This window comes from Marmota monax, unplaced genomic scaffold, assembly GCF_021218885.2.
Source record: "Marmota monax isolate L192 unplaced genomic scaffold, Marmota_monax_Labrador192_F-V1.1 WCK01_AAM20220418_F8-fsc00003, whole genome shotgun sequence".
Lineage (NCBI taxonomy): Eukaryota > Metazoa > Chordata > Mammalia > Rodentia > Sciuridae > Marmota > Marmota monax.
The window spans coordinates 31,113,861-31,258,039 of record NW_026694084.1 but is presented as its reverse complement, the minus strand read 5'-3'; the positions used below and the strand labels follow the sequence as shown (position 1 = coordinate 31,258,039).

The following is a 144,179-nucleotide window of genomic DNA, read 5'->3' as shown; positions in this document are numbered from 1 at the left end:
TCTCACTAAGTTGTCCAGGCTGTTCCCAAACTCACTACCCTCCTGCTTCAGTCTCTCCATAGTTGGGATCACAAACATGCCACCATACCTGGTGCAATCTGTTCTTTCTCTCCACTGTTTGACCTGGAGGGATAAGGTCTGATATTTGGAAGGGGTCTTCAGGGTCATCTGGTGCAACCTTATACCTGACACAGAAATTATTGAGGTTACACACTCGGCCTGAGCATCTCCCCTTATGGGAGGATCATGGGTGCACAAAATGGTCCAAAGTGAGGAAGCAGCTCAGCTCCACAGATGCAGAAGGAGAGAGGCCCAGGAAACAGGTCACAAACTCTGTCTGCTAAGACGAGAGCTCCAATACAGGTTTGCCTCGATGAGCAGGGCAACCTTAGCAGGTTATTCTCCAAACCTTTCCTTTTCTATAAGTGAATGAAAACCTTTCACATACAGAGATGGGTTGATGTGTAATGAGATATCTTACCTACCAAGCCTCAGCACAGTAGATGCATACCCTTCCCTGTGGTCTGAGCTAAATTATCCTCCTCATTTCACCTAATCATAGGATCTAACTTCACCCTCTCAAAACAACAGTTTGTTCCCGATTTCACAAGAGAATATTAGAAGACAGCAACTCCATCCCTACAGGCCTTCTCTCTCTTAAGTAAAATATCACCCTTCTCAAGTAACATATTTTGCAAAGTACTCATCCTTGCAATCCTAATATATGCACTGTGATGATGTCTAAATTCTTGGTCTTTTATGTAAAACTACATAGGATAAGGGGTACAAACAGATTTTCTCAAAAGCAATCCAGATTAGCTCACTTCTTCTAAGGAGTGAGTTTGCTTAGCTAAAGGGCAGAGGGGGGACCATGTTGATGATCTTTGCAGACTTCTGACCCTGTTTTTAATCCCTCCAGGCCCTAGTCTGACAACTTTGCAAATGTAGTGTAGGACAAAGCACTGGGGGGAAAATTGAGAATCACTGGTGTAAGACACATGGATCAGCGTTCATCTGACTACCCAAAATAAACCAAGACTAACAAGACTAAAATAACTCCAGCACTTCATGCTAAAGAGGCACAGACAGGCTCCTGTTAAGACCGTGCAGAAAAGTGCTATAGTTTTAGTACAGCTAGACTGGCCTTGAGATCCCAGTACAGCTAAATATGAGAGAAGAAATAACACTGGTGGGAGAGGCTCAGTGTCCCTCCTGCTAGTGCAAAGAACCAGCTGCTTCTGTCTTTTAGAAAACGAAGCTTCTTCTCCAACTGACCTGTGGCCCAGAGCAAACACTTAGTAATGTGCGTTGATTGCTTTCTGTGAACCGGGCTCTGCATAGTGTCTTGAGGATGGCAAGACAATTATCAGAGCATTGCTGAAGGTCGGCCTGAGGAGGCCGACAGCACAGCCTGCCTGCTGTGTCTGCGGGTTCTGCCTCCACAGATCCAACCAACCGCAGATTGAAAGTATTCAATAAATTACATCTCTACTGAACATATCAAGACTTTTTATTGCCATTATCCCCTAAACAATACAGCCAAACAACAATTTATGTAGAATTTGGATTATATTTATACATTATTTAGCAATACAGAGAGATTTAATGTACCCAGGAGGATGTTCAAAATTTAGGGACTTCAGCAACCAAGAATTTTGGTGTCTCCGGAGTTCCGGAATCAGTCCTACATGGTTACCTAGGGACAATGGTATACTGTGCCAGATGAACAAAGATAATTGAAATGTAGATTTTGCACTTCAAATCCAAGTTTGGGGAAGGGGGGCTACAAAGAAAAATGCAAATAAAGCTAAGTGTAATGTGGTGGCATAAGAGCTGTGGTGGTTTGTTCAAAGTGTCACCAGCAGGTATGAAGCAGTCAGGGAGGTCCTCTCAGGGTAGCTTTAGGTAGGAACGCTCAAATTTCTCAGAGATTTCACCAAGCTAAAAAGATAGGAGTGAGTTTTCTAGGGCAATGGAGTACCAGCCCAGCACCCAAGGAGTATCCAAGCCAGTGCAGGGCAAATGAGAGGTTGTAAAACAATGTAGATTTGAAAAGGGGAAAAAGAGTTTGTTGAAATGGAAATGACACAGAGGATTCTGGCAACCATGTAGAGAATAAGTTGAAAGACAAAGAGCAGAGACAGGAATATTAGCGAGGAGCCTATGCCCCAAGCCCAGATCAAAGATGAGACAATGCTTCAGGGGGGTGCTTTAGGTTATGGAGAGGAAACAGTGGATATGATAGGCATTCTTGTCAATGGGATAAGTCAAGATTCTGAAATGGTGGTGTGTCTCACACCGGGACATGAGGATTAAGGTTGGACCTGGATAACTCCAGGCACCAATGCAGGAGAGCCACCAGGAAGAAAAAGGACAATTTTCCTTTCAGTATTTATGCAAAGATGCCAGGAGAAAATAAAACCTTTATCTCACTAAATAAATGTTGAGCGTTTAACACATCCCCCACTCTTACTGCCAGGCATTGGCCTATGCTCATTTGGTCTGTAATCTCATATATTATTTAAAATCATTTTTCAAGTAATTATTTTACATCCATAAGCTTCACTGAATGTACATACCTTGTCCAAGGTCACAATAAACCATTAGCTTATATATAAAGAGTAACGAAGCAGTAAAACATTTCAACAGCTATTAAATTGAAGAAAAAAAATGTCTATATCTCAGCAGCCCATGTGGCCCAGTCCCTTCACATTAAATAAACTTCCAAAGAAAACAGTTTTCCTCACATATTGCTGGTGGAAATGCAAATTGATGTCGTTCTTCTAGAAGGGAATTTGGCAGGTCTTAACAAAATGTCACATGCACTTATCTTCTGACACAGCAACCTCACTTCTAAGAATCTATCCATAAGCTATACCTTCAACAATATGAAAACACATGCACAGGTTATTTATTGCAACACTGTTTGCATATGCAAAATATCAGACACAGCTCAAATGCCCCTCCCTGGGAGAGTGATTGGAGAAAGCTAAGTATACCCACACTTTAGATTACTGTGCACCCATAAAGCAAATGAGGAAGATCTCTATGTACTAATATGAAATGGCCTTAAGGATTTATTTTTTTCAGTGAAGAAAGAAAAGTACAAAATATGATATATCTCTGGAGTATGCTACCCTTTATGCAAGGAAAAAGGAACTATAAGAAATAAAGCATGTATCTTTTCATACACAGAGAAGGAATACAGGACAGAGAAGCCAGGCACAGGAGAGATGGGTTACTTTAAAGAGGGAGGTTGAGAACCTGATGGGAAGAAAGTGAGCCGGGTCAGGGAGCAGTCTTTCTCTGAGCATACCTCCAATTTAGCTCTGACTCTCCAAACCTGGCAAGATATCTTGCATTCACAAAGTAATTAAATAATTAAAGACAACCAAGATATAGGGGACAGGTGACCTACTGGGAATGCAAATAGTAGTGAATAATCTGAACACCCATCCTGCAGGAAGGCGTGGGGAAGAAATGACCCAAGTAACTTGGAAATCAGTAATGTGGCTGCAGCTGAGGGCTGGAGACACGTGGAACTCTGTATAGACATACTCTAGTAGCAGGCTTTTTTTTTTCAAATCGAGTTATAAATTAGAAGTGCTACAATCAGTGAGTAAATACAGTGACTGTACCATGGATAACGCAATGCCAATTTTCTCACTTTTCTAGAAAGGAGTTGCAAACCAGAGGGAGAAACAGCCTCAGGATGTGGGACTGGAGCTGGAAGTATTGGTATGACGTCATGATTTTCTCTATACCTGCATGTGTGAGTCCACATGCATATACACATATCTACAGATGGAAATAAATTTATGTGTGTTGTATGCATAAATAAATATACACATATTCAGACATATTCTGTCTGATAAGAAGCCTTAGAAACAATAGTACCTGAGTAGCAACAAACATATCTAGTGCCCATACCTTGGTTTCCAAATGTCATCTCTTTGATAAAAGGAACGAGAGAGTCTTAAAAAGTGGTTGATTCCAGTGCAGGATAAAATAAAATTGGCAGGTTTAGTATAGTTTGTAGCTCTGCAGTTCTGCCCAGGAGTGCTCTACCACTGAGTCATATATCAGCGCCTTCTTTATTATTATGTTAAGACGGGGTCTTGCTAAATTGTCATAGCTGGCCTCAAATTTACAATCCTCCTGCCTCAGCCTCCCAAGTAGTTGGGATTACATGTGTGCATCACATATTGTTTTTCTCTATGAAGAGTGAAGAATTCATTGAAAATGTAAGAAGAGCCTCAGATATTTTATGACGTCAGAAAATACAGAAATGCTCTAAAAGTTATGAGGACATGTCAAAAAAGCACAGCAGCTATCTTGAATGAACTCCCACTGAATAAATCTGGGACAATTTGAGTAACAAAATAAATACCAGTAGTGATGGATTATAACCCTCAGACTAACATAAATATTCATGAGCTCATACTGATATCAATAAATAACTGAATATTAAATGAGGAGGAAGGGACAGCTCTTCCTTACAGAATTCAATTAATAATTGTATGAGAAATGATGGAAAGAAAAAAATGACCATTAGTACACACTTAGGTATCACTGCAGGGGAATCATTGATGGATGCTGCAATTAGAGGGACAGAATGGTGAGATGCAGGAAGCTTGCACAGCTGTGTGTCTCCCCACAAGAGGCTTAGGAGCCATAAGAGTCTGGTTACAATGGAGAACCCTGGTAGACAGCAACCTAACCACATGATCAGAATCAGTATCATCAATAATAGGATAAATTGACTTCATTTTCTTTCCAATTGATTGCAAAGGAAAGGACAAGGGTAATAGCCTAATTTCTGTAGTAATATTGCCAAAAGTATATTGGTTTAATCAAACAGACCCAGATGGAGGGGCCATCTACAAAATTACTAGGGTAGTATTCTTCAAAAGCATCCAGATCATGGAAAAAAGGAAGGATGGAGGTATGGTGGCTGGCACTTGTAATCTCAGGTATTATGGAGGCTGAGGCAGGAGGATCACAAGTACAAGGCCAGCCTCAGCAACTTAGTGATGTCCTGTCTCAAAAAAAAAAAAAGTTTATATGTATATGGGGGGGTGGGTCAGGCTTGGGGGATATAGCTCAGTGGTAGAGCACTGGAGTGCATACCTAGTCTGTGCAAGGCCCTGGGTTCAATCCAAGTACCATACATCTCTTCTCCAGAAAAGGAGGCAGAGAAAAGGAGAAAGAGGAGGAGGGACCAGGGGAACTGTCCCAGATTGGAAAGATGAAGGAGATATGACAACTGAATCCATGTGGGATTCTGGGTTGATTGTTGGACCGGATAAAGGACAATAATGAGACAACTGCTCAATCCAAATAGAATACGTAGATTGATTAATATTGTATCAGTTTCAATTTCCTGACTTCAATAGTTGTAATATGCAAGATGTCAACCTGAGGGGATGCAGGATGAAGCATATAATGGAATTTTGTATGAGTTTTCAAATTTCCTATAAGTCTTCATTATTTTAAAATAAAAAGTCAAATACATTCATATACAATTTCCCCAAATGGTCTACGACCCACTAAGTACATCAAGCCTTTTTTGCTTGCTACTCAAATCTTAGCTCTTTTTTATGCACATCAAGAGCATTCCTGACGTTTGTTTTTTTCTTTACTTCTCTCTCCCTGGATTCTGTACCAGAGAGGAGCCCAGGAATTGACCCCGTCCTTCCCGTTTGTGCCCATTTTCTCATTCCCATTTCTCAATTTATTCTTACATTTCTGTGTCCCAGGTGGGAGGAGGGGAAATCCATGAACCAAGAAAGTGAAAACAGAACTCTTAATACAGAACGGTAGAAAAAGAAACCCTAACTGGCCAAAGAAAATTACTTTCATGAACGGAAGAAGGGAAAGACAGGGACAAATTATGCCTATAGACTATCATTAAACACAACCGATGGGTAGATGATGAATTAAGGGTGGTGGGGAAGGTGTGAAGCAATATGAGAGAGGAAATGAGCTGGACTGGAGGTTATTCACATTGCGAGACTAAATTCTAGGTTGGACTTGTTAAAAGATAAACTTAGCACTTTTTTTTTTTTATGAGTTCATTTCAACACACAGGGATTCATGAATTGGCACTACCAAGCCACAGGATCCTGCAGAAGCACGAGAGAACATTTGATTGGTTCAAGTGGAAAGTCCCTACTTGAGCTTGCTTGACTGACTTGGCTTAAGGTTCCTTTTGCTGGGGTAGGAATTTCTATTTGCTTCATACCAAGGTTGAGCGCTCTGGGGCCATCTCAGCCTCATGCTAAGGGCCTTTAGGAGAGCCACTTCCTCTGTCTGAATGAGGGAGGATTGGATTAATTAAAGGTAAAGTCACATTCACCATCAATTTCTTTGAGATACACCATTTGTATGCGAACAGTTAGATGTGGGACTGCCAGGAATCCAAATCCAGTTCCTGCTGCACGGATTCGAAGGATGAACATCCCCAATGCTAAGGGAAGCAAGTGATTGGGAATTTTATTGAAAAAAAGAAAGTGAAAGAGAAATCCCAGGGCACCCAGCGCAGCACCTGAGAGGGCCAAGGGTGCTGTCTGCTGGGGCCCACTGTCTTGTTTTTATGGGCAGAAATGGGGAGCTGGTTGATTCTTAAAAGTATTGGTTTGTGCTTGAGTCTACAGTCTCCGCGTTTCGTGATTGACGTCTGCGCTGGGGTTTGCTGGTTGATCTGTGCCTTGGAACCGGGGGATGCTTAGGCAACTTGAACTTCCTGGCGTTGTTTTCTCCTGTGGTCCTCAGGGCCATCGGAAATAGTGAAGAGGAAGAGGAGGAGGGGAGCCTGCCTGGGCACTTGCCCCTGCCTTTCTACCTATCAATTCCTTATCTCAAATGTGTCCATTGCCAATAACATTTCCTCAAAACCAATCATGGCATTGAAAACATTACTATTTATCACATATATAACATTGCTCATATACATTTAGTACATAGATATATATGAATATATCTATATCTATATTTATTTCTGGTCCTTGGTAATTTCCTGAGTGATAATGGTGATAGGAAACTCTTTTATTGTTTCATATCGACATCCTCAGTTTTTCCTAATAATGTGACCCTTTGTGAGCCCCTAGATAGCTTCAGGATGGGGTCTGGTTGCCAGAAGGACCAGTCCATGATTAGAGGTTTGGAGCTTTGGGCTCTACCCCTGACCTCCAGAGAGAGGAAAGGGTCTGAGGGTTGAGTTAATCACCAAGAGTCAATGATTCAATCAGTCGTGCCCATGGAATTCAATCTCCATAAAACCCCAAAACCACAGAGTTCTGAGAGCATCCTAGTTGGAGAACACACTGAGATGAGGAGAAGGCGCTTCCCAGAGGCCGCGGAGGTCTGGGCACCTCCTCCATCCTTTGCCTTATCCAGTTCTTCCACTCGGCTATGCCGGAGTAACACTCTTTATAACCAGTAATACTAAGATTTTTCCCCCTGAGTTTCATAAGCCATTCTAGCAATTAATGGGCTCTGAAAAGGGGGACCTCTAACTTTGTAGGTAAGACAGACAGACAGACGTGTGGGTAGCATGAGCACACAATACTTGTTACTAGCATCAGAAGGGAGGACAGTCTTATGGGACTGAACCATTAAACCCAGAGGTCTAACTTTAACTCCAAGTTCTTACTGTGAGAATTCAATTAAACTTGAGAACCCCCAGCCGATATCCAGAGCATTGGAGAACTAGTTGTTGGGGCGAGAAACACCCTACACATTAGGTGTCAGAGGTGTTATAAGTAGAAACAATTCAGACAACTCAATAAGTTGCCTTGTCTCTCAACACCTACCATCAAGATGCTTATTAATTACAAAGGGAAATTTTAAATAATTTAGAAAGTTGGTACACACCACCGTTGCCAAATGTTGACTGTTCTTCTCATCAGTAGCGAGACACGTCAGCATCATGGACCTTCTCTGATAGGATGCACTGTGGAGGGTATAACATCAATTCCGTGGAGAGATGCTCCCACCTCTTTCACACCAATACAGTGAGTTTGGGACCATCTTTCTTTCTTCTTGCAAAAACTCATACTTAGTCTTTGTCCTATGCATGGTGCTGGGAAGCTGAAACATCTTTAATTTAGCTGACTTTATCAGCAATCATCACACAACAGAATCGTGTTGATGCAAAATAAGCCCTCATTCTATTTGGGGAAAAAATTCAATTAACAACAGAATCATGTAGAGCCACCCCATGGTTATGGAGATTTAGTGACTCATTGCAACCCAAAATTGCCTGTGGTGGTGGAAGTGCTATTTTCTTCTTATACTTACTTTACCAGCCCCCAGCAACCATGCTTGGTTTCCACTTATCACAAAGCAAAATGAAACAAAAATCACCAGGGGTTGAAAGACCCAAATTGGATTACAGCAGCACCATTTAGAAAACAAGATTTCACTGGTAGTCACTTTTAGCTGAATAAATATCTTGATATTAGCTTATGGTTCATTAGTATTCTAATGGTGATTATTTTTACTTAAATGTGTCTGCCCCTGAATAAATGGGGAGAGGGTGAAAAGATATGAGGTTCAAGATGAAATGGACACAGTGTTCAGGAAAACAGAATTCTCAGCACAGAACTGAAATTGTGGGTGACACTAAATCACACAGAGATTTGGTTAACATTCCTTCTATTCCTTCTTTGTTGAGTTGTCTACTGAGGCTGTACATTCAAGAGTTTTTAAACTTTGTTCTGCATGAGAGCTTAGGGCCAAAAATATAGCTGTTAGGGTTCTTCCACAGGCATTCTGAATCCAAACTTCTAAGGGTGAAATTCAGAAATACATGTTTTCCACCTAGTTCCCCAGTAATCCAGTGAATAATCAGTTTGGGGAACACTGTTCTAAATGTTCACCAGTCTTATTTCAAGCTATCCATGATGATTCAAGCATAGACTAATCCAAAAGAAAAGTGGTGGACTGAGGAAAGATTGAGGATCAGCAAACAATGGTCCACGGGCCAATCCTGGCTTACCATGAGCTTTTGCATGTAAAGTTTCATTGGAACACAGTCTTGTCTGCTAGTTTAGGACTTATCTATGGCTACTTTCCTCCAACGTCACAGGGTTGAGGAGTGTGACAGACATCAGATGGCCTGCTAAGCCTAAAATATTTACTATCTGGCCACTTACAGGAAAAGTTTGCCAACCACTGGTGTAAATAGATGCCGGTCCAGAGCGACCAGGAGAGTGGGAAGCTAACATAGGCTGGTAGAACCGTCTGGAGATAGCAAATAGCAAATAGTCATCTCCCTTCCCTGCCACATAGACAGAACACAATCTTCTTAACTCCTGTTTACTTCATCTGTAAAAACAAGGATTAGACTAAATACAATTAAACTCACAAGATGCTGTTTTTGGAAACTTTGTACTAAAAATAAGATAGGAAGACAAAGAAATCATTATTTCCTCTCTCTAGTGGCTCTAAGAGGATCTCTGTCATATGTCTCGCTAAGGAAGCTATGTTTTATAGCTGTTAGGATGGCGGCTTCTAAGATAGGACCGAGGTGTGCAGACTCATGAAATAGTACTGGGGAATCTGGAAACTCAGATTGCTAAGGTCCCCTGATAAAGAATTGGAAGCCATTTGGATAGAAGAAATGATTGAAGGAGTTATTGATTATTAAAAAAAAGCGGAAAAAGGTCATTTAAATACATTCATAAGAATAAAGATCAATATTTCACAAGAAATAGTTTTTAAAAAGGTTAAATTGGGACTTCAAAGAAAACTAAAAATCACAATTAAAGAATTGAATATTTTCTATTCAAAATAATCTACACTGTAATTTTAATAGTGCATATTAATGTGCACAAAGAATGAATTGATATTTTTTGTAGTTGCAATATACCCAACAAATTTTCACACTAATCTATTATAAAAAACATTTACCATGTTTCACTTAAAAAAAAAAAAACACATAGAAGTATATTTATTTTCTCTTTTTGTCTTCCCAAAGCCTTTTTAAAAAATAAATAACTGTCTGTTTTTTTGTGTGTAAAAATCACAAATAGTAAAGTAGCTAGTCTCAGCCTCTTGAAAGTAGACTAAAATTTAGATTCTTCACAAGCAATCCAAACATAGTATCCATTTATGTTTTTATGATCATCTCCCCTGAGCTTTTGTTAAACTACTATTTAAGAAATTGCAATAAAATGCACCTGATGTAAAATTCACCATCTTAACTATTTTTTTAAAAGTATACTTCTGTAGCATTAAGTAGATTCACATTGTCAGGCAATCAATTACGCCAGAACTTTTTTATCTTGTCAAACTGAAACATTATACTCACCCCAAACCAACTACTCTTTTCCCCTTTCCCTAATCACTGGAAGACATCATTAGACTTTCTGTTACCATGATTTGACGACTCTGGATTTTTCCTAAAAGTGGAATCAATTATGCAGTTTTTGTGTTCACGGGATGAGCTTACTTCCCTAGCACACTCCCCTCGGGGTCTACCCATTCCATACAGTGGAATCCCATTCCTCTCAGGGATGAATGGGATTCCACTGTATGGATCTCCCACCTTGGGCCAATCCATTAATCTGACCCTGGATTGCTTTCACCCTTTGGCTGCTGAGAAATAATGCTTCCGTGAACGGGTCTCTTACTTTGGACTCCATCCCTGAGCACTCTGAGTTTTCCAAATTCCCCAGGACATTTGACTTCATGTTTCTCTGTAATTGAAATTCAATGTCAAAGTCACAGCTCTCAGGGGCCCTCTAAAAATTACTTTTCTATTTCTCAGTGTCACAACATGTGCCAGGCCAACTGAGATAAAAATGCCCATGTGAGGTCCTTCTATCCACTTACTTCCATTTGTCTACCCTTTACTTCATCGGTTTCCAAACTCTGCCTTCTCAAGGATCTGTCGCTTCTCCCCTTCTTTCTGTTTCCTCATCAGAACTCTCAGCTGTGGACCTTACCACCCATGTCTGAGTGAACACAACTTTTCTCTTGTTGCCTCAACTTCTTGCACCCCCCACCAGTTCTAATTCTCCCTTAATAACTCCCCAGGCTGCTCTTTCTAAAATGTAGCTCTGGCCTTGCCTGATTCACGCCTATAATCCCAGTTGCTCAGGAGGCTGAGGCAAGAGGATCGCAAGTTCCAGGACAGCTTCAGCAACTTGGCTAGACCCTGTCTCAAAATAGAAAATGAAAAGGGCTGGGGATATGGCTCAGGGGTTAAGTGTCCCTGGGTTCAATTCCTGGTACTAATCAATAAATATATAAGTAAATAAAAATAAAAAATAAAATGTAGCTCTGCTCCAGTCTGAACATTTTCATCACTCTCTAGTATGCATTCCCTTTCCTGTCCCATGGACTTGGGTCCTGGCTTAATCCTGGAATTCCCTCCTCCAAGGCTTCCTGTCTCCATGTCCTGCTCACATCTCAGTGTTACTTCCTGAAGGTTACTGGATAAGTTCAAGCCTCTGCGCTGTCTCCCCAGGAACAGACTAGGCCTGCATTCCTCAGAAGAGAATATCCTCTCTGTGCATGTAAGTGCCAGGGCATAACAGCATGGAACCCAGGAATAGGGCACCTGGATGCTTCTCAATTGCATAATCATGAGCAAAACTCTCGGTGGTTATAATGATAGCAATGCTGTTGCTAACTAGTCATCGGTGCCTAGTCTGGGCTTAGCGTTTTATATTTGCTAATCATAGCCCTCATTTACTGAGAATTTTGTAGCTGATAGATCCTAAATACTTTACTTAAATGAAAGCACACAAAAGCCTTGTAAGGTAGGTGGTATTATTAGGTCCATTTTTAAGATGAGGAAACTAAGGCAGAGAGAATGGTTACAACGTAACAAAGGAAGTGGTAACTCATAAGTGGCAGAACTAGGATTCATACCCAGAGACTTCACCTCCTGAATCCACATTCTTGCTCCATGTTATATCATAGCACAACATGTAATATCACAATAACTCTCCAAAATCCATGCATTATTTTACCCACTTTGAAGATGAGAAAAAAAGAATTCACAGAGGTTTGAAAATACCCGAAGTCTTAGATGTGATAAGTGGTATGTTAAACTTTATACCCCAAATTCATTGGACAATATTTTTATTATGCTTGTGTTATTGAAATTAACATGACTACCTCAAAAGTTGCTGTAGGTTTTCAATAAGATATGCAGGTGCTTTATCAATGCTCATATACTCTACTATCTATTGGACTGAGTTTCCTATGAACATATTCACAAGTTGCCCTCATGTTATTGGCTTTAGACAAACGGTCTTCAAACTTTAAATCCACTCTTCCACTGGTCTTTTTATCGTTTTAAAGTGTAATAATTTACATATATGCTCTACTGTACTAGTAAGTCTTGGCTCTGTCACTTATTAGCTAATTGGTCTTATGCTTGTTTACCCATCTGTTAAATAGGGATACTAATGTGTACATCATTGGGTGTTGTGAGAGTTAAAATAATGGCTATATGTAAAACATTTTAAACAGTGGTTGCTACATAGTACCATGCATAAAGTGTCACATATGAATAAGATAATGTCTATTTTAAAGCATACTCAAAATAAAATTTATAGAAAGTAAATTAATTTTTTATATTAGTTTTATATTTATATTAAATTGTTGTTGTTGTTGTTTTTGATGCTGGGGATTGAACCCAGAGGTGCTGTACCACTGACCTACATCTCCAGTCCTTTTTATTTTTCATTTTGAGACAGGGTCTTGCTCAGTTGTTGAGGCTGGCCTTGAATTTATGATCCTCCTACCACAGCCTCCCAAGTGGCTGGAATTGCAGACATGTGCCAATGCACACCACTGCTTAATTGTTTTTGAAAGTCTATAAACAACATTTTGTGGTTCAGTGATTTGATGGCCTGTTTTTAAGTTTACTTTGAATTTTTAATTTTAGTGAGTTTCATATTTACTTATAGAGTTATATACATAATTATATTTCACAAGAAAAAAATCAGATCTATTTGGTCCATATAGAAAAACATATCCATAAACAAGTTATTGACTTTAATTATTAAATTATAGTCCCTACCTTTTAGACCCATCCACCATTAATTTTGGTTTTATGTTGATATGTGACCAATAAATTTCCATATTCCATATTGTCAAACTGTACAAATGAATACAAGATATTAATATTTATATTTCTTAATAAATTATCTCAAAACATACTTAAAGTCTTCATGTGGAACATACTTAAACATATTTTAAAAATTGAATTTCAAAGCCTTAGTATTAAAATATAAGAATTTATATGCAACATAAATTGGTTTCAGTTTCCAGAACAAATCCACATAATGATGAAAATATTTTTAAATCTGCATTCTCATAATTTTTTCTCCAAAGCATGAATTTCCTTCAAAAGATATATTTTTAAATTTATTATCAAAACATAACTTTTATCTCAACAAGATCAATTAAATGGGCATTTTTTTTAATTGAAAAAGGAAGTATCACTAAAAGTCATTGTTTTCCCCCCACAATATGACTGAAAAATAATCTAAACTAAAAGAAGTGGCATCTTATTTTTCTATTTTCTTATTCTTATCTTTGACTTGAATTATTAATATCAATTAGCCTGTAATCCTTTGCAGGAAATGTGTTAAGTCCCTTTTACATTCTAAGAGGGTTAGTTTAGCTAAACTCAGTAATATATGAATGAATTTTATCACATAGTATAAACCACCATTTAGTAGGCATTTTACCAATGATTTGAAAACTGCCATGTGTCGCAATACATTCAAATGAATGAATGCACAAGACAGACACTGCCAATCTCTGGGCTACAGGTTCCCACCCTTGCCAGTGTTTGCAAACCATATGTAATACCACAGGCTCCATCATCTAACTTACAGAATAAGTGATGGAGGCCCCCCCACCCCCCGAGTTTATGTAGTAAGTAGTAGCAAAGGGTAGGACTTTTTTATATTTAAAGATAAAATGTAAATAGAAGTTGGAATTTTGATATTTTCTTCAGGAATCTTAATGCTTTAGAATGTAAGTATTTTGGAGAGGACAGAACTAAGCTGTCTCATGTCAACAGTGCCACCATGTGGTCAGCAAAATAGCATGAATCCTGTTTTTCTTGTACTCTGTTGATCTTGTTGACTGGACCTCAGCTTTCCTCCTCTTTCCTTCTTGACTCTCTCTGTTCAGCTGACCCAGACTCCTCGACACTTGCCCACATCCATCCCTTTAAACCCTGTTTCTGTCATTTGACTTCTAAATTCCCTATGAATGATTCTTTTCCCTATTCTTTTTTTTCTACTTCATCAATTGAAAAATCACTCTAATTATGGCTTATAATCATAAATATGCTGCTGCTAGTCATTTGTCTGCATTCAAAAATATTCATTTTGATGTAAAATCAAGTACAATGAGCACCAATAGCCTCTGTAGCCTCTGCACATTTTTAGCTGTCTCCCTCAGAATTACTGTTTTCACTTCTACTTCGCCCAGAGCCTCCTCGTCCATTGCTTGTGGGCCTGAAGGGTCAGCACTGGGAAGGCATGTTTCAGACTATCTCTTGCCCAGTTTTCATGTGGAGGCTCCAGCTCCTGGTAGGATGGAGCAGGGGTCCCCACTCGGTCTGCAACTAGAGATCCCATCATGGCTATGAAACCAGGACAGGAGTGGAACAGCTACTGGGAACTCTGGAAAATAAACAATAGTAAAATGATTTGTTAAAAAAAAGAAAGAAACAGAATTTGAACTACTCCCTAAACAGGGTTGAATACTTAATTTCTCCTTCCATTTGTTTCCCTCCAACTGAAATCCAGCAATGAGCAGAGTTCCAGGAGAAGCCCTTCCTGCTTCCTCCAGCCCTGAAACGTGAAATGAGAACTCCTAGCGTTTAAAGAAATAAATCCCTTTCTTTTCTGCCTTCTCACATCCCAGCTCCCTGGGGCCACCACCTGGCGTAGGGACAAAGGCCTCAGCAGGGCCCATGGAAGGTGGGTGCTGGGCCCTTCCTTCCTGAGAAGTGGGGCTGTAATTTCCAAGAAGATGCGGGGCTCCCCCTCAGGCCCAGCAGTGGGCCCTGAACCTGGTGGCAGAGTCAGGTGACTCAAGCCCCAGTGTTACAGCTGAAGGAGCAAAAGGAAAACTACCAGACAAGTACCCCGGAGTTCAAGGAGGGAGCACATCCAGAACATAACCCCACAGAATTGATTATGAACTCCTGACTGACCCACAATCTGTGCATGCATAGCTATGACCCGCCTCAACATACCAAAGAATTTGAGACTGGACTTACTGAGGCCATTACACAGCCCACAGGTGACTCCACGGGAGGCACACGTGGGCTGGATCTGCTTGGAACTGCAAAGCCTTTGAAAGTTGAACTGACAACAGAACTGCAGCCCATATAAGGTACACTGGAACTTGCAGCCTGAACTGAACCAGGTCAATTGCTGGCTAACGCAAAGAATATTTATGTTTTCAATAGGATTTGAATGATGCCAAAAGTTTTAAAGCATTACATTCAAGTGTACAGGATACAATTCAAAATTACTCAGAAAAACCTCAATCTACATAGGATGATAAGTCAACAAATGACAACATCAAAATGACAAGGTGCTATGAGCTAAATTTTGCCCCCCCCACACCGAGAAAAATGCATACATTGAAGGACTAATCCCCAAGAGCACAGAATGCAACCATATTTGGAGATAGGAGACATATTGATAAACAGCCTTTTAAAAGGTAATTGACTTGCAATGAGTCCATTAGAGGGGATTAATCCAAAATGAACTGACATCCTTATAAAAAGAGGAGATTGGGATGTGCAAAATTGACACTGGGGAAGCATTCACAGAGAACGGACCATGAGAGAGGACACACCTGTCTGCCAGCAAAGAGAGGATGCTCAGCAGGAAAAACAGCCTGCCAACACCTTGATCTTGGACATCCAGTCCCCTGAAGGGTGAGGAAGGAATTTCTGTTTTTCAAGTCCCTCAGTTTGTAGTGTTTTGTTACAGCAAGTTTATCAAATTAATACACAGCTATTATAACTTTGTGACAACATGTTAAAGCAGTTATTACACCAGTGCCACAACAAGCAATTGAAAATATCCCTAGGACAACTGAGAAAATTACAAAATCTCAGCAAAGAAATAAAAGATAGAAAGAAGAATTAAGTGGAAACACTAATAATTTAGGAAAAAAAACAATACAATAACCAAAAAATAAACTCATGAATTAAGCTCAATAGCATATTGGGGGTGACAGAGAAAATAATCCATGAACCTAAAGATAGATTGGTATAAATTATTCAATCTTTTAAAAAAGAGAGGAAAAAAATCGAACAAAAGTTAGGGGTCTCAGAGATCAGTGGAACAATTCTTTAAATCTAAAATTCAGGTTGTTGGAGTTCCAGGAAGGAGGAAAAAATATTTGAAGAAATAATGGTGTAAACTTTCCAAGTTGGACAAAAGAATAAACCTACAGATTCAAGAAACCAAACAAAATCTAAACAGGATAACCCCCAAAGAATTCCATACCCAGGTACATTATAATCAAACTAATGAAAGCTAACAGCAGAGAAAAAATCTTGAAGCAGCCGGAGAAATGAAGCACTATATATAGGGAGCCAATTTGCAAGACAGATTTATCATCAGAAACCACAAAAGATAAAGTACTGTTCTTAGAAATTACACAAAAAGAAAAAAAATAAAAGTAAAACAAAAGATAGACTGGGCTTCATTAAAATGAAAAACTTTTGCTTTTTAAAAGACATTATTAGATGATTGAAAAGACAAGCTACAGACTAGGGGAAAATATTTTCTAATTATAGCAGACAAAAGATAGATGAAGAACTTTCTATCTCAATAGAAAGAAAACAAAAACCCAGTTTAAAAATGGGCAAAAGAACAGATGCTTTCTTAAAGAAGATATAAGGATAGCGAATACGCTTATGAAAAGATGTTCAACATAATTAGACATTGGAGAAATGCAAATTAGACCATAAGATGCTACTACATACGTATTAGAAAGGCTAAAATAGAAAACATGGGTAGCACTAAGTGCCGGTGAGGCTGTGGAGAAGCTGAAACTTGCACGTTGCTGGTGGGAATGGAAAATGACACAGTCTCTCCTGAAAACAGTGTGGTAGCTGCTTGTAAAACTACATATGCCTGCACCGTATCACTGGCCACTACCCCTGGAGAAACAAAAACTTGCATTCACCCAAAAATCTGTAGGTGACTATTTACAGCAGCTGTATTCCCTGTTGCCCCAAACAGGAAGTTCTTCACTGGACAAGTGAATAAACAAACTGGTATATCCACTCAGTGGAATACTGCACACCATTGAAGCAAACAAAGGGCACATGTATGCAAAACTTGAACAGATAGATCTCAAGGGAATAAGGCTTAGGGAAAAATTTAAAAGCCAATCTCATTTTGTTCTATTATTGTTTTGCTGTCATTATTTTTATTTGTTTACTTATTTACAATTTGGGGAGTTGAACCCAAGGCCTCACACGTGCTAGGCAGGTGCTCTACCACAAAGTGATATCCTTAAGCCCTTTTTAAAAGTTTTACTCTGAGACAGGGTCTTACTAAGTTGCTTAGGTCCTCACTAAGCTGCTAAGGGTGTTTTTGGACTTGTGGTCCTCTTGCCTCAACCTCCAGAGTAGCTTAGATTATAGACATGGGCCACTAGACATGGCTAGATTCCACTTCCTACACCTCTTGAAGTGATAAAATTACATATAGGAATGAAGAACACATCATGGTTGCCAGGCTTGGTTTGGGTGACTCTGGAGGGCTTTCACAAGGAGTGCTATAACTCTTCTGCATACTGATTGTGGAGGTATTTGCATAAATCACACCTGAGTTAAAATTCACAGAATTATGTTCCTAAAAGTCAATTTTGTAGTACAATACTGTAGGACAGAAAATTTGAAAAATGAATTGTGTTGTTTTAGATAGCTATTTCATTTGAAAAATTATTACTTTTCCAAAATTTTAATTGTTAGATTTTAGTTATGCTATTGGAAAAAATGAAACTTTGATGACTAGAAATAAAAATTTCAGGGGAAAGAAAACGTCCTTTGGGTCCCCTTCATGACTTGACTAGGAAGGATGACTTTGGTCAAGAAGTCAAAGAAACAAGATGGGGCTCAGACTGGCATGAGGTGGGTGGAGGGCCCTGGGTGCAGATAGTGTGAAAAAAGTCCAGCCAGGGCCAGGGGTCTGGTTCCTTCCAGGAGGAGCAGAAAGGAGAGACTTCAGGGTGCGGGGGATCAGGCCTAAAGGGAACCTGAGAGGCTTCTTTACCTCAAAAAGATTTAGAGCATTTCCAAACAAAGAGACTGGCCAGAGAGTGTATAGGTCTCCTGGGATTGCTGTGACAGAGCACCAGGCACAAGTGGCTTAAGGCAACTGCACTGTATTTTCTCATAGTTCTGGAGGCTGGAGTCCAGAATGAAGGCATTACTCATGTCGGAGTAACTCCTCCTACCTGCCAGACATCCGCTGGCATCCTCTGGACAGCCCTCTTCTCTGTGCACATCTGTGTGTCTTGTTGTAGACTCAAGCTATATTGCATGAGAGCCCACGTTAACAACCACACCTTAACCTGACTACATCTGCAGAGAGCCTCACATTTTGAGGTTCTGGGGGTTAGAATTTTAACATATGAATTTGGGAGCAGGTTGCAATTGTTATTTGTATGTGTCAAATTGATTAGTCTAAAGGATGCCCATGTAGCTGGCAAAACATTATTTCTGGATGTGTCTGTGGTGGTATTTCCAAAGAAGATTAGCATTTGAAACATGCTGCTTCATACTGCTCCCAGTGCCCACTAATTAGATCTGCCCTCACTAATGTGGCTGGCCATCATCTAGCCCTTGAGGTCTGAACAGAAAAGTCAGAGAGGGCAATTCTCTTCCTTTCTACTTCAGCTGGGACATGCAGCTTCCCCTGTTCCTGGATATGAGAGTTCCTGGTTCTTGGGCCTTCAGACCCAGATTGAATGACACCACTGGCTTTCCTGTTCTCCAGCTTATGAAAGGCAGGTGGAATTTCTTGGCTTCAGTAATCACATAGTTGTATAAGACAATTTATATATATATATATATACACACACACACATACATAAAATAGTTGTATAATTTACATACTATATGTATGTGTGTATATATATATATATATAGAAAGTATAATATATTCTGTTTTTCTGGAGAACTCTGATGAGTGGTGGGGGGTGAGGGCAGCAGAACCCAGTAAAAGGCAAAAGGAGAAATGACCACAAAACCATCAGTTCAAACTGATCTACACTTTATACATTTGTGTTCCTGTGAGTCCTTCTTTCTTTAGCTCTTCATACTGCTCCCGGTGCCCACCATGCCCTAGTTATCCTAAAAGGTCTGGTGCCAGGCTTAGAGTAAAGATGTGGCTTGCTGCAACTCTGCAGCTGCCCTCCTGAGTTCCTGGCGGTCACCTCAGATGAGTGTCCATCCTACCCTCAACAGCTCTTGGGCTCACTGGTCACTTGCACTTAGATGAGGCTTTCCCTCTGGGCAGAGGTTTCACCCACGTGTGAGACATAGCTCCCTTCATATGCCCTGGATCCGTGGTGTATCTTCAGGCACCCATCATCACAAATGCCACTCAATCTTCAGGAAAGGAAAGAGGCACAAGAAGCACGTGAACATCTCCAGAAATAAGTGGAGACACCGAGGAAGAGGCACACACCACTCCTGGCCTCATTGCTCAGTCCAGAGCTCAGTTACATGGTCACACCTCAGCATCCAGGCAGGCTGAGGAACGAGGTCTGGCTGGGTAACCATGTGTCCAGCTAAAAGTCAGGAGTTCTATCATTAAGGAAGAAAAAGGAGAATGGATATTAGTGGACAACCATCTGCTGTCTGCCCTGTACATATTTTGTTACATTGTGAACTTTTTTCTATGTCATAATATTTGAAGATATTATTTTAACTTTTGAATAGTTTTCAATCATGCAATAATTGACATCACCATTTTCCTACTTTGGGACATTTATAATGTTAAGCTTTTCACTTCTAAATTGTGCTATGAATAATGAACATGCCAATCCCTGTGCATTTCCCTGATGGTCTCTTTATGGTAGTCTCCTAAAAGACTTTCCTGAGGCCCCGTGACTCAGGTCTTTGATGCAGGAATCGAATCAGCCTGAAAAACTGCTGTTCTAGGTCATCTTTGAGAGAGGAGAATTTTCTATGGTCTTCGCACATTCTGACCCTCCTTCCATGCCACCCTGTTTTGGTCATCTTTTCTGCTAGTCCCAGGGCTGGATATCAGTACCAAGGTACTTGAGGGAGAATTTGTTGTAGCCAGAGGTACCATCACTGGATGTTTTCATGGGATTTGATTTGAAAGTTTGTTTTGAAATTATGTCCTAGTTATCTCCAGGACACAGGTTCTACTATTTTTATTCATCGACTTTATTTACACTTACAATTTTCAAGATACTTAAATATCCATGATCTCATTGGCTGGATCCAACACAATGCTTTTTCTAAAATACACATCTGATCCTGTCACTTCCATGGCCTAAACCCTTTGAAGCCCCTATGGTGTCGTCATACTGAAGTCCAGATTCCTTAATGTGAACTTGTAAACCTCTGACTGCCACATTAATTAAAGCACACACACACACACACACACTCACACTAAGAACATAGCAGATTAAAACAAGAAAATCAGAGCCAGCTACTTAGTTCCTGATTCCGTGGGTGGCCAATGTGGGCTGGGCTCAGCTGGGCAGTTCTTCTGATGAGCTCATCTGGGCTCACTCTTTCGTCCACGGTCTACTGCAGCCCATTCATGCCACTCTGTTTCTGGAAATAGCTGCTTGTGTGCTAAAGACAGGGTCTCTCATCACCAGGAGGATACTCTGGACTCATATGAACTTCAGTTTGAGGTTCCAAGTATAACAAAAAGCTCCCATGTGCAGACATCTCTCTTCTTGCATCGTATTTATTAAATTCCCACTGGCCAAAGCAAGTCCCACAGCCAATTCAGTTTAAAGTATGAGAAGGGGAGACAAACTTCCCCCGTTGATGAGATGGAAAAAAAAAAAGTGGCCATTTTCGCCATCTACAACTTCCTTCTCAGGGCTCAGATCTTTTCCTCCCTGCTCTCATCTCCATATACTCTGCTTCATTCAAACACAACTGCCAATTCTCCCAGCCCACCTCGTTCTCTCAAACTGCCAGGATTTTGTTCATGCCTACACCTTGCTGCTAGGCTCCTCTTCAGCTAGACAGCTCCAACCAAATCCCATCCCAGGTGGCCCTCCCTCTAGGAAGTCTTCTTTCTCCCACTCCAGACGTGGCTGGGTGTTCCTCCTCTGCACTCTCTGTGCTTCCCCCAGAGCCTTTATCATGTTCTGCTACAAATGTGTGCTTCTTGTCCATTTGCCCCATGGGACTACATGGTGCTTGAAAGCAAGGCTTGTTTCCTATTGCGTACTTGGTACCTGCTACCATATAGTGGGCCACAATAGCTATTTGTTGGTCAACTGGATCTGCATCTGAAGGAGTGGGAAAAAATAAAATAAGGAAAGCCTGTGCAAGCAGTTGAGCACTAGATATACCACATTAGAGTAGGAAAGGACCTTAGTTATATTCTTATCTACATTATCTACACATCCTTGGAACAACATCTTTAAAATTTGCTTCCACTTCATTGGGTACAGTTGTAATGGGGAACTTAATTCTTCCCCTCATCAGAGCTTATGATACTGCTGATCTGCTTTTAGACTTAAGCCCTCTCCTTCTCTCCCTCCCTTCCTCTCTCTCTCTCTCCATTAAACCCAAATCTTCCTCCCAGTATTTTACACATATTGCCCAAGACCTGTTGTCAGGAGCCTCAAAAGTCAAGTTCACTCTCCACACACATCAGGCAACTGTTCCTCTTAGCATATATCTCAGAGCCTTTACCACCCTGGTGGCTGTCTTCTGGCCATGCACACTGTGTCTTGGTGTCTCTTGGAAATGTCATCCAGAGCTGGGCAGGACATTCCCTTGGGCTCAAGTGATGAGTGTCTGGGCAAATCAGAGGACAAGATGGTGCTGGCAGCAGCGAAGCTTAGTGCTGGGAATTGTGGCCCCCGCTGTGGCGCAACTCACTGGCATCAAAACATTAATGCAACATTTCTGAAGTGTTGAAATAGCTCAGCAAAACTGTACCCAGACACCACGTGAGGAGTCTTTTTTAACCCATTATTATCATTTGAATCCAGGTTAAGGTTCATCAAAGCTCAAAATTACCAGATTTCAAGTAACTTTAGTATAAAGTCAAGATATTGAGGTGTGTTTCATCATGAATAGATCCTAAGCTTCAGAATAAAACAAATGACCTCCAGACAATAGTTCCAAATTGTAGCAGGTCAAGGCATCAGGACAGGGAATTAAGCTCCCCAGCCAGGCAGTTTCTTGGCACTCTCCAGAGGGCTGCTGTTAGGGTGACGTGTGTAGCTGATACTAACATTTGCATCAGGCTTGCTGTGTGTTGAACTGAGCACTTAGACATACTTGATGGATTTAACACACACCGACCTCTATGATGAAGGCTTTATTAATGTGCTCATTTTCTATCAGAGAAATTGAGGTTCCGAGTGATGAAGTCATTTGTATAACATCACAGGGCTGGTCAGTACCAGTGCTGGCTGAAAACCCACATCTCCATCTCCAGACCAAGGGCCCGTGATGCTTTAGGAATATTGGTCCCTACATCTCCATCTTGAAAAGAAAACAAAGGGGGATTCATATGCCTAAGCAGTGACTGATGCGAGCTGCCATAGCTCAGCAACCCCGGGACTCACACCACCCCTGCCCTCAGTGGTAGCAGCCTGGTCAGAGCAACATGATTGGCACAATGCTCCCCAGTCTCTAGGGGCTTGGCAGTGGCAACCAGTTCTGCTGCTGTATTGGCACACTTTCCCAGAAGTAGATTCAAAGGCAGGAAAATTAATTAGGAAAAAGAAAATCTACCCCAATGTATTATTTTGCTAACAGCCCTAACTTTGCAATAAATAAAGACGGCTAATGGGTAGAAAATGCATAAAATGAAAATAAGCTGAGTGAATCATGGCATGCGGTGTGTACAGTAAATAAATATTCATGTTAAATCACCTCTTACTCCGACTCCATGATCCTCCTGTGTGCACTTAGGGCTGAGCGTTCGCGGTAGGCCTTAGTTACCGACACCAACGCCTGTGACTTCACTGTTAGCTGAGCAGTGACTAAGGACTGTTAGCACAAGCCTGAATAATGGCCAATCCCTCCACAAGCCCCAGAGGCTCAGGCACCCTCTCTCCATTTGGCAAGGACAGGGTAATCCATCTGTGCTCTTTCCTAGTCGACAGAAAGGGAGCTGGGGAGAAAGGAGGGGACAAAATCCTTCATCTTAGCAACGGTGGAATCTGGTATTTTAGCTGTGGAGCTTAAAGCGGAAAAACAAAAAGCTTTGTTGAAAAGTTCAACTCCAGGTAACCAGGTTTTCAAAGACTCTTTTGTGTGGGTGGGGAGATGGGCTGCGCAGGCCAGGGGGAACCAGGGTCACACAGGGAGTTGGTTTCCTGCCTGGAGGAAGGATCCATTCCCTCTGTGGGGGCTGACCGTGGTTGCCTTGCCAGGGCTGGCACAGCCTGGCACGGCTCACAGCTGAGCTGGGGGAAAGGTGATAGAGAGGGGCCAGCTTGCCTGGGGCTCTGCTGGCGTAGAGGCCAGCATTCCTCCCCCCTTTCTGCTCTGGCCTCCCTGTGACCTTGGGGTTAAACTGCTGTCAAGTCCAAAGGCGATAAGGTTTATCTCACTTCTCCTCCCTGCAGTCTTCAGCTGCTTCTCACCCAAGACAACATACCCAATGGGCCTTATTGAAGTTTTCCTACATGAGCATACAGAGGTGTGTGGGAATGTTGTTTCCAAGCATCCCAGCGTACCCTACAAAGGAAAAGGGAACAGACAGCAAGGGTGGTGGTGGTGGTGTGTATGTGTGTGTTTATATCATGCTAGGGAATTTTCTGCATATAGAAAGAGTCCTACAGAAATGGCCTGACTTTGAAGTGTTAACCTGGCTTGCTCTTATGCCTCACCAAATTCATTGCATCACCGTTTCCTTCAAATAAGGACACATAGTCCATAAAGTTAATAATGTTCCAAGTACAGCTAGGGGTGTTTATTCCAGTTAATTCAATAAACACTTCCTGAGCACATACTTTGGGGCAGGCATCATACTCAGAGATAATCACACCAGCATGGCTAGTGTCCAGGGGAATCACAGACTCTAGAGTCAGGAGTCACTTTGCATCCTGACTCTACCACCTGCTCCTAAGGTAGGAAGTGCAAACTCTGGTACCTCATATTCTTCATGGAAGTGAAAAGTGGGATTACAGTGTCGCCGCGAGCAGATGGGAGGGTTCAAGGAGATCATCCATAGAAGGCAGGCTTCTAACTTCCTGCAAAAGGACTTATGTATTTCCTGCAAATTCTAATCTGTAGATACTCCTGTGAGGTAAGCCTGGGACTTTGCAGAAATCTAGATAACATGTTGTTCAGGCTCACAAGCCGGACCAAGTGGAAGGTGTGTTAATTCCAATCAGGAGTCTACTTGTCTCTAAAACAACCCTGCTCTGTGGGGAAGACAGAGCATGCCTGAACATCCCACATGAAACTGAATTTTGGCACATTGAAGCCCCACTTCAAGTTTCTTCAATAACCCAAGAGCACGTATTCTTTTGGAGACCACTACTTTGGTGCACAGTAGCTTAAAAAACATTTTTTTCTGAAGAGCATGTTCACATGTTAATATGAATGGCAGGAAAATATGATACAAGTGCAGGAATTGGGAAGTGGTGGAACATACGTGAGACCATCTGCAGGACAGGAGAAACTAAGCCAGAACATCTCTTCATCAGAAAGAAGCACTCACTTGTTATTACCTGAGCATGTTGGGGTGGTGTACATGGGTGACCCTGTTTTCCAGTCCTGTTCCCTGCTTCTGCCCTTAGCCTCTGGACACCGGAGACTCTTTCAATCCAGAAAACAGTAATGCTAATAGTCCCAGCTTACTTCCCTCGAACATGTGGTGATAGCAGCTGTGCTAACCCTTGGTGTCATGACGTTATTGAATCCATCAGTGACGCTGTGGATTGGCTTCTGCTGGCTGTCTTTCACCCCTGCTCCATACCCATATCCGCCTTCTCCATGTGGTTGCTCTTCCTGCAAGGGAGGCTGCTCTGAAACCGCTCTCCTCCCTGGGGGATGCTTGCAGCTCTGATGATTCTAACCCTGGCTTCTTCGCCATCTTCTTTGGTTTTCTAAGCCACCACTCTCACACGTTTAAAATGTGTCCCTTTGAAAATAAGTTAACCTGAGCACAGCAAATGTTCCCCTATTGGGATCCTGAGGCACAATTATTATATCCATTTAACAAGTGAGTCTTAAGGAGAGAAGGCAACTTGGCCAAGACCCCACAGCTAGTGGGCAGCAGAGCTGGAGGCAAATCCAGATCCCCGCTCTCAGCTGCTGTGCGGTAGCAGCAAGGGGCAGCCCTGGGAAATGCAGGCAAGCTGGAGGCTGGAGGTGCAGCTCTGAGGGACTCCTCTTGGAATAAGCATGGGAGAGCTACACTGTGGCGGGGGCAGTTTGCTATTACTGCTGTTGTCCATCTGTCAAGTTCTTCATCAGCCAATAAAGCCGGTAGGGGGGTAAACAGGCTCCACATGAAGCTTGCTGTCCCCTCATCCTCAAGTCTGCCTGAGCTGTGGGAGAAGAACATCTACCGGTTCAGAGAGGCTGTGGGGGCCGTCAGATCGCACCCACATTCACATCCTGACTTCAAATACATATTCCAGGGCCCTATGGATTTTCTCTAATTATCCTGACTGAGCTTTATTTTAAATAACCAAACATCAGAACAGGGCAATGATGGATTCTCCCTTCCAAAAGAAAAGTTGGGACAACCTAAAATACCTTAAGGCATAAATATGAGACATGTGTGAGACAATGCAAGAATGTTCAGAGGTGAGATGATTAGGTTATGAGAGTCTTAACCTAATCGTTGGACTAATCCACTTATGTGGATTAACTGGGTGGTAGCTGTAAGGCTGGAAGGATGTGGCTGGAGGAAGTAGGTCACGGGGGCCTGCCTTTGGGGTTTATATTTTGTCCCTCCTCAGTGGAGTGCTCTATTTCTTGGTTGCCTGTCCTGAGCTGCTTCCCTCCGCCAGGCCCTTCTGCCATGAAGTTCTGCCTCACCTGGGCCCAGAGCTATGGAGTTGGCCATAGACTGAACCTCTGAAACCTAGAGCCAAAATAAGCTTTTTCTCATTTAAGTTGTTCTTGTTGGGTCTTTTGGCCACCATGATGCAAAGCTGTCTTAAGACACAGGAGGACTAGAAGTAGGAAATCACTAACCATGTCGCTTGCCTCTAAGCTGACTGGCCTCTGCATGCTGGTTTCTGTCTTCCTCTTTGGGAAGCTGAGTGATCTTTATCTAATGCTGGGGCACTCTGCAGAATGAGAAATTTACCATCTCAGGCCTCAGATTAAATGAAGAGAACATTTAGAATCATGTATTTCCATAAATGATTTTACTGTAAACTAGGAAATGTTTTACTTCCTCTGTCTAAAGTGAAGCAGATTTGAAGAAAGGAGTCTCAATGGTACCTTCTTTCAGAGGCAGGTACTTCTCTGTCTCTGTCTTGGCACTCACTGCTCGGAATTTCGTTGACAGGTTGTTCCTGGCGCTAGAAACCAAGGTACTTATAGTTGGATGATGTATTTCTTTCATGCCCACATCTCTGGCCCAGCCCAATGCTTGGCATACAATAGGCACTTAATATATTGCAGGATGAACAGACACCTGGATGTCCCCAGAGCAGCCTAAGGGCCGCTGTCAGAGAGCACATTATACAACCCTGTGTTGACTGGTCAGCCTCATCTATGAAGGCAGACGCCATATTTCATTCAATTTTATAACTCCTGTGTTGGGAACATCAGGACTGCTCAAAATAGATTTTGGAGGAAAAGTAGGAATGGAGGATAAAATTTCATTAACCCTTGCCCTCCCAAACTGCTTGGAGAGAGTTTGCCAGCACTTTGGGTCCCAGAAACCTGCCTAACCCATGCTCCCAACATTGTAAAGGAGCCATGCTCTGTCATGGAGTTGCCCCAAGAGAAGACCCAGAAGGACCTCCTGAGCAGGGACACCAGCTGAACTTGTTATAGAGCAGCAACCTCTCTCCTCTTCCAGGACAGCTTGTGGTGAACCTTAAGATCCCTGCTAAAGTGCCCTTCCTCCAGGAAACTGGGCCTGGCCCTCCAAGAGAAGTCCAGTTTCCTTCTGCAGAGCATTTCATTCTGCTTGTGATTTCATACTCATTAGTTTGGTAAATGTCCAGCTCTCCAGAAAGCTCCATTAGTTGAGATGGTCTCTGTTTTGCCATTTTCTTGTTCTCAGGGCCAAGCATGACGTCATATTACCAGGTGTTCATTAAATCAGTACTAAATGAATAAATAAAGGAAGAATAGATGGATGGATGGACACTCAAATCCCCAGTCTCTGCTAACTTGTATTGGACCCCATCTTCTCATTCTTGTTCCATTATTCATCCCTTAATACCTGACCTGCCATTTTAAGTGGATATCGTGTGTCAGTGTGTGTGTTAGTGTGTGTGTGTGTGTGTTTTGTGTGCGCGCGCATACATGCATCTATAGGAATTGGGGTTTTTTGTAAGTAGTCACTCTCATTCCACCCCTGGTTTCTGTGCAAATTCTCTCTGCAGGGCGATCTATCCACAGCTTCTCCAGCTCATGAAAAAAAGCCATGAACTTTAGCTGGTTTTATTTTTAAATATGCTTTATTTAGAAAAACCTCTTCAATGAATTTACATTCAATGAATTGTGATATAGCTATACAATGGAACATTATCCAATGATAAGAAGAAATGAACCACACATTCAGAAAAAGACATGGAGGAATATTAAATGCAAATTGCTAAGTGAAAGAAGCTAGTCTGAAACGTCTACAGGCTGCAAAATTGCAACTATAAAACATTCTTGAACAAACAAAACCGTGGAGACAGAAAGAAGATCAGTAAGAGTTACCAAGAGTTCAGAAGGCAGGAGGAAAGGATGAATAGCCAACTCCAAGGCAATTTTAGGACAGTGGAATTATTCTATATGATTCCATAAGGGTGGGTCCAGAGCATTATGCAGTCTTCAAAACACATAGAATGTACAACACAAGGAGCAAGTTTTAATGTAAATAGTTTAATACAAATAAAATTAGTTAATAATGATGTGTTGATTTTAGATCATCAATTATAACAAAAATACCACACTAATGCAGGATACTAATGATAAGGGAAACTGGACAAGGGGTGTATGAGAATGCTGTGCTTTCTCCTCAATATTTCTACAAATATAAACATTAGTGTCTATTCACAAGAAAAATATTAAATTCTAGCTGGTCACTCAATATATAAAATGTAAGAATGAGGTGCTCTCTTAAGCCCACCCTCCCACTTTGCACCCACAAACATTTGTCAGATCCCTCCTTTCTTCCTGGTCACTGAGACACTGATACCAAAGGTGTGCAGGGAGGAGGGAGCATGAGTTCTGCCCCCTGGGGAATAGGTGAAGCCAGAATACCCACATCCTCCAGAGTTACAGCCAGCACTCCTCGGCCACCTGCTGATGTGCTGCTCTCATTGCCAACCACGATTCCAAAGTGAATTCCACAGTCCCTTGAGGGCAAACCAGAACCTCCTAACACAAGTGGTGACACCACAATTTCCCGCCCATGCCTGCTGGGCAGAAGATGCCTGGGAGCCACCACAGGGAACCCAGACGGTGAGGAGAGGCTTCCATCAACTAAGGATCTGAACTAAAGTTGCACCCAGGCCAGCTCAGGCCCCTGGAAGGGAAAGCAACCTTCCTCTCTCTGACGACAGAGGACGAGAGGAAGAGCAACTGCATCGCCATGGCTACCTGCCTCCAGAGCCTGCCTCAAAGACTTTCAGGAATCTGCTATTTAAGGAAACTGGGTGGATCCCCCATAGGCTCTCATTCCTCCACTCCCTGGGTTGTCAGCCACTGTCTCTTCTTCCCTTCCCTCAAAATAAAAAGGCAAGGATGGGCCCTAAAACTCTGTCCCCCAACAGGGGCCCTGAAACTCCGCCCTTGTTGGGGGACCCTCAGTGGCACTCAGCTGGCAGGCTCTATCCAAGGCTGTTCTTTTGGCCCCAGATCCTACATAGCCACAGACCGCAATGTGGAGCATCCGTCACTTACTCTTCAAATCTAACAGGATTGGAGGAATAAACAGACCCCGCTCCTGAAGTGACCGAGCTACCAATTAACGGCTCAGGTCTTCTTTTGCTTTTCTGTGTTCTGTTTTTCCAGCACAATCTCAGGGGGAGGTGAGCGACAAGATAATGCAATGAGGATTGTATATTTGCTGCACAGAACACCCAGTCAGCAGCCTTCCCATAGGGGCCAGCAGTGGATGTGGGTACAGTTTTTTTTTTTTTTTCAGAGAAAATAAAGGAGAATGTGTATATGGGTTTAATAAGGCAATGTTTTGGAGAAGATGATAACTGAATTTAAACTAGCTTAAATTCTTATTAAGACTAGGTCCTCCCAACCAACTAGCAAAATAAACAAAACTCCTCCGGAGCCTGTGAGGGTTTCTGCTCAAATGGTCCCTCTATCACTGTCTGTGCATATCTATTTTTCTTTTTTGGCTGATATGTCTCTGTTCTTTCAGACGGACATCAGCTCATTTTTTTAGGGTGTGTCTCCAAATCTGCTCTTTCTGAAACATCTGTCCAAACATGAAGTTCAAAGGAACTGCCAATCACAGTATCCAAGGGCTTTGTCCGAGGATGGACATCTGACCTATGACTGATGGGTCAGTTTTTCCTGACAGGCCTCAGGATGAAACTTCAGGGGGAAGAGCCTTCTTTCTGTGGGTGAGAAGCTGTGAAAGTGATTTCTGGAGGTGAGGGAACCTGAGATTCCTGCCTTGTGGGAAAGCCTGTGTCTAAAGGAAAATACGTAGAGAAAAACAAAGATGTGATAAGGAGCCCCTGGGGACATTCAATCCTTGGTTTAAGGCATATGTGGTGGATGGTACAGGAATGGGACCCAATACACCGTGACTCCTTGTGTGCTCTACCCTGCACAGTCCCTTCCCTGACTGATTCTGGGCTTGGCCACGTGACTTCTTAGCCCACGGACATCAGCTGTCAGGGTGCAACTAGAGGCTGGAGAAGCACTTGTGGTGAGAACTTACCTTTGCTTGCTGCTTCTAGAACCTCCCCGCCATTCCAGGAAGCCATGCTAGTCCTCTGGAGTCAGGTGTCCAACTGACAGCCAGCACTAACTGAAGCCTCATAGGCCACATGAGGGATGCTAGCAGAGGTCAGCCGAAGAATCGTCCAGCTGAGCCCCGCCCAGAATGATGACTCACAGTTTAGAAACCAATGAAATGGTTTATTTCACTGAGCTCTAGAGGCATTTATCAGCCATAGACAGCTTGCTGCTTGCCAAGACCTTTCCTCTACCACGTGAATAAAGTGACTGTGGGACAAGAAGCTGAGTGGAAAGAAAGGTCCAGGTGTCCTAGCAACATCTGCCTGGCCATCTAGCTGAGGTCACTACAGAGCATGGAGCCCAGCTGACACACATGGAGCAAGGATGTGCCTCTGGGAGGGGTGCAGGGGTCCAAGCTGCCCATCCACAGATTCATAGGCAAATCAATGTCCCTTTAAATCTGAACTTTAAACTTTAAAGGTCACCATGTTTTGGAGTGGCTTGTTATACAGGAAAAGGTACCTCTTGCCACTTCTTTGAAGCCACCCCATTCTTGTCTTTCTCAGGAAGGCAGCATCTCCCCGTTTTGCCCAAGCTGCTATAGCAAGGTAATTAAAGGAATTCCTAATATCCAATGGCTCCATCTCCCTTGACTGTAAAACCCTGATTTCATATACAGAGGCAATTTTCCCAACTATTTATTCTATCCATTTCCTTGGCTATGATACAGTTGAAGCCACAAACGATATAATCAATTGATCAAGTAGATAACACTCTTTCTTTTTTTGTTTTCTACCTTACATAAACACAGATATGATGACTGGAGCCACAACAGCATTTTGAGACCATGAGTAAAAGAGAAAATTGATAAGGATCACAGAGATGCCAGACCTGATACTGGTGAACCCCTGAAGCAATCCTAGTGACACTCTAACTCCAGAAATGCTGTTGTACAAGAAAAACAGGAATTGGTTCCAAGATACCTGATGAAGGTGTCTATTACATACAGCCTAAGATGATCTCAGGAGAGACGATTTGAGTTGTTTCTGTCACTTGGACACACAGAGTCATACTTACTGACTTGGTCCTTCCTCTGGGGAGTACTGTGGTCATCTCCACAATCCACGCTGTGAAGTGCACTTATTCTTTCTAGCCTGTGTGAGACACAAAGCCATATCCCTTATTTGTTTAAAATAGATGCCATAGCTGGATATTTACTAATGTATGTTATTAAAACTAAAAAAAAAAAAAAAATTACAAGAAAACAATATATTGGCCGCTTCCATCACATTTGACACCAAAATCACGGAATAAGCTTTATGAGCCTCTCTCTTTCTCCTTATTTTGAAAGGGGGTTTCTCAAAGTGTCCTCCACAACCCAAGCTTCTGCATTACCTGGAAACTCCACAGAAAAGCAAATTCTCAGGCCCTGTCCCCAACCTGTAGAATCAGCATGGTGGGGTTCAGCATGGTGGGGTTAAACAACAGTGTTTTACAAGCTCTGGGGCCTGTTCTGCTGCAGCCACTGTTTGAAAACCACTTCACTAAGATAATGACTTGCCAGCACCTGCTGGTGTGGAAGTCCTTGTTCTTTCCTTCCAGGCAGAGTAGGGCAATGGGCAGAAAACCTCTGTCACCTGGTGACTCGGCCTGATTAGCTGTGAGATCTTGGGGTGGTGATTAGCTCCTAAAACTCTGGGTCTTAACCTGCCATAGATGATCATGGGTAAATTAGAGCACTGATTGACAGGACTGGTTAAGGGCAGAATGAACAAGACCTGCCAAGTGCCTCTGAGGTAGTCGGGGGCTTCTGCTCTCTGCAGGGTGCTTCTCAGCCCTGGGGTCACAGGTGGTCCCAGGAACAATGTCTGTAGGGTTTACAGCTATCTCATTCTCAAAAACAGCAAGTTCCCGCCATCCAGTTCAGCTCTCCCAGGCTCCCAGCCACTGCCACTGAAGCCAGAGTCAGGGGGAAGAACCCAGCTTGCGTCTTGATGAACATGCAGAAATCACCTCCTTGGCTAGTCTGGCCTTCTCTGGAACATTCCCTCCTCCTCGCCCCCCAAGGTCTTCCACAGTCCACTTCTTTTCATTAAGGTATGAAGCCACCTTTAGCCAGGTTGTCAACACACCACGGATGAGTCACACTCTGAAACAACTGTTCATTCACAAGAGCTGGTGGAGAGACAGACATCCAGGGGTAAGGCAGACACCTGACAGAGTCTGTGCTTGTCATCTTGAATAAGGAGTTCACATTCAGGAGCAAGAGAGTCAGACAGCATAGAAGAGAATTGCTGGGAGCCATTAGCCAAGTAGGTATGACAATTTCCTTGCCAGCGTACCCCATGTTGCTGACATGTTGCAGTGACATTGAATGTACGTGACCTTGCTCAAGGACCAAGGCAGATTAGGGTGTTCCCGGTTTTAAGATAATCGTGTTTAGGGTGTTCCCAGTTTAGGTTCCAGGTTTAAGGTTTAAGATTATTCCTGCTGGGAATAGGGCGTATCCTGCTGCCTGAGTTCCCCTTGAGTTCTCACGGGATTTAGACAGTATATTTTGGAGATAGAAGCCCAGTGGAGGTGAATTTGGGAGAGAAGAGAATTTGGGCAGAGAACGTGGATTTGGGCAGAGAACGTGGATTTCCCCAGAACGTGTTTGTAGACGGCTGGTGTGAGTTCGGGAATAAAGAGTTGCTGTTTGAATCTACAAGCTGTGTGGTGGCTCGTGATTGTGTGCCCAGCCAGACTGCGGCATTTGTGCCCAGCCAGACTGCGGCAGAGAATGATATGCAAAGTTATTCTCTTTCCAAACTTGGGGACTTTTGCCCTTCCAGAAGCAATCATACTAACCAACTCTAAAGATAAACTTTTAGTCTGTATGAGGGAAAAATCATGAATATATATCTATATTTACATGTATTACTCACATGATTTGCACTGACATGGAGAGCAGTGGGACAGGGAGATGGCTTGAGCGTCCTGTGCCAGGGGAGCCTGAGTGCTCCTAAGACGTACCTGCAATATAAAACAATCCTGTCTTGCGTCTCTGGCCTCGAGTGTCTCCTCCTCTGTGCACACATACACGCTCGCATGTACCATGCGCATGTCTGTCTGCCTTACTCTGAACACGAAGGTGGCCTCATGTGTCTTGGAGATCAACCTGTTCTCTACTCCCTCACCACCCCCTCCCCGAGCCTGGTCACTCAGTCCAGGGTTGGGCTCACAGTCCCCGGCTGCTTAGCCTCTGGAAGGCCCTTGCACTCATGGCTGGCCTGCCATCAGCTTTGCTCCTGCCCAGGTCTATGAAAAAGCACCTACTTTGTTGGGGATCATGCTTGGCTTTGTGTGAGCCTCAAAGCCCAGTCTCCCTGGCTGCATCCCTCCTTCTCCTGCACGTTCAACACCCACTTACCAGCAGTCGTGGGGATCTTGCACCAGTGCTCTGCCCAATTACAGTTGGGAAATTGGGATGACCCCAGAAGAACATGGACAGTGACATATCAGGACTTGAGCATCAGCTTGGGCAACAGGGGATAAGTATACAAGAGCTGTAGGTTTAAATCCTGGTTCTACCACTTAAGAGCTGTGTTTTCCTGGTCGAATTTCTTATTTCTGATGACTCAGTTTCAATATTTCTTTTTTTTTTTGGGGGGGGGGGTGGGTACCTGGAATTGAACTCAGAGACACTAGACCACTGAGTCACATCCCCGGGCCTATTTTGTATTTTATTTAAAGACAGAGTCTCACTGAGTTACTTGGAGCCTACCTTCTGCTGAGGCTAGCTTTGAACTTGCCATCCTCCTGCCTAAGCCTCCTGAGCTGCTGGGATTACAGGCGTGTAACACCGTGCCCAGCTCAATATTTCTAAAGTGGAGATAATAATACTTACATTATATAATGGCTAAGGATCTTAAAAATTACATGCAAAACACCAATAAGGTATTTTATTGGATAAAGATAGGTTTCCAAATTTTAAGTTGTAATCCTAAATATCTCAAAAAGGCTTATCCTCATAGCGCTACCCCTCTTATTCTGTAAACAATGTTCACACATAGAGTGAGCTTATACATAAGGGATGTAAAGGTCACTGATGCATTGCCTTTGTCCCCAGCTGGTGGACATTATGGAAAAGGGGATAGATGCAACCAGTTTTAGTGGCCCAGTGAGTGTGGTCAGGGACAGATAGATGTGAGTGGTGGGAACATGAGGTGAAGAGGAAAATTCCATAAAATGGGCCCACTGTGCTGATCCCCTGCTTCCTTTTCCAAGAAGCAATTTACCTGCAGCCCTGCCTAGCCTAAGGGGTCAGGCTGTGTCACATTCCTCAGCAATTTACCTGTTATCTGCAGGAGAAAAACAGGCCTGAAATAATGTTGATAAGAAGAACCCAAGTTACCCTGAAGGGGAGGCTTTTGTGATTCTTTTAACAAATCAGATCCTGGAACTCAAGGAGATAAAGATAATTCCTCCTAAACATAAAATATGTAAGAATTTGTGGTTAAGAATCCAATTAGAACTGGTCAGCATGGGCCCAATGACCTATAGTTGTCATGACAGTGCAGACTTGAAAGTCTGAGGTCATCCTGCTGTCAGCCAAAAGTGAAGAAGTGGACCCGAATGGGACTCTGGAAACTTCTCTGGACTCTCCAATAAAACTGGAGTGCAGGAGAGGCACCCCGTACCTCCCCTCTCTGAGAGGACCCACTCTTCCTTGAGAACGTCCCCTTTCCCCTTTCTCCCTTCTAATAAACTCATTGCCTGCTACTCTTAATAGGTCTGAAATCTTCCTGATTGGTCACAAGATTCAGGGTTTGGGGGGCTCTTTGCACTGCTTCAGTTTCCGGGAAGGCCAGGCCCTGCAACAGGGGTTCCGGAAATCAGGTGTGATAAGAAATGAGGGAAACAGAACACCTAGCTACCTGCCATTGACCACAGAGAGAGCAGAGCCAGGTCAGGTGGCTTCGACTGTGGAACCAAGGACAAGTGTGGCCTGCAATGGGGACGTACGTCTCCTGGGTCTCCTGCATGTTTTCTCTTCTTGTTGGGCCACTGAGTTCCTCAAGGCCATCACTGTGTTGCTCCAGAATTTTCCAAATACCATCACTAGTGCTATGGCCAAATTTCTGAGCTTGCACATGCACAAGGATACAAAGGTCCCCCTGTACCCAGGCTAGTTCCTCTACCTTTAACACTGGGGCCCCAGAATGACCTCTTGATAGAGTCTCTGAGATATAGGCCTAGGGGATCGTTTGTCAAGCCAGCTCCCAGCAACAGGGCAAAGGACCTGTCCCAATGTCTACAGATAGGAGCTTACATCACAGCACGAAATTTGTTTGCCCTTATCTCAGCACACAAGAACAAAGTACCCAGCACTTGTTATCAATCCCGCGGCTTTCTGTTCATGGGTAGGTTTCCATATAAATCTCCAGCCAATGCTGCTAGGCTGGTGGCTCACTTTTGCTTGCTGCCTTTTCCTGGCTGCAGGCTTGGGGGATCATCAGTCTCTCTGGTGGTCACACTGGCTTTCATCTGCGGTGACAGAAGGAGAAGGGAGAAAGAAGCCAGCCTCACTGCTGCCACAGAACCCCCTCCAGCCAGGTATGCCTCCTCTCCCAGCTGAACTGGGAACTGTTGGTTCCAGCTCCCAGAAGGACCAAGCGCCAGAAGAGCTCTGCCTTGAGAGCCTGGAAAACCTGCACCTGGCACCTCGGAGGGTCTCTGGTGGACTCACCTGTACAGAATGTTGGGTGCAAGCAGATGATCCCAGGCCCCAGAGGAACCTGTCCAAGCGGGTTTTCAATGGCACCAGGAGCCCCAGCACTAAATGATGAAGATTTGTCAAGGGAGACAGAAGCCTTCCATCAGGATAACAGATAACATAACCATGAAAAACTCAACATCGTTGGCTGGCTACCAAGCCCTCAAAGACAACAAAATCATCAACAACAATAGCCAGGGAGCCCCTTCTAGGCACGAGCAAGGACAGTGCCCTCAACTTCCTTGGACCCCCCCACCCATGTATTACCTTGGAGTTCACTCTAGCCCAGAGAGGTGAATCCTGTTAAAACCAGGGACTAAAGCACAGAGAGGCCAAGTGATTTGCCTGAGATTACACAAAAATAAAAAGAAAGTGCTGGATTAAAACAAGCGGCAGGCTTCAGAGACTGAGTCGCTAACTTGGTACTTTCCAGGTACTAACGCATACCACAGTCACGTGGATGTCTTGTTAAATGGCTGTTGTCTTATTAAAGTTCTATTTCAGCAGGTCAGGTAAATCCTGCATTTTTTTTTTATAAGTTCCCAGGGGAGACCCATGCTGCTAACTGGAGGACCCAGAAGCAAGTCACTCAGCCCCTCTGAGGTTCCATTGTGGAGATGAAGCCCGCCAGTGTCCATTTACTGATGGCAATTCAGAAGAAATGATGTAACCTAGTGAAGTCCTTAGCCCAACATCCAGAACAATCACCAGCAGTGAAGAATACATACTGTCACTACCATTCAGGGGAGAACTGCAAGGAAAAGTCCACATCAGGTATTTACTGACTCTTAGTATCTTTGAGAATGAGGCCCTGACACTCTGCTAGGCACTGAGAAGGCAAGAGACTATTCTGCTCTCTACAAAGTTGGATGGATTTCCTCTTCAGCTCAGAACAGGTAGAGCCTGATTTCTCTTCTATCTATAACTGCAGTTAAATTTTAATCCTAACAGATCGGCAGAATAATGCCCCAAGGCACTGCAAGATGCCTGATCATGGAGCAAAAAATGTAATTATTTTTATTCTACTCCAGAAACTTACGCAGATGTGTGAACTAACACAGTTTGAAAAGATTTTCAATAACAAAGGATGCAACCAGGCAGGTTTTACTCAACCTCCAGTTAAACAGAAATCTAGTTAAGTAGAGGCCTTCAGAGGGGAGTTTTCCAAATTAATCTCTGTTAGATTCTGCCTGAAAGTTATCCACATAATGACTGAGGAAGCCCGAGCCCCTGGGACTTGTGGACAATGGAAGGAAACAGGCCAAAGATGCTTTGGTAATTGTTGATCTAGTCCCTGGCAATTTGCACAGGAATTTTTAAAGCATTAGGTGAAGGGAATTTGCCTGGTAGAAATGGGAATGTTTTTGACCTTGCCAAACTGGCAGAAAGAATTCTTCATGCTCAGGTTGGTGCTGTGTTTAAGTGTCAGCAGGGATGCAGCGATTGGGTCCTGCACATTGAAATCCAATTTATTTCTCTTTGTTGGCATGCCCCCAAAGCTCTAATGACTCAGATCCTCCCTGGTAATAAATTCATTTGTCAAATTAGTCAAGATCTTCAGGTTATCCCCCATCCCTTGGCACCCTGGGCAATCCTTATATAGAAAGTTCAGGTTCCAATACCCTGTGGGGCCATCCTCTATGGGGCTGCTTCTGAAATCTATAGGGGCATGCTACAGTCTAAGCAACTCAGCTGGAGCCCTTGGTCAACTGCTCTATACCCCACTTAGAGGAGAAGGAAGAGGAAAAAGAAATGCGTTGGCTTTGTTAATGGTGGTATTTTGCCTCACCTGGAAGCTCCTTCTGTGGTCTGTGCAAATAGCAGGATGAAAACTATTGAAGTAGAAGGGCACCTTGTGCAGCGTGGCCTTAGACTCCAATCTGCCTGGGTCCACATTCCATTGGTTGTTGGAGTTTCCAGCTCTGGCATATTAGCATTCTCCAGAGAGACTAAACCAGTAAATGATGGATACATAGATAGATAGGTAGGTAGATAAACAGACAGACAGACAGACAGTAAGTAAATGAGAAGGGATTTATTAGGAGAATATGCTCACAAGTTATGTAGACTGAGAAGTCTCACGACAAGTTGTCTACCAGCTGAAGATCTTGGGATGCTGGTGGCATAGTCCAGTTCAAGTCCAAAAGCTTCAGCACCAGAGCAGTTGATGGTGCAACTCTCAGCCTGAGAATTCAAGGGGCCACTGGTGTTTGTCCTGGAGCCCAAAGGCCAGAGAACCTGGAGTTCTGCTGTCTGAGGTGGAAGAGTGTCCCAGCGCAAGAAGGGGGTTGGGGGGAATCAACTTTCGCTGCTTCCTTTGTGCCATCTGGCCCCCAGCTCATTAGATGGTGCCTGTACCCATCGATTGTCCCCACTTGATCCACTGTCACACTGTCTCCTCTGGAAACAACCTCGCAGCCACACTCAGAAGTAACTGGTAACTGTTTTACCACCTTCCCAGGTTTCTTAATCTAGTCAGGTCTACACCTAAAATCAGCCATCCCAGATGGTGATGAGTCCAGTATGGAGGTCCACTTTACCCTGCTATAGAATAGGTAGGCGCATCAAAACACCCTGTGAGGTGGCAGGGAGGGTTTGCCAGGTGACAAAGTGCCTGTCACAAAGTAAGTCCTGGTGCCACTTCAGAGACAAAACTTCATCTTCTTGTTGGTTCAAAGCTATGAATGGAGTGATTAGAGCCACTCCAATTTGCAAAAGGTAAGTACGCAGCTCTTCTACTTAACTTGTAGCTCTGTCTCTAAACATTCTGTTTGGTATCCCCAGTTACTTTCCAGGCCCTTAAGACGAAGGCCAAACTCTATGCACTCATGAATCCATTACTTTAAAAATGCTTACTGGACACCCAGGAAGTGCTATTGGTGTGAGGGGATGTGAGCTTCTATAGGGGGGAACCCATCTTAGTCAACTCACCCACGGAGCAAGAGGCATGGCAGAAAGCAAGTGACCAGTAAGGACCCCTGGAACTGGATGGCCAGGCTCAGCTGGGCTGCAGTGTCCAGAGGGACACACTCAGCTTTGGTCACAGGGCCCAGGGCCAGGCCCTGTCCTTTAACCAAAGGCAAGTCCTGGACATGCACCCTGAGAACTCCACCTATCCTTCACTATGCCCATCAAGCCCCGCTCCGGATGCAAACTTAGAAAAACCCTCTCTTGACATCTGTTCTACTTAATAGGCCCTTATTATCTTCTTCTTCTCAGGGTTTTCTTTTCTTTTCTTTTCTTTTTTCCTATTTCTTCTTTGACCTACACTTGATCAGCTTTCTCCTGGTACCACTCAACACCTTGGTTTCACAAACCTGACCAATACTGAAAATGATTTTCTGAAGGCGCTGTTCTCTTAAACCCCCAGAATAAGACAGGCTGGCTCATCTGAACAGATTCATTTATTCTGCACGTATTCATTAAGTACTTACTGGGCAGAGGTCATTACACAGGGTCCAAGAGTGACCTGGGAAAGCCAGGGCTCCTACAGGGACCAGGAATGAGGATAAATAAGGAAGTAAGGTCACTGTTGTGGAAGTGTTGTGCAGGAGACACCCCAAGGCCCCGGGAAGAATGAGGGGGAGAACTAATTGGCTGGCAAAGGCCTCTGGAGGACTTAAGCTGAAAGCATAAGGAATGCAAAGAATTCAGCTTTGGGAATAACAGGATGGGAGCCCTCCAGGTCCAGGAAATAGTCACCTCAAGGTCTGCAGCAACCTTGAGCTTCCTGTGGTCAGGAAGCCAAGGCCTGGGGCAGGGTGGGCCAATGGGAACCAGCAGGGGGTGAGGTGGGAAGCCTGGTGAAGAACAGGCCTCGGCACTGAGCCCTGGGCTCCAAGGGGATGACTTCATTGTTCAGAGAAACTGGGGTAAAAGGGACTAGGCTCTACCCATTAGTGTCTGGACCAGGTGGGTGGCCAGAAGTTACTCCCACCTGGCACTGCCTGCTGTCTGTTATGTCTCTGTTTTCTCCTTTGAAAAGTGAGGAAACTGAGAATCATGCCGACATTGCAGGTGAGGATTGCATGAGAGACTGATTGCATGCCCAGCTCTCAGAATGCTGCTGGATAGGATGAGCACTCAACAAGCATTAGCTGCTACTATTGAACCTGGATTCTGTTGAAGCATGTCCATAAATAAAGGTAGCCACATGCTGCCCAGAAAGCTGCTTTCAGTTGACAGGGAGCGGACAATGAGAATGTGCCCAATATTGCACTAGGGTGAGTGCCCAGCCCTGAGACTGTCAGCGTCATTCACCTCCATATCACTGGGGATTTCTCCCTCACAGGACCAACTCTCAGGTTTGTGCAGGGGCTGCCTGTTTTATTTAGAAGCTGCACAAGACACTTCATACCTGGAGGCCTCTTCCACCCTCTTTCCAGTGCTCACTAAAAGTGATGTGCTTAGAGCGAGACATACATTCTTTAGATGTTGTTATGAACTGAAAGTCCGTCTCCTCCCCAATCGGCATGGTGGTTCCTACCTCCAATGTGATGGCATTGGAGATAGGGCCCTGGGGAGGTGATAAGTTTTGAGGGTGGAACCCACATGAATGGGGTTACTGTTCTTAGACAACAGTCCCAGAGAGCTCTTCTGTCCTCTTTCTGCCATACGAGGTACAACCAGAAGGTGGCAGTCTGCAACCCAAAAGATGGCCCTCACTAGGATCCAACCAGCCTGGTGCCCTGATCTCTGCCTTCCAAACTTTAGAACTTGAGAAATGAACGTCTGTTGTTTATAAAACCACCTTGTCTATTTTTCATTGTTATAACAGCATGAACTAAGACAGGTGTTTTAGGACCTCTGAGACTTGTTGATGCATTCTGCATATCTTTGCTCTTATAGGAAAGACAAGGTCACTGAGCTTTTGCCCTCAAGAGTCCAAGAGGAAATGCACTTGAAGACAGAGACCAAGGTGGAATGCAAATAGCTAGCAGAGTGAGTGTCATCCAATAGAAATATGGTGCAGCCCAACGTGCCAGCTACTGCACATGCAATTTAAGTTTTTACAGTGGCCACACTGAGAAAAGTAAAAAAGAAACAGTATGATATTAATTTTAATAATATTCTCCATTTGACACAATAAGTCGTAATTCAGAGTGAATTTTTGTATTTATGATACAAAACAGTTCTGACTAGTGACATTTCAGATGTTCCACAGCCACATGTGACAGTGGCTACCGCATGGGACAGCATAGTGTTGTATTTTCTGATGAACTTAGCCTTATTACCTGGGCCCAATTTCTTAACCCTCTGAGACTCAACTGCCTAGACTATAGTGTCTGGCGTATTACAAGTATTTAGTAAGTTTTAAAATTAATTTCCTTACTTGTAAATTGAGAATAATTCTTTATCAATAAGACCTGTGAAGATGAGGAGAAACAACCTATAAAAACCCTTTCACTTTTTCACCTAACTAAAATTTATTGAGCCTAGCATGTGCCAAGCACTATTGATGGAGCTGAGGATACCCTAGTGAACAAAACAAGGATCCCTGACTTCATAGGGCTTCTATCCTGGGAAAGACGATAAATAAAAATAAATTAGTAAAATATACAGAATACTAAAAGATGATTAATTAATAGAATATGTGATAAGTAATAGAAAAGGAAAGGGGATGTATTGGTCCATTTTCCATTGCTGTAACAAAATACCTGAGACTGGATACTTATTTTTTTAAAAAAAGGAGGATTATTTATCTCACAGTTTCAGAGGTCCAAAACCATGGCTTCAGCTTCTCGTCAGCTCTGGTGAAAGGCTCATGATTGAGGGTATCACAATAATGGAAGTATCTGAGAAAGGGACGACATGGCAGGAGAGGAAACCAGAGAAGAGTTGACAGGTCAGGCTCACTCATTTATAACAACTCTCTTTGGAACTAACCAGATCCCAGAACTGCCTTAAACCCTTCTGAGGGGCTGTGCCCCCAATGACCTAATCAACTCCCAGTAGGCCCCACCTCTTAAAGGCCCCAATACCACACTGAAGACCAAGCCTCTAATACAGGAATCTTTCAGGGACAAACCATATCCAAATCATTGCAGGGGATAAGGAGTATGTATGGGAGGACAATTTCAAGTGAAGTGGCCAGAGCAGGCTTAGCAGGAAGCTGACATCTGAGTTGACTTAAAGGGACATGCCATGAAGGTACCTGGAAGGAGGTGTTCCAAGTAGGAGGAACAATAAGTGCTGGAATTCTGGGCAAGCAATATGCCTGCCCTGGTATGCCACGGGGAAAGGGCCAGAACAAAGAACCAGTGTGTCTGGAGGTATGAGTGACAAGGACATCAGAGACAGAAAGGTGAGGGCAGGTCAGGCAGGGCCTTGGAGTCCATAGGAACTCTGGCCCCCTCCAAAGGAGATGACGAGTTGCGGGAGGGCTTGGAGCAGAGGAGCAGCCTGGCTTGACTCAGAATCCCCAGGATCCCCAGGGCTGCTCTGTTGTAAATGGACTGGAGTGTTGTGAATGACCCATGGGGATCCCTTGGCCCCTGGCCTAGAAATGGGGGAAAGAAGATGGATTGACCAACTAGGTTTGCTGAGCCCTCCTCTACCGAGTGCTGGGTAGAGGTCCCCCAAGCCTGGGCTGCAGAAAGCCATGCTGAACCAAGGGTGGCTTCTCTCTCGTCAGAGCTCCTCTTTCCCGGAAGCATGAAAAATGCCCAGGGAAAGAACAGGAGGTCGGGTTTGCTCTGCCGCAGATTCTCTCATTATTGACAGCCTTGTCTGAATATCTCATCCTCCCTTTCTCACACAAGAAGTGCAGAATAAGATTCTTAGAATTCAGATTTTTTTTTTTTAAATCCCTACATTTGGATTTGCAGATATGCCAATATTTGGATTTGTAGAGCTGTAATTTAAGCCAGTCTCTCCCCTGGAACTGCCTGGCGAAATGCATCTTTCATGAGTCTCCTGCAGGAGCCCAGCTACAAGCTCAGACTCCGGAGCACAAATCAAACCTGGGCTCAACATTAACAATACAAAGGCAGAGGCCTCCAGAAACAGCAGGCCTCCAGGAAGGACAGACTCCATGGGTGTAGCCGCCTCCAGGAAAGGTTTCAAGCTTCCTCATAAAAAACCTGGCTCCAGGATCAATGCCTGGAGAGCTGAGGGCTGGAGGTGGGCTACAGCCCAAGCCCCTTCTCCAGGCCCCTCCTTATTATCCCTGCCCACCTGACAGACCAGCTCTGTCTGGCCCAACCTGCTCCGGTGACCTGAGCAAAAACAGTGCAGAAGACAAGGAAGAAGGCCTCATCCAGCAATCTTTATGCTTCCCTCCTTAGTCTGAAGGCCAAATAATAATTGGGCCAAAGTGTACCACTCCTTTGATTATCCGTAGGTGGGATGGGAGGGCCAAGCAAAGTAGCCTCAGGCCAGGAGCTCTCAAAGGTGGAAAAGATTCAGCCCTTACCTGGTGAGGAGCCCAATGTAAAAACAACCACCAAAAAAGAATGAAAGACAGAAACAGGTTGTGACACATGCAACATGTGTGCTCTCTTTTACTGGATGACTGTGTCTGCCTGGACAATGGGGTCTGTTTGAGAGTAAGGACACAGACACCCAATTCTCCTCACTCTCCTCCCTTCTCCCTGCTCTAACCCAGGGCCATTCCCAGCTCAGCCCTCGGCTCCACAGCCCTTGGCTCAGAAAGGGCCAGGTCAGGAAGGCACCTGGCCAGGGAGGCCAATTGTCCCAGTTTGCCCAAGCCATGAAGCTCTCAGTGCTGAAGCCAAGAAAGTCCCAGGCAAACCAGGACATGTTGGTCACTTGTACTGCCAGTTTTTTTTGACTGAGCAAACAAACACATATGCTGGTGATCCTCGAGGCTGCTTGACACAGTATTCTAAACAGACTTGGAGCCAGACACATTTGGATTTGAATCTAGCTGCTTCCTTACAATGAGCAAGAGTCCCATATTGACCTCCCTTGGACTTTGACTTCCTTTCCTCAAAAAATTTTTAATTTGTTCTTTTTAGTTATGCATGATAGTAGAATGTATTTTGACATATTACACATACATGGAGTGTGACATTCTTATCTATGAAATGCCACAGGATTAGTATGGAGACTGAGGAAGAAGATGCCCACAACAGATGGTCATTCTTTCACTTCTCAAACTAGAATCATCATCTGGCTTTCACTGTGGGGTGTAAGTTGTGTCTGGCTTCTATGCAGCCGTCAGGATCGACAAGGTACTTCCTAGCTGGGGGTCCACAGTGAGGCAAAGAGGATCACCAGCCCTCCCTCAGAGGCCCAGCGAACAGGATGCTGGACAAGGTCATCTGGTTTCTTTCTTACTGCTCCCCATCTAAGGTTCTAGCAATTAATAACAGGCCAAAATCAATCTGAGAGTTTTCCAATGTAAGGGAGGCAGAGGACCCTATTTCTCAGCCAACTCCATGGGCCAGGTGCTGCTGCCATGGACCTGGGGCCCAGACTGGAGACAGGGAGAGTTCCAGACTGCCTAGTCAGCTCTGCTGTCCCTCCTGCTCCTGTTTCGTACAATCTTTGAGCAGACCATTCACTCCAATGAAGACCTCCACTCCCCCTGTAACACAGGGGTCCAGGCCTTGTCAGGTAGGAACCTCTGTTCTCAATTATTCCCCACCCATCTGAACAGGAATACCATGAGGGTGACTAACTGGCATTCAACTGGGCTTGTTTCTATTGAGTGTCTCCTCCAAGGAGGGGTGTGGAATGTGGCACTTAGGTCACTGCTGGGGGACAGAGCTGCAAGAGGGCAGAACATTCAAATCCAACAAGCATTTCTATACGTCAAGGCTGCTGTGGGGGACAGCACTCTCACAGGCTGTCCCTTGCTCACCAGGCTCCTTCTGCCTGTCTTCTCCACGACATGGCCCTTGGTGGCACCTGCTTCCTTTCTTTCTCCCGTGGTCCATTTTCCACAGGGCAGCCAGCAGAACAGCCTTGCCTTCCAAAGGCTTGCCTGCCTCTTCACCTGTGTCCCCTAGAATAGTCACTCTCACTGCTGTGCTCCTCACAACCTACCATATATTTTCCTTTTCCCTAAAAATCCTCAATCCTCCCTCTCTGGTCTTTGCTCTGGGTCTTCCTTCTGGAGAGAATGCCAAAGCCAGCCCTTCCCATCCATCCATTCTCAGTTCAGATTCTACTTCCTTAGGAGTACTCCCTGACAATCTTATCCAAAGTAGGCCCCCTCTCCTCACTTTCTCCTTAGTGACACTTACTCAATCCCATGACCCTATTATTCTTTTCCATAGCCTGCTCTCTGACATTCTTACCTATCATTTGCTTGGTCCCATCACCATGTAAATGCCATAAGAACAGGGACTTTGTCGGCCATGTCCATGGCTATCTCCCTGGAGCCCAGTGAAACTATACACTCAAATATTTGTTAAATATTTTGTAATCTGCTTGTCTCTCTTTAAACCAAGGGGTTACAAGCATTGGCCTGGAAGCAAAGCAGACCTGTGGTGACCTTCCCACTTACCAGTTGGGAGAAGCCACAGATTCTCTAGATTTTATTCTTCTTTATAAAAGAATCAAGAGTTCTCTCAATGGCAGCTATCATTAATCTTAGAGTTGCACTTCCCCACCAGGCCAGGACCCCTGATGGCAGGCACTTTATCCATCATTTATCTCTGTATCCATGTGCCTTGAGAGTCAGATCACCTCCTCAGCTTGCTCTACTTCCCCTCTCCCAGGACGTGACACAGTATCCTAAAGAGTCTCTGTATCCGACAACCCTGAGTTCCATTCTGCGGGTACAGGAATATCTACAAAGCTTAGCAAGCTATTGTAAAACACATAGCACAGTGAATAAGACTAGTAGGAGATAATAATAAATAATAATAATAATAATACCAAGTATATCCAAAAATATATTTTGAATTAAATTCTCTCTAGAAGAGATATTTAAAATATATGAATTAGAGAATAGTACTAAGTAGTATATGATCAGGTGCTGAATTACCTATCATCAAGTGATAAAATGTGAGGTGGCCACGCAAGGGACCCAGGTAGGCAAGGAGAGTGGAGAACACATCTCTCAAAGCAACTGTCACTCAGTGCCAGCTCTTTGTGGATCATGGGCCTGATGGGCTCACAGCCTCAGATTTATCAGGTAAAGCTAGAAACCTGAATTCTTTTCATAAGTTCTCTCAAGTTTTCAAATTGCTGACAACACACTTAAAATGTATTAAACAATAACTGAGATGTGCAAAGCATGTTTGGGGAGCCATTTTATAACCTCTGACCTCGGGCTCAAGGTGACTGGATGGAGAGTGAGTCCCAGGTGGTCATTAATATATGAATCTATCAGACCCTGGTTATCAAAAGGCATCATCTCTTCATTTACTCACTGACTATCTTATAAAACCAGAGAGCAATTATTGTTCAGTACTGGAGGCTGAATCCATGTTGTGTGTATATGTGTGGGAGGGGGACTCAGCTACATCTCCACTATCTTCTTATTTTGAGGCAGGGTTTTGCAAAGCTACCCAGGCTGTCTTTGAACTTACTATTCTCCTGTCTCAGCCTCTTGAGTTGCTAGGACTACAGGTGTGCACCACTACTTCTTTCCTCCCAGCCATATCAGGCAGTAATTCTTCTCCATGGCCAAGAATTTCCCTCAACCATCCATCAAACATTTATTGAATAACTGATAAGTGTAGGTGTCTTCCTTCTGAAACTTTATACTGGTCAGTTCTAGAAATTAACAACTACTGTGCACCTGAATAGATAGCCTTGAGAAATTAGGAGAGGCAGCTAGACAACTAGGCCTAGTTACCTCAAGCATTAGATCTGATTCAGAGCTTTGGCAGCAGACTGTCATTCAAGGGTATCCTTCTATGAATTTTCAGATCCTGGTCAACCCACTCAGTGCCACCTGGGGGCAACGTGGCCTACCACATCTGCCATAGCAGAGGTTCCCAGTCTGACAGACATGAGATGATTAGCCCTTGTCTCAGTCTAACTCTTCCCTATAAAATGGGTAGCTACACACACTCAATGGTAGTTAGCAACAGCCCCAGAGCATGTGTTATTTAAAAGCCCAGAGGTGTGTCACCCAGTTACATGTGTCTGAGGCCAGTCTGAAAATATTTCAATTGAATCTGCACATGCAGTACACAGAAGCTTCATTTTGGTCTAGCTTATGCTGTGATCTTAGACTTGCTGAAGGACTAACTTCCATCACAGCTCTGACAATATTGATTGTTCTGGCTTAAAGGTACATAAGTAGATTGATTTTTTTATTCTCTCAAACTAAAAAGGATCACAGTAGTAGTATATTTCTGTTTCCAGGGATTGGTATACATGCTGAATAAATAATAGCATTACTTGGAAAAATTTAGTTAGAAGAAACAATGATGGAAAACAGGGTATAGGTCTTATGTTGCATTCTTAGAAATTAGTTTTGGGGGCTTCCTAAACTTGTCCATTGTAAACAAAGCCCACAATTCTCAACCCCAGTCTAGGCCCATTATTTCAAATAAATAAATAAATACACCCCCCCCCCCCCCACACACACACACACACTTTGGTAGCCTACATCTTAGGTACAAGAAATGAAGCCAGCAGGGGGTAAAATGTCCTCTGTGGTGGAGGTTAATAAGCAATACTCCTGTCACTTCCTTCTCAAAGTCAGCAGGAAGGAAATATATCCACCAGGGGCCTCTGCTAATTTGTTTCTAATTCAAGGACAATTAGGCAATTCCTACATCCCCCACCCCCAAGAAAAGCTGCGATGACTACATGACTCTTCTCAGGATTCAACAAAGTGGTAACTCTCTAGAAACAACAGAGGTTATGAAATGAACTTTGTATAACTTCGAGGGACACGTAATAAACAGCGCACCGGTTTTAGATGCCAGCCAGTAACTGCCTTCATTCTGTTTTACACCGTTTCCTTTCTCTGAATTGTTTTCTACCCCAAAGTTCAAACTACTTGTACTGGAAATGCCTCTGAGCTGAAGAGCTTCTCCAGTCGTGCCAGTAAAGACTCTCTTCCTATGATCTTGAGGTCAAGAAATAACGTTCTGGACAAGGAAAGAAATAAGCAAAAGCCCTGGTGACTCTGCTCCTTCCTCTCCAGGTACTGAGAAAGAAGAAATGAAAGGGAAAAGAAGCAACACTAACTCTCCTTCTCGTCCTCATTTCTAGACTGGCAGGTGGCTTTTGCCTTTCAACTTCTTAGAGCACCAAGGGGCCTGGGCAGGGGGCCGGCCCCAGTTAGAGGGTTGCGTATTTATCAGAGGGATGTAAACCGCTCAGGAGGGGGCGTGGCCCGGGCGGAGCCCCCTGGCCCGGGTGGGCGGGGCGGGGGTGGGGATCCCGGCGGCTCAGCACCGTGTGGGAAAGACCTGAGCTCTGGAGCTAGCGCCTGTCTCTTTAAATGCCACGGGCTGCGCTCCCGCCCGGGAGCCGGGAGCCGGATCTACAATCCGTCCCTCCCGCTCCGGCGCTTGTTGCTCGCGCGGCCCGAGCGGGAGCTACCGCCGCCGGGAAGCGAGGCTGCCTCCTTCTCCTCGCGCCCCACGTCCCTCGAGAGCTGGCTGAGAGCGGGCAGCAGGGCCTGCGGGAGGGAGGGGGCGCGGTGTGAACAGGAATTGCCCCCCACCTTCAAGTCTTGGGGCGCCACGCAGCCGCGGGAAGACATGCTTCTCTACCCCCTGCCCAGCGTCGCTGCCGCCGGTGCTGGGCGAGGAGGGACTGCGGAGCCCACACCCGCAAACTCGTCCTAGAAGTCTCGGGGTGCGGTAGGGGGCCCCTCCCAATTTCCCTCGGCTTCCACCTCTCTGCGGGTGAGTTAGCGCGGGTAACCCGAAGCCGAAGCCGAGGGCGGGCTAGCGCGGGGGAGGGGAAAGGCGCCCGAGGAGGAAGCGCCGCAGGTGAGCCAGGTGGGGAGGCTCACCTGCCCGGGCCGCGCTGCGGAATCCTCGCTTGTTCCCCGGGGAGGAAGGCGTTGAGGGACGTCTCCGGGGCCAGTTAGGGCCTGCAGTGGGAGTGGGAGTTGGAAAGGGGAGATTGGAGTAAAGTTTCTATTTCCTTCTTCCCTCCTGCCTGGGCTTGGCAGGTAGGGCGCGGGCGGAAGCGGCAAGAGCCACTGATGCAATGGCTTTTGCCCCGACCAGGTGAATGCTGGTGGCGGGGGAGAGCTGGAGTTGCCTTATCTCTTGTTATCTCGACCTTAGAGGGGGAGAAAGGCGCGCTACGATCGAGACTCTCCTAAAATGGCCCCAGGTGCTCGGTCTCCTCTCTTTTCTCTTAACAAAATGTCCTTTACTTGGAGGGACTCTTACAGATATGGCTTTCTCTTCCAACAGGTGGCCGCAGCCCCTGTCCGGGGACCTGTGCCAATGACCCTAGTGGCGGTTTCGCTTTCTCCCCTCGCGGCGGTGTGAACGTGTGTCCACAGCGTGATGGGCAACCAGGTGGAGAAACTGACCCACCTAAGTTACAAGGAAGTTCCAACGGCCGACCCTACTGGTGTGGACCGGGACGACGGTCCCCGCATCGGTGTCTCTTATATCTTTTCCAATGACGACGAGGACGTGGAGCCACAGCCACCGCCCCAAGGGCCGGATGGCGGTGGTTTGCCTGACTGTGGGGAGCGGCCGCCGCTACCCCCGCCGCAGCCTTACGACCCGCGGCTACACGAGGTAGAGTGCTCAGTGTTCTATCGCGACGAGTGCATCTACCAGAAAAGCTTTGCGCCGGGCTCGGCGGCGCTGAGCACTTACACACCGGAGAACCTGCTCAACAAGTGCAATCCAGGCGACCTGGTGGAGTTTGTGTCTCAGGCGCAGTACCCGCACTGGGCGGTATACGTGGGCAACTTCCAGGTGGTCCACCTGCACCGGCTGGAGGTGAGCAACAGCTTTCTGACTGACGCGAGCCAGGGCCGACGCGGCCGTGTGGTCAACGATCTGTACCGCTACAAGCCTCTGAGCCCCAGTACCGTGGTGCGCAACGCGCTGGCGCACGTGGGCGCCAAGGAGCGCGAGCTCAGCTGGCGCAACTCAGAGAGCTTTGCCGCCTGGTGCCGCTATGGCAAGCGCGAGTTCAAGATCGGCGGCGAGCTGCGCATTGGCAAGCAGCCCTACCGCTTGCAGATTCAGCTCTCGGCTCAGCGCAGCCACACTCTGGAGTTCCAGAGCCTGGAGGACTTGATCATGGAGAAGCGGCGTAACGACCAGATTGGACGCGCGGCGGTACTGCAGGAGCTCGCCATGCACCTGCACCCAGCGGAGCCGGATGAGGGCGACAGCGATGCGGCGCGGACTACGCCGCCTCCCAGGCCCACCCCTTCACCAGGCTTGGAGGGGGAGGATGGAGAGGCAGTGGCACACTGACGGGCGAGTGGAGGGCAGCGCTGCAAAAGGGAGCTATTTGCAGTAGCTGCTGCCCCTTTTCATCTCCTCTTCCTCCCTTCCTCCCTCCTTCCTCTGCCGCCACTTGGGCCCCACTGGGATTCCTGGGCCCTTTGGAAAATGGAGAGTTGGAGAAATACGCAGCCGGCTGTGAACAGGGAAGGAGGAAGGGAACAGAGGGAGCAGGTAGGAGTACTTTTGAGTGGATAGTATTTCCTTCCAGGCCCCCTCAGGCTTGTCTTCCTTTCTGTTGTGGGATGAACTGAACGATAAGACTTGCTTAATCTGGGTTCAGAATCGACCCTTAAACACGCAAGGTTGGAGAAAAGTTCAGAGTACCTATCAGAGCCCTGCCATTGCCTCTGCTTTCCCGTCTACACTGAGCTCGGAGCATGCCTGGTACAAAGGCCAGAGGGGGGTTGGGGAGGCGCCACCATGGCCAGCGCCTAGAGCTGCTTTTCATCTTCCCCCGCTGAGCTGTGAGTGGGATCCAGAAGGCTGGTGTGATTTATTTTATGGGATTCCTGGGGCGCTAGGCTGGTGAAACCATGACGTGGTCTGTGACCATCAGACCAAAACCAAGCATCCCCCTATTAAGTGTAACAAATAGTTGAACAAACTACCTCCCTTCTCCATCCTCAAGTAATTCGTCTTCCGGAGCTTAGTCTCTTGCTCCACCCGCCCCTTTCCAGGTTACAAGTAAATCATTGTCAAGGGCCAGTCAGGGGAAGGATTCAATTAAGGTTCAGTTCTGCGCCTTTGTTTTTCTGCCTGCTGTTGTAGGCACTTAGAGCTGCAGTTATTTGTTAGCAAAGGAGAGAATAGCCCTTTGTGTCTGTGATCTAATTAAACCTGCTTTTGCTGGTCCACAGGTCACAGATGGGGTTGGCTTGTGCCACCCCATAAAGTATCCACTAGGGAAGCAGCTGAACGGTGCTGCCCTGGCAAGAATTAGTTAATTTCCTCTTTGACTTCCTTCCTGCCCTTTCAAAAATAGCTTTGGTGGTGATCCTGTGATTTTTCTTCCTTTTTAAAAAATTTTCCTCTCACTGGCCCATCTCCCTCACCTTCTCTCCTGTTCTGCTGCTGGTGGTAAAATCTTGGGCTTGAGACCTGTTTCATTAGGAGGATACTTATTTTGCCAGCCACACTTGATGCATTTTAATTCAAGGGGCAAAGTCTTATTAATACTGCGACAGTCTCCTTGTTGCTTGGAGAGCACCCCTTCAGAGCCTTTGCAGTTAAGAGGGGTGACCTCCATTACAGATGCCACCTGGTGTAGTCAGCACAGAATCTGATGACAGCCCTAAAACATAGGTTGGTAGCTATGGCACCTGGTAGTGGCAGCCTAACAGCTGGAATAGAGCCCTACTTGAGTAATCCACAACCACCTTTTCATCCTTGGGCTTTTTGCTTGGAGAGCTCTAAATCAAGGCAGTGAGACTTAAGGATTTTCTTGTCTGCTTCCTTTTTTCAGACATAGAAGTTGAGGCCATAATTTTTAAATGCCCAGATCTTCTTATATCCCACCATGAAACCTTTCTGTCATAGGGCATTAGCTATGCTCCTAATTTAACAATGATCACCAAACAGGTCCTGTTCCTTTGATTGTTAAAAGTGAACCACACTCTAGCCCTGCTGGACTTTGAAGGAAAACCAGTCTCCCTTGGAAATGGAGGTCTAGTTTTCATGTTTAATACTCACAGCTTTGCATTCATATTCTCTCGCTCATGGAAGAGCAGTACAAGTTAAAATTGGGTGAAGACATTTAGGAGAATTTATATCTAACAGATGGGAGGACCACTGTCCAGGTGGTAGGAAATAAAAGAAAAAGTTGTCACTGCCCCACAACTCTGGGCTAGAGAACACCCCCTCCACCTCCGTCTGCTGGTCACACTGAGTGTAGCAGTGAGTGTGTTTTGTTCAAAATGAGATGCCTTGAAAGTCTCAACTTGAAGGAAAAGCGCCTATAAAACCCACTGAGCTACTGTGTGCTCAGTTAAGGAGCAGACCACTCCAAGAAGAGGCTTTTGATAATGGCTTGAAAATGGACTAGAATAGGAAATAGATCTGTGCCAGATGATCCTTCCTGGAACATAGTGCCAGTGTTTCTACGGGGCACCAGAGATGCTAAATGTGTAATACTTAGGAATAGGGGATTCCACTGGAAATTTTTTTAGGCGTATAATGCTTAAAGAAAAGCCACAACCAACTGGTGAAGGCTCCAAGAAAGAGGGTCAGATCAACTCTTGGTTCTTAAGATGGCAGTGTTGTGGAGAAGTGATTCTTTTTTTTTTTTTTTTTTTTTAATGCCCTGGCAATGGCTACATCTGGCACTTTAGAAAAAAATACATATATATATTTAATAATTTTTGTTTCTCCTTAGGAATAAGACTTTAAAACTATTTTGTACTGTGAATTACGGATGCTCTTTGAAGGAAAGAAATATCGATTCCAATATTCCTCAGAAGCTCTGGCAGGGATAAGCAGGACATCGACTGGAACGTAGGCTAAATGAAACCAGACAAATTCTATTTTCTTACCTGAGCAAATATTTTATTGAGACTGCTTATGTGTGTCAAAGAAGCCCACAACTTCAGCTACACAACTTTTTATATTAAAAGAACTCATAGTTTTTGTAGCTTTTATTCCACATTTAATTTAAAATGACTTTGTAGCACTAAAATGCCTAGCAGAAGACTTTATTCCAGACCTTTAAGAAAATTTTTAGTTTTTATGAGGAAAAACACTTCAGTGGTTATACTTCTTGTGTCCCTGGTGCTTCGGGCCCTAATAGCACCATTGGACCACATGACAACCACATGGAACATATTTTTTGGAAGCAAAACTTTTAATTTTATATGACATATGCTATGGAGAGCTAAGAAAATTTAAGGACTATTTTGTTTTGTTTTGTTTTCCTTAACACTGAGATTCACTGTGTTGAAGACTCTTGATATTATGTGCTTGTCTAACCATTTTTTACAAATTAGAATACAATCTTGTGTGATCACAGTCGTAAGATTTGTTTGGAAAGTTAGATTTTACTTGTGAATTTTTTTTTTTTTTTTTTTTTAATCAGGATAACTCTAACTTGACTGGTTTATTCAATTTTTCATTATGTTGTTTTGTTCTTGTGAGCCATGGAGAATTACACTAACAGGATGAACTTCTTATGCATTTTATTTCCCAGTAAACTGTATAAACCTTATTTTTTGTTGAAGGTTTTATGTTAAATCAATGTTATGTTCTTATACCACTTCTTGAGAAGGAAGTTCCAATTTGAAATTGTATCATTTCCTTCAAAATGAAGGGCAGTGCTTAGTTAAATAAAAGATTGATGATATCTTTTAAGCCATTTCCTCTTCACTCTGTCTTATTAAAATAAAACCCATCAAGTTCTTTTGAAAAATGCTTGAGGTTTTCTAATAAGCCATCTATTAGGGAACACTGAATTCATATATTTTTCCACTTGTATATTGTACTATTTTCTGATATTTTTGATCCAAGCTCAAGCTATTGAGCTTACTATAGTTTCTCAGAATGTTAATATGTATCATCTTTGCATTGCTTAGTAAACATTTTGATGAATTCATTTAGTTACTCAAAACCTTGCATTTATGGTGTGAGAATTAATCACCCATTGCTTTTAAGCTATCGGTCATGAAAAACATCTTATAAACATAGATTCTCAATACACATTGATTTTCAGAATCAATGCAAAAATTGCTAGAAACTATGTTCTCATTGTGGAGTCTACACCAAGAAGTTAAGCTGTTCGGTAACCCATGTTGTGTCATGGGTAGGTGGTTTGAGTGCCAGTTAAAAGGAGCATGCTCACCACATGATTTGATTACAGCAATGGGCAGATGTGATCACATGGTGCTGTCGGCATGATAAGCAGCAATGCAGTTGCCAGCAGTTGGTAGGGGGAAGATGTGGAACCCCAGAGGCCTTAGCACACCCTATGCCAGTGGCTGAAGCCACCATAATCCCAAGAGTTTTCAAATACCTGGGCTTTGTCAACAAGCTTCTATGAGGATCTTAAATAAGGAAGTTGAATGCTGAAGGTTATAGGAAACTCGAGCAGTAATGAAGTCATTTTGAAAGCCCCGGTGTGGGAGTCTAATTTGTCATTGGCCTCATTGCGGAAGCAGAGGAAGGAGAACCTAAGAAGACTGTGCATTTATTCTTGGGTGGTTTTGGTGGAGACTGCTGTGCCTATTTTTTCTAAGGGGACTGAGCTTGCTTAATGTAGGAAAATGATATGTTCCAAAGCATTTAAAAGGGTCTGAAAAATGAACAGACCCACAATATGTGCAGAGGGCTTTTCCTTTTACTGAATTTACCAGGAAAACTGCCTATTAAACAAATACAGCAATTTTATCTGTAGAATAAATGCAAAAGCTGGCTTGTTTCTGCATCTGCTCTTGCAATAAGTATGACAGGTGGGTGGATGCTGAGCCCCAACCTAGTATCCATCTGAAATAACATCAGATTCTCCAAGGAAGAGTGATATTAAGAATAGTCCAGCATAGTGGGATATGGGTGCCGGAGTGAACTATGAGCGTATGCAGAGGCTGAGGCAAGGGAAAGTTTTTGAAGATAAAAATGAGAAGGATCACAACAGATATTTTTAAATAATCCTTGGCCACAAAGATTAACAAGGAGAGTGGTGTCGGTCAGGTTGAACTGGCAATAGCCAGGCAGGTGTCCTTGTAGAATTACTTTTTGTCCAAGGTCATGATGGACTCTGCAAGCTAGTGGTTCCAGCAGAGTCTTTTGCAATAGTTATATCAAGCAATCACATGTAAGGACCCTTCCTTCATAACCTCCCTATTTCATTTATCCATCAATTTTTGGTATTAGGGATTGAACCCAGGGGCACTGTACCACTGAGTTATACCCTTAAATACTTTAATTTTTTTTTTTTTTTTTTTTTTTTGAGACAGGTTCTCACTAATTTCCTGAGGCTGGCCTTGAATTTGTGATTCTCAAATCTCAGCCTCCTAAGTGGCTAAAATTATAGGCATGTACCACCATGCCTGGCCCAGCTTCATTTTTTAAAAAAACATTTCTGAAATTCTAACAACTTTCTCATTTTTTTTTTCACACTAGGAACTAGAACATAGAGGTTTTAATTTTTTTTTTTTTTTTTTTTTAGAAGTGATCCTGCCCCTGAGCTTGTTTCTAAGGAAAGAAAAATCAACTGGGCACAGTGGCACACACCTGTAATCCCAGCAGCTCAGGAGGCTGAGACAGGAGGATTGTGAGTTCAAAGCCAACCTCAGCGATTTAGCAAGGCCCTGAGCAACTCAGTAAGACCCTGTCTCTAAATAAAATATCAAAAGGGCTGGGGATGTGGCTCAGTGGTAAGTGCCCCTGAGTTCAATCCCCAGTACCCCCCCTCAAAAAAAAAACCAACTTCACTCTCATATTTAGTACAGATTATAATAAATGGAGGCCCTGTTAAGTGCTGATGAATAGGTATACAAATAAAGCAGATGTGTGTGTAAGTTTAATTGGAGTTTGAAAACTGGTGGTAGATGAGCACGTGGAGTGTGTAGTCCTATTGAAATCAGACCAGAGACATGCAGGGAGAGGCAACTGGTGATGAGGGAGAAAATGATATCACTAATATTCACTCAGTACTTAACTGGGAGGCTCCTCAATTCCCAGGGCCTAATATGCAAAGATGGACTAGATCCCTAGTTTCTGTCTTTATGTCATTTCCATTCTAATCACTAATCACCAAAAAGAAATTCACAAGAAGGTATTCAGTTATCTCCCAGGTGAGATAGATGCAATGGAGGAAATATGCAAGGTGTGTGGGAGAGGATTTCTCTAATGGTGAGTCAGAGGAGCCTACTCTGAGGTTGTAGTATTTATGTGGAGCCTTGGGAAGGTGGAGGAGAAAGCCAGTTGCTTTGGAATGGTCTCTGATTACATTAAGCAAGGGAGGAAGTCTGGGGAGGAAATCTATGAAGCTCAAGTGCTCCCCAGATGCTTTTGCTTTAGCTACTGGTGCTCATTCATCTCTCCCCTGGGCTTCCTTGCACAACCTGTCCAGCTTGTTTCATGTGTCTTCAATGCTTAACAAAGAAGCAGGCAGAAACCATCACTAGAATTTGAGTGAATGCATTTGGGGTTGAGCTTTGCTTGACTTGGAGGTTCCTAGATATCTCAAGGTTGCTGTGACAGTGATTTGAAGGGGATGAACACAGCAGTGGTTTTCAGGATGCATTAAACAGGGACAGCTGGGAAGGACTCTGTCCTCTCTGCCCTGAGCACTGCTGGTTGTCCTGCTAATGCTTTTTTGGCTTGAAGTTACCAACCAGGTTAGGAGGTGGAGTGAGAGTTCAGGCCTTTGCCCAACACAGGTGAGTGGACAGGTGGCATTAGCAGACTGGATGGGAAGAGCATTAAAACAGCAAGAGCTTTTACAGCCTTGAAACTGTAATTGGTGATTCAGCTGGCAAGCCACTGCTGTCATACAGTGTGCAGTGCCGGGTCAAGTGTGGCCACCATCATCATCTGTATGGTGCTGGGGATTGAACCCAGGTTCTTGTGCACACAAGGCAAGCATTCTACTAATTGAGCTATACTTCAAGTTGACTTGAACGATGTGGTCAACTCCCAGGGTCTGGTTATCTTGCTATTCAGTGAGTTCTTTTTGCTCTCACAACTGAGAGGGTTTTCAGTTACAACTAAACTGTAGATACACAGGTACACAGTAAGCAATAGTAACTAGAGCTTTGTAGTCAAAAGTCCTGAGTTTCTCTGCTCCAGCCTCTGCTGATTCGTAGGCTGGGAACCTTGGGAGCAGTTACCTACTCTCTCGGAAACTGTTTCCTCCTCTGTACAATGTACTTGTGACACCAGTCAGTTCACTTAACTCTCTAAACTTCAGTTGTTTTTGTAAAATAATTCTATATTTAGCATTTCATATTAACATAAACCAACGTAAGCATTAATATGTAATAAAATAATGGTACCATATGAGCTTTAAAGGGGGGTTGTGAGGACAAAATAAAACAATGCTTTTGAGACCCAAATGAATAACCATTATGATTAGCTTGGAAAATCTTTGGTCATATATATGTTCAAAAGTCTTTTATTATCATCATCATCATCATCATCATGTATATGGTGCTGGGGATTGAACCCAGGTTCTTGTGCACACAAGGCAAGCATTCTACTAATTGAGCTATACCTCCAGCCCTCAAAAGCCTTTTTTTTTGCCATCAGGGTGATGCTCACCTGTAATCCCAGTGATTCCAGGGGCTGAGGCAGAAGATTGCAAGTTCAAGGCCAGCCTCAGGGACTTAGGGAGACACTGTCTCAAAATAAAATAAAAAAGGACTGGATGTGTAGCTCATTGGTAGAGCACTGCTGGGTTCAATCTCCACACAGAAATACCCTATCTAAATAAAGATACTGTCTAGGAGAGGGAGATTTTCCCTTTGGTCTTGCAGACTTTCTTACCTAGCTACAAGAAATTGGTAAAATATGAAAGAGATGATTCTCATTTCTGTGTTACCTGACCTCCAACTGTTGTTTAGCAGGTGTCATAGTGTTTGAAATGTTTGTCGAGCCTTGATCTTTCGTAGATGAACCATTACCTTTGTTTGCACATTTTATTATGTTTACTCATTAATCCAATACCTATTTACTGAGAATGTTTAAGGCACTAGGTGCTAGATGGTCCCGGAAGGATAAGAAAGGATTTTACAGTGATGACATTAACAGGTAGGATGTCCCCTTGCCCATACTGTTCTGTTTTAGTCATAATCTCAGACTTTCTGGACAGATCCTAATATTATCTTCATTTTATAGTTGAGTAAGCAGGTTTAGAGAAATTGTCTGATGTCACAAAGCTAATAAATGACAGTTTCTGGCTGAAACAGGAATTGTCTCCAAAACCCCAGGCTGCTGTTCCTCCACTGGAAGATGCCCCATCACCCCCTCCCAGCCCTTCTCCTCATCCCGTGGAGAAAACTCTTCTGCTCCCACATTCCTGCTTGCAATGTTACTTGAATAGCATTGCTATGTCACTCTTATGGTAGCACCCCGGAGTCAAGACTGGAAGAGAGATGAGCAGGAACAGAAGGGAGGCAACTTGGCCAAACGGGATTTTAGGTTCTTATCAAGATAACAGACCTGAGGGGAAGAGGGACCATCCCAGAATTACCCCTCCCTCCCTGTGGCTGAGCATTTAGTGACAGCTCCTCCTCCATCACCTCCATCCATCCATCTCCCCTTTAGTGACTTTTTCCCCCACACCAACAGGTGGAGGTCAGGTAACACAGGCCTCCTCATGTCCTGGCTCCAGCCTTTGACCTGCTCTGTGACTGTGGCAAGTTAGTAACTTCCGTAAGTCACCCTGACTTATCTAAAATTCATTCACTCCCAGAGCTACTCTTTAGCCTACATGAATAAGTCACGGGGATCACAGGTCCCTTACCTAAGTGGGTGGCGTTGGCTCTGCCACATATGTCTCTGATTTGAACATGATCAGTGCCCTTGAACAAGTCCCTTTTACCTTGCTTAGACCTAGATTCTGCATTTCTGTCTGTGTGGCACCCAGCTCTAGTAGCGGAGGTCTATGACAAGATTCCAGGTGTGACCTCAATATCTGAAATGGTCATAGATGTCCCAGTTGCTTTACATTTATTTTAACAAACAGTTGTTCCTCCATTCTCTAAACTCTATTCCTATAAAGTTTTATAATAATAAATGTAAAATCACAAAATTAATCATATACAAATTAATTATACAATTAATGATAATAATTGAATTTCATGAAGTGCTTTTGTTGGGAAAAGTGGGCACTAGACACAAAAGGTTTGTTTTTGAACTGGCAAATTTTGTCATTGTATGAAATACTAGAAACCAAACCTGAAATATGGATGGGGAAAAAAAGATGATGATAGGAATAAAATTTATTCAGGTCTCCTTTGTCTTTGAAAAGCATTTAGAGATCTTTTGTTTATTTTTTAATATTATTTTATTCAAAACTCATTCTTTCCCCCCTTCAAGCCAGAGCCCATTTCCCTTTGCTACCTGGCTCCACTCTTGGCCAATTCATCACAGCCACGGAGAGAAAAAATTCTGTCTCAGTGGATTGTCATGATTTATTCTAAGTCCATTTTTTCTCATATTTCAGAAAAAGCGAAGTTTGTCCATAAAGTTATAAAGCATCAAATGGTGGTAGTTCTTTGTACAAATATATTTTAGTAGCTTTTAAAAAATTGATAAACTTTATCTTTTAGCACTGTTTTTAGGTTGACGGAGACTTCCCACATACTGTACCCTCCTGCTGCGCCACTGTCAAGCATCCGTGTGACACCTGTGTTGCGATCAATGAGCTAACACTGACCCAAACTCATCATCTGAAGCCCATAGTTTACATGAGGGCTCATCATTGTGTGTCATGCTAAGGTCTCCCTGTTATCACATCCTACAGGACAGTTTTACATCTGACCTTCTTCATTTCTTTTCCCCCAGGCTGAGAGTTGTACAATTTCTTTTCTTTCTTTTATTTATTTTTCATTTATCTATCTATCTATCTATCATCTATCTATTTATTTTGGGAAAAAGAAGGCTCATTGCTTTGCTAGCAAAGCAGAAACACAGGGGACTCCTGTCCCAAAGGCTGTGATTCTGCCCATCAGCAGGAAGGGGGGTGGGGGCTCGAGTTGGACTATTTCTAGTGGCTTTTACCTCATTCCTCTGCAGGCCCAGCTGCTTTCTTCACAGGCCCAGTGACATCCTTGAGGTATTTGTGAGGCCAAGCAGCACTGGCTGTCATGGGGACTAGAAAGAGGAATTCCGGGTGGTCTAGGCACCTGCCCACATTGCCCTGGGGACAGTGAGCAACACAGGCCAAACCTGGTGATAAAGTCTGATGATGGGACGACAGGCACCAGGACTATGAGCAGGGACAGTTAATCTCACGTGGTGGGGTGGGGAGGGGCCCAGGGTGGAGTCCTAGGCAGGGTTAAGCAGGTAGGGCAGGTCTGATCAGAAAGAGGCTCCAAGGCTGTTGTTCTCCCCTCTCTTTAACTCTTTGCTTTTGACAGTAAAGCACACGCCTCTCTCTGCTTGTGGTTGGGGGAGGGGTGTGGGCATAAGAGTAAGCCTTACAAGTTCCTTAGTTACTTGTTTTTTTTTCATATTGTTGATATAGATTTCAGCCAAGTAGGTTACATAAGGACAAACTGCAGGAATCTTCATTTTTCTACAGCAAAATTATCCTCTTCTCTCTAATATCATGCAACTGACCCCAGAATAGCACACCTGAAAGGATGGGCACTTCTCCCTTTCGAAGGAGGCATCCCAGGGTATCTCTCACCCCAGCCCCTCCCTTTGCTAGGCCACCCAGGTAGATATAAGTAGTCATTTGCAAAATGAAAATAATACGTCAGTCAACTACCATCAGTCAACTACCGTGCACAGGTATGGAGTGAGTGGTAATATACTTAAATTCACCAGAACCAGTCATGACAAGAGCTTGTGTGCTCAAGGACTGGTGGCTGTTGTGTTCCATTTTCCCTTCCTCAATATTGCCCTGTGTTCACCACTTAGTACTAGACTCAATTAACAGGAGAATTTCTGATTGGGACAGATCAAGCCAAACAGTTCAATAGAGCTAGTCAGAGAAGGTGCCATACCCAGCTCTGTAGTGGCTCAAACCATCTGGTCTCAAGCATTTGGGAAATGTCATAAATAAATAATTTATGAAAATACACACCACATACCCACGTGCGCATGCCAGCAAATGAAGAGCACCGTGAAATCCGAACCTTTGGTTTCCCTCAATGTGACAACCCAAGAGGTGAAGTTCTGAGCGCTGATGTCACTGTAAAGTCCTGGTCATTTTCTTACCTCCTTGCTTACCACTTCTCTTGGTTTGCCCTGCCTAGTAATATCTTTTGTTAATATTGTTTTGTAACTGTGTGTGTGTGTGTGTGTGTGTGCTCCAAGGATTGCTCTACCCCTCAATTACACCTTCAACACTTTTTATGTTATTTTGAGGCAAGGTCTCACTAAGGTTGCCTAGGCTGGCCTTGAACTTGCAATCCTCCAGCCTTAGCCTCCCAAGTCACTGGAATTACAGACCTATGCCACCATACCCAGCAATTTTGCTACATTTTCAAGATCTTAATGCAAAAGAAGTTCAAATGCAAAGTATATGAATAGTATATGATAGGCAAGGGTCTCTTCTGCCACCTTTTCTCACCCTCTCAAATGTGTATGGTGTCTGTGGTGTCCCTTTAAGACTTTTTTTTTTTCCTGTGAACATTCAGCTGTGCTCATCCACATGTATTTTTCAAAGTTTTTTTTTTTTAATGCAGTTATATCATACTACTTGTATTTCTCTGCTGCTTTTTTTTTTTTTAATTAAAAATCAGGACTTTTGCATTAGTACATACAGTGTTTGGAGCATTCATTTTAAACAGCTATGTAATGGATAGTAATAAACATTCTTTTGTTTTTTATTTACCCATTCTCTCATTGGTCTCCATTTAAACCATCTCCATTTTTTTCCTAATTACAGATGAATCCACGTACATCTTGCCACACCTGTTCCTGAATACACATGGTTGTTTCTAAAGGCTATACTCACAGAAGTTATCTTTCTGGATAAAGTTTCCTGCACAATTTAAATTTTCAATAGGAACAGCCATGTGGACCTCTGTAAAACATAATGCAAACTTAGAGTAACGCTAATAACATTCTCAAGTGTCTGAAAATGTTGACCCCTCCTCAGTTAAAAAAGAGTTCATGGTTGCTCCCACTTCTGTGAGTTTTTCAGGTTTTGCTTTCTGAGTTGCCCTCAGATGTTTTGACAAGAATGAAAATGAGTGACTCATCAGTTTTCTTCTATTGTGAACCTTCAAATTGTCCAAAGCATTTGGATGTCAGTGAGCCCAGTGAATTCTAGAGTCTCAATGTGAAAGTAGATGAACCATACAAAGGCCCTCGCTGAGGTTTCCTGAATGACCCTTCTTCTAGAAATGCAAATCAGAATGTGCCAGATGGCTTTACGTCCATCCATGGCTTTCAATAGCACCCAGAATATAATCCAGGCCCCTTACTGTGGACTGTTGGCCTGAGCAACCTGGCCTCTATTGATATGGACCTCACTTCTTATCACTCTAGCAGACTCTTCCAGCCACACAGCTGGGTGTTTACTTTCCTAAATACATGGAGACCTGTTTGCATTGGAGTGGAGTTTTTCAGACTCCCTGACTGCTAACCTGTGCAGAAACACACAGTTTCTCCAGACTCAGCCACAAGTGCCTATTTGTATGTGTGTATCTGAAACTTAACTCTCACCAAACAACTTCCACTTGCACCATGATGGATGCTAGTTTCCTCTGTTCTGATTTACTCTACTCTGTTTCATTTGGGGGAGGGGAAAACCTTCTTAGTATCCACTAGACTGGTCTTATAATTTATTAATGCAAGCCCCAGGGTTTGCAAAACGGTCACCAGATTCCCTCCCACTGAAGGCAGAGGTCTTGGCTACTCTCCAAGCCTTCCATGTCTCAGCATAAGTATTACCCTCCTTTGCTGTTCTATCCCACTTTGTTATTCTATCACAACATCCTGTTTATTTCCTTTATTACAATTTACAAAATTGTAATCATCTATTCACATAACTTTTCTTATCCTTTGTTGTTTGTCTTTCCCAAAGAGACTAAAAAGAAGGATCTTGTTTGCTTTGAGCACCACATATAAGACAGTACTTGGAAAATAGTAAGTGTTCAATAAATGCTTATGAATGAATAAAGAGATGCCTTTTTTTTTAACACACTGAGATTTTTGGTTCTCCTCCATTTCACAGTCTAGCACATTCCACATACCCTGCTGCTTTTGATCACAGTAATAATTTTCTCAGTAAATTTTTTAACCAGGATCTCCCTGGTTCTCTCCCTCTAAATAAGATATCAAAAGGTGAAAATGCATATTCTATTTCCAGAGGCAGTGTGTGTGGTGGTGTAGTAGGGACTGCAGGCCAGATTGCTTGGATAGTGGGATTCACCTCTTCATCACAGATTACTTGGAATGAAGTGAATGAAAAATTAAAGAAATGTACAAGTTGTTTGCTTCAAGGGAAAAAAAAAAAACAAGAACCAATATCTAAATAGAACTTTGCATTTCACCTGAGAGTTTCATAAATGTCTAACCTCTACAATACCCTTATGGAAAAGGGTAGAAGATTTCAGTCATAACAACAGTGCTCATTGAGGTTGGTCTTGGTGCCAGATCCTATCACTTCATCTCATATTCCTCAAAATAGCCCTGCAAGGCAGCCATTGTGGCCGTGTTAAGAGACCTGCCAAAGGAGATGCAGTGAGAAGGTGGCCTAACTACTAAGAAGTGAGATTGAGATCCAAAAACCAGTTTTTCTATCTTCTAATTATGTAAAGATGATGTGGTAGACAAAATAATACCCTCCCTGAAAATGTCCACATTTGAATTCCCAGAATTTGTGAATATGCTAACTTACATAGCAAAAAAAAAAAAAAATACTGTCTATATAATAATTAAAGAAATACTCTCTTCTCTGCAGATTTGCCGCTTCTAGATAGTTCATAAAAATGGAGACATATGATGTGTGGCCTGTTGGCATGTTTTTAAGGTTTGTCCATGTTGAAGCACACGTCACCACCTTGCTCCTTTCTATGACTGAATAATATTCTATTGTAAGTGCATACCACATTTTGCTTATTCATTTGTTTATTGATGGGCATTTGGATTATTTCTACCCTTGGAGCATTGGGAATAATGATGCCGTGAACCATTGGCATCCAACTATGACTTTGAGCTCTTGTTTTCCATTGTTTGGGGAATATACCTAAAAGCAAAATTGGTAGATTGTATGGTGAGTCTATGTTTAACTTTTTAATATCGCCCGAGTGTTTTGCAAAGCAGCTACACCATTATTTTCACCATTTTTCTTAAGGAATTCTAATATGTAATGCTTTTTGTTTTCTTAAACGGAACATACTGTCAGATAATTTTAACACTTTTTTGACAACTCTGTTTGGTTATTATTAATTAAGATCAATGATAAGTTCAATTTTGTTAGCTTTTTATTTTGGGAGCAAACAGTATAATGATGGTGTTAATGATAATAAGAATGTTCACCATTATATAGCATGTAAAAGTACAAGATCCGATTATAAACAATTTCTATATGCAAATTTATTTAACACTGGAGAAAACTGTAAGAGTTAGGTAGAAGTGTTTATTATTTCTTCATCTCACAGTTAGTATAATATAAGCACAGCAAATTTATATAACTTCAATATATTCATATAAATTCAATGTTTTCATATGAAATCCATTATGTCTATCATAAGACAAATATTCTTAGTGTTTGGTTCCTGAAACAACAATGCCAATATTACCTGAGAATTTTTTTGGTGAGTTAAGTTCTTGAGCCGGGCCCGGAGCTGTTGAATCACAGACTCTACAGGTGTATCCTCCCGACATCTGATTTTAAGCCCTCTAGGAAGCCTTCTAGAAGTCCCGATGCAGCTGAAGTTGCAGAAACATTGCCTTAAGAGATATCCTTATGGAGTTAAGTTTGCCAGATAAAATATAGTACACACAGTCATTTTAATTTTAGAAAACCTATAAATATTTTTTTTTTTCACTACAGGTATATCTTGGGTACTGCATCCTGTAGTTTTATTTACCGGTGAATATGCCACATTTCATTGCAAGGATTTGGCAATTGTTTTAGATCTTTCTTTCCAATTTTTTTGTAAAGGGCTTGAAAGAGTGAACTAACAGACTATGCCGCATCAGGTTCTCAGTGCACTGAAGAAATGATAAAGCCCAGGGTGAAGGTCAGGCTTTGGGAGATGGCAGGCAGAACTAGGAGAAGAGGCTACGAGTGTGGGGGAGGGGAGAGGAGGCTCTCTGCACTGGGGAACAGAAGGAATATGTGGGTATGGAGGGAGTGTGGCCCTGCACTATGACTTCTTGGCCTCTCCCTGGGGACATAGCAAAGTCACAGAGAGTGGCTTCATGAGGTCCTAGAGACTGGATCCTAGAGTATGTGTGTCCTGATTTGCCAAAAATCTCCATGTGCCATTAGAAGGGAAGTTTCAGGGATATAAGACCTGAAAGTGACCAAGATTCAGAGACCTCCCCAAAACCTTGGTTGCAGATAGGGTGCCAGAGAAGAAATATAGATTTTTCTTTCATCTTGGAAACCTTGGAGTTTGGACTGTGAATTCAGTTGCTTAATGAAAATAACATGCGTGATAATTCTTGCCCTTATGAGTATATGGTCTGAGGTTCACAGATGCCCTGCCTCCATCCGACCTGCTATTTGTCCCAGGTCCTGTGGCTATCAAGATGGACAGGGCAGTGTGGACCACCAGTATTAGAAAATGGAATTTTGAAGGTTTTAATGGACTCATGAAAATCTCTACCTATGATTAAATTAGAAGTAAAGAAAAGTTTTGTTGGGAGGAGAAATTACACATGTTCTATTGTATGGCTGGATTTATGTTGAGCTTTTACACAATTCACACATGAGCAAAGTCAACTGCATGATTTCAAGCTACAGATGGAAAACTGAGAGCTAGAGGTGATTAGCCATTCTCCCTCCTGGTTCTGGAGGCTGAAGACCAAGATCGAGGTGCTGGCAGGGCTGGTTTCTTCTGGGGCCTGTCAGCTTGGCTTGCAGATGGTCATCTTCTCACCGTGTGTTCACCTGGCCTTCCCTCTGTACATGTCTGAGTCTAAACATCCCCTTCTTATAGATACACCAGTTGCATTGAATTAGTACCCACCCTAATGACCTGATTTAACCTTAATTGCATCCTTAGATCTCCAAATATAGTCACATTCTGAGAAACTGAGAACTAGGACTTCATCACATGAATTTGGAAGACCACACCTGAGCCTATCGCAGGCTGGTCCTAGAATCCAGAATTTCAAACTCCAATGTCCTGTTTGATTTAGGGGAAACTTTCCCATTTGATTTCATCTGCATGTTATTTCATTCTGACAAGTGTGTATTCTCTCGGCCACTCGTGTACCAATGAGTATTTCCTGAAAACCTACTTTTTGTCAGGCATTATTTTTAGTGCTGGGGTCAGAGCTGTGGAAAGTGTGGGCAAAGATCGTATTTCTGTATGAGTCATCTCCTCTAGCCAGGAGATGGTTGGAAAATGAACCAACAAGAGAATATTGGGTAAGTGTTACACAGAAAATTCAAACAGTGACTTACAATATATTCACTTCATTATTAGTCATCCAAAAGGGATAGGCGTTTTCACGAAAATGACATTTAAGCTAAGATATAAACAATGAGAAGAGGCAGCCAGGTGATGTCCTGTGAGAAAGGAATCCAAGGAGGACAAAACCCAAGTACCTTGAGATGATGTGTTCAAGGACCTCAAATGAATTGGGGATTAGAGAATGGCCTGAAAATGTATAGGCATGTGCTAAGATTCTTCCTCATTTTAGGTTTTGCCAATATGCATCCCAATAAATTAACTCACCTAATTGTGAGGACTCCTCATAAGTTGAACAATGATAAAACTTATGAGTTAAGTGATTTTCCTGTGGTCACAAAGTCAGTAGCAGCAGACCTGTGTAGAACTGTGTTTTTACACTGCAGTTTTCTCTATGGTGTTGAGAAATCAATTTAGATTGTTGTAACCATTTTTGTGTTTTTATTTATTTATTTTTCTCTTTTTGGTAATGAAATTGAGTAAGAAAATATCAGAGAGAATCATAAATATCTTAGTCTGGTGGATAAAACTTTTATTATTACTTTATCTTATAAAGTCAGGAAGGTACTTCCCTCTTTACAAATACCTCAGCGTTTGCAGGGACAGGAAGTAAAATGTATTTCTGAGGGTCAAGGTTAAAGAGATAGGGAAACAACATACCTCCAAGAGAACACAGATTTCCACTTGCTTTGCTTTCCTTCTAAATCTCCAGCACTGGTCACATATTCAATACACATTTGTTGGGGAAAGAAGGTTGCCGGAGAACATTCCCTATAGGTATCTGGGTTCCTTGGCAGTGTTGAAATTTCATTCTAAACAAAATATGAGAAGCCATTGAAAGGGTCTCGTGCAAAGGGTTCAACTTGATCTAATTTGTGATTTAAAAATCCCATCCTCCCTACTATGTTTAGAAAAGGTTTATTTTGGGTAAGAGGTGTAATAATGGAAATGAAGGGCTTATCAGATAGCCCTACAATTGATAAGAATAACTTGTGATAGGATAACCACAGAGAAATAAAGTAGAGGGATTTGAGATACATGCTCTACATGCAGATGAACTATGGTACTGAGGAGGGTTCCAGAGAGAAGGTAATTAAAGAATCAAAGATGATTTTTGACTTAATAAAGTCAAGCTATAGGGAAGAAGTCAGCTTGAGGGTAAAGAGGTTGATATTGCAGAGAAGGGGAAGATTTAGGGGTTCAAGCATGAAGGGAATGGATGATCTCAACAAAAAAATGTTCTCCAAGTATGTGGTGTGTCCTCAACCCAGGCTAATAACACATTAGGAAAATACTAACTCTGTCCAGAAGTATAGATTCGACTTCAGTAGTTGTGTGATTGTTGGAAAAATTAAAAAGCCAGAAGTAACCTTAGAGTAATAAAGACCATTTGATACATTTAACTATAGGATGTGGTTAGGGGAAGAGCACATTTGGGCCACCTTGGTTGTCTCCAGCAGAAAAGATAACATTCATTTGTAAAATGATGTGTTTCCAAATCATGATTCTTGAGTTATCACATTTGATCTTTGTGCCCTCTCCTTACAGTATTATTATTATACTCCTTGAATATGCGTTGGAGCTCAGGAAGGGAAAATCAAATGTGTATTGAGCATATATTTTATGCTAGACCCAATTCTTGAAACTTCTGAATGCTATTTCATTTAATCATCCATGGAGCCTGGGAAGTTGTCATTGCCATTCTCATTCTACAGATGTCACTCCCATTGTACAGATGTCATTCCCACTGGATGAAGTCACTGAGCTGTTAACAGACCAACCAGGGTTTGGTTCCCAGTTTTCTGACTCCTGGTCTGATGCTCCACATGGACTGCAATTACTTCCTTTTTTTTTTTTCTTTACCAATTTCCTAGACTTGATCTTTTATTTTTTTCCATATTTTATTGGTGTATTACAATTGTACCTAATGGTGGGATTCATGTTACACATTTGTAGGGGCAACAAGTGTAACAACATAGTTTGGCCAATGTCATTTCCTAGTATTTCCCTATATCCCAGTGACTTCTAACAGTCACCCCTCTTTTCTATGTCCCAAATCTCGGAATTCCAAGGGCTTCTCTTTAAAGTTTTGCCCTGCTGTTGAAAGTTAAAAAGGTGGAATTCAACTGAGATCTTTTTCAGTGGTTCCCGTTACTCTGAAAAATGGGTTGATGGGGTCAAGAGACTTAACTACCCAACTGAGGGATGACAAAGACCATGGACCATTCTATAGATTAGATCTTGAATGTTCCCCAAAGACCTGTGTGCTGAAGATCTGATACCTAGTCAATGGTGTTCCTGGGACCTTTAGGAGGTGGGGCCTAGAGGAAGGAGTTTAGGTCTTTGGGGGAGTGGGCCCTTGGAGGGAATTTTGCTATCCTGGCCTCTCCTCTTTCTCCTTGCTTTCAATGAAGTGAGTAGGTTGCTCCACCATATGGTTGCCACCATGATATGTTATCTCACCACAGATCTAAGATATGGGGCCAACAAATCATGGGCTGGAGCCTCTGAAAACATGATCCAAATTGAATACTTTTTAAGTTGATTATCTCAGGTAACTTGTTACAGTAATGGCATGCTGACTCACACAAATTTCTGCTTGCAAAAGGCTGTGGATTTCTTAAAATGTTTTATTTGGGCTTAATTTTAAGCTTGTTTGAATAAGCATAGTGCAAAGAATGTCTGTCTATTCTTTATGCCAATCATGATTTGTTAACATCATTCCATTTGTAAAGCGTAAGTGGGATCAATGTTTTCAGCACCATTCTTACTCAAGGATCCTACACATCTAGTAGCTTTTTTTATTTCTCATTTGAATTGCCTTATGGTCAGCACCCTTATTCATTCTTTACCATCCATGTTCTCAAGTTAAGTGTTTTTTTTTTTTTTTTTTTTTTCAGAATTTCCTTCTCACATTGTGACTAAAATGTCTAGTTGTCCCTGACTTGGGTTGGATTAGGATCACTGTTCTATCTCTTATTAGCTGTTGTAACTTTTGGAGACATAGTTACTTCATTTGAAAAATGCAATAACAGCTCCGGAGTGTTTATGAAGTTCCATGACATCATGTGAGACAGTGTAGTGATTGCAGTAGACAGCATGCTTCTCTTCCTTCCAAATTCCTGTAACGACATTGTGCCCACCAATGAGATGGTGTTAAGGGATGGCATGTTTGGGAAGTGGTTAGGTCATGAGGCCAGGTTCCTCCTGAATGGGATTAGTGATTTGGCAAAAAGAACCCCATAGGGTTCTCTTGCCCCCCTTTGCTCCATGTGAGGGTACAACTAAATGTCGGCAGTCTGCAGTCCAGAAGAGGGCCTTCACCAGAACCCAGCCATGCCAGCACTTTGATCTTGGATTTCTGCCTTAGGAACTGTGAAAAAGAAATGTGCGTGTGTGTGTGAGAGAGAGAGAGAGATGCTGAGGCTAGCTTCAAATTGCAATATTCCTGCCTCAGCCTCCAGAATTGCTGAGGTTATAGGCATATACCACTCACTGACCCTAACTCCAGCCCTATATATTATATTTTATTTTATTTTCTCACAGGGTCTCACTACCTCAATCTCATGAGCTTTTCACTTTAGCCTTCTGAGTAGTTTGGATTATAGGTATTTACCACTGTGCCTTACTGTGTGTGTTCTTGTTGCTTTTCTTTCTTTTTTTAAGAAGCCACCTAGTGTGTGTAACTCATTATAGCAATATTTCATTACTACAATGGCCCATTTTTCACCACAACAATGACATACTGAGACAGGATGAGATTGTAAAGAAAAGAGGTTTATTTGCTCACAATCTGGCAGGTTCAAGGGGAAGGCACTGGCGTTAGCTCAGCTCCAGTGAGAGTCCTCTTGGCTCCTTCACACCACGGTGGAGCACAGGTGACTGAGGAAGAGAGCATCGCTAGAAACAGGAAGCCAGAGAATAAGTGGGGTCCCACAGCAGTGGACTAAGGACTTCCCATTAGGCACCAGCTCCCAAAAGTTCTGCAGGACTTCCTAGTACCACCACCCACTGTGGGGCCAAGCTGCCATCCCATAAACCTTGAGGGACAGACAACATGGAAGCCCTAGCATAGCCCAAATAGACCAACAGAGCGACAGAACCAGACACAGAGCACATCCCCCTAGAAGTGCAAACCCACTTGCAAAGCCCCTACTGAGCCTGTTACATTTGTAGTGTTGTACTTGCTAGTCCAACGCCATCTAGCAATGGCTGCTCCGGTAAAGTCTACCCTTCATCCGCAGAGCACCCCAATCTTACAGGTCATCCGGCCTCTCCCATGTGGTCCCTGTGGATATTCTCACAATCTTGACAAACCAGCACACGCCTGTGGATCTCAGCCTCCAGGCCCCTGCTGCCGCTGTGTATAGCATTTTGATAGGTTGATACCTGCAGGAAAATGTTCATATCAAGGCTGAATATTAACTTAGTGAGTATAAACACTAATTCCTTTGTTTACAAATGTGGAAGAAGCTGAGGGAGGGAATTGGGTAACTGTGTTCAAGGTCACACAGCTAATAATGACTTAATCCTGAGACTGTTTAACTTCCAAAACCACGTCCAGTCTCCTTGGATTCAAAGGACTTATTTCCAAACCTGGTGACCTTGGGTTGAAGATGTCACTGGCTAGAGGAGGAAGAGAGGGAGTTTGGAAGGATGGTTTTGGCTTCCTTGCCTATCTAGGCTTTGAAAAGTACCTAGACAGAGAAATGTTCCTTGTCTTTTTGTTCCGGGAAAATAGTCAAGCTTACTGGTCAACTTTAGGCCAGAGATCAAACTTAACTGGTTAATTATTCACAGAGTTTAAACAGCTGAGACAAGTTAGAAGTACAAAGCTAACAGAACAAACTTTTGGAAAATAACTTTTTGAAGCAGAACATACAGATATTCTAAGAGATGGAATGTGAGCCAAAGGAAAGGAACATGACTCCGGAGCCAGGAGGGCTCCTCTCACCAGCTGCGCATTATTAGACAAGTCACGTGATAAGTCACCTCTACTTGGTCGCTGGGAAAATGAGAATAATTATCTTGAGGAGAAATTTAGTCAGATACAAGAGGTGCCCAGTTCTGAGCTCAATGCCAGGCACCAAGAGTTGAGAGCTAACACATTTTCTGACTTGGAATTGGAGAGAGAACAAACCAGTCACTATGATTCAGCATCTCAGAGGCTCCTGGCACTCCAGGAGTTAACCCTTACATTGCTGAATTGTGGGGCAAGGATTCTGTCATTTACCGGGAATCATTTAGTAGCTATACCCACATGTCTGGCTGAAAAGCAACCCTGCCCATCAATAGAAGAAAGTGCTCAGCCAGGTTGGGGGCGGTGGCAGATGCCTGTAATCCCAGAGGCTCAGAAGCCTGAGGCAGGAGGATTGCAATTTCAAAGCCAGCCTCAGCAACTTGGAGAGGCCCTAAGCAACTCAGTGAGACCCTGTCTCTAAATAAAATACAAAAAGGGCTGGTGATATGGCTCAGTGGTTGAGTGCCTCTGGGTTCAATTCCCAGTACCCCCAAAAAAAGAAATGCTCAGTCATCATATGAAGAAAAAGGAATTGGTTTGTTTCCAATAGTTCAGAAGAAGTAAAGTGAACATAGAAACCTTCTCCCCCTTTCCTCCCATCCTCAGTCGACAGAGGTACAAATTAATAGCTGGAAATTAGCCATTTCACCTCCCTTCCTTTCAGATCAACAGAATTATAATAATGGCTGTTTATCATGTTTCTATATGTCTGGGAATATTTTAAGCCTCCTTATGGACCACATATTAGTTAATCTTCATGACAGCACTGTGCAGGAGTTATTGGATCTCTTCCTGCTTCTCTCTTTGCTTCCTCAACACCGTCAGGTGGTAGGTCCTGCCCACCATGTGCTTCCAACATGACGATGTGCCTCGGCACAGGAACAAAAGTGACAGGGCCAACTGGACCGCAGACTGGAACCTCTGAAACCTCAAGCCACAGTAAACCTTTCCTCTCTAAATTGCATTTGTAAAGGCATTTGGGATGGTAGTACATAGTTGACCAATACACTCTGTTTTATGCTTGCATAGCATTTCTTGAAATGGATGTATCATAGTTTATCCAACTTATTCTTTTTTTAAAATTTTTATTATTAGTTGTTCAAAACATTACATAGTTCTTGACATATCATATTTCATACATTTGATTCAAGTGAGTTATGAACTCCCATTTTTACCCCGTATACAGATTGCAGAATCACATCGGTTACACATCCACTTTTTTACATACTGCCATACTAGTGTCTGTTGTGTTCTGCTGCCTTTCCTATCCTCTACTATCCCCCCTCCCCTCCCCTCCCCTCCCCTCCTATCTTCTCTTTCTACCTCTTGGATATTGAAGATGTTTAAACCTGTTCTAACAGTTATGGTTACACTGAACATCTTTGTATATTTATCTTTGAAGTTTTAACTTTTATTTGATGTCTCCTTTGTGCCCGGTACTCTAAGTACCTCTTTACAAACATTTTGTTATTTAATGTTCCATGAGATTAGGAGTCACCCCTATTTCAGGTGAGGATATTGAGACTCCGAGTAGTTAAGTAATCTGCTCAAGGTCCCAGTGACAGTGAATGGTAGAGTGTGGAGTTGAACTTGGTCTCCCTGATTCTAGAACCTCTAATATCACTATCACCAAGGAACAAGCACTGCTGTCTATGAAAATACCCACGAGGAATTCTTATGTCCACAGGATTCTTCTTCTAATGCCATACTCCTTTATACTTTTTTTCTTGTGTATTAATCTCATGGACACTCTGTAATTTTACCTATAAAATAGGAATAATGATACCAACTGTTATGAACTGAATTGCATCCCCTACAAAATTCATATATAAAAGCCCTAATCCCCAAGGTGATTGTTTTGGGAAGTGGGGCCTTTGGAAAGTTATTCGGGTTAGATGGGCTCTTTAGGATGGAGCTCTCATGATGAGATTAGTGCTTTTATAAGAAGAGAGACCTTGCAGGCTCATGCTCCCCGCCTCTGCCTTCCTGCCATGTGAAGACTTGGTCAGAAGCAGGCTCCTGCATTCTGGGAAGACGGTCCTCACTGGAACCTGACCTTGCTGTCCCTGTGATCTTGGACTTCCAGTTTCCAGAACTGGAGAAACAAGTTCTACTCTTGAAGCTGCCCAGTTGATGATATTTTGTTACGGCAGTCAGGGAAGACTAACATACCTACCTTATAAAATTATTATAAAGATAAACAGAAATGACAGAATAGTTTTTAACATTAGTTACAGAGTTATACCATCCAGGCACTGTTCAAAGAGGGTCACATGCACTTTAGTTTCCTAAAACTATTATGACACAGTACTACAAACTGGGTGACTTAACACACAGAAATTTATTCTCTTACAGGTTTGGAGACTAAAGTCCAAAATGAAGGTGTTGATAGGGGCACACTTCCTTAGAAACCTGTGAGGGGGCTTGCTGCTTGCCCCTTTCTAACTCTTGGCTTGTGGTAGCATCACTTGATCTCTGTTACCATTGTCACATAGTACTGTCCTTGTGCATCTTGAGTTTTCACCCCACCATATTCTTATTAGGATACCAGTAATATTGGAAGAAGGGCTGATACATTCTAGTACAGCCTCAGTGTAGCTAATGGCATCTGCAATGATCCTGTTGCCAAAGATCACATTCTGAGATAGTGGGCATTAGTCAACATCTAATAAAACATCAACACATAACAGCACATATTACTTTATTCAATCTCCATGACAACACAATGAAGCAGATTTTTTTTACTATATTTCTATTATTATTATTCTGTTTTAAAGATGAAGACACTGGGTTCATACAGTTCACATAACTTATCTAAGAGCACAGAGTACAATAAGGAAGAATATATCCTCTTGCTTCTTGGCTAAAAGAAGTTGGGGAGTATAGAAAGCACTCAGAAAAAAAAATGAGTTTGTTCTTTTTGTTTGTTCATGCTATTTTGAAATGCCTCAGAAAGGACCATGTATCTTTGAACAGAGGTTAGCAAATTTTACAGATAGACAATAAATTTTTTAGGTTTTGCAGAAGATTCATGCAGTCTCTGTTGCAGCTTCTAAACTTTGCCATTAGAGCATGAGACCGGCCAAAGACAATATGTTAGTGTGTTAGTCATACTCATCACTGTGACCAAATGCCTGAGAAAAATTAGTTGAAAGAGGAAAGGTTTATTTTGACTCATGGTTTTGGAGATTTCAGTACATGATCAGATGGCTCTGTTGCTTTAAGGATAGTAGTGAGGCATAAACATCATGCTAGACGGACATGGCAGAGGAAAGTTGTTCACCTATGGCAGCCAGGAAGTCCAGAGAGTGGAAGGAGCTAGGGCAAGACACAGTCCCCAAGAGCATGACCTCAAGGACCTACTCTTTACAACTAGGTTCCATCACCTACAGTTTCTACCACCTCCCAAAAGTCTATTGGGCTCTGAATCCCTTGGTATAATCCATTAACGAGCTCAGAGCACCCATGATTCAATCAGTTTCCAAATCCTCACCTCTGAATATCAGAACCCTAAGACATGCTGGGTGCCATGGCACATGTCTGCAATCCCAGGTACATTGGAAATACTGCATTGGGAACCATGCTTTCAATACATGAGCTGTTAGGGAACATTCTAATAAGCATTGTATGTATAAAAATAGGTGGTGGCTGGACTTAGCTTTCAGGCCTATAGTTGGCCAGTATTCACCCTAGAATCTTATAATACCTACAGAACATAAGATTCATCTTTCCCTGAGTGGCTAGTAGATTTGATTATTTCCTGTTCTTCATTCCTTCCCTCTGCCCTCTGACCTTGCAGTGAGCTATGGTGAGCTAAGTCTATTTCTCTAGCCCATTTATTGTCAACCGACAGAATTTAGCAAAGGCCACAAGAGGATTTTCTTTCTCTGCTTTGTTTGAGTCTTTCTTTCCCATGATCCTCCATGAGAAGAGCACACTCTGGAAGCTGCTGGCCCCAGAAGAATGTGGACACAGGTAGCAAAGACCTGCACCCAAAGAGAAGACTGGAGTCTTATGTGTACCCAAATGAAGCTGACTCATGAGTGGGAAACAGATATTTATTAAGTCACTGAATTGTGGGATGATCTGTTACTCAGCATGAACCAACCAATATCAAAGAAAATAGACCCATCCTTGGAACTGGCCTTTCTGTGGAAGATACTCATGATACCATGGAAGTATCATTTCAGGATTTGAACCAATTCATAAGGAAGCATCACCCCAGTAGGTCATGCTTATAATCCTGCATCCCTCTTCAATACAAAAGAAACCCTAAAATAATGACAAGAATCAGAGACAGCAATGGAGAAAGCATGTGCCTTAGATTTACTTACTTCCTACCTCCCTTGGTTTCTCCATCCCTCCCTCTCTGTTCTTTCCTTCCAAGTTTTTTTGAAGTACTAGGTATTGAACCCAGGGTACTCTACCACTGAGCTGCACCCAAGTCCTCACTAGTTTTTAAATGTTGAGACAGGGCCTTGCTAAATTGCTGAGGCTGGGCTTGAACTTGCATTTCTTCTGCTTCAGCCTTCTGAGTAGCCAGAATTACAGGCATGTGCCATGGCACCCAGCATGTCTTAGGGTTCTAATATCCAAGTTCAAGAGAAGACATTCCTCTGTGCTCTAGGCAGAGACTGATCTATGTCCACATCTTTAAAATGGGCCCAGAGATCCTACTCTCTCTAGATTCAGGAGGCAACTAAATGGCAAGGTGCACATCTAGTATGAAGGAGACACATTGCAACCAGGTGGAGTACAGGAAAGTCAGAAGGGACTCTGACATCTTCAGTAAGCTGTTCGTATAGACCTTAGGACTAGGAGCTTTCTGAAGCTCAGATGATGAACAATATGATTTTTACATTTATAGGCTTTCAGTAAACATTCAATCAGTTCTGTCCAGGTGTCTTAGGATGGATAGTGTTGTCTGCCTCATCAGTTTAGTTTTCTTGTAGCTGGTTTTAACTTCCTAAGGCAAGTGCAAAAGTTGGCATTCATACATTTTTCTTCTCCAGGACTCTCATGATTTCTCTTGCTCAGTTGCCTCCTTTTCCAAATTCTCATTAAGGGCAAAAGACTGACAATGATGGAGGTGAGATTTGTTAGGAATAGGGTAAACCTCTTCTATGAGTAGGGTTTGTATTAGTTTTCTTTTTTCTTTTTAATGACAGCTTTGTTGAAATATAATTGATGTACCATGAAGTTCATCTTCTTAAAGTGTAGAATTCATGGTTGAATACAAATTCCATCATGCAGATACACTGCATTTTCCTTCTATATTCATCAGTTGATGGAATTTGTGTTTTTAGCTTTTTCTATTATGAATACTGCTGCTTTTCAATAGTGTCCCTCAAAGCATAAAATTTTATACTTTGTTAGAACAATTTATCTATTTTTTTTTTCATATCATGTTTTAAGATTCCATTGCCTAATCAAAGACCATGAACACTTACTCTTATGTTTTCTTCTAAGGATTTTATAGTTTAGCTCTTACATTTAGGTTTATGATTCATTTTGAGTTAACTTTTGTATATGCCTTTAAGTAGAAACATGTGCATGTGAATATTCAGTTGTCCTGGGACCATTTGTTGAAAACAAACACTATTATTTCCCTGTCATGGTCAAAGCACTCTTGCCAACATCATGGGCCATAAATGTAAGGGTTTGTTTTGGACTCTCAGTTGTGTTATACAGATCCATATGTCTACTCTTGTGCCAGTTACTCATTGTCTTACTTGTAATTGTAGCTTTGTTGTAAGTTTTGCAATCGGCAGCGTGAGTCCTTCTCCACTATTCTTCCTTTTCAAGATTGTTTTGGCTATTCTGGGTTCCTTGAATTTTTACCATATACATTTTGGAGTGAGCTTTCTATTTTCTGTATAAAAGCTGGTTGGAGTGTTGACAAAGACTGCATTGAATCTGCAGATCACATGGGGGAATATTGCCATCTTACCTTGAACATGGAATGTCTTTCCATTTACTTATGTCTTCACTCATTTATTTCATTGGCATTTTGTATATTTGAATATACAAAACATACTTTTTGACAATTTTATTGTTAAATATTTTGGGATTTTTGATGTCATTATAAAGGGAATTATTTTCTTAATTTCATTTTCAGATAGTTTATTATAAGTGTATATAGATATATTTGATATATACATATTTATCTCAAATCTTACAATCTTGTTGAACTCATTTATTAATACAAACACACATAGTCAATGTCTTAGAATTTTCTAGAAAGACTATATTTTATGCAAATAGAAATGGCTTGTTTTTTTCTTTTTCAATCTAGATGTCTTTTAGTTATTTTTCATGTTTAATGTTCTAGTGAGAATTTCCAGCACAATGTTGAATAGAAGTGAAAAACTGGGCATCCTTTCTTATTCCAGATCTTGGGGAAAAATCATTCAATCTTTCATCCCTAAAATGTTAATTGTGTGTTTTTCATAGATTCTTTGTATCAGTTGAGGAAATTTCTACTATTAGGGTTTTTTATTAATGTTTTTATTATTAAAGGGTATGATCATGCCATGTAAAACTTTGTTCTAGTAATATAATGTGTTATATTAATTTGACTTTTTTTGGTACTTGGGATTGAACCAAGGTGCTTTACCATTTAGCCATATTTCCACCCCTAATTGATTTTTTAAAAAAATTGAACCAAACTTGCATGGGATAAAAATCATTTGCTTATGGTGTATAACCCTTTCTATATGTTTATAGATTCAGTTTTTCTGGTGCTTTTTTGAGGACTTTTTTCATTTGTGTTCATATGACAGAATGATTTGCTTTTCTCTTATTGTTATGCCTTGGCCTGATTTCTGTATCTGAATAATGTGGACATAATAATATTCTTTTTCTTTTTGTTTCAATATTCAATAATCTGAGTTGATGTATCTTCACGTTCACTGTTTTTTTTTTTTTTCTTCTGCTTGCACAGATCTGCTGTTGAGCTAGTGAATTTCTTATTTCAGTTGTAATTCTCAACTCCAGAATTTTTATTTGGTTCTTTTTTTCAAATAATTTATATCTTTCAATTGATAGCTTATTTGGTGATATGTTGTTCTCATATTTTCCTTTAATTTTTTGGATGTAGTTTCTTTAAGTTCTTTGTCTATATTTATCACAACTGATTTAAAGTCTTTGTCTGGTAAATGTAATGCATGGGCTTTGCTGGAAGCAATACTGGCTGTTTTTACTCGTGTAGATGGGCCACCCTTTCCCACTTTCCTGTTTCTTTGTATATATTATATTTTTGTTGTTGTTGGAAACTTTGGAAATCAGGGTTTCTCCCTTCCCAGCTGACTTTTATTGTTGTTGACTGTGGCTGCTGCTATCATTTCCTTGTTTGGTGACTTTCTGGATTAATTCCATAGCCTGTGGTTGTCATGTGTGGCCACTAAAGTTCTATAAAATGAGCTTAGTTGTTAGCTAATTACTAGACAGATATTTTCTTAAAATATCTGAGTTCTGTATGCATATGTGTGGGTGTTTTGTTTTCAGTACTCTGATAAGTTCTTCTTAACTCTACCTTTGCTTTATCTTACGTCTTATACAGATAACTAGAGGTGAGAGATTAGGACCGTCTCAGGTTCTTCCTGGGCATATACAAAGTTATGAAAATGTACATGGGGTCCCAGATGCCCATAAATATACTGGAGTTTTTCAAAGGCCCCTGTGAATAGTTCATTCCCCAGCGTTTCTTGATAAGGTTTTTGTTTAGCCTTTGGTTAGCTCCAGCTGGTATCCTCTCCTTTAGCAGTTGTTAAATGATTGTCACTGGTCACATCAGACCAATATCTTATGAGTAGACTTCTTTACCAAGAGTGAGTTCTGATTAGGTCACGTGAAGACAGTCCTTGAAAGTGGAACTTTTTAATGAGTGAACAGACTCAGGTCAAAGAGTGAGCATTCTCTGGGGATGAGGCTTCTGGGAAGCTCTAAATATGTTTTCTTTATCCAGTGGCTACTAAGCTGCTAGTTTTCAGAGTTACTGTGGTTGTGAAGCTCTTCAATTTCAATTCTAGCAAAGAGCTAGAGAGATGAGGATGGGCATAGATCAAGTTAAAATGCCTCGAGACTGTGATTTACTGAAATGTAATCATTTATCTTGAATAAATATTCCTTAGTTTGCAAGCCTCTTGCAAATATCCAGTGTTTTGAAAAAGTTGAGTTTTGCACTTTTCACTACTCTTTGCATTGTTTTTATTGACAAGTGAATTTCAGAGGTTCTTAGTATACTACTTCAGAACAGTCAATTATATAATAGTTATTATAATATAGCTATGCAACAAATAGCCACAAACAGCATCTAGAAATACATCTATTTATTGTCTCAGATTTTTAGATCAAAAGATATGGCTGAGATTGGCTGATTTTTTTTTTCCCCCTTGGAGGCTTACAAGTCTAAATCTACAAGTTAGTAGGACTGTGTTTTCTTCAGAGCCCAGGGTCATTTTCTTTTACACTGATTTAGGTAATTGGCAGAATTCTGTTTCTTGTAGTTGTAGGACAATAACCAGCAACCCTCAGGTCCTTCCTTGCTCTAGCAGCTTCCTTTATCAAAGCCAACAGGAAAAAATCTCTTGTCCATTAAGATGGAGTCAAATATATTATGTAACCTAATCATGAGAGTCTCCTATCATATTCACAGGACTTACATCCAAGGGAAGGGAGTTAGGGTGTTGTGGGTTTTCACACATCCACCTATCATGGACAGCATTTCCAGCTATATTTTATTTATGAAGCACTGTTTTATGTAGCACTTTCACCAAAATTGATTCAACCTACTCCTTACAACAGACCTCTGAGATAGGCAGGAATGGTGTTCCTAAACCCATTTTAGAGATTTGAACTAAAGACTCTAAGAGATTCTATGACATGCTCACAAGCACACAGCTAGTATGCCAGGCTGACTCCCTCCTGACTCCAAGTCCGATTGCCTTTGTCTGGCCCCACACTTGCCTGCCCTGCTCAGCCCACTTTGAGTTTTGTTTTCACACAGAAGTGTTGAGGATGGTAGTTCCTGAGTCTCCTCTAAGGGACTTTGTCCCTGCAATAGTCTGCCCTCCAAGGGCTCCTGCCTCTCCTGCCTGGGTGCTTGGGGAGAATGTCTGGGCATGGAAAATACTATTAACCAGAAATTTTGATAAAATGGAGTTTTCAGGGATGAATTGCCATTTAAATAGCTGAAAAATTCCATTTACTTCCAGCAATGTATTCTGAATGCTCCCTCTGGCCCAGCTCAAAGGGAATAGACAGTCATCTCCCGCAGAAAGTAAATGGAATTTTTATTTTCACAATCTTGTGACAGGCGATAGAACCTCAGTGAAGACATCGTCAGAAAGAACAGCAGAAGGTTGTGAAGCTAGTCAGCTACCAACTGAATTCACTTTTACTTTAATTGAATGACTTTATAAAAAAAATAGAAGGAATTAACCACTTAAGATCAGCCTTCCTGGCTCTGTGCTTTATCTCTGGCTTCCGTGTGTCTGACCATTTAATACACTGTCAGTTTTCCTAGGTTTCCTTTCAAGCCTTTTACGTATTCTGCTGTGCCTTTCTATGGTATTGCAAATGGATGCCTGTGGCCCTCATCATTCAATCCTTCAAATATTTTGAGGAGAACGGAGCTAGAATGTTGGTTCTTTCTCCAGATTCTATTTTCTTGCTCTTGCGCAAAGCCCACAGCTAAGGGCCTGTGTTCTTGCCCTCTACCCAGGCCAGACCCCTGGTCTCAGAGGAGGTATATTTCATGCTCCAGAGCCCTCTGTGCAATCAGGATGCAGCCAGACTCCAGCTGAGACCACGTCCCTTTAGGTCCCTCCCTGCCCTTCTCTATCCCCTCACTTCTCTCTCCTGAGAGTCCTCTGCAGTGAGTCACAGCCACCCAAAATCACTGACTTAGGTGCTGCTTTGAAGGCACTGACCTAAGACACACGGTAAGGAAGTTCTGCCCTACCCTTCCTTTCTTTTAATTTAAAAACAAACAAAAATTCACACCTAGGAATTAAAGCCTTTGCTGCAAAAAACTTTCCATTTAAGTAAGGCTGTGCCAAGGTTTCTAATTTGGAAGTCATTGACCCCACAACCTGTTACCTGGAATATGGCCACAAACACATGAGAAGGCCTGTGGGCAACTGACTCAGGTATTGAAAATAAAAAGCAAACTGTACCTTGACTGCTTCAAAAGGGCAGGTTCTAGAACTTGGTACCTGACACACATAAATGATGCTCTCAAGAGCTGCAAGCTGTAAGCTCTGAAGCTCCCAGTAACACAGGACTCACTGCTCCCAATACACACACACACACACACACACACACACACTCACTCTTCACAGAGTTACTAGGAAGGAAACCTTATGTAATAATACATTAAATGTCTTAGTGACTGTCAGGGCTTTAAAAAGCAATGTTTATCATTAATGCTTTTGTGTCATGGGAGTTTAGTCCTGTTATGGGCCAATTTCTATTTCAAATCTGAGGTTCAGAACTGATACTTTTGTTACATACATAAAAAATGAAAAACCCTACAGATCTCAGGGAAGCAAAAATGAACTTTAATATCGTCTCCCAACACCCTGAGCTCCACTGGAGAGGAAGGGCACGGGTGGCTATGCTGAGGACATTGTGGATTATGACTCTACGGGTGCAGAGAGACGGGGCACAGATTGGGGAGCTGAGGTGGGCCTTGCCCAGAATCCATGGAAGTCCACTGAGTGCCAAGTGCTGAGTTTGCCTCATCCAAACAGGGAAGAGCAGCAAACCTGGGAGGTGGCATATGTAGCACTTGTTGAATCTGGGCGGTGACTGCCTTAATATCTGTATTAAAAAATTTATTTTTGTACTGAGAATTGAACCTGGAGTGCTTTACTACTGAGCTACATCTTCAGGCCTTTTATTGTTTTAACTTTGACACAGGGTCTTACTAAGTTGCTGAGGATCTCCCGAAGTTGCTGAGGCTGGCTTTGAACTCATGGTCCTCCTACCTCAGCCTCCTGAGCAGGGTTATGGGCGTGTATCACTGCACCTGGCTATTCTCTGTAATTTTATGTAAGTTTGAATTATTTGAAAATAAAAAGTAAATTAATAACAAAAGTAAAAAATAACTAAATGTTCATTTTGAAATGAACTAGGCACAGTATAACTTACTATATTTTACTTTATCCTTAGCTTAAATTAATGCATACAACACATATTAATGTGCATATACACTCATTCATATATGCCTATATTTTTATATGCAGATGCACATAAGTACATAATCACAGCCACATTGCTTATGGTTTGGGTTTGGCTGTGAGTTGTTCCCCCACAGCTCCTATGTTAATAGAGGTGGTGGAATGCTTAGATTATGAGAGCTGTAACCTTAGTGGTCCTTCCTAGTTGGAATGAACTAGCTGGGTGCTAGCTGCAGGCAGGTGGGGTGTCACTGAAGAAGGCTTACTAACGATGTGCCTGGCAGAGTTCATCTTCCTATGGCTCCCTCTATTTCCTGGCCGCCAAGAGTGGATTAGCTTTCCTCTGCCATTGCCGCAGTCTGGCTGGGCACAATTCAGGAACCACTTGTCAGAAGAAACGAACTTTATTTTTAGAACACACACACCAAACCACACAGCTCCTCAGGAAAACCTTCAGAGCCCAACTGCCACCACCGGCTTCCCACAAGCCTCTCCACCTCCCCCACTCCTCCTGCTCTTGAGGCTGATTGGCTGGGTCGTGGGCAGAGCCAAAAAAAGTCCCCCAATGAGCAGCTCCGTGGTCTGAAAGGGCAGGGAAACAACCCAATGAGCGTTACCGCAGAGGAGCCAATCAGTTGGCAGCTAGAAGTTTGCTGGGGCCGCTGTGAGCCAATCATCAACTGGCAGCTGGAAGTTTGCTGGCAGCTGGAAGTTTGCTGGGGCCCCTTCGGCTGTGGCTCTCAACATGCCATACTCTTCTGCCATCATGTCTGCCTCATCTCAGACCCAGAGCAATGAAGCCAGCCCACCATAAACTGATCCTCTGAAACCAGGAGCCCACAGTAAACATTTCCTCCTCTCAGTTGGTTTTTTGTCGGGTATTTTGGTCATAGTGGTGAAAAGCTGACTAACACACATACATTGATGTTCACATATTGCACATGCACATGATTTTACAAAACTTCCTAGCAATTAAGCAAATGCTTGGGTATTGTTTTTACCCTGCAGATGTCTGTTTCTCTTCAGACTTTAGGTTAGAGGCATGGCCTCAGTTCTTCAATGGGTTCAAGAATAATTGTTAATTTGTAGTATGTCTAACTTTTTTCTTATTATAAGAGTAAGAACAATATGATGGAAATATTCTTTCTAGCTCTCTGTATTTCTGAGATGAAACCAAAAGTCTCTACACTAAAGTTTTGAATTTGGCCATGCGCCCTGGTTTAGAGAACATTCCTTCTTTATTTAAAAGCATTATTTTTGTTGTGTTAATTTTTTCTAGGTTACGGGTAAAATTGTACTTCTGATTTCCATCAGTTATCTGCAGCTCTCCACAACAACTGAGGTCCCATATCTACTCTCTGGGTGGGCCACTTGGGGGTGATTGACAGGGTGGAAGCTTTACTAGTGTGGTTTGGGGGGCTGAGAGGATTGCTGGAGATGGTTCCTGGTTCCCATCCTCTGCTCTTTCCTCAGGGAAAGCTCATTTGTGTGGCTAAGATCACTTAGCGATTCCCTGCCTTTATTTCTTTGGGACTGGCCTCTCCTCCCCAGCATAATTTATTTTAACTAAAACTTTTTTTTTTTTTTAGTTATTCTACCAATGAAGACTTAAGCCTCAAGGCAGGGAACTTCAAACTGAGATCTGGCCCTCTCTTGGGGGGTGGGAGCCTCAGTATCCAGGGCAGAGTAAGGAGGTGATGTCCCTTTAGTCCTGGGGAGAGATATCAACTTTCACATGTGGACCACTCAAGGAGGGTTTGGACTACAGTGTGATGAAGAGGGTTAAGAAAACCCAAAGGCAGAAGCAATATCCGGGCTATTGAGAAGTTTCCTTTCCCACTCCAGTCCATTTTAGTGGGGGAAAGAGATGCAAAGGTGTAAGTAAGCCCAGTTCCTGAAGAAATGGGAGAAGGTGACAACACTCTTAGGTTCACTAAACAGCTCATTATTTTGTGTTTTAAGCAAATTCCTAGATAATTTTTTTTTTTAAAGTCACACCACAACCAACCTGGTTTATCAGTTGCTCTTCACCATGAGAGAGTGGGACAGTGATGACCAAAAATAGAAGCTTCCTGCTGTCCTGGGAAGGTTTATTTTACATCTCATCAAATAAATATCTTCCAGGAGGGGGTGTCTTCCATTGTGGTACCCCCACTACCTACTGTCACATGTGGCATTTGGTAGCCAATATCTGCAAATAAAAGTTAAATGGAAATGATATTGACAATGGGGCCACAAGGGATTTGAGATCCACTAAGGTCAGAAACATTATTCTCCTTCTGTCATGTAGTGAGGAGATTCTCTGGGGGAGTCACTTAGTCTTTCTGAGCCTTGGACTTCACACATATGAAATGGGGTAAAGATGGCAGTTGCCTCAGTTGTAGGTTATTGGAAAGTCTCACGCACAACACACTTTTGGGTCCAGCAAGACAAGCACAGTGACAAGATGACAGTGACCATGATGGCAAAAGGTAGCCTCCCTGAAGGAGCCTACCTTTCTTCTCTGCCACCATTATTAGAAGGAGTTTATTTCCACATAGCTCCTTCAAAGCAACACACCGTCATAAGCTTCCCGTTTGAGAATAGAGCGGATGAGAGAGCTGTCTGAGAGTCAAGGTGACCTCTGTTATTAAACCAATGGTCAGGCTCCCTCTCCCTCCCTCTGTCATAAAGGAAGGTTTAAAAGCCACCCACCAGGTTCTCAGAGGAAAAGCTCTTGCTGCAGGGGTTGGCTGAGCCTTGCTGAGCCTTCCTGAGCTGGGGCCCGACACAGAGCCCTGAGCTGGGTGATTAAATGCCTCGTCTCTAGTTGAGTTGTGATTTTTTCCCTTCATCCCCCACCCTTCTGCCAGTCAACATTTCAAAGTCTGTAAAAGAATCATGTTTTTCTTTATTCTTCTCATCGTTACAGCTCTCTAACTTCACTCTCATCTCCATACATCCCACCCCCAATATCTCCAAAATCCACGTGTAGTGGTAAAAATCAATCATGATGGCATTAAGTAGAAGGAAAGGTGACTTTCAGTCCTGGCTCCCTACCTGATTCCTGCATCTGGTTTGACGAGGAGGCCGGGTAGGGGCTCTTCTTAGCCTGTGTTTATGGTGGTTCCAAGGTGTGGTCCCCCCCCATCCTGTACCATCTGGATGGCAGAGGGGAGGAAGGACCCTGGAATGAGAGGCATGCGGCCGTGTTCCTTCAATCAGAGAGACATTACAGAGCAAAGTTTGTTTAAAGTACTTTAAGTGAAAGCTATTTGGTCCATGTGCACTGTGATGATCCTTATTAATGTGAATCACAATCATGAATCTTAGATGAGATTAAGCAAACTTTCCTGTAATGCTCATCATTAGTAAACACTGCTTGATGCTGCAGGAAGACGCAGAGGGATACCCTGAGATCTTCTTCCCTCTCCTCCTGGACTCCTTAGAAAAATTGGCTTTGGATTCACTGATCCTCTGTTTTTTTTTTTCCCCTCCTTGCCATCTTGGGGATTGAACCCACTGAGCTACATATATCCCAGCCCCCTTATTTTTATTTTTTTATTTTGAGACAGGCTCTCACTAAGTTGCTCAGGCTGATCTCAAATTTGCAATCTTCCTGCCTCAGCTGTGATTTTCTGTTTTCCTTTACCATATCCCTCTGCCATGATGTTCTGCCTCACGTTGGTCCCATAGCAATAGAGCCAATCATTCACTAACACCTCTGAAATCATGAGCCCCTGATAAATTTTTCTTCCTCTATGTTGTTCTTCAGTCTTTTGGTCAAAGCAGGAGGAAAAAAAAAACTGACTAAAACATCCCTTAATACACCAACCTGTGTTTCATTGTTTGTTCAATCCAGATAAATTTTATTCACTCAACCTGCCTTTTATAGATGTAATAGTTCAATATTAGAGTTGGTAAAAAGCACTAAGGGAAAAGTGAAACCAAAAAGAACATAGAAACCTAGGTATTCTTGTCTTGATGGAAAAAATCTGATTGCTCTGAAAGTACATCTGTGACCAAAATAGCATGTAGCTAGCTAGCCTCCAGGAAGAAGAAGCTCGAAAGTGTGTGGAACTTCTTTTGGGTGGGTTTGGAAGCCAGAGTCAAGGTATTTCCTAAGCTGCTTTAAGAGTCTGAGGATGGCTGCATCAGTCAATATGCCAGGGCCCACCTGATGGAGTGGGTTGGTCCAGATTTTGATTCAGGGATCATTGTGAGTAAACTTGGGAACCTTCTGTGTGTTGCTCTTAGCCTTCTAGACACTTTGGAGCCCAAGGTCCCCTAAAAACAGATCTCTGGCTTAATGCCCACTGGGAGCAACTGCCCTTCTACATTTGCCCAGTCAGAATGTGGTTACTTCGTGTGTTATTAACTTGAATGTGCAGCATATAGAGCAGAGTCTTTAATAATAATGAGGTGTACTACTATTCCAGAATGCACTACTGTATATACTACAAAATTTACTGAATTCAATAGTACTGAAAGTACTACCATTCACTGGGTACACTGTATGTTATTTTAGCAATTCTTCACAAATACTCTGCAAAGTGAGTTTGCTGGAAATAGGTTGCATCTGGTTGATACCATCAGGAATTAGTTTTACTTTTATTTCTACAACTTTTAACTTGGTCACTTTTGCCTTCTGTTCTTGTGATGGCAGATTGAAAAGATTCCGTAGCTTCCTGACCATTTCCAAGTATTAAAAAGTCCAGTTTAATCTGAGTTAAAATCGAACTTCACTTCCTCTTTACATCTCCCCCCTTGCTCAGCTCAGGCTCGTCCAGATGCACGGGTACCAGTGTAAGTGTAAGGGCACTTGGTGCTTGTTAGCTCCCCTCACTACACCTTTCGCCCCACTTTCTTAACTGCTGATGTGTTTCCCAAGGTTGTGGATCAGAGGACAGTGGCAGATGTTGGCTGTGGTGCTCTTTGGCTATTGAGATCTTTCCAGTGGTATGATCCACATGTTAGGGTTACCATGCAGGATCCTTGGAGACCCTGACTTGGCAGTGAACTTGGCTAACCTGCAGCCTTTCTGTCCCTGTCCCCTGCTGGTATCCCTGTCTTTGTGAGCATATGTGTTAAGCTTGCTGCCTTCCAGGGCATTCACTTGGTCCTCACGCCACACACATTTCTGCTTGGCCGCTGTGGAAAGATCGGACAAACCCCAGACTCAGTCTTCTCCCGGCAAAGCACTAGGGACTCAATGTCAGGAAAACATAATGAAGAATCCCCAAGAGCCATGTTGGGGAAGAGGACTTGAGAACTGTGTTGGGGAGAAGGACCAAACCATAGGAGAAAGGAGGAAAGGATACTGTGCTCTAGAGAGAGATACCTAAAACAGGTGGCAGCCAGCAGCAAAACCCAGAAAAGAAGTAGCTATGTCTGAGTATGGTTTGTCCCCTGCAACATTCATGTTGAGATTTGGTTCCTACTTGGCAGATTATTAAGGTGTTGGAAGCTTTAAAAGGTGATTAGGTCATAGAGACACTACCCTCTTGAAGGGATCGTATTTATCACAGAGTAGGTAGTTATTGTGAGCGCAATTTTCCGTAAATTTAAATATGCACATCTCCTCTCTTCCCTTCTCCATGTACTCACATCCCTTCTGATTTTCCATTATTCGTGGAATAGCAAGTGGCCTCCACCAAGAGCTGAAAAGATGGTGGTGCCATACTTGTGGACCTTAGAACCATGACCTAAACCATCCTTTTTTACCTTATAAACTACCCAGTCTTGGATATTTTGTTATGGCAACAGAAAACATTAAAATAAAACTAGACTAAGACAGCAATCTCTAAGAATCCTTTTTAATTGCATTTTGTAAAACATAACTCAAACCAGTTTAAGGAAAAAGATTAATTGACATGCTCAAGTCACCAAACAATTGAAAGTCCAGAGGTGACCCAACTTTAGGAATTGGCAGATCTAACACTAGAACTCTACTGAATTTGTCTCCAACTCTCTATTTCCTGCTTCTCCGTGAGTGCTTATTTCTAGCTCTCAAACTGGTTGTCTCCACATGATAGGAGGCATGACTAAAGCAACTAATCTTGACAATCACATGGTCAGAGAGAAAAGAGAACTTTCTTTTGTCAGCTCCAGTGAGAAAAATTGAAGGGAAGTATTTTGATTGGTTGGGCTGGTGCCAATTCTATAGCCAGGGAAAAGGGACCCTACTTATGGCCACATGGGTTACATGTTCCTCCTGTGACCAGAAAGACAGGGTTTGTCACTATAAGAAAAGAGAGAATCACATAAACAAGGCTACTGGGGGGAATGACAGTTGAGTAGTCAGTCCATTATATATTTTTTTAATATTTATTTTTTAGTTGTAGTCGGACACAGTACCTTTATTTTATTTATTTATTTTTATGTGGTGGTGAGGATTGAACCCTGGGCCTTGCATGTGCTAGGTGAGCACTCTACCACTGAGCCACTATCCCAGGCCCCATTATAGGTTTTCTACATTTTCTTGTTATGAACAAGTGGTCACAGATGATATTCAGAAGCAAGATCTGGGGTGACCATAAAGAACAAATGCTTAGTGAACTCTCACATGTGCTACATAACATCTAAAGTGCCACATATGGAGTTCACTAATTTTCACAATAATACCAAAAACTCAATGTTTTATTCTGTTTTTTTAAAAGAACAAGCCAAAGCTCATAGAAGTTAAATGATTTGCTCAAGACCAAAGTTAGTAAATATGAAGTCAAGATTTGAACCCACGTTTTTAGCCTCTAATATCTACCTACGCTTTTTCCTCTGCACTAGATTTTATTCTATACTGGAGGAACTAAAGACAGAGGAATGATATCATCAATAGAATTTCTGTAAATAAAGTAGACAATGCTTCACAGAAATGAGGCAGTGCAGCATGTACGTATGGTCAGAATTCAATAAAAGTCCAGACTGTACTGCTGAATCAAACTATGAGTATGTTTCAAAAATGTGCCCTCTCAAAAATTGGATATTAAATCTCTAGCCCCCAATGTGATATATTTGGATGAAGGCGGCTTGGGGATGTGTTTAAGTCTAGATGAGGTCATGAGGTTGAAGCTCCTGCAGTGGTGTTATTGTCCCTGCAAGAGGAAGAGGTTTCATAGTGCTCTGTCTCTCTCCCCCGTGGGTGGGCACAGTGAGATGGCAGCTATCTGCAAGCCAACAACAGAGCTCCACGAGAACCAGAAACAGCCAGCACCTTGATCTTGAACCTCCCACCCCCAGAACTCTGAGAAATAAGGGTCTGTTTAAGCCACCAGTCTGCACATTTCTTATCTCAACTTCAGTCCATGGCTTCCCTTCATTCTCTTAGTTTGGGAACAGCACAGGCCGGAGAGAGACTCGCTAATTTCAAACGTCATCTAGTATCAAGGGTACTACTTAGATGACTTATGAAAAGCAAGTGTGATTCCTCCCATCCCATTATGGCCTTCATAGGTGATAAAACTGCACAATCCATTGGGTGTCCATGAATCCTTTTTCTTGCCAACATGTGGAAGTGTGCACATATGTTCCTTAGCCAGACATAGGAGGCGACTCCAAAAGAGAAAAGAGCATAAATGACTTAGTTTTGACCAATATGAAGAGAAATGAAATTCTGAGGGTGAGTGCAATGGATCCTCCTCTTCCTAGCATAAGGAGGAGGGTCTCATAAGGTGTAGAAACTCAAAGAACTGGAAGTAGGGTAACCAATGGTACTGGTTTGTACAGGTCTGAGGAGTTTCCCAGGATACGTGATTCTAAGAGCTAGAACTAGAATATTCCAGAAAAACCAGGATAGTAGGCCTCCTCCCCACCCCCAGTGAGGAAAGGACCTTAAAGTGAAAATCCTGAGACATAAAATCTTCAGAGTATATTCTGTTCTCTGGGTGTTTCTTTCATTTCATGTATGGCAAAGGGATGTCAGGAATCAATCATGTATAATTGATAGAGAAGGGCTTCAGCCATATATGAGAAGAGACAACACTAATTCAAGACTCGTCATTAGAATACCTGTGTGCAAAGACCCCCTTAGAGTATAACAGCTGAGAAAACCTGGATACATAATTTGCCTTTCTAATTTCAGTTTCCTCACCTGCAAAAGGAAGGTACTACTTAGTAACACCCTCAGAGTTTTGTCTTGAATATTAGAATTCCATGACTTCTGCCTGGCACATTGGGGGTGATTCTATTACTGTTACAATACTGTTAGCACTGTGAATTCTTATTCTTAGCTCTGTCACTTACCACCTACATGTCTCAGCTCATTTCAGCTTCCTCATCTGTAAATGGGGAAAATGGCAATTACCTTATTCAGGGGTTAGGGGGACCTAGTGGGGTAGAGCAGCTATGTAACAGACAAGTGGAAGATACTCTATCAATTCCTGAGCAGTTCAGGGCTCACATTTTTCTTGTCTCATATTTAACTCCAATGCTAGAGTAGACAAAAGGATTTCTACACTGCATCTTAATCTTGGATATGCCATTACTAGGGTCTTCATTAAGAGGCATTTTCTTTAAAAAGAGGCTGTAATGTTTTTGTGAGGCTGAGAATTTGCTCTATAGGCAGTTAACCAAAAGGAGTGTCAGTCATGTTTTGACAAATGTAAACATCATTGGAAGAAGCATGCGATTTTTAAAATAATTCAACTGTATGACCCACATGCTAGCTCTGTTCTCATTCTTCTGGTCCCTTTCCAAATATAGCCACCCAAGGACAATTACCACTGAACAATGCAGTACACTGAAGGCTTTTGTAGGCACAGTGGATTAGAGGCTTTTATAATACTATCCAGCACAAACTCCTTCAAGTGGTCCTTTGCTATTTCCTTTCCTCCTACCCTCTCTCTATTCTGTCTTTTCTATGCATTCCCTCTTAGTTTCTGGGTAGAAAATGTTCCTTTTCTCTTGTTCTGGAGCTCATGGCTAGAGTGAATTTCCCAGGGTCCTTAGCAGTTAGGTTCATCCATGAGACCAAGTTGACTCAATGGAATGTGATGGACAGGTGGATAACACTTCCTGATGGTCTGGCCCATGAATCCTTTCTTCTTCCCCTGCTGGCTCGATGTGAAGTCGAGGAAATGTGGGTGGAGTTGAAGCCTCCATTAACCTGGATCCCAAGTATGTCTGTGTACAATAGCACTAACCCTAACTTTAAATTACAACCTTTATCCTCCATCATTTGAATCATCCTTTGGGGGCTTACATGGGTAACTTTTTATACGTGATCATAACTTCATGTGAGTGAGAAATCAATTTCCATTGTATTAAGTCAAGGGTATTTCCAACTGTATCTGTCACAGCATATAATCTTACATAAATTAATATAGCTATGCCTCTGAGGACTCTTCTACCCCACTTCTGATCTTGAGCCCCTCAAAACTTCTCTCCTCTTAATTATGATGAACAGCACAGCTTGTGGAGGGTGATTCTATACTTGCTCACTTATAACGAATACAATGCTCAGCAATGAACCCTTCAAGGATGAAGAACTGCTCTTTTAAGAAGAGTTAGATAAAATAATATTTATTTCCCATGACATAGATTTTTCTTTCATCCAACAAATTATCATAAATCACTCAATACAGGCTCTGCCATTCTGTAGGCACCAGAGATAGAACAATGAAAGTCAAATGGTGCCTTCAGTAGTTTTTGGTGTAGTGTTAAAATAGACAACAAAAATATGGTTTGGAAGTTGTAGGAATTTATGGAAGCCAAATGAGGGAGTGGTCCCTCATTCCTAAGGTCCTCACTTATACAGTCCTTTACTATTCATTAAGGTCAAATGAGCAATTTCTCATTCAACTTGGGTATGAGGGAAACCTTCCCAAGAAGGACCTGTCTTAATTATTATAGAATGAGTAGGAACTAAGCAAGGGACAGAGAAAGGTGTCCCAGCATCATGAGAATCATGAACAAGAAGGCAATGAGTGAGAAATCAAAGACAAGCCTCCCCTGCAAACTGCATTTGGGTCAGACCTGAGATGCAGAGGACATGGGTATGACAGAGGATAGCATTGCAGTTGAGACCAGATCCTGCAGGCATCATGTGGAAGGGTGGATTAGTCAGCTTTTCACCACTGTGACAAATACCTGGGAAAAACAACCCAAAGGATGAAAGGTTTATATTGGCTCAAGGTTTCAAAGTCTGTGTTTGGCTGGCTCCATTGCTCTGGGTCTGCATTGAGACAAGAGCGTCAGGATGAAAGGGCATAGTGGAGGAAAGCTGCAGATAATGGCAGGTGGGATGGAGAGAAGAAGAAGGAGAAGGAGAAGAAGGAGGAGGAGAAGGAGGAGCAGGAAGAAGAAATGGTCTGAGGTCTACAGAGGAGAGATAATTTGCCTCTCCTCATTTGAAAGTGGTTGAGCAAGGACCAGAAGAAGGAAAGGAAAGAGGGAAGGGCCAGGGATAAGATATAGTCCCAGGGCGGCCACCCAGGTGACCTGCTTCCTCCAGCTATGCCCTCGCTGCCTTGTTTACACCTCCCCATTCAGCTAGTCCATTCAGCTACCAATGGATTAATCCACTGATGAGGTCACAGCCTTTGTGATCCAATCACTTCCCCAAAGCTCCACTTCTGAACACTGCTGCACTGGGGATCAAGCCTTCAGCACATGAAACTCTGTGGGACATTCACATCCATAACAAGGTTAATGTGCACCTGATTCCATCTCTTCTTGCCTCCTTAGTATTACATATATCATTTCCCGGTCATTACATCAAATATAACTCCTGTTCTCCATCCATGGCTCTTCCGTGTACTAAGCTTAGTCCCTGGGGTGGAAAAGACTTCCATCTTGCCACCACAGTACTTCACACAATCTCTGTGCAATGTCCCTGGGTGTCCCTAGGGTCAGTCTCTCTACAGGTGAGTTTGTTGAGGAGCCCTCCTAAAGGGAAGACCTAGGAGAGTTGCATAGAGTGCACTGACAATTCCCTTCTTTCTGTGCAGCAGAAGAACCTTTGATCTTCAAGCACATTATCATGTTGTTGTATTTTGTCCTTTTTACTTAGATAGCCCTTTACTGTTCATGATGGCTTTTACTTAAATGACTTCATTTGATCGTCTCTACTGTCCTCTGGGATTTGCAGAATGGATCCTAGGATCTCATCATAAAGGAAAACGGCCTGAGGTCTACAGAGGAGAGATAATTTGCTTCTCCTCATTTGAAAGTGATTGAGAAAGGACCAGAATTACAATTTAATCCTCATGTTCTAAGCCTCAGTATCCTTGAGGCCAAGCATCACATCTAAATATTGTCACCTTCCCAGTGCTTTACAGAGGCACTTAATGTATGTTTGCTGACTTCACTTGAGATAGAGTTTAAGACCATAGACTTTGAAGTCAAAGGAATCCTGGAGTCAGCACTTGGTTCGTGGAATAGTTGGGGCCTATTGAGGCAGTGGGTTGCTCGTTAATAAGTGAACTGCTAACATTTCCCCATTATGAGAAACAAAGAGAATGAGGTGCTGAGCACAGTTCCCAGCACAGGGAATTAATGAAATATGCTAAGGATTATTATTAACTTGACCCCTCTTTTCAGTTATTATTATTTTTATTTTGCAAAAATTTAAATGTATTCAGAAATAGACAGAATATCATAGTGAACCACGACTCGCCAAACTGACAGCTTCAGAAATTATCAGCTCCTGCCAATTTTATTTCATATCTGTGCTCATCTTCTTTCCATCCTTATATCACTTTGAAGGAAATTTCAAGCATCATATCCTTTACCTGTAAATTATGCAGTATGTACCTCTAAGACACAGATGAAAAAAATGATAAATACAGTACAACTATCACCCCTTGCCACAAAAATGAACAGTTGTAGCAAATACACAGAATAATATCTCCTCAAAGATGGCCATGTTTATTACTATCTTAATTATGTTTTTGACCTAACAAAGAAGAATGAAAACGGCAGATGTAAGCAATTCATTGATCAGTTGGCCTTAGATCAAGGCAATGATCCTGTATTACTCGGGTGGACCCAGGATAATCACAAGGGTCCCTGCGGGGAAGAGGGAAACAGGGAACCAGAACCATGCAGATGGCAGGCTTGTGGGCTTTAAAGATAAAACAGAATAAAATCATGGCATTTTCAGGTAAATGAATGGAGTTAGAGAAGATAATGCTAAGTGAAGTTAGCCAATCCCAAAAAACAAAATGCCAAATGTTTTCTTTGATATGAGGAGGCTAATTCATAGTGGGATAGGGAGGGGGAACATGGGAGGAATAGATGAACTCTAGATACGGCAGAGGGATTGGAGGGGAAGGGAATGGGCATGGGGTTATTAATGATGGTGGAATGTGATGATCATTATTATCCAAAGTACAGATATGAAGACACGAATTGGTGTGAATATACTGTGTATACAACCAGAGATATGAAAAATTGTGCTCTCTATGTGTAATAAGAATTGTAATGCATTCTGCTGCCATAAATAAATAAATAAATAAATAAATAAATAAATCTCATGAACACACACACACACAAATACACACAAAGAAGAAGAAGAAGATTAGGGGATGGGCCACAAGCCAATGAATGTGGAGAACCTACAAATGTTAGAAGAGACGAGGAAAAACATTCTCCCTCAGAGCTTAAAGAAATGCAGCCCTACAGGCACCTTGATATGCCCAGTGATAACCATTTCAGACTCTGGAACCATAAGGTAATAAGGTTTTATTGTGTGTTAAGCTACTGAATTTGTTACAGCAAATTACCACAGGAAACTGAAACAACAGTAGTTGGTTAATCTCACCAAATACTCAGTTGGGTTAGCTTAGTATTTAAACCCCTAGCTCAGAATTCTAGTATTTATATTTCAATGTTTGGGACTAAATGTATAAATGTTGCTTTCAAAAATATTTAGGAAGCTTAAAGAGTGAATATGGTCATAGCATCAAAATTAAGCATATTGATTCTAAAATAGAAGGTGATTCTTAATGAAGAATCTTTATTCATCTGTTCATTCTTTTATTCATGCATTTTTTATTTATATAACCACAGAGTCCTACTATGGGTTATTTCCTGTGTTAGCCTTTGGGAAGTTAGATATACTACATTCTTTCTCCTTTGAGGTAGTAGCTATAGGATAGCAGAGATTAAAACTCCAAATTCTAGGTGTACATGTTCAGGGTTAATTTTAGCTCTATCACTTATCAGCTGTTTGGTCTTTGGCAACTGAAGTAACCTCTTTGACCCTCAGTTTCTTCATATAAAATGAGGTTAATAATTGTGCCTACCTCATAGAAGTGCTATGGAGATTAAGTTAATAAATGAAGAACCCATACAATGGTTCCTGGGATGGAAACATTCTGCAAGGATTTGCTTGTTATTATTACACACCAAGAGCTGATGAATCTTGAGTCATGCAGATTAGGCACAAGTTCTGAATCCCAGGTTTCTTATCATCAACAAAGGGGGTTTGGCAACAGGAGCCCACCATCTTTAATGAAAAAGCACAAATATTTATTTATTGTTTGTTCAGGGGGATCATTTTTCTCACATTTTTATTGGTGCATTATAGTTGTACATAGTAATGGATTTGTTGTCATCTATTTGTATGTGCACAAAATATAACAATGATTTGGCCAGTATCACTCCCCAGCATTTCCCCCTCCCTCCCTACCTTCTGGTCTCTTTCTTCTACTCATCTCTCTTTGGTGTTTATGGGACCCACCCCACCCTGCCTTTCCTGTTCTTTTTCCTCTCTAGCTTCCACATGCAAAAGAAAACATATGACCCTTGACCTTCTGAGTTTGACTTACTTCACTTAACATAATGGTTTCCAGTTCCACTCATTTTCTTGCAAATGGCATAATTTCATTTCTCTTTATGACTGAATAAAATTCTATTTTGTGTATATATGCCACATTTTCTTTATCCATTCATCCATTGATAGACACCTAGACTTGTACCAAAGTTAATATTGTGAACTGTGCTGCTACAAACATGGGTATGCATTTATCACCATAGTATGATGACTTTGACACTTTAGGTTAAATACCAAGGAGTATTACAGCTGGTGGTTCCATTTCTAGTTTTTTGAGGAAATTTTATTCTAATTTCCATAGTGGTAGTACTAATTTACATTTCCACCAATAGTGTAAAAGTGTTCCTTTTTCTCTACATTTTCTCCAACATTTATTATCATTTGCATTCTTGCTGTCTGCCATTATAAGCTGGACACCACAAATATTTAATACAGTTCCTAGAAAACAGTAGATATTCCATAGGTTCAGGTGGTAATCATTCTATTGTTCTTCTTTATTTTATTTATTTGAATTTGTTATATATGAAAGCAGAATGCAATTCAATTCATATTGGACAAACGGAGCACACTTTTTCATATCTTTGGTTGTACACGAAGAAGAGTCACATCATTGTGTTTACATACATGTTCCTAGGGTAATGATGTCCATCTCATTCCACTGTCTTTCCTACCCCATTACCCATCCGTTCCCTCCCTCCCCTTTGCACTATCTAATGTTCCTCCCATGCTCCCCGCAATCCCCATTATGAGTCAGTATCCTAATATCAGAGAAAAGATTTGGCATTTGTTTTTTGGGAATTGGCTTATTTCACTTAGTATTATATTCTCCACCTCCGTCCATTTACCTGCAAATGCCATGATTTTATTCTCTTTTAATGCTGAGTAATATTCCACTATGTATATATACCACATTTTCTTTATATACTCATCTACTGAAGGTATCTAGGTTGGTTCCACAATTTAGTTATTTTGAATTGTGCTGCTATAAACATAAATATGTCTGCATCCCTAGAGTATGCTGTTTTTAAGTCCTTTGAGTATAGACCTAGAAGTGGGATAGCTGGGTCAAAGGTGGTTCCATTCACGGTTTTCCAAGGAATCTCCATACTGCTTTTTATAATGGTTGTACCAATTTGCAGTCCCACCAGCAGTGTATGAGTGTACATTTCCCCCCACATCCTCACCAATACTTATTATTGTTTGTATTCTTTTTTTTTTTTTTGGTGAGGATCATTTTATTTTTTTTAATTTTTTTATTGTTGGTTGTTCAAAACATTACATAGTTCTTGATATATCATATTTCACACTTTGATTCAAGTGGGTTATGAACTCCCATTTTTACCCCGTATACAGATTGCAGAATCACATCAGTTACACATCCATTGATTTACATATTGCCATACTAGTGTCTGTTGTGTTCTGCTGCCTTTCCTATCCTCTACTATCCCCCCTCCGTTTGTATTCTTTTTTTAAAAAAAAATTAATATTTATTTTTAGTTTCTGGCGGACATAACATCTTTGTTTGTATGTGGTGCTGAGGATCGAACCCGGGCCGCACGCATTCCAGGAGAGCGCGGTACCGCTTGAGCCACATCCCCAGCCCTAGTTGTTTGTATTCTTAATAGCTACCATTCTGACTGGAGTGAGATGAAATCTTAAGAGTAGTTTTGATTTGCACTTCTCTAATTACTAGAGGTGTTGAACATTTTTTCGTATATTTGTTCTTTGATTGCATATCATCTTCTTAGAAGTGTCTGTTCAGTTTCTTGGCCCATTTATTGATTGGATCATTTGGGGTTTTTTTTGGTATTAAGATTTTTGAGTTCTTTATATATCCCAGAGATTACTGCTCTATCTGATGTGTGAGGGGTAAAAATTTGCTCCCATTCTGTGGGCTCTCTATTCACCTCACTGATTGTTTCTTTTTCTGAGAAGAAACTTTTTATTTTGAATCCATCCCATTTATTGATTCTTGATTTTAATTCTTGCACTATAGGAGTTTTATTAAGGAAGTTGGGGCCTAATCCGACATGAAGGAGATTTGGGCCTACTTTTTCTTCTATTAGACGCAGGGTCTCTGGTTTAATTCCTAGGTCCTTGATCCACTTTGAGTTGAGTTTTGTGCATGGTGAGAGATAGGGGTTTAATTTCATTTTGTTGCATATGGATTTCCAGTTTTCCCTGGACCATTTGTTGAAGAGGCTATCTTTTCTCCAATAGATGTTTTTGGCACCTTTGTCTAATATAAGATAACTGTATTTATGTGGGTTTGTCTCTGTGTTCTCTATTCTGTACCATTGGTCTGCAAGTCTATTTTGATGCCAATACCATGCTGTTTTTGTTCATTTATAGCTCTGTAGTATGGTTTAAGGTCTGGTCTATTATTCTTTTAGCTGCTCACTTTGCTTCAGAAAGTCCTGGTTCCATGAGGCTGTTGAACTAGGAGGTGCATTTCCTCTTCTCTGCCAGGAGCTCAGTATTTAGCTTCTGTGGTGTAGAAGGAGGTAGCAGGGAGGTAACCACCTGGGGAAAAGGCTCAAAATCATTGCAAGGTTGAGCTCTGCACCAAAAGTCTTCCAGTCTTTTTGGGAAGACTGGTGTCATAGCTGTGCCCTCAGGGAGATCTAGATGTGAAGAAATCTGACTTGCTTTTCACTTTAGAATACAAAGAGGTATGGAAGGTCACGCTCTTGGTTAGGCTGTGTTTGCTGGCAAAGGCTGTCCCTCCCCAGAGCTTAACAACAGGAGTGCTTTCCAGGGAACTGTAGAGGTGGCTGAAAAGACATCCTTCTCTCTTGCTGTGCTGCAACACTCCTTGGGCATTACCTGACTCTTCAAAAAGAACTGAGTTTTAGGGTCTTTGCAGTATACTGCTGGGTTTTATTAGTGGGGCTGATCAAAAAGGGGTCCAGGAGAGAAATAAGTGAACTCTATGAGTTTCATTCCAAGTTCTGGCAAAGAACACCTCTTGGGTGGACTAGAGTGAGGACATTAGTCACAGCAAAAAGACGGTCAATTTGCAGGGTGGTAGGGAAGATCCAAGTCCTACAAAGTAATACCAACCTGCACTCTCACCAACAGAGAAATTAAGAGGCAGTTCTTAGAGTGGGGAAGAGAAGGAGTCCTAAACGCTATCCCAAAGAAGACTTGGAACTTGCTTGGGACACCGGGGAAACCAAGGCACATGTGCAAATTTCACACGCCGGCATGCACACCCATAGAATCAGACACAAGCAGTCACAGAGGAACTTTCATACTAATTTCTGAAGTGGTTACACTAATTTACATTTCCACCAATAATATAAAAGTGTTCCTTTTTCTCTACATTCTCTCCAGCACTTCGACTGCCATTATGAACTGGACAAAACAAATATTTAGGACAGTGCCAAGAAAACAGAAGATATTCCATAGATGCCGGTAGTAATCAAGTCACAGAGGCTTCAACCAGTAATCCAAGATTTTGCAGTCAGAAAATCTTTTACTTTTAGCATACATGCAATTTTTTACACTTGATCATTTACAAAAGAGGATAAGGGACAGAAACTATGAACTCTTTTTAGCTTAGGATCCCTAAATATGTAGAGAGACCACGGGCCACACACCTATCAGTGCTTGGAGATGCTCAGTTTCAAAGCTCCCCAGACCCCTCCCAGGTCTGATAGAGACAAAGGCACCAAGTGAATTCCTGCTTAGCCATCCATTCACCTCCCCTGGGTTCCCTCCAACATGGAAAGATACACTGACTTGAGACCACATTGAGCCAGAGGAAACTGAAAGAACAGCTGTGTTCTCTTCACCCTTGAAAAAACAGAGACTAGACTCAGAGGGAAGCATGGGTTCAAGGTCACAGGACCACTTGGGTGCAGAGATAGGAGCAGCAGCCACACCCTGGTCCTCTTTCCACCCCTTCCTTCTTGCCATTCTGCCTACACTGAAGGAAAGAGGTGGGTGGGTGTTCAAGGAATGCAAACCCATGCTTATGTTTGAATATTAAAATTTAATATTGTAATTTTAGCCTAAAACAAGACTGAATTTAAAAGGTACATCTGCTGCTGCAAAAAAAAAAAAATAAATAAATAATGCAGTTTTAACCTCAACACACATGATTCTGAGTGATTTGCCCCTGTGGATCTCTTCCTGAGAGCAGGGGCATGGAAAGGCAATTAGCTTGGTGGGGTCTCTCTCTATTGGGCATTTCTTTCTTCTCCATCACCCTCATTGCAGCCGTAGCCTCTACATAGTGCCCCAATTTCCCTCTGCTCCTAAGGCACCTCCTCCCACCGTCAAAACTGACATTTCACATATTCACCAGGAGAAGAGCTTTAACCACAGGAATTTGTTTTCTGCCAGTTCTGGAGGCTACAAGCCTGAGGTCCAGGGTTGGTTCCTTCTGAGGGCCATGAAGGCCGAATCTGCCTCAGACTCTCTCCTCAGCTTGTAATGACCACCTGCTTCCTGTGTCTTCATCTTCCCTCTCTTTGTGTCTGTTTCCTCTTCTTCAAGGATACCAGTTAGATTAGATCAGAGCCCACTCATTGGCTTCATTTTTACTTGCTCACTACTGTAAGGACTTGATTTCCAAATAAAGTCCCATGCTGGGATGATGGGCCTTAGGACTTTATGCGGGATGAGAACAGAGTTCAACCTGCAACCCCAGCCAAGCTTGCAGCCCATGGAGAGCGAGCTGGGGCGAAGACAGGGCTTGTTTCTCGTGGATCTCAGACCACCATTGTCCACCTGCATGAGCTTGGGGACAGGTCACCACCTCTGAGAGACTCTGAAGTAAGCAGGGTCACAGATACTTTTCAAAGCTATGATGGCAGGTACACAGGACAGCATCCGAAAAAGTCCCAGGACAACATCGGAGATGTCAAAGACCCTCAATAATGATTGGTTCCTCCTTTTGTCCACAATAAAAGAACATTCACAGGCAAGGACGGAGCTCAGTCATCAAAAAAGAGAACAGCACAAAGGATACCCACACTGCCCTTGGAAAGTTCTGATCAACACAACCTCACATGTGAAAACAAAGAGGCCACGAAGAGTACAATAAAGAAAGCAAAGTGGTCAATGACACAAAGACGTGACCCGTGGGCTCCCCCTCAATATTTACATATTCACAGAGACCCCTCTCATAATTTCTTACTTTCTTTCTCAAATTAGGAAGGGTGACTCCTTGTGTAGTTTTACTTTATATAATAATAATGACATTTATGTTGCTTTTCTGATAAGGGAATACATGTATTGTTTATAAAATAAAATATAAAAATTATATAATATCTCACACATAATATACAATATTTGGTTTGGGGTAAAAATGGGAGTTCATAACCCACTTGAATCTAATGTATGAAATATGATATGTCAAGAGCTTTGTAATGTTTTGAACAACCAATAAAAAAAATAATATACAATATTTGGAAATATCATTATTTACTTTTTTAAGTAAAAACCTGTTACCATTGGCATTTAAAAAAAAAGTGGAATCATATAATAAGTGCCATTTTGGAATATATTTCCTATGTTCACCTACAACTTACTTGCAATACTAAAGGGGAACTGCAAATTGGTGCAATCATTATGAAAAGCAGTATGGGGATTCCTCAGAAAACTTGGAATGGAACCACCATTTGACCCAGCTATCCCACTCCTCAATTTATACACAAAGAACTTTAAATCAGCAACTTACTGTGATGCAGCCACATCAAATTTCTAGCAACTCAATTCACAATAGCTAAACTATGGAACCAACTTAGGTACCCTTCAACAGATGAATGGATAAAGAAAATATGGTACATATACATAATAGAATATTACTCAGCCTTAAAGAAGAATGAAATTATGTCATTTGCAGGTAAATGGATGGAGCTGGAGAATATCATGCTAGGCGAAATAAGCCAATCCCCCCAAACCAAAGGTCAGTGTTTCTCTGTTATGTGGATGATAATTCACAATGGTGGGGGCAGTCCTAGGGAAGAATAAAGGTACTTTAGGTATAAGGGAGTGAAGAGAGGGGAGGGGTGTTGGGGGTAAGAAAGATATACTAGAATGAATCAGACATTATTATCCTACATACATATGTAACTATATGACCGGTGGAATTCTACATCATATACAACCAGAAGAATGAGAAATTTTACTCCATTTATGTATGATGTGCCCAAGTGCACTCTACAGTCATGCATAACTAATTAGAACAAATAAAAAATTTGTCAATATATCTGGAGAGATTTATTGCACCTGTGCCTCTATTGCATCAGTTACTGAACTGTTCCTGAAATCATCTCCTTGCAGGACATTCTAAAGAACTGGGAGAGAAAACCCGAGATACAAGTAAGTGAACAGGTGTCTGGAGGGTGTTTTGAGTGGAGGAGAAAGTGTCCGAGCAGCAGCAGAGAGCAGAGCCCGCACAGGGATGGCACAGCCTCCCCCACAATGTGGGGGAAAGGGCTTCTGCCCAGAAAGTGCCTCCAGTGTCTGTCTGTGATGTCACCGCTGTCTAGTGGCACAGGATTGGGCACATGGGGCCAGAAATCTGGTCTTGGAGCTGCAGCTGATTTTGTTGTACAGACTTCAGCAAGACAATGACTATCTCTGTGCTGGGCTTTCTACATCAGTAAAATAAAGATGATTAGAAAATGAAATTGTCCCTCTCAGACTCTATTGAAAGAAATCTTGAGCCTTCTAGGAGTTCCTGGAGAGGAAGGGACAACTGAAGGGTTACGCAGTATGGAGGAGGGTACCCGACCAAGACCAGGGCGAGGTCAAGCCCTGTTCGGTAGTTTCTCCCTCTTATCATGATTCTGTCCCTCGGGCTCTCCCTTCGCATCCTGTCAAATCACCCTTCAGATCAACTGAGGATTCCACCTGCAGAGATTGTGAGATCTCCATGTCATCAGAGACGCTTTACCTTGAAGGATGAGGCCCGAGTTCCAAAGTGAGGGTTGCGCTGGCAAATCAGGCTCTCTCAGACTAATTACTGCAGATCTGATTTATTTCCCTCCTTGATGCTGTTTATTTTGTTTTTTTATTCAAAATATAAAATTGCTCCCTGAGTTGGGAGATTAATGGCTTTTTTCTCTTTTGGCAACAGATCATCTTCGGGCTGGGTTATAAATAGGAGGTTGGAATCCATGACTCATTGTTTTTCCCTCTCCATACAGGACGTCCCCTGAGATTACCTGGGTTACATTTTTTTTTTTTAAGTTACAGTCATTAATGCCTAATTATTTGCTGGCTGTTACATTGGATGCTTTTGTTTTTAGGAAATATTTTCTTCTGTGCCCTATTCCTGGAAAGTTTTGTATATTTCAATTGTCTAGAATTTTCAACATCATTGGCAGTGACCTGACTGATTGCACATTTTATTGTTTGATTTAATCATTGAACAAATATGCACTTATTGTCAGCTTGCTGTATACACAGGATATGAATGGTCCGTTTCCTGCATGCAGCTGGGCTCAGAGATAGGGGATTGCTCTCCAGGTGGATTTATTTTGTCCTTGGAGCTTATTTGTCTGTTTAATATTTATTCTCTCACAGATTCATCTAACATCCGCTTTACCCACAGATTCTTTGGGGGTTTGACTCCAGGGTGGGGCATTTGGTATTCATTCATTCATTCATTGACAATACCAGCCACCAAACCCAATCCCCTGCAAGGTGTAACCCTCCAACTAATCTATGGGATATTCGGAGATTGGAAAACAATTATGAAGGTCTTTGTACAACATATTAAAGTAGCCTTGACTGGATTTAGTATCTTTATTTGTGCTTAATGCTACTTCCTAGCAGTTTAGCTTGGGGCAAGTTACTTAGCCTCTCTGGGCCTCGATTTCCTCATGTATTAAATGGTGAATCCATCAAGGCCCAGTCAAGAAAGTAGAGAGCACTGCAGATATATCCAGTAGAGAGGGATTAACACAGGTAATCGGTTAATTTTGGGTACTAAAGTCAAAGGGAGAAGAGAGACACTCAGAGGCCAAGGAGCTCTTACCCACTTTTGGCAGAAGCATAGTCTGCTCTCCAGGAAGGAGTCTTGCTGCTACTGCTCTCAGGAGGCCCTGTGCCTGCCAGGAGTTGCACTCTGGCGCAGACTGCTGTCCTGGGTGGAGGCTCCACAGGAAAAGCAAAACAATCCAGAAACTAACTTCTCCCTTCCTTCAGCTTTCCAGCCTCTTCCCAGCGCCTGCCCCTTGGACAGCCTCACCGGAAGGAAGCTGACCCAGGAGCTGGGGAATGTAGCTTGCAGGCTTCCACACCCCTGCAGTGGAAGAGAGAACACGGAGGACAGAAATGGAGCTGACAGCTAACAGACAAACAACCAGCCTCAGTGGAGACAACAATGAAACCCACCTTGTGTAGTGGCTGTGAGATAATAAACAGGCCGAGTTGGTGAAGCCATAGAACAATGCCTGGTACATTGTAAACAATCGCTGTTAACTATTATTACTAATATCCAATGACTTCAGGGAAAGGGGCATAAACATTAATAACAATCAGATTTACATTTGAGAAACTTCAGCAGGGGGTGATGGGAGAATAAGAACATTTATGAGTCATAGGAGAGGCAGGGCCCACTTAGGAGGTGAATGCACCATTTGTTCAGTCAGGGTAGAGAAAAAGAAATTAATTACAGAGTTATTTAGGCAATAGAATTATCTAGACTCAGTGATTCATAGAATTGGAGGAAGAGAGCAGTTCCAAGATGCTTCCCAAATTTGGATGCAGGTGACTAGATAGTAGATGGTCTCATTATTCATCATTTACTCATCAGGGAGAGGATGGAGTTGTCTTAATGACCATCACTCCCCACAACGAGGCTAGAGCTTGGTACCCTCTATGTGCCTGATTAATAGTTATTGAGTGAGCCAATGAATAAACAGTTGATAATCCCACTTTGTTAAAGAAGTTGTTGAAGCAGGGAGTGGAATGGTCACATTCCCAGGGTTCTATAACAAGTAGTAAAGTCACATATGTGTTTTCCTCCTGTCCATTATACTTTGCAGTGACCCCATGGACCCCACACAGGCAACATAACACCGCAAACACATAAAATCATTGGTCCAATGCAGCTCTGACCTTGGGATATCTAGAGACCAGGTTCTTCTATTTTAAGAGAGGATCTAGGGCAGGGAGGCTCTTAGGCAGATTGTATCCATACAAAATCTATGGCAGTTGCTGACATTTGCATAGGAACCTCATCAGTAAAGAAATGGAGGTCAATTTCCTTCATAAACAGGAAGTTAGTTGGTGCTAGGAGTTGGGATGTGCCTTTTTAAGATGTGTCTTTCCTCTAGGAACTTGCTGCTCTAAGGGGCAGATCTTCAAAAAAATTGTTTCTTTTCTGGATTTGAGAAGGTGGGATAGTTAAAGAAGACCTTCCCTGCAATGCCGCACCCATCTAGTAGTGGATTTCTTTTCAGACAGAAGATACCGGAGTCAGAGTTTGTGCTATTGTGACATGGTGTCTGCAAAAATGACTTACAAGTGGAAGGATTTATTTTGGCTCATGGTTTCAGTGCTCGGTTTTCTGACTCCATTGCTACGGGCGTGTGGTGAGGCAGACCATCATGGTGGAGAGGGCATGGCAGAGCAGAGCTGTTCAACTCATGGCTACCAGGAAGAGAGACAGAGAGTGGAAGGGGCCAGAGAATAGATGGAGTGCCAAGGGCAATCCCCAAGGACCCACTCCTTCAACCAGGTCCCACCTGCTACCGTTCCCACCACCTCCCCATAATACCATCAAATTATCAATCCACTGATGAGGTGAGAGCCCTCCTGGTCAGTCACTTCCTCACATCCCCACCTCTGTGCGCTGCTGCACTGGAGATCCAGCCTTCAGCACGTGGGCCTTGTAAGGGACAGTCCAGATCAAAACCATAACAGTCTGTGCAGATGAGGCCAGCCTAGGCCTCAGCACCTTCCTATTGCACTTCTCAAAATGAGGTCCACAGATGTCCCACATCCACGGATGTCCCACGTCCATCTGTGCCATCTGGGATGCCTACTAGAGTGTAGGTTCTTGAGCTCTAACCAAATCAGAACTTCATGGGGTAGGAGGCTCGAGTGAGGACATGCCTGAGAAACGCTTACCTTGACCTTCCCTAAGCAACACCTCCTCTGTATGCCAGCCACCGCCCTGCTGTTACCCTGCAAAGGGAAGAACAGGCTCCCCTATCCTTTAATCCTCTGCATCCTTCTTGAGTATTGCACATTCTGCACCCTTGTGTGTCTTTACACTAGACTTTCTTCCCTGAAGCTAGCCTTTCTTTCTCTTGTGATAATAAGGCACAGTCAAATCGAAATTCCCCAGCATCCCCAGGAATTGAGTTCAAGTTCCTGAATGCGCTTTGCTTTTTCTTGATTCTAAACATTGCATATCTACTCTGCACTTGAACCATCTCCCCATCCCTTTTTTCGTTGTCTCTAAACCATCTTTTCAAACAACTTGAATATATTCTTTTCTGAGAGCCCTTTCCTCACCTTCAAGTCCCACAGGTCCTCGGTGCTCTCCTTCTCTGAGTGCCTCTTCTTACACGATAGCTCTTTGTTCACCCGCCATTTCTATCTCACACTTGGCTCTGTACTGCTGTGAAGAAAGAAAATGGGTAGATTTTTGCTAGTTTCTGATTCTGGCCTGAAAGCAGCCTGAGTTAAAATGACTGCAGAATTGACCTGCTGACTCCAGATCATGTTCTGGCACATGAGCATTATGCTGTGTTTCAGGGAAAGTGACAGATAAGCTTTCAGGTCCAGTCCGTGGTGGTACCCATTTAGCAAACCTGCTACCTCTGGGCAGCTAGTCCCAGGGCATCTGACGAGAGTGAAAAATGCAAAGGTGATCCTTCTTGTGTCTTTGCTTTCTTGGGTAATTGTTCCTGTTTGAAGGTGATCTCGGGGTTGTGGGTAAGTGACACCAGGGATCAATGGCCTCTCTCTGCCCTGGGTAACTTGGCTGTAGTGACAAGGCAGTTTTTCTCTTTCCCAATCATGTGGAGGACACCCATCTCTACCTTCCTATTTCAGAAACAGGTCTGTCTCCAACACACACAGTCATTTGTTTTCCAGGATTTGGAGCAGAATTAATTAGTTTGGAAAAGTCCTGGGACAATGCTAAGTATTATTAATGACACAATTAGCGGATCCTTCCTGCAGGGGACGGGCAGTTCCTGGCTCCCTTGGCAGTTCTTAGAGACGGGCCCTGTTTTTCTCAGTTCTACTTTAACAAGCTCTGCTCAGTATCCTGACCCAGGACTCTGTCCCCAGTCACACCCAGGCAGCGCCATAGCCAGGGATTCCCTTATATCATAACGGGCCTGGGTTTCAGGTTCCTGTCCACTTTGTAGCAGAGGAAGTGGATGGACCAAGGCATCTGTCCTTAGCAAGAGGCGGGCTTAAAGGACACAGGTTGAAGCAGAAGTAGTAGGAGTCCAGCATGCTTTTGTCCCAGGAATCTGCTTGGTGCTTTCCACATTTATCTCACTTCATTAATCCTCATTGCATGAGACCCACAAAGTGCACACTGCTATGCCATTATCTAGAGGAAGAAATGTAGACCACAAAGGGTAAGAGAATGGTTCACTGGCACACTCCTGGTGACTGTCAGAGGCAGGATCCATACTGGTTTGACTTTAAAATCACTAGTGTTCAATCAATAGGTGACCGTGGCATGTAGCAGTGACACAAATACTCTTCATGAATTCCTGGCAGTTGATAGTAGACCTTGACCACAGGGTTTGTCCCCACCCCTACCCCCCAACTCCTCCTATCTCTGGAAACTTCTCTGTGCTTAGTGCGTGGCCTCACCATGAATCTAACAGCCCAGACCTCTCCCATTCAGTCCCTTTCTTTGGTTTATCAAGTCTTCACTGGAATTGTCTCCTTGTCTGGATTCCTATGGAAAATTAAGACAGCGGAGGCCAATGATGAAGAGACCTCCTTTAGGGTTAGCATCTATCAGGATCAGAGACCACAGATACATGCACACCCGTGTTGATAGCAGCACAATTCATAATAGCCAAGTTATGGAACCGATCCTTCAACAGATGAATGGATGAAAAAAGTGTGGTCTACACACACACAATGGAGTTTACTTAGCCATAAAGAAGGACAATGTTATGTCATTTGCAGGGAAGTGGATGGAACTGGAGAAAGTCATGCTAATTGAGATAAGCCATACTCAGAAAATCAAGAGTTGTATATTTTCTTTCATATATGGGAGCTAGAGAGACAAAAAGGAAAGAAAAGGGACCTTGTGAGAACAGAGGAGAGAATAGGAGAATAGTGGAATGGGCCTGAGGGATGAAGAAGGGGACAGTAAGGGAAGTGACGGGGAACGAAATCAAACCATTTAAGCTATGTGCACACGAGAGCGTATCACAGTAAACCCTCCCATTCTGAATCATTATAATGGACCAATAAAACTAATTCGAAAATGCCAGCTCTGTTACTTGATAACTTTACACCTTGGGAGATGTATTTAACACATCTTCATCTCCAGTTTAAGAAGGGGTTTAAGTCAATGGTTTCTGTCCCCTAGCTCCTCTGCCCTCTCCTTTACCTTTCAGCTATATCAGGCACCAGCACCTTCAAGGAGCCAGTCCCTGGAGTCCAAGCCTCCTCTGTATGCTCTGAGGACATTCTACAGGCTGGTTTGAATGATTATGCTCACCATATTATAAGAACCGCTGCACTGGACTAGACGGTAGGCATTTTAAGAACAGGGATTATGTATTGTTCATCATTGGGATCCCCAAGAGCCAGCATGGGACCTGGCTTAGGCTGAAATTTCAATTGGAGTTTGTTGAAAAAGCAAAGGAATGAGGTGAGTTTTGAAATTTGAGTAGGTTCTCAGAAAGCAAACAGGGAGGCAAAGGGCGGAAGGCGGGATGGTTTGAACAAGCAGAGGCTTGGGAAGCCTTTTTGGGAGCTTTGCAGGGAACGGAGACATCTGGGGATGGCTGAGATCAGGATACTAGCCAAGGGGGAAGAGCCTTCTGCTGTCGTCTCAGATTCCACTGAGGCTTGAAGGGAACAAAATATTGGTTCAACTCTAAGGATGTTTTGTTGTTATGGTTTGTTCCAGTTGAGTCACTTCAGATAATGCATTGATTTGGTCACACTCTGAAGCCAGACGCTAGGGCATATTTGTAAAAATCAAAACAGAAACAAAATACTTTTGATTCAAGTCACAGTTCAGGGAAAAAGCCCTGTTTCTTTAATTCAAAGGAGCACTTAAAACCATTTTGGTATTTTGATATTGTCAGCCATCGTTTTAAATATCGTGTCTGGGTTGGGGGAGCACGGTGGGAGTCTTGTCTTTTTCTCCAAACACTTCTGGGCTCCCCGAACGTGAATTTCTTCCCTCTTGGAAGTATCAGGAAGGGGGCATCTGCTTTTCCCTCTGCTCTCCTCACACACTCCTTTGATTGAGGAAGGCAAGAGTTTGACTTTCATAGTTTTTCTAACTGTGACCAATCAGGGGTCATGAAATCAACAAAGTCTGAGCTCTATCTAAAATAAACTAAAATTAAATAAAGGGAACACTATACATATTTTTTTTTCCTGAAAATTTACTTAGGTTCTATAAGTGGGTTTCAGCTTCTGAATGTAAAACATCTATTGTGGGTCTTGGTCAAAACTTTTAAGACCTCTGCATTTGCTGTCCCTTGACTGGGATGGACCTTCACTGGCCACTGCTCCTGCATGAGCCTGCCTGTCTTGTCTTTTTTTCAGGCCACTTGATGGTTTAATTGGTGTGGTGTTGCCTCTGTTTGTTGCCTCTGTAGAGTAATATGGACGCCTGGGTCCAGGGCCTCTTCGGCTGGCAGAGCCAAGTCTCACACTCTCCTTGGTCTTTGCTAGGGTCAGTAGGTTGACCAGGTTGAGATTCTCCACCCTGGGAACCGAGGAGTGAGGCCCTGCTTGGCAGGGTGGCTGCAAAGAATGGAGTGGTTTCTGTGCTAACAAAAGCACCCTGCCAGTCGTGGGAACCAGCCATGGCTGAACAGCAGTGCTCGCTTGATGTGCCAAGCCACACCCCATGTGGCTGCCCTCTCTCAGAAAGGATGTCTTTGTCTGTTGCATCCAAAGGTTCCAGAGGGCTCTGTGGTGGCCTGGCTGCTCTGTAGCCTCCAGCCGTGGTAGTGTGGAGGTCTGGACTGGGTCAAGGGGTACAAGGCCTTCTTTTTTGGCAGCAGATCCCTGTGGGATTTCTCTAATCCAGTCTCCTCCCTGAGGAAGTTGAGAAGCTAATATTTATTTCCTAGTTGGCAATGGGTTCTGCACTAAGAAGATAAAGAAAGAAGGCCATAATTATGACCTCTAGAAACCACAACGTGTATGGACACCCTTGATGAAGGGTTAGTTTCTGTTCTCCATTCCTTCCAGAAGTATCTGTTATTAAATCAAAGGGTGTGTGTGTGTGTGTGTGTGTGTGTGTTTACAAGTGATGATGTCTTATAGTCAGAAATGTAAGGCACAGTATTGGACTTGGCTTAGTCCCACATATTGCCAGGATTTTCAGTTTGGACTTGCTGTTTCCTGCTGTTCTCGACTGGTACCTCAGCTCAGAGATGAAGTCTGTATTCAGGAGACCTTGTCATTTCTGTTTTCTTGTCCTTTCGTTCCTTTAATTTACTGCTCTTCTTTCTTTGCTCTCTCCCTATGGTTCTTCCCTTTCTGCCTCTTCTATTTAGTGAGTTTAACTTTTGTTAATCCTTGTCCTTGTTCCAAATGGATCACATCATTCTCTATAATAGAGAAAGAGAAACAACAGAAATTGGGAGGCAAAATAAAGAAATGAGCCAGACTTTTGAGTCCACTTCATGTCTTTTTTTTCATTTTACATAGTGAGCTTGTTACAGAAAGAAACCAAGTTTAGGATCAGATACCCATGGAGTAAAATGTATTTTCTACCATTATCCACTGGTTTACCTTTCTGAGCCTCAGTTCTTTTCATCTGCACATTGGAAATAAGTTGGGAAGATTCAACTGGAGAGTGATTTATTTTCCTTCTTCCCAATGAAGCTGGCTAAAAATGTGACCTGGTGCTCTCAAACCATGTTGGGGTGGAAAGTCATCTTTGGGCTGATTTTTAGGACTTCTTTTAGGCATATGGTAGTGTCAGATGATATCATCCAGAGAGAAAGGTTAATAAAAAATCATATTTCCACTTAAGTCCCTCCTTGTGGACTGTTGGCAGCTATTCCTTGCAGTGTGCAGAACTCTGGCAGGATGGCAGGCCAGTCTGTGCAAGGGGCATATTCTGAGTTAGAAGGGACTGATACTTCTTTTATTCAAAGATTCCAAGTTATAAAGACTTCTTGGTGGCACAGGAGCTGTAATCCGTTTTGAGTTGTGCTCAGGCAATAAGACAACTAATGTAAAAAGACCATATTGCTTTCCTGGAGCTGCTATAACAAGTCACCCCAAACTGAAAACAACAGAAGTTCATTTCTCACAGTACTAGAAGCTACACGTATGAACCCAAGGTGTTGGTAGGGTCCTGCTGCCCCTCGAGGCTCCAGGGGAGAATCCTTTCTTGCTAAGGAGGACTGGATCCTTCACACTCCTGGCTTTGTAAACGCTTCCCTCCAGCCTTGCCCTCCTGGCCACATCGTAGTCTCTCCTTTGTGTCTCTCCTCTGCATCTGTGCCCAAATTTCTCTCTTCCTTAAAGGATGCCAGTGCCTGGCTTAGGGTCCACTTGAATCCATGAAGTCCACTTGAATGCTAATACATCCCAGGGACACTATTTCTCAATCTGGTACTCAAGGTCAGAACTTGAACATCTCTCTTTGGACTGCACAATACCACCCATGACAGTTTTCAAGTGGGTACATGGATCCAGGGCTAGTGGGCTGGCCCGACACAGAGTCAGAAGATAAGGAGAGGAACGGTGGGTGCTATGGGTCTACAGGACCATGGAAACTAGAACCAGTACCTCCTGTCTGGTTTGCACTTGGGAATGTCTTTGGCCCAGGCATAATGAAAGAACTGGTAGCAATGCATTGTTACCTGGGCTTATTGAGACAAGGGGCCCTTGCCACAAAGTATAATCCTAGGGAGTGGCTCTGATCACCATAAAAGAATCTTGTCTATGGGACAAGAATGAGGGCTCTGACTCAGCTCTGCAGTTTGAACTTGACCCACCTCAAAACCTTCCTTTACTTAGTAACCAACAATCCTCCCTCGCCCCCTCTTCCCCATCCCATTCATCATGTCCAGATAGACACTGACTGACCTAGTAGCTGGGGTTCTTCTTCAACTTCCTCCATTAGACAGCAGAAACAACAATAGCAATGACTACAAGATTGGTGCTAGCACACAAAGAAGCTCTCTGTGTGCCAAGAAGTGTTCATGTGTCTATGTGTTTTCTGCTATTGACCCTTCCAAAACCCCTTTGAGATAGGTGCTATTGACATTCCCACTATTCAATTAAAGGGACCAAGATCAAAGGATGTGGGGCTGGGTTCTGGGGCCCAAACTGCTGTGCAGATGAGGAATTTCTGTGAAAATCTCTAAAATCTTCAGTCCCTGTGTGCCCTGCCCACCAGGAGAGGGAGGGCACCTGCCTTTCAGTATAATGTCACCTCCCGGCAGAGAGGCCCTTGGCTTGACAGAAGTTCTGTGGGTCCACATTGATTTTAGTGTTCACACTGAAGTGTTCATGTCAACAGAGGACACACTTAGTCTGCAGTGCCCAAGATCTTCCTCTCATCAGACCTCGGTACCTAACTCGTCTTTTCCCCTCCAAAAATTCCCCCCAGGGGAATCATGTAGGTCACAAGGGCATTTTCTTTTTCTCATTAAAACAGTGTTTTCCTGAGGAAGGAGTTACCAAGGTAACCAGGAAAAGTTTCTACACTGTCTTCATGAAGACTTCAGCTCTACTTACTCAGATTATGTGTTCTTGGTCGACTCCATGCTTGTGACAGGAAGGATGCAAAGTTTTCTTATTTTTGTAGTTTTCTTGCTTCTATTTTGTATGTTTCTCACAATGTCTCATTGGCCTTCAGACATTTTCTAGAATTTGCTAACAACTCATTGTTTTCTGTTATCTAAACTCAAAAGCCTCCTAACCTTCAATAATACAAATGCCCCTTTTGAGTCACACTTGCTCTCAATGTTAGCACCTGGGGATTCTTGCAGGCATGTGATGGGAAAGAATTAGTGTCTCAGGAAGTAGAGATCAGATATTTATACTCCCTCTTGTCCCACCATATATACTGAGAAATAACTTGATGACATTTTCTGTGACTCAAATAGCGGTGGTGTACACCTGTCATTCTAGCAATTCTGGCTGAGGAATGAGGATCCCAAGTTCAAAGCCAGCCTCAGCAATAGTAAGATCCTAAACAACTTAGTGAGACCTTGTCTCAAAATAAAAAAGTAAAAATAAGGGCAGGGAAGGGGATATTACTGAGTGATTAAGGATCCCTGGGTTCAATCTCCAGTACCAAAAAAAAAAAAGGAAAAAAAATTAGCAAAGAAGGACATTCCAATTTAAAAAGATCATAATCACATGCTACTTTTTTGGTGATTAAAAAAGATGATGCTTTTCATGTTCCTGAGTTATTCTGCCTCTTGCCTTATTACATGTTCCTTTAATATCTAAATGCATGAACTCAAGTCCATGCTGTGAATAACTGAGGGAGCCCAATATCCTGTCCAAGATTCTGATGGTACTTCAAGGGCCGCCTGTACAGTCTTCTGTAACTCTCTGGCTTTCAATCCTGGCTTCCCATTATCTTTCTCCACTCTCCAAAGTACACCATCATAAGGCTGTTTTTGTCTTTAATGTCTTATTCTTTAAAAAATGAATGTCAGGCCATTACCACAAAGAACAGAACACATCCATGAAAGTGAGCACAGTCCAGATGCCAAGCGTCCTACATCTCTTTTTGGCCATTCCCATTGATTTTATAGTCTCTTTCTCTGTAGGTCTGAGTCTCATAGTTATTTTCTAGGAGCTGTTTCTTCCCTGAGTCATTCTCTCCTATTTCTTCTTTTCCCTAATTCTAAGGACTCAACCCAGGGGTTGGGACCTGGGCTGTGAATTGGCTGTGAATGGACTTGACTTGACAGAGCACTTGCTCCTCTCTTTGATTTTACTTCTTCCTCCTAGATCACAACTGAGGCTTGCCTTCCTAACCAAAAAAGGACTTGAGAATGGGTTAAGTTTGTAAGCCACTCATCAGACACGTATATGAATTTTCAGCAAAATAGAAACTTCGGAAAAAATTTCCTTCTCTTATCCTCCATCCTTAAAAGAGATATCTCTGCTTATTAGCATCTGCTAGTAGAAGGAAGAGGGAGATGGTGGGAAAATGTATTGTCTGCTGTCTGGAGCAGACCCTAGAGACCCTAGAGACCCTGGAGTTTAGCACTTTTATTTTTTTCTACTTCAGGTAAAACACATGGAGGGTGACTTCTGCAAGTCAGCAAATGTTGGATTTCCCTGGGTCTCATTACTCCTCTCCCGCTGCCTGCAAATGTGGGTGATGCAGAGTTAGTCAGCTGGGTCTGGTGCTAAGGCTCTGTCCAATCATGATCCCAACTGGTACACTCCTAAGGATGGATCCCAGCTGCTCTGTCTGAGTATTTCAGGGAAAACTTGGACACTTTTTGTGACTGTCCGGGATATCTGGCATCAGGCTGATGCTTATTGCAAAACTCTTGCCCACTGCTGTTAGTGTCAGCATTTCTGCGAAGCTTATGGGGGTATTTTATGCCTCTTTCCAGCTATCCAGTGCTTCCTCTCCATTTTTTGAGACCATCATTTTACAGGAGGAATCTGGCTCATCCATCAACGTCTTCCAGATTCAGCATGTTTTAGGGAGACCAGTGGCCAAGTGTTCTATCGAGGAGGGGGGAAAATGTGGCAGCCAACCCTAATTCACCTTAACCCGAGTGGCATGAGAGGGAAGATGGCTTTTCTCCACTTGTTCTAAAATCCAGTTTTTATTTTTATTAAAGTGACCCACGAATGTGGCTTAAAGAGTCATATAGTCCTACAAGGTTCATTAAAACAAATCCAAAAACCTGTCTCTCACTCTTCCCTGTTCTCTAAGCCCTCACAAACAATCATTTAAAACTTTGTAGCTTTCTTTTTTCTTGGTATATTCATACATTTCTCTAAATAGTACTTTTTCATTTGTCAGTTCAAGGTTTTAATTTGCTACCCACTGTAGAAAATGAGGATTTGGGTTTCTTTTACTCCCTTTCTCAAATCCTCATGAAAGACACTAGTAATTCTGTTCTCCTAAAAGATATTTTCCAATGATGGTAAAATATTCAGTGTTTAATTAATGTGATTTTTAAATGTATTCACATATTTAAATATTTGCTTGTAAACAGGTAGCCACGTGTCTCTTGGTGCGGATGCATTCTGAGAATTGCATCCTCGGGCGGTGCTGATGTGGAAGCATGATGGAGAGTGCATGGGTGAGCCTAGATGGTGCTGCATTTCTGGGCTGCATGGTATACAGCCTGTCACTCCAAGGTTCAAACCTGTGCAACACGGAACTGTGCTGAATATGGTAGGCAGTTGTAATGTAATTTATGTTTCTATACATATCTGGGTGATAAGAAGTTGCTTCCTCATTAAAATCCTTTGGGACCACTCCTCTCTATGTGGTCTGCTGTAGAGTAATAAGTCATCCTGTGGCACATGGATGACTATATCAACTATATAGTGTGTTAGTAACCCATTTTCTTTTTTACATAGACTCTTACTCTTACTAAAGATAATGATTGCCTTTCCTTGTTTGTTTTCTTTGCTGTGCACCTCACCAAGTAATCCCAGTCTCCTTACTTGCCCAGATATTCTCTGATCTGATTCTGATACATGAAGGGCCCCTCAGTCTTATCTTGAAGAAGTCCTTCTCGGAGCCTTCTGTACTCTGGGACACAGCCATCCTGCTCCTTCCCTGTACCATCATCCCAGGGCCTCACACCTTCTGCTGTTACATCCCTTGGGCTCCTGTAACCCCTGAATCTCTTTCTGGGTATAGTTTCTTCTTTCATGAAATTCATCCTCAAGGAAATTCCAGGGAATAGATGCACGAGAGTTGACATTTGTTGATGTGGTTTGCCTGCACACGTCTTCATTGATCATTGCTTTTGTCTGAATGCTTGTTTCTCAGCCAAATTCGTATGTTGGAACCTAATCTCCAGTGGGTAGAGCCACTGGTGCTACCTAAGTCATGAGGCCCTTATTAAGAGGTTTCATAGAACTGTCTTGTCCCTATCATGTGTAAGGACGTAACTAGAAGGTACCGTCTCTGAGCCAGAAAGGAGGGCCTTCCCTGGATGCTGAATCTGCTGGCACCTTGATCTTAGGCTTCCACTCTTTGGAACTGTGAGAGATGAATTTCTGTTGTCTATATACTATACCCCACCATTTATGGTATTTTGTTATAGCCCAGTTGGAAGTATGCATTTCATTTTCTCAGAATTTCTGAGGCATCTCTTCCAGCCTCTCATTAAAGCTGTGTGGTTCAAAGCCATTTTAATTCTTGATCTTTTGCAGAGAAATTTCTCTCATCTTTCTTAGGAAATCTGTGGTAATTTCTCTTTTTTTCCCCCTTGATTTGGGTGCATGAATCTTTTTAAAAAATCTATTTGCTAAACATTAATTAGGTATTAAATGTTAATTAAGCAGGCTTTTTATTCTGGAAACTCATGCCTTTCAGTCTGAGAACATTTCTAGAATTACTTATATATTTTGCCTTTCTTTTTTCTCTTCTTTTTTTCTTGAGTGACTGCCAATGGGATATTGGATCTCGAGGATTCAATTTCAAGAATTTTGGTTCATTTTCTCTTTCTCTCCTGTTTCTATTTTTTTCTCTCTTTTGTCCTATATACTAGGAAATTACCTCAACTTTACCTTCAAATTCTTTGGTTATTCTTGAAAGTAACTGTTGCTGGTTATATCCTTTCAGTTTTCAAGAGTTTTGGTTTATTTGTTTGTTTTGTTTCAAAATGTTTGTGCTCATTCTTTTGATTTATGGGTGTAATATCATGATAAAAAAAAATGTCTCAGGTAGCTTCTTTGTTCTGCCCTTGACTGTTCTTTTTAAAGTCTCCCCTGAAGTGTCACATGATCTTGCACTATCTCATATTTAAGCGTGTCACTCTACAAAGCTGACTGGGAGCTTGCGTGCATGCATCGGGCTTGTGAACTCTGGGCTTCACTGTAAGAAACACTGCTGGGTTATGTTGCTGGGAAGCCTCTACTATGATATTTAGGTCTTCATTGCTTGGGGCCTATTGTGCCTTGGCTTCTCTGGAAGCAGACACTGAGTCAAAACTGGGGGGCAAGTGATTCTTAGAGACTGACACTGTGCTGGTGAGAAGGAGTAGACAGGACTGAGCAAAGAAGTCAAACTGCGACATGGGCCACCTAGAAAAGACATTTAAGGAAAGCATTTCCCATCATTGTCCCATGCTGAGCTGGAAAGGATGCCTCTAGGCCCCTGGCTAGGTTGAAGACTACCCTATGACTGATCCTACGATTACTGGATATGCACCAGGACCTGAGTGGGCATCTGTCCACCATCAACCCGGCTAACTCGCCAAGAAGGAGAGTCAGTCTCCTGACTTTCTGCAGAATGTGAGCTTGTTCTCAGAGTCAAATGGGCAGGGGGGTGTCTCTAATTAGTTTAAAGATTTTCTCATTGTAATTCTTTTGTGGTACAGGTATCCCACCTTTATCTGTGTCTCATATTCCATAGATCAAAGACCCTTTAATTTATCCACCCCAAAGAATAGATCTCCAGTCTGGGATTCCTAAAAAAATAAAGGTGGAATTTAACTGCTTCTTAAACCTGCTTAATTTGTTGTTGTTGTTGTTAACCTCCCAATTTTCCCATTTCCAAAAATAAATAGTGCCATTGATTTCTGATGTTTTGGAGACATGTCATAAATCAGCACTCCCGACTGGCTTTCCCACTACATGCTTAGGATCAGCGTCCTTGGGGTTACTACCTCCTGTCAATCATCCATCTACTTTGCAATTTCTAACATATAGCTGCAGTTATTATCTTTCCCTGCTCTCTTTGTCCTTGAGGGATTATACTTAAAATAATCCCTTTCCTCTCTTTTTACTGAGTTTGGGTCTTTGAAGAGATATATTGAATGTATATTGCCATCTTAAACTTGATGTTGTTTTTAAAGAGACACAGTCTGTAATTTTTCTCCCCAGCTGATTGTAAAAATTCCTTGGTACAAATTAGAGAAACAGCAAAGAATTGTAAAAGCAGCAAGGGTTTATAGCTAGTGGGTGGCTCTTTTACCTGATTAACAAGATCTTTATTCATCTGAGCCTCATGTAATTGTCAAATGCGGATCAGAGTTGCTTTCTGCAAGTTATATGAGATCAGATATATAAATTACCTTACTTTCAGTAAATAGCTATAAATTTAGTTCTTAGTTCTCTTTGAACCTACAGATGGATGTGTTTTATATTAAAACATAACGAGGTCAAATAAAACATTTGAAATTAGACTGTGGATGTGCTTGCTTATTATTTTTCTCTGTGGCTTGGTAGTCTTTTTCTGTGGATACAGCTGTGTCAGATTGGCTTCCAGGTGAACCTAAAGCAAAAGATGGCAGAGACCTAGTTTTCTAACAGCACCCCATCTTTGGTGTACCAACAGGGTTCTGCTTTTTTGACATTTCTTTCTTCTTTTTTATTTCCCTTCTTTTCTTCTCCCTTCCTTCCTTTCTCCCCCCACCGCTTTCTTCCTTTTTTACTATTGTTTTGTCTCATAGTTCATTTGTTTTTAGTTTCATTCTTGGCCTGGGTTTCAGGTTAATAAGAGACATGGTATGCATATAAATTCACTCTTGCCATAAACCCTGGGAGCTTCACTTTGGAGGTTTAAGAGCAACTGTAATGAGCGGAGAGGATATCATGGTTGGGTGGCTAAGAGGTATGCATTGCTTGTTTATGAGTCCACATTTAAGTCTGGGGTATGACACGCTGTGGGCTGTATCGGACCAACCTTCCTGGGAGCCCTTGCAAGCAGCCCTGGCTGGCTTTTCAGTCCCATATTTATGCACTGATGCTCCCCAATACTTCATTTCACCCCCAATTTCCCTACACTCAAAAACACATTCACAAACATGTAAGCTACCCCTGGTCTCCCAAAGTTTGGTCTTTTGATCACTTGTATATAAAATATCAAGTTTTCTTATGAAAAATGGAGATTCCTGAATCTTGGTCAATAAGAAGTAATTTTTTTACAATATATTTTGTGCTTTGGTCTTTAGAGTCTATTCTCATAGCAATGTGTTGAAATGCATACAATTAAATACATACATAACAAAGGAAACTAACTATACCATTTTCTACCTATATAACTATATATGTATTATCTCATATAGTAATATGTATGTTTATTGATTGACACACAGAATATTAAGATTTAGCATCAAGTTTAATAACACCTATTATCTCTGCATGAACATAATTCTGAAATATCTACAACAGGAATGATGATGTCATCAAAATATTTGTGGTTTCTATTGGTGACATCACACATATTACTATTAAGATTTAGTTTGTTGCTTATTTTCAAGATGCTAAACTTCAGTTGGAGTTTAGATAGTGAATTCCACATAAGTTCAGGAACTTCCTGAGTTCTAACTATGTACGCTGTTAAAATTTATGGAAGGCCATTGCTTTAGACAGCACTCTTACGCTAGGCCCCTGAGGAAACCAAACCAAAGACCAGTCACTCCTGCTAAGTGCCACATAATCAAAATGAAACTTGAATAAGTAGGTAAATTCCCAAACAGAATTTTTTTTTTCTGTAAATATGAGACTAACAGCAACCAGTCAAAAAGAGCCCACTCTGAGTTATGGAAATAAAGAAATCCCCTCTTCTTTAATGCTGCAGTGACCAAAGTTAGCCAATCTACATTTTTAATTTTTTTTTTTTCCTGATTCTTGCCCCTGACTTGGAATATCCTTGAACACTGGCGGACACTCTTTAGCTAATCACATCTTCAAAGCCTTCCCTATTTCCTATCCTCAGGCAGATTTAGTTGATCTTGATGTACTCACGTCTCTTTATAAGCCATAACCCCAGTCCTGCCCTTCACTCCACCCCATCATGGAAGAGAACAGGGAAATGTGCTATCAAACAGTAAAGGCAGGAAAAGCCCAAAGAGCATGTGAAGTCCTGGAAAGCATATTTCACATTCCTATTGGTAAAACCCAACCCATTAGGAATCCTCAAAATAGGTTCTACTTTGGTGTGGCTATTTTAGTTAATCCATCTCATCTAGAGCTCCATTTCAGGAGTTTGGAGTTATCATCCTAGGCTCTCCAAGCACATTCCTCAGCCATCTTTATCTGCAGAATGTGGTCCTTGGGCTCTTTTCTACTTATCTTCTTTCCTCTCAAATCAATACCCTCAGCCCTTTTGCCCAATTATGCCCTTTTATGTCCCTGTCCCACCTTCCTTCTTCATAGTTAGTTTCTCTTATCAGTTTGCCACTGCATCTGGTCAGGGGTTTGCAGGACCTTCAAATTTTGAAAATATAGCTGAGGAAAGAGAAGCCTTGTCCTTCACAGTGCTCTGGTCTCTAGGCAGGTTATGTTAAAAATAATTGTAATAATCTTTATCAGGAGGCCGAGGCAGGAGAATTGCAAGTTTAAAGTCAGTCTCTTCCACTTAGTCTCAAAATAAAAAAGTAAAAAAAAAAAAACTGGAGATGTGGTTCAGTTGGAAAAGTCCCTAGGTTCAATTCCCAGTACCCAAAAAATAAAAAAAATCAACTTTATTTCACATAAATTGCTTCAGACACCTATTCTGCACCTCATTATGCTAATCCAGGCCTGTCCTCTTCTCCAGTTTGAGTTACATTGTCAAAATCACCCCAGCTCCAAGAAAGACAGGGAGTGAGGGAGAAAAACCCATCCAACAACATGGAATCCTCTCTATGGTGCTTACTTTATTTGTCTTTTGGGACTGCATCCTTCAACAGGAGAGTCCCTACTATTTAAAAGCAAGCACTCTTTTTTTTTTCTGTTGTGTGATTTAAAGGTAGCCAATCTACCTTTTTAATTTTTTTAATTCCACATTAAAATTCTTCATTTCAACTATAGTAAGCATGCCTTTCACTCTGAGTGGCATGCATAGTAAATGGTCAACCAAGAAGAGATTTATTATTATTTGTCTCTTATTTCCAACACTCAGCAAAAGGCTGGTACATAGTAGTTGTCTGTAAATCCTGAAGGATTTGAAATGCAAGAATAAGATAAGAAACCTCAGAGTAAGAAAACCTACGTCTAAGCCCTGAGTCTGCCACTAACTTGCTTTCTGAAACTTGGGTATGTTTCTGTCCTTTCTAGAATTAGTGCCTGGTCCCTTCCAAGTGCGGATGGATTATCTAATTTTAAAAGCAGTGGTTTCAAAGTTTCATCATCATCATCGTCATCATCATCATCCATGATGGTGATGATGTAAAGTAACAGTATTTCATATCTCCACCCTAATATTTCACAAGGAAATTCTATTTTAACTTCTTACTGTGAGTTTGATCATTAATCAGGTTGAAAACTATTGCTCTAGGTCCTATTATCTCCATCTCACAAAGGTTAAAAGAGCACAAGGAACTGTGCAAATAGCTTCAGTAGGAAAACAGAACGTGGAGACTTTCCAGGTTCTGGATTTTTATATCATGAGCATACCACTCATTTCTGTGGGCCTTACCATCTCACTTACTCAGTAAATGTCTTCTTCAAGCCCATCATGCATGGAACTGTGGAAGAACCAGGGAACAGCACACAGGTATTTCCTTGGAGGAACTCAGAAGTCGGGATGGAAGAGAGACAAGAAAGTCAGTGACCTGGCCAGGTATAGGGACACACTCCTATAATTCATCACTTGGGAGGCTGAGGTAGAAGGAGAGACATTTCAAGGTCAACCTGGGCAGTTTAGCAAGACCCTGTCTTAAAGGTATATGAAAAGGGCAGGATATAGCTTAGTGATAGAGCCCATGCGTTTTTAGGGGTGGTGGTGACCTCCCGGGAGAAGTCATCTTCTCTTTACCTTTGCCAAAAACAATGGGGACGCCCTGAAAGTGTCAAGGTATCATAGCAGCCAACACACTAAGCTGAACCCTGAAGTGTCATCTGCAGACTGATAAACCTTGAAAACTCCTCTGTACGCAATGAAGAAGTATAATTAAACTTCAACGCTATTAAATTAGAGGGAGAAAAAATACCTGTTTCTTTCCCCCAAAAGAGCAGTTGAATCAAACTCTTAAGCATAGACCAAGTGCTCATTGTGTGCTCAAACCAAACTCAGTTTTGGCTTCCAGAGGCCTGGGACTTTGCCCTGGAATTGCAGGTTCCATTACCGGGATGCCTGGGGTAGGGTGAGGGGGGTCGGTCATCTGCCTAACGGCATCATTAAGATTTCCCTTGTGTAGACAAAAAAAATATTAACTTGTCAATGAAAAAAATGCTTAAATGTCATTAAAAAGTTTTGATGCTGTCATCATTCTTCTTAATGGGGCAAAAAGCAGTGCAGGACGCCAGCTCTGAGATTGCATTTATAAAGAACCCTCTGCAGCAAGTTTCAATGGCCTAATTACCATATTTATTGCCAGATTCTGTTTTCTAATCCCTGATGACTTTGTCAGATATATTTATGTGCTGTTTCTTTTCTTCTTTGGCTACGGGTTCTGAGTTGGGCTTGCTTTAACATGAATTGGAGAGCCTTTTGGACAATAGGAAGGAAGCTGGGCAGGGAGGGCCCTGAAAATGACAACAGACCAAAGCCAGAAAGAGAGGGAGAGCCTTGGCTGGCTGCCAAGTAATCATTACCAGCACCAGAGACACCATATTGTGGTTGTAATGGAAATAAATTAAGCTACATAAATTAATCTGGCTTCTTTCCTGCTTCGAAGACCCATGCCAGGGGCCCCTTTGAATTCTGCTTAGATCCAGAGAGGATCTGTTCTTCTTCCTTCTTTCCTTAATTGAAGCTCACAAGTTCCTCGTCCTGAAGAAGACAAATTAAATGCTAAGATACTTGGGTGACTTGTGCTGCTAACCACGAGAAAGCTTTGTTGTGACTCCTAAGTCTTTAAAAAAACTGTGCCTTACATTATGGGGACCGAATTCTTGTCTCATATAGCTGAGTGGGCATAGCAATTTGGTTTTATTTTTTCTTTCTTTTTTTCATTTTTCTTTTTCTTTTTCTTTTTTTTTTTTTTTTTTGAGGTGGTTGGAAACTATTTAAAAACTCACAATCTCCCTTCAACTTATTTCAGACACTCTCATGTCACCTGGTTCTCTACAATATGCCCTAGTGGCTTAAGCAAACAGAACTTGGTTTCCTACTTTATTTTCTTCTGCTTCTTCTCATTAAGTAAAGATCAAAGAAAGCACCAAGCACATGTAAGTAAACAATAAAATAGAGAATCAATTCTTGAAAATGCCTTCTCTTTAATGATCAGATATGATATGCAGAAAGGCTTTGGGTTTACATGTTGGTATAGCTGAATAGTTTTAGTATCTGCTTTTAAATCAAGATATTCTTAGCATCTTTTCTCTAAATTATTGCAATATTTTCATATATCCTTTTCCCCCAATGGAAGTTAAAAACTCTTTCTTCGATGGATGGGTGGTTTTCACTTATTGTTTTAAAGGAAGATATTCTTAGCTACTTTCTCCTTAAATTCTTACAATATGTTCCTATATTTCTTTCTTTCCCCTTTTAGGTTAAAGACTATCTTTTCCGTATCTTTTCAAGAGACCCAGTGCTCATTTTCTCAAATGGGAGCTTTGTTTAGCACTCAGCCATCCTTGGCAAAAGTGTTCTTTGCAGCTTCTTAGATGTGCCCAATTACAACAGTAAATTAACATCTAGATGATAATGATGTCATAAGCCTCAGAAGCTAAGTTAGACCTTTTTCAATTAGAAAATGAAGGGAAGACAATTTTAACATTTACTGAGCAGATAGAAGGCCAGTAATTGAACTCCCTGTCTTCCTATATTTTTCTATTTGTGCCTCAAAAGAATACTGCAAGGTAGGCCTTATTATCCCAATTAGGTCGACATTCAATTATTGATTCATTCCTTATTCATAGTCTGTGGTGAAATAAGAAATATTTGGCCTTTGTCCCTGGTCCCTGTAGGGAACTCCTGAAATGACTGCAGTTTCCTGAGTAGTAGGTAATAGGAGCACGTTTGTCATATTTGGTTTCTGTACAGAACTCCTAAAATCCTTAGATTTTCCCAAGTCTGTTATTATTCATAACAAGAGTTGGATGGCTGTTGAGTCATGTGGTGGCTTAGGGTGGTGTCCCTCACATAGCCTCAGGATGGGGCTGGTCACCAGAAAGACCAAGTGATTACAAAGTTGAAACTTGCATGTCTCCCACTGACCTTGGCAAAGCAGAAGGGGAAGCTTGAGATTAAAGAGACTAAAACTCTATTAAAAAAAAAAAAGATTTGATGAGATTTGATGAGTTTCTAGGCTGGTAATACATCAAGGTTCTGGGAAGGTGCCCAGCCATCTCCCAGAGAGCCTGGGAGCTCCTGGCACCACCTCCCTCCCCTCCCCATCTCCCACCCATACCTCGCCCTATGCATCTGCATGTCTTCCATTGGGCTGCTCCTGATCTGTATTCTCCACGATCAATGTTAAGTGTTTCTCTGAGTTCTAGGAGTGGGTACAGCAAATTATCAAACATGGGGAGTAGGGGGCTGTGGAAACCCTCAGAAATTATGGTCAATTGAAAGTCCAAATTGTCCAAGGACCTGTGAATGGCGTATGAAGCAGTGGCAGTCTTGTGGGACTGAGCCCTTCATTTGTGAGGTCTGATGCTAACTCTGGTTCATTGTATCAGAAATTAATTTCATTTTGTTATATCTATCTATCTATCTATCTATCTATGTCTTGAGATTCAGTGAATAGATTTGTTGATTTTGGAAAATACCCCCAATACTTATAGACACACAAATTTGTCCACTTCACTTACTGAGTACCTGCTAGGCTCTGCGGAACCACATGGGCAACCCTGCCTTTGAGGGACGTGTTGTTCAATGGGGTATGAGGAGGTAAGTGTGGAAGATAAATCCTGAGATGCCAAGCGCCAGGACCGAGATATGAATAAATGTTGATAAAGCTAAGAGTAAAACCTGGAGTCACCGAGAGATCAAGGAACTTTCTCTCCCAGCCTTTCCCTAGATAGAAACCACAGAGAACAAGGGCCTTTGGCTAAGAGTTTAATTGAATCTTTGCTAGGGCTGCAGTCCCACTGATTTTCTTCTAGCACTGAAGGAAGCAGCTCCGTCATGGGCTCTGTTCTTTTCCTTGCAAGCTCCGAGAGGCCCAATTTGAAAGGATGGGAGGTCAAAAAAAGGGACTAAACTCTACTCTGCAGGATAATGTGGTGTATAGACACTATGGGTAGAAACAAATGTTTGAAATTGTAAAGCACTTCCCAAATTAGTCTCTTCCTACTGTGGTTTAGACTATTCATTCCCCAGATTTGTGCTGAGGAATTGCGTGCTGGGAGTGTTTATCCTGATACGCATGTTCATATCCTCATTTGAGAGAAATTGTGAAGGAATGGGATTTGGGAGTCCTTACAATACTAGGATCGTATGGGAAACCTCCCCTTTACTGTGAATTTTCAGTGGCATCCATGATGTTACTTGTGTGGCATTTCCTGATGCCATTTTTAGCACTGTGTATCCTTTCTCCACACCAGTTCTCTAGTTCTCTAACAGTAACTGGGTCTCTAACAATTTAATTGAGCTCTGACACTAACTACCCAGAGTTAATAAAGACACTATTGGTCAGGGGCTCAATCCCAGAAGACTGCCCCTACTGAAGATGACAGATATAATGGGGTTCCCAGTCTGTACATACTTCTGTCTGTCCAACTGCAAATTCAGGGGTTCCCAAAATGCTTATTCAGGTTTGATTATTTGCAATAATGACTCACAGAACTCAGAAAAGCACTGTACTTCTATTTACCTGTTTATAACAAAGGATACAACTCAAAACCAACTAAGTAGAAGAGATACATGGGGCAAGGGATGGGGGTAGCTCAGAGATACCATGCCCTCTGGGTGTGCCGTCTTCCCAATGTGACAATGGGTTCACCAACCTAAAAACTCTCTGAATCTCCTTATCTAAGAGATTTCTGAATGCATTCGTTAGCAAGGGGTGGGACTAAACATTCCCTCCCTGTGACCATGTGTTTGGTCTTTTAGAGAACTGGAGAACTGGTGTGGAAAAAAGATCCACAGGGCTAGAAATGGTATCAAGAAATCCATACAAGTACCTTATTATGAAGCTACCTGGGGTCCCATCCTGAATCAACTTCTTAATATAAACTCCATTTGATTGAAAGAGGCTTACTATGAATAACAAAAAAAAACCACTCCTATTACTCAAGAAATTCCAAGAGTAATTAACATCTTTGTGTGAGGAACAGGGGACAAAAATCTAAATACTTGTTTTATCATACCATAGTTGTAATTGTACATGGTCAGTAGAAGAGAAGGATTTTAACCAGGTTTCTGATTCCTGAGTCCCTTCTATGACCCCACTTTATCTCCTCTGTCTCTTGCTTCTTTGACATTACTACAACTATCATATCTTCAAAGAAAATTCAAAACTCAGCACTGGAAATACAATGGAAGACAATGGCCCAAGGGCCCATACATGACACCTTGAGGTTTATAGTCCAGGCTCCAGAATGGGGACAGGAAAAACAGATGTGTTACAGCCAGTGCTACTGTGCCAATGTTTCAAGTTGTTCATTGCACTATGACACCCAACCCAGGATCCGAGCAGCCCATGGAGACTGAAATCCAGTTTATTCCCTGCTTGCCAGTGTTCCCTTATGTGGGGTGGCGTTGTTGGCTTGGGAAAAAGGGATTTCTTCTAGTTTCCTCAAAGCTGCCATTTGGGTTGTGTCCTGCATACATCTAAATGATGGTTATGGAAGCTATCTAATAATACAGAGAAATGTTTAGCCAAGTTAAGTGAAAATTACAATATGTAAAATTGTTGAACAATACAAATATAGTCCTATCATGGTTATAGCTCTGAAAAAGCATGGAGGCCCTTAAAAAAACTAGAAATGAAACTACCAAGTGATCCAGCAATTTGACTACTGGGTATAATCCAAAGGAAATTAAGACAGTTTATAGGAGAGATGGCTGTACTTTGCATTTATGTCTCACTCTTGAAAACAGCCAAGACATGGGCTCAACATAGGTATTCATGGACAGATGGATGGAAAAAAAAAAATGTTGACTGCATACATGATGAATATTATTCAGCCAGAATTTAAAAAAAAAGAAATAAAATCCTGTTACTAGTGGCAATACGTCAGATCAACACTGATGTTTTCACCTGCAAGTGGAAGCTGAGACAGCTGATCTCAAAAGTAGAGAGTGGGGTGGTGGCCACTAGAGGAGAGGAAAGACAGGTGGGGCTGACGAGACATGGAGAAGGAGTATAAGGATGCAGTTGAATGGGAGCAATAGCTTCTAATGCTCTGTAGCACAGTAGGAGAATTATGATTGACAACATTTAACTGTCTATTTCAAAAGGGCTATTAGGTGGGGCTGGGGCTGTGGTTCAGCGGTAGCACACTTGCCTGGCATGTGTGAGGCACTGGGTACAATTCTCAGCACTGTGTATAAATAAATAAAATAAGAGTCTATCAACAACTAAAAAAAAAGAGTATTTAAAAAATAGCTATTAGAGAGGATTTTTGAATGCTCCCAATACAAAGAAATGATAAATGCTTAAGGTGATAAATATAACAGTTATCCTGATTTGATTACTATGCATTGTATACATGTTTTTTTTTTTTTTTTTTTTTTTTTTTTTTTTTTAATTTTTTATTGTGGGTTGTTCAAAACATTACAAATTTCTTGACATATCATATTCCACACTTTGATTCTAGTGGGTTATGAACTCCCACCTTCACCCCATACACAGATTGCAGATTCACATCAGTTACACATCCATTGATTTACAAATTGCCATACTAGTGTCTGTTGTGCTCCGCTGCCTTTCCCATCATCCACCCTCCCCCCTCCCCACCTCTCCCCTCCCCTCCCCTCCTCTCTCTCTACCCCCTCCACTGTATAACCCTGAGGGTCTCCTTCCATTACCGTGCAATTTACCTTCTCTCTCCCTTTCCCTCCCACCTCTCATCCCTGTTAAATGTTAATCTTCTTCTCCTGTTCTTCGTCCCTACTCTGTTCTTAGTTACTTTCCTTATATCAAAGAAGACATTTGGCATTTGTTTTTTAGGGATTGGCTAGCTTCACTTAGCATAATCTGCTCTAATGCCATCCATTTCCCTGTAAATTCTATGATTTTGTCATTTTTTAATGCAGAGTAATACTCCATTGTGTATAAATGCCACATTTTTTTTATCCATTCATCTATTGAAGGGCATCTAGGTTGGTTCCACAGTCTTGCTATTGTGAACTGTGCTGCCAGGAACATCGATGTAGCAGTGTCCCTGTAGCATGCTCTTTTTAGGTCTTTAGGGAATAGACCAAGAAGGGGAATAGCTGGGTCAAATGGTGGCTCCATTCCCAGCTTTCCAAGAACTCTCCATACTGCTTTCCAAATTGGCTGCACCAATCTGCAGTCCCACCAGCAATGTACAAGTGTACCCTTTTCCCCACATCCTCGCCAGCACTTGTTGTTGTTTGACTTCCTAATGGCTGCCAATCTTACTGGAGTGAGATGGTATCTTAGGGTGGTTTTGATTTGCATTTCTCTGACAGCTAGAGATGTTGAGCATTTTTTCATGTACTTGTTGATTGACTGTATGTCCTCCTCTGTGAAGTGTCTGTTCAGGTCCTTGGCCCATTTGTTGATTGGGTTGTTTGTTCTCTTATTGTCTAATTTTTTGAGTTCTTTGTATACTCTGGATATTAGGGCTCTATCTGAAGTGTGAGGAGTAAAGATTTGTTCCCAGGATGTAGGCTCCCTATTTACCTCTCTTATTGTTTCTTTTGCTGAGAAAAAACTTCTTAGTTTGAGTAAGTCCCATTTGTTGATTCTAGTTATTAACTTTTGTGCTATGGGTGTCCTATTGAGGAATTTGGAGCCCGACCCCACCGACTGTAGATCGTAGCCAACTTTTTCTTCTATCAGACGGCGCGTCTCTGATTTGATATCAAGTTCCTTGATCCATTTTGAATTCACTTTTGTGCATGGCGAGAGAAAGGGATTCAGTTTCATTTTGTTGCATATGGATTTCCAGTTTTCCCAGCACCATTTGTTGAAGATGCTATCCTTCCTCCATTGCATGCTTTTAGCCCCTTTATCAAATATAAGATAGTTGTAGTTTTGTGGATTGGTTTCTGTGTCCTCTATTCTGTACCATTGGTCCACACGCCTGTTTTGGTACCAGTACCATGCTGTTTTTGTTACTATTGCTCTGTAGTATAGTTTGAAGTCTGGTATCGCTATACCGCCTGATTCACACTTCTTGCTTAGCATTGTTTTTGCTATTCTGGGTCTTTTATTTTTCCATATGAATTTCATGATTGCTTTCTCTATTTCTACAAGAAATGCCATTGGGATTTTGATTGGCATTGCATTAAACCTATAGAGAACTTTTGGTAATATCGCCATTTTGATGATGTTAGTTCTGCCTATCCATGAGCAGGGTATATTTTTCCATCTTCTAAGATCTTCTTCTATTTCTCTCTTTAGGGTTCTGTAGTTTTCATTGTATAAGTCTTTCACCTCTTTTGTTAGGTTGATTCCCAAGTATTTTATTTTTTTTGAAGATATTTTGAATGGAGTGGTTGTCCTCATTTCCATTTCAGAGGATTTGTCGCTGATATACAGGAATGCCTTTGATTTATGCGTGTTGATTTTAAATCCTGCCACTTTGCTGAATTCATTTATTAGCTCTAATAGTTTCTTTGTAGAGCCTTTTGGGTGTGCTAGATATAGAATCATATCATCTGCAAATAGTGATAATTTAATTTCTTCTTTTCCTATTTTTATGCCTTTAATTTCTTTCGTCTGTCTAATTGCTCTGGCCAGTGTTTCGAGAACTATGTTGAAGAGAAGTGGAGAGAGAGGGCATCCCTGTCTTGTTCAGATTTTAGAGGGAATGCCTTCAGTTTTTCTCCATTCAGAATAATGCTAGCCTGAGGCTTAGCATAGATTGCTTTTACAATATTGAGGTATGTTCCTGTTATCCCTAGTTTTTCTAGAGTTTTGAACATAAAGGGATGCTGTACTTTGTCAAATGCTTTTTCCGCATCTATCGAGATGATCATATGGTTCTTATTTTTAAGTCTATTGATGTGGTGAATAACATTTATTGATTTCCGTATATTGAACCAGCCTTGCATCCCAGGGATGAATCCTACTTGATCATGGTGTACAATTTTTTTTATATGTTTTTGTATCCGATTCGCCAGAATTTTATTGAGGATTTTTGCATCTAGGTTCATTAGAGATATTGGTCTGTAGTTTTCTTTCTTTGAAGTGTCTTTGTCTGGTTTAGGTATCAGGGTGATGTTGGCCTCATAGAATGAATTTGGAAGTTCTCCCTCCTTTTCTATTTCCTGAAGTAGCTTGAAAAGTATTGGTATTAGTTCTTCTTTAAAGGTTTTGTAAAATTCTGCTGTATACCCATCGGGACCTGGGCTTTTCTTAGTTGGTAGTCTTTTGATGGTTTCTTCTATCTCCTCAATTGATATTGGTCTGTTTAGGTTTTCTATATCCTCCTGACTCAATCTGGGCAGATCATATGACTTAAGAAATTTATCTATGCCTTCACTATCTTCTAATTTATTGGAGTATAAGGATTCAAAATAGTTTTTGATTATCTTCTGTATTTCTGAAGTGTCTGTTGTGATATTGCCTTTTTCATCCCGTATGCTAGTAATTTGAGTTCTCTCTCTTCTTCTCTTCACTAGCATCGCTAAGGGTCTGTCGATTTTGTTTATTTTTTCAAAGAACCAACTTTTAGTTTTGTCAATTTTTTCAATTGTTTCTTTTGTTTCGATTTCATTAATTTCAGCTCTGATTTTAATTATTTCTTGCCTTCTACTTCTTTTGCTGTTGTTTTGCTCTTCTTTTTCAAGGATTTTGAGATGAAGTATGAGATCATTTATTTGTTGGTTTTTTCTTTTTTTAAGGAATGAACTCCAAGCAATGAATTTTCCTCTTAGAACTGCTTTCAATGTGTCCCATAGATTCCGATATGTTGTGTCTGTGTTTTCATTTATCTCTAAGAATTTTTTAATTTCCTCCTTGATGTCTTCTATAACCCATTGATCATTCAGTAACCTATTGTTCATTCTCCAAGTGATGTATGCTTTTTCCTTCCTTCTTTTATCGTTGATTTTCAGTTTCATTCCATTATGATCAGATAAGATGCATGGTAATATCTCTACTCCTTTATATTGTCTAAGAGTTGCCCTGTGACATAATATATGATCTATTTTTGAGAAGGATCCATGTGCTGCTGAGAAAAAAGTGTAACTGCTTGATGTTGGGTGGTATACTCTATATATGTCAATTAGGTCTAGGTTATTAATAGTGTTATTGAGTTCTATAGTTTCCTTATTCAACTTTTGTTTGGAAGATCTGTCCAGTGGCGAGAGAGGTGTGTTGAAGTCTCCCATGATTATGGTGTGGTGGTCTATTAGACTCTTGAACTTGAGAAGAGTTTGTTTGACGAACATAGCTGCACCATTGTTTGGGGCATAAATATTTATGATTGTTATGTCTTGTTGGTGTATGGTTCCCTTAAGCAGTATGTAGTGTCCCTCTTTATCTCTTTTGATTAACTTTGGCTTGAAATCTATTTTATTTGATATGAGTATGGACACGCCTGCTTGTTTCCGAAGTCCATATGAGTGATATGATTTTTCCCAACCTTTCACCTTCAGCCTATGTATGTCTTTTCCTATCAAATGCGTCTCCTGTAGGCAGCATATTGTTGGGTCTTGTTTTGTGATCCATTCTACTAGCCTGTGTCTCTTAATTGGTGAGTTTAAGCCATTAACATTTAGGGTTATTATTGAGATATGGGTTGTTCTTCCAGCCATATTTGTTTATTTCTGTTACTAAACATTGTTTGTTTTCCTCTTTGATTGTTTCCCCCCCCCCTTTACTGTCCTACCTCCCACTGTTGGTTTTCATTGTTATTTTCCATTTCCTCTTCCTGTAATACTTTGGCTAGGATGTTTTGAAGAGATGGTTTTCTAGCTGCGAATTCTTTAAACTTTTGTTTATCGTGGAAGGTTTTAATTTCATTCTCCATCCTGAAGCTTAATTTCGCTGGATACACAATTCTTGGTTGGAACCCATTATCTTTCAGTGTTTGAAATATGTTATTCCAGGATCTTCTAGCTTTCAGAGTCTGTGTTGAAAGATCAGCTGTTATCCTGATTGGCTTGCCCCTAAATGTAATCTGCTTCCTTTCTCTTGTAGCTTTTAAAATTCTCTCCTTATTCTGTATGTTGGGCATCTTCATTATAATGTGTCTAGGTGTGGATCTCTTATGATTTTGCACATTCGGCGTCCTGTAGGCTTCTAGGATTTGGGATTCTGTCTCATTCTTCAAGTCTGGGAAGTTTTCTTGTATTATTTCATGGAATAGACTACTCATTCCTTTGGTTTGGAGCTCTGTACCTTCCTGTATCCCAATGACTCTTAAGTTTGGTCTCTTAATGTTATCCCATATTTCTTGGATGTTCTGCTCATGGTTTCTTAACAGTCTTGCTGAGCTGTGTATGTTCTTTTCCAGTTGAAATACTTTGTCTTCATTGTCTGATGTTCTATCTTCTAAGTGTTCTACTCTGTTGGTAGTATTCTCCATTGAGTTTTTAAGTTGGTTTATTGCTTCCTGCATTTCTAGGATTTCTGATTGCTTGTTTTTTATAACCTCTATCTCCCTGTATAGTTGATCCTTTGCTTCCTGGATTTGTTTGCGTAATTCGTTGTCGAAGTGATCTTTCATTGTCTGATTTTGCTGTTTAATGTCTTCCTTGATACTCCAGATCATCTGAAGCATGTATATCCTGAATTCTTTATCTGACATTCCATCTGCTGCAGCTGTTACCTCTTCTAAAGTTGCGTTGACCTGCATTGCTTGTGGTCCTTTCTTTCCTTGTCTTTTCATACTGCTTGCGTATCTTTCCTGCAGGTGCGGGCGGCGGCTCTGCTCTCTCCTTATTCCAATTGGGGTGTCGTGGCTACCACGCCGGCAGGTCACTGGGCCTGTTCTGGGAGCTGGTGGCGGCTCTGTTCTGCCCCTACTCCAATTGGGGTGACGTGTCTGTCGTACCAGCAGGCCACTGGGCCTGTCCTGCTGGTTGGTCGCAGATCTGCCCACCTTTCGGGCACGAGTGGAGGCTCTGCTTTGCCCCTACTCCAATTGGGGTGTTGTGACTACCCCGCCTGCAGGATGCTGGGTCTGTTCCTGGCAAGGGAGGCGACTCTGCTCTGTCACTACTCCAATTAGGGTGGTATTTGTACCCCGCCGGCAGGCTCCTGGGCCTGATCCGCAGGTCTGTTGTAGGTCTGCCTACCTTGAAGGCGCGGGCGGCGGATCTGCCCTGCCCCTCCTACCACGCCTGCGGACCCCTGGGCCTGATCTGCAGGTTGATCACTGGTCTGCTCACCCTGCGGGCACGGGTGGCGGTTCCGCTCCACCCCCACTCCAATTGGGGTCACGTGACCACCACACTGGCAGGGCCTGATCCGGGCGTGGGATAAGGATCTGCTCTGCCCCTACTCGAGTTGGGGTGACGTGTGTACCACACTGGCAGGCCACTGGGCCTGACCCGCCAGGCTGTCACAGGTCTGTTTACCTTGCAAGCGCGAAGGGCGGCTCTGCCCTGCCCCTCCTACCACGCCCATGTACTACTGGGTCGTGGGTCTGCCCACCTGGCGGGTTTGGGTGGCGGCTCCGCTCCGCCCCCTCTCCAATTGGGGTCACGCGGTCACCACGCTGGCGAGCCGCTGGGCCTGCTCCGGGGGCTGGCGGCGGCCCGGCTCCTTCCCTCTGGCTCGAGGACAAATTGAGGAGACTCGGGTGACTGAGCCTCACCCCCCTTACCAGGAGACCAACTGCTTATGTCACCGCTGGTATTGATGAAGATCTCTCCTCCACCGCTTTCTGCTGACATCAGATCTCTGCCATGTTGGTATCCTATGCGAATGGCAGCATTTCGTTCCCCTTGCCAGGCAACCCAAGCAATGGGTGAGTCCTGACCTGCCCTCAGCAGGACCCGGACCGAGACACAGTTTCCGCGGGCTCCCAGCCCCGGTCCAGGGAAGTTCCGGGAGCCGGAACTCGGCCGCTCCGTGCTCGGTGTAAGCTCCTATAAGTGTAGGCTCCAAGAAGCAGCCCCCGCGGGCTCAGTTCCGGGAGCCGGAATTCGGCCGCTTAGTGTTTGGTGTATGCTCTGATAGTAGCAGGGTCCAAGAAGCAGCCTCCGCGGGCTCCGCAGCCCTGAGCCAGGGCGGTTCCGGGACGGTTCCGGGAGCCGGAACTCGGCCGCTCTGTGCTCGGTGTAAGCTCCTACAAGTGTAATCTCCAAGAAGCAGTCCCCGCGGGCTCAGTTCCGGGAGCCGGAACTCGGCCTCTTGGTGTTTCGTGTATGCTCTGATATTAGCAGGGTCCAAGAAGCAGCCTCCGCAGGCTCCGCAGCCCTGGGCCAGGGCGGTTCCGGGACGGTTCCGGGAGCCGGGACTCGGCCGCCCCGCGCTCCGTGTTCACTCCGATAAGATCAGATTTTAAGAAGCCCCCAGGCGCTGAACCCTAGCAATGTGTCTGCAAGCCGCAGGCGAATTGCAGCCTGAAATTACCTGTTCTATGGCTGAATGAGCTGCGGTCAGTCAAAAACAGGTGTGGTGACGTCAGTTTACCAACATGGTGGCTGCTGGCCTCCTCTGTGGTCTGACCGGTGTGGAGAACCGAGATGGACCACTTCCTTCCCCGTCTCGAACCCAGAATTCAGCCCTGAGTGCGGTGCTTGCGCGTCTGGCAGAAACTGCCTTGTATACATGTTTTGAAATATCATACTGTATCTCATAAATATGGAGAGTTACTATATAGCAATTTAAAAAGTAGAAAATAATATGCTTACAAGATTCAGACTGAGAGATTGGCTCTTTTCTTCTTATTTCCTTCTTTCCAAATTTTTTAGTAATATAACTGTATTGAATTTATAATGAAAATAAATATTTAAAAGCAAAACAACATAATTCCGATTGATGTATTTAACTTTCTCAATGACAAATGAAAGTATGTGTTGTGTGTAATGAAAATTTTTACCGAGTCAAAGTGGGCAGAGGTAGGATTACTGAATAATCCCAAATGAGAACAGCAAGACATATGACAGCTAGAAATGTCAAGGATTAAGGGAAGACTGCTTTATGTGCAAAAAAAATGAGATATACATTCTTTTTTCTACCACCACTGACCAATTTTCCTCCTCCATTAAGTATGTATTCCCACAATTGAAGGTTTATTTAGCCCAATAAGGGACTCTTGGAATATTAAAGTGCCTCCTGCATGAGGATTAAGCCTTGTAGACACCATACTGGATGTAAACTTAATTAGATCCACATCTAAGTGAGAGTCTACACATGCAGCTTCCTGTTATCAGAACTTTCTCAGACTGAGAAGCTTGGAGGGAGTTTTGCCCTCTCTCCTATTATCAGTCTTCCTTTGGTAGCCACTGTTGCTGTAGAGGACTTGCTTTAGAGAGATTTGGGAGTTCAAGTACTGAACTTGAAAAGAAGCGCTCTACTAATAATGACAGAGACAACAGGGATGTTAATGCAGATGCTGCTGAGAGCTAGCACTTGCTGAATGTTCTGATCACTGGGCACATGCCAAGTGCCTGCCATGCTCAGTGCAAGTGTCTCTCATTTAATCCACACAGTATTCTTACAGTACAGATGCCATTCCTCTCCCGCTTGACTAAGCTACAAGGTGAGTAGGCTAAAAGAGATGAGTAGGCACTTGACACGGCCAGAGTCAAGTGCCACGGCTGGGATTTCCACTCAAGTGGAAGATTTGAACTCTTACCTAGGACACTGGAATTTCCTTTACAATAGAAAGAAGTAGATATAGATATAGATGTAGATATATAGATATAGATGTATAGGATATAGATGTGTAGGAGTCCTGAATTTGGGCTACAAAGTGGGTTTAGTGAAAATCTAATAGATGTAGATATGTATGTAGATACATACAGATAGATATATTGATTTTTTTTTTGTAAGGAGCCAGAGAATAAAACATTTTAGAATTCATGGGCCCAGAGACAAAAATGAGGACATAGTACGGTTGTTCATAAAGAGAGAAAATGAAATTCTGTACATTTTTTTTTACTCAAAAAATTCAAAACTTAATTGATAGACATTTAAATTTGAATTTCACAATCTTCATGTGTCACGAAACACTATTTTTTTAAAATTTATTTTCAATCATTTGAACATGCAGAAACATCTTTAGCTTGAAAGCAATGAAAAAAAAAGTGGAGGGAAGAGAACTGTACTTGCTGACTGCTGCTGTGCTTGGGATGTCTGGTACAGATAGGGATGGGAGCGGGTGGAGGCTTAGCCAGACCAACAGGGGAACTGGAGACCTGTGACTGTAGATAGCAAGGTGAAAAGGACACAGAAACCCCAGAATTCCAGTTATGTTGTTCAGACGAAGCCTTTCTGCCCCAGTGAGAAGTATAATCGAGTATATTTTGCCTGGAGTGGAGGGATCCATTCTGAATTTAGCATTGCAAGAAATTCTTAAGGGAGAGTGAACAGAATACTTGAAATTGGAACTTGTCGGGAAGATCCAGCATATGTTTGTTTAGCTGTGGGTTAAGATTAGATGTTATAATTGGTTTGGAACTCTGCCCACTCCTATCTCTCTTGCTGTAACCTACTTGCTTGAGGGACTAGGAAGAAGATGGAGAGAGTAAAAGGAGGACGTAAAAGATGTGGGAGAAGAGCCATATGTATGACCCACATTTCCTTCATCCTCTCTTAAGGAACTGTAAAGTTTCATCATCTTCCTTGGCAAATTTATGTATTTACACAGTATTCTGGATTTCAGCCAAGTCTAGCAGAGGCCAAAAGATGGAAAGGACACTAAAAGGAGGGCTGGGGTGACATCATCAGCATCCAGTCAGGTGACCTTCAGTAGGTGATTAGCCTTCCTAAAGCTACCTTTGCTAAGTGACCAAGGCTAATATTCAGTTCATGGTCAGCTGACTCCATCTAACACAAGAAGAGGTCCAGTCCTTGTGGGCTGGGACCCTCAGTTACATCCATTAGAAACAACAAGCACTTCTCAGAAAAAGCGTTAGCTGGAAGTGGTAGTGCGTGCCCTAATCCCAGCTACTTGGGAGGCTGAAGCAGGAGGATCACAAGTCCAAGGCCAGCCATGGCAACTTAGTGAGATTCTGTCTTGAAATTAAAAAAAAAAAAAGACTACGGCTCAGTGGTAGAGTACCCTTCAGTTCAATCCACAGTGCCACCACTTTTTTTAATTAAAATAGAAAAAGTGTTAGGACCATATAGTGCAAATAATCTAAACAATCATATTTTGTCTCACAATATCAAGCCCAGTTTCACACTCTCCTTGAATGCAGCAAGGCTTAGAGTTCTTCCGTTGGGTGATCTTAGGAGGCTACTTAAGTGTTACAAGGCCCAAATTCATTTATTGAATCACCTATTCAGGGAGCATTAATTAAGTTCCTTCTATGTGCTGGATCCTAAGGATAAAAAGATGTAATACATGTTCATGTTCCTTACGAAGCCTGAAGACCAGAGGAGGTTGGTAGAACACACACGTGGAGCAGCAGGGCACCTCACCCTATCTAAGAGGGCAATGAGTCTCAGGATAAAGATGTAAGTCAAGTCAGAAGTGAGTACTGATGGGTAAATGCAGATTAGACAAATGAAGCAAGTCTACTCTAGGCAGAGGCCATAGCATACACACAGGAATAGAGAAGAAGAATGTGGTAATCCTGGAAAACTTCATGTTCTTTGCACTGCTAGAAAATAAAATTAGAAGAGCGTATTGATCAGGTTTTGTTCTTGTGTCCAAAATACCTGACAAAAGCAACTTAGAGGAGGAAAAGTTTATTTTGGACTCACAGTTTCGGAGTTCAGTTCATGGTCAGCTGACTCCATTGCTCTGAGCCTGAGGTGAGATGGAACATCATGGCAGAAGGGCATGGAGCGGGACAGCAGCTCTGCTCATGACATGCAGGAAGCAGAGAGAGAGAGAGAAAGAACATGAGGAGCCAGGGACAAAATATAGGATCCCCAATGTATGCCCCCAGTGATCCACATTCTCCAGCCATAACCCACCTCGCTATGGTTACTATCCAGTTAGTCTATCCACATTTTTAATCCATTAGATTGATAAATCCACTGATTAGGTCACAGCTTTCATAGCTAATCATTTCATCTCCTGCATTAACATAGGATATTTGAGGGGACACCTTATCCAAACCATAATAAGGAACATTGAAAAATAATTTCTGATGCATAGTTGAAACATCATGCCATTTTAATTTAGCTCAGCGCTCTGAAGTTCAGTTTCAATTCATTGGTTTATATGTGATCATACTCTATTGTTTGGAAGTGAATTGCTAAGTGCAGTCCATATTCAAGGAATGGTGTATGTGTTTCTAGGTACGTGTGTATGTATGTAAATGTATGTATGTGTGTATATATGTGCATGCATGCCCTTGTAAACAAGCATATGTGCACTTGTGTGTATAGACACAGAGACCCACCTCAGTGCGGGCTGTGCTCAGTGAACACATGGAATTACAGTAGAGTAGCCTTTCTCAAGCTACCTTTGCTGAGTGACCAAGGCTAACATCAGTGGCAACTTGTGTAGGTGACATATACCTGGGTTATATGTGATAAAAAGGATGACATTCCATGGGCTTCCTCCAGGAATCCCACAATCTATCTAACTGTGGGAGAGATATAAAATGAACCCAAATTGGAGGACAGTGTCTGAAACCTCTGACCAGTAGCTCTCAAAATAGTCAAGGTCATCAAAAATGAAGACAGCCTTAGGAAGTTATCACAGCTCAGAGAAAGCTAATGAGACTGGATGGCTAAGTGCTGTGTGGTTTCCTGCATGGGATCCTGGAACAAGAAAATGGCATTAGGGAAAATCAGTGAGATTCCAATAAAGGAGTTCAATGAATAATAATTACCAATCTTGGTTCCTTAGTTGTAGCAAATGTACCATAAGAATATAAAATGTTACCAACAAGGGAAGGTGAATGAGGGAACTTTCTGTATTATATTTGCAACACAACGAACACATAAAGTTGTTCTAAAATAAAATGCTTATTTAGAAAATGCAATATTCTCTTTAACTATTGGTTAAGAAATATGAATACATTGGCAAAGAACTCCCCATTTTACACGTTAGTCACTATCTGGGAGGGATTTCCAGTCTCCTTCCAATACAAGCTGTGCTGAGAAATATGAATGTATCTGAGATGGGCTCACATTAAGGCTTATGTGAAGTGTGGGAGTTCAAAGAGAAGCAGCTAGGTAGGAGGGGCTCCTTGGACTTAAGATTCTCAGGAGCTCTCTTCATCTGACACCTAATTTCATGTGATAGTGTTGGAATCTTTCCTCTGATAACTTGGATGCAGGGAAAAGGCCAGTCAAGTCTAGCCATTTTCAGTTGCCCTCATAAATTCGATCCAATAATTGGGGGAAATGTTCTCTTGCAAAACTGAAGAATGATAATCCACAATGACCAAACTCAAAGCAAGGGAAAGAAATTCAAGGAACGTGCTGTGAGAAGGAGCAGGCCTGGTTTATGGACACAGCTGGGCAAGCCATGTTCTGCCTCCTGTTCTCTATCCTGAAAGGACACTCTTGGAATCATTAATTTTCTCCTTCCAGTTCTGATATTCTACGACTCATTTTCTAAACAGTTGATAACATGTCTGGGGCATGGCATCTCTTCAACAGACAGAATATTTGCAGAGCCAAGAGGAAATTCTAAACACTGATTTAACACAATTACATTTTGAAAGGCAATTTACTTTTCAAACTAATGAATTTGGATGGATCAGCCTCTGGGGCATGTATTTTTCACAGATGATCTGTTCTACCCATCTCCTCTTTTGGTTTGACTCATATTGGCTGGTGAGTTCTAAGAAAAATGTGTTTCCTTCTTCATTTGCAGAGGTTCCCTCTAGCATACGTTGTTCAGGGTCCTCCTGATGCCTAAACATTGCCCACAGACAGCCAGGACTGCCCTGCTCCTCTTTGCCAAGGAAGGAGGAGAGCTTCTCTCAGCTATTCATTCTGACAATCACTTTCTTAATCATTCATTGATTTCTCCCTTCACACACTCCAATCTGTAAAGAGAACTACATTGGGTTAGTTATTAGAAGCTCAAACTTAAGTAGAAAAAAAAATGTATAATTCAGTGTGATGAAAGAACACACAAGGTGTTCGGAAGTCCATGAGGGGAGTAACTAATCCACCTGGGGACGTCAGGCATGGTCCTGCCTCAGAGCCTTGGCACCTGCTGCCCCTTTGGCCTGAGATCCTCTTTTCCAAACACAGATATGGTTTTCTCTGCAGCTTAGCTCAGGTTTCTGCTCAAAGACCCCCCTGGGGTGAAGCTTTCCTCTACTACCCCGCCTCTCACTTACTGGGCCCAGTTTTCTTCAGTGAAACTGTATGACATATTTATTTGTTTATTTCTCATCTTTCTGCTCATTGGATGTTAAATTCCAGGAGGGTAGAACTTCTATATGTGGACCACAGTATCTTAAGTACCTTGGTCTGTATTTTGTAAGTATTGGTTACTTGTTGGATGAATGAATGGATGAGTAGATGAAAGCAGGCGGAGTAATAAATATGTGAGGCTTCTTGGGGGAGGTAGCAATGTAGCTGGACAATCAAAAGCACAGGTGGGAGTGATCAGGAAAGGCACAGCAAGGAGGGGAGTGCCAGGCAGAGTGAGCATGTGACAAAGGCCCACAGGGATGACAGAGCTGGGAGTGTCCCTCAAACTGCAAACAGTTTGGCACAGCTGAAGCTTGGTGTGAGACAGAGGTGAGAGTGGGTGACCATGAGGTTGGAGAAGTCAGCAGGGCCAATTCCACAGCTATGTATGGCAGCCAAGGTAGAGGTTGCTCACGGTGGGAGTTAGGAGCCATTGGGTGAATCCCATTGGTGGGCAGGGGATTCTCTTCTCATTTTCTCAAACCTTATTTTGCACACACACCACATATTCTTAGCAACTTGTCTTTTTACCTAGATTGGGGTCTCTCAAACGTTTTTTGACCATGACTCACAGCAAGAAATACATTAAGCGTGGTATCCTGTTCATAGATAGGTTGATAGATGATAAATAGACACAGTAGGAAAACATATATAGGTTCTTAATCCTTATACTACTACATGCACTCTGTATTCCTTTCTATTCCATTCCTTTCTATTTTGTTCCGTTCCATTTCATTCAGTTTTTAAGAGCGCTGATTGCTCTCACTAAACTGATTTCTCTACCCACTGTTTTCAGACATAACTATAACTGGGTCATGATGTAAATATCTTTTTTTACTGAGGGCTACATATATATATATATTTTTTTTTTTTTGGTAATCTGAGTAATACTTGTCTACAGCCTGAGGTCCAGACCCAGACATTTCGACATCAGAGAGCACATTCTAGGCAAATGGCCCTTGACCCTGCGATCACTCAGATCCCACACTGGGAGAATTCTGTGATGAAGAATCGGGAGGCCAGTTAATGGCCCTTGCCTTCAGCCTCCCATGCTTAAGGAGCAGGGTGCTTTCTGAGATGTGCTTCTGAGCATGCCAATAGTGTTGCCTTTCAAAGCAGAGTTGCATTAAATGAGTTTTTAAACTGACCTGGATTCCAGGCAGGGAGCCCCAGGGAATGTGCGTGAATTTCTTGTGAAGATCATCATTGCTGATTTCAGTCATCCTAGCAAAGGGAGTGTAGCAGACTTGCATGTGTCTGGCATGGCCGGAGTCTGCTTGGCTTATGGGTTGTTGATATTAATTTTCAGGAACTAAAATGGATTTTTGGAAGATATCTATGCCCAGAGCAACCAGAAGCCCTCCTCATCACCTCTCGTGAGGCAGAAGGCCAGGCACTGGTGGGAAAGAGCTTAGAATTATGAGGAGACATGGAACTGAGTCTAAAACTCTCCTGTGTGATCGTGGTCAAGTAATTTCATCTGTCAGTTTCTTTAGTGAACCAGATGTAAAGACACCCTCCCTTGACCTCACAGAGACATCCTGGGGATATAAAAACAAAAAAGTATGTCAAAATTGCTTCTCAGTATCCAAAACTCTCACACAAATGATAACAATTTACACTGAATGTGAATAATGACAATTAATCAATGACTTCAAACAATTTAATAGCTTACAATGAACATGAATAATGATAATTGATAAATGCTTTCTAAGCAATAATAAAACTACCCATAAGGAAACAGTCCCCAGGCAGATAGAAAATTGACCAATGGAAATTTTTTTTTTTAAATTGACCAAAGAAGTAGAGCATTAAACAATGAAGGTTGGATTCAAACCCAGGCCATTCTGGTTTGAAAGTCCTTGTTGTGTGCCACGCTGCTGTGCAGACAGTCCACTCTCAATGCTGGCTGCCCTAGGGGACAGGGATTGTCGCTGCTCTCTGTATTCACCCCGTCTGGCCCAGAGAACACACTCAAATCTGTGTTCTTTGCATGTTGTCTCATTTGTCTTTCTCTTTTGCTTTCTTCTGGCGATTCTTAAATTGTTTTGATCTTTTTATTATTATTAAAATTACTCTGGCACATAGGTTAGCTCCCTGTAGCATTTGGAGCCGCGATAGGCACACAAATCTGTGCTATATTCAGGAATAAAATTTGTTCAGAAATAAAAGTTGTTCTGGCTAAAAATATATAAAACTAACCAATGCCTACACCGTCCATTTTCAAATATGGGCACTTAATGCCACACATGCCACCAAGAAATTACACAGTCTTGTACTACCATTGTCCCATTCCTGCTAAGATGAAACTGGAGGCTGGGATTGGTGTCCTGCCTGGCTGGGTCATGTCTGACACATTGGGAGTGTCTGACATATTATCTGAGGAGGCTTTGGCCTGGTCCTAGCAAGACAGATTCCTAATCCAGAGAGCCTGTGTTTCTGATGCATATGCTCCAGGGAAAGTCACTGGGTGAAGCCTGGGTGGCTTCAACATGAGAAATTTATATTTTCAGGATTCAGGACCAGATCAAGGTATCTGTAGGGTTGGTGTCTCTGAGGGCCTGTCTCTGGCTTGTAGATGACTATTTCCATGTCTTGACATCTATCTTCACTCTGTGTGTCTCAGTCCTAATTTCCTCTTCTTCTGAAGACCCTGGTCACATGGGATTAGGGACTACCCTAGTAGCCTCATTTAAACTTAATTACCTCTTTAAGGACCCTCTCTCCAAGGG

General features: G+C 42.4%; 1 protein-coding gene and 1 long non-coding RNA gene across 9 annotated transcripts; one reads left to right on the top strand and one right to left on the bottom strand.

Annotated features, from left to right (window-relative positions):
- The first annotated feature begins 35,753 nt into the window (after positions 1-35,753).
- On the top strand, positions 35,754-105,068 carry Lratd2 (LRAT domain containing 2). Of its 7 annotated transcripts, none has more exons than XR_009228686.1 (3): positions 48,473-48,865; positions 49,388-50,620; positions 104,822-105,068. XR_009228686.1 is itself a non-coding variant. In XM_058585724.1 (2 exons), the coding sequence occupies exon 2, from the start codon at positions 49,484-49,486 to the stop codon at positions 50,414-50,416; it is 933 nt and encodes a 310-aa protein (XP_058441707.1). In that variant the 5' UTR covers positions 35,754-36,973; positions 49,388-49,483; the 3' UTR covers positions 50,417-53,792. The 7 variants fall into 7 exon arrangements, 4 of the variants coding, with proteins under 4 accessions (XP_058441707.1, XP_046320585.1, XP_046320583.1 ...); XR_006856203.2 differs by lacking the exon at positions 104,822-105,068 and adding an exon at positions 61,995-63,233; XR_006856202.2 differs by lacking the exon at positions 104,822-105,068 and adding an exon at positions 52,821-53,792.
- LOC124106832 (uncharacterized) lies at positions 70,459-71,467 on the bottom strand. Of its 2 annotated transcripts, none has more exons than XR_006856201.2 (3): positions 71,400-71,467; positions 70,963-71,091; positions 70,459-70,602 (listed from the first exon to the last, which is right to left on the bottom strand). It is a non-coding gene; the product is annotated as an uncharacterized LOC124106832 (long non-coding RNA). The 2 variants fall into 2 exon arrangements; XR_006856200.2 differs by having other exon boundaries at positions 71,299-71,418.
- Positions 105,069-144,179: the final 39,111 nt, after the last annotated feature.

What these genes read in the sequence shown, in the direction of transcription:
- Lratd2 (XM_058585724.1), top strand. Translation starts at nt 49,484, where the DNA reads ATGGGCAACCAGGTGGAGAAACTGACCCACCTAAGTTACAAGGAAGTT.